This window comes from Zosterops lateralis (genome assembly GCF_965231275.1).
Source record: "Zosterops lateralis genome assembly, chromosome: 2".
NCBI lineage: Eukaryota > Metazoa > Chordata > Aves > Passeriformes > Zosteropidae > Zosterops > Zosterops lateralis.
The window spans coordinates 32176692-32308172 of NC_139763.1; the positions used below are offsets into that span (position 1 = coordinate 32176692).

At 38.3% G+C, this 131481-nt stretch overlaps 1 protein-coding gene and 1 long non-coding RNA gene across 3 annotated transcripts; both read right to left on the minus strand.

The window, feature by feature from the left end:
- Positions 1–2999: 2999 nt before the first annotated feature.
- TMEM131 (transmembrane protein 131) lies at positions 3000–97134 on the minus strand (the record flags this gene model as incomplete). Its single annotated transcript, XM_083855226.1, has 41 exons — positions 3000–4011; positions 7361–7524; positions 8743–8840; positions 9963–10059; positions 10166–10287; positions 10623–10797; positions 11483–11641; positions 11789–11913; positions 13129–13256; positions 14435–14610; positions 17704–18299; positions 18882–19040; positions 20997–21182; positions 22249–22435; positions 23572–23714; positions 24985–25136; positions 26055–26121; positions 26502–26611; positions 26704–26842; positions 28346–28463; positions 28563–28638; positions 28792–28944; positions 32062–32148; positions 33467–33571; positions 34011–34145; positions 34232–34342; positions 34624–34794; positions 34895–35048; positions 35770–35878; positions 37711–37819; positions 43003–43064; positions 43975–44031; positions 44157–44307; positions 46837–46917; positions 47573–47695; positions 48569–48685; positions 49588–49711; positions 59482–59550; positions 66138–66178; positions 77451–77512; positions 97023–97134. Coding segments are annotated over 41 exons (5607 nt in total), but the record flags the coding sequence as incomplete, so codon positions are not given.
- Positions 97135–105734, minus strand: LOC310923988. Of its 2 annotated transcripts, XR_014592732.1 has the most exons (4): positions 105562–105734; positions 103149–103273; positions 100401–100523; positions 97135–99556 (listed from the first exon to the last, which is right to left on the minus strand). It is a non-coding gene; the product is annotated as an uncharacterized lncRNA (long non-coding RNA). The 2 variants fall into 2 exon arrangements; XR_014592731.1 differs by lacking the exon at positions 103149–103273.
- Between the last annotated feature and the right edge of the window lie 25747 nt (positions 105735–131481).

Here is a 131481-nt window from a genome sequence, read left to right on the forward strand (position 1 = left end):
GAAGCAGAACCTGTTTTCACAAGGTGACTGAATGCTCTTCCAGTTGCACCAGCCATACAGTAGAAGCTGGGTTATTTTCAATCCCTCTTCTAACAAACTGACTCACTGAGAGCTGCAGTAGTCATTGTTTCATAAGTTCAAAACACCGGAGCTCAGAAAACTTGCTCATAATTAAAGGCTGGGAAAACAGACAAAGCCCAGTTAAAGCTGTACTTAGTGTTAAAACATCTGGGTGAAATAGTGTCAGTGCAACACAGCTTCATACTTTGTGTACTCCTCTTTTACCTCTCATTCAGTCAGGCACAGCTCACTGCCAGCTGAAGTGCAGAGCACAACTTCTGTATGATCTCACCACTGTGCTCCAGTGTTGGGAATCTGCTGTTCACTCACATTCTTGTCCTGCCTTGCCCTGAAGCTTCCCCCAATTCCGTGTTTCCCTCAGAGGCCCAGCCACATCCTGCACTGAGCTGTGGCCAGGGCTGGGCCCAGTGTGTCTGCATCTGTGAAATAAACACTCACTGTCCCTTGACTGGAACAGTATATCCTGTTCTGATATGGCCTTACACTTTATTAAAGTATCTAATACCTTTCATGGGCTTTTGGAAATAGAGCTCATGATAATTAAACCGATTTCACATGCTGGGGTCATACTTTGAACCTCTGACTTCCTGATTTTAGTACCAGGCCAGAAACTTTTTAGGCTTTTAGTCTATTTCTCAGCATTGACAGAACAGAACTGCCCTTTAGGAGCATCAAACTAATTGCCAAAATTAACGGTAATTGTTCCTCTCGTTTCTTTTCCTTGCTGGGAACGTTGTACTCCTGGTAGTTTCCAGATCTGGAAGAGTAGAGCTGACTCATGGCAGTTTGGTCCTGATTCTACTCCAAAGAAATGTTTTAAATTATCCAAAGGACTATGAGCTCCATGGTTTCCAGGACAGTCTGTCTTCTGAGCACTTTAAGATGTTTTTTCCTCTGGTCTTTTTCCTCCAGACAGAACTTCCCTTGTGTCTGAGCTTCAGTCTTTTTCACGCTGCCTTTGCAGTCACCTTGCTGCACAACTTTTGACCTTAACATTTCCCCATGCTCAGCTTGTCCTCCCAGCACGCTGCAGTATTTTCAACCCCATCTAGATTTTTATGCAAGACTGCACATGCTTTGCCAAAATCTCATTCCTTTTTATATTTACCTCATCGTAAGAGGTCTGTCCTCCCCACAATTCTGTGATGGTGTATGCTTCTGTCTCACTACCACCTCACTCTCTGCTTAAAAGATTTTTCAAAGCATGTCAAGAGTGACTATACTGTAGAAGCTGGAGAGAAGGTACCTCAGAAAGAGGCAGCAAGAGCCATCTTGTACATGTACTTACCATACACAGAGGTTTCTTTAGGTATACCAAACTTTTGCCTAGATTTTATTTCATCCAAATTCTTGTCAACTGCAATTATAGCTTCTCTTTAAGGCAGCTCTTTTGCTTTCTTTAAGTAGGCAAAACAAAGTGAAGGTACTCTCCAAAATTACCCTGGAGGAGCAAGATAGGACACACAGGGAGTGTTTAGGCTCTGGATATTTCCCTTGGAAGAAAAACATGACTTTTCCTCTCTTAGGAAACTGAAAACTGTTTCAAAGATCTTCATAGTTCACTTTGGTTTCACTGGAACTAGTGCTCAAGGGGAAGCTCTTCCAAAACAAGAACTAAGAATATTTTAATAGTGGCCAAGGTTATTTGCATTATCACAAGGGAATGCTCACACTTTTGGGGGGGAATGGGTGGGTCAGGGAAAGGCATCTAAATGACTTGTGTTTTGCCTTGTCTTGTTCAAAAGGAAATGTTCTTAAACCAGAATTTTTTATTCCTACCCTCACTGATTAAACCACTGCAGACTATTAGCATTTTAGAATTAATTTCTGCTTCTATCCTTCATGGAATCAATTCCAATGTAAACACCTGCTGGGTAAAAGATGTGGCATATGACCTTAAGCATCTCTTTTCACCTTGAAGTTTACTGCTAGTTATCTTCCCAAGCTCCCTTTGCAGAGAAGCAGGCCCTGGCATGTCTGGAGCTTAACTGCTTATTCTTTATTTTCATGCAGTAAGAGATTTGTTTGCTCAGTCACTCAGAGGGAAATTGAATACAAATCCAAGTTGAACATTTCATGACCTTGTGTGGCTCTAGAAGTACTCAAATTTTAAGAAAAGAGGAGTTCCACCAGGTTCCTATTCAAGAGAACTGCATCTTTGAGCTTCTGCTGGTGGCAACAGGAAGGCAGCAGCCTGACACCTGGAGAGTTTGTTCACATAAAGCAAGCTGGAAAAGGGCCCCCTTGGTTAAATACTTGGGACACTCATATTGTGTTGCATACAAAACCCTTATGCTAGAAGGAATATTAACTGAAATATACAATTCTTACTCTTTTACTGGATGGATTCTGATAAACACCTGCTGCTGTAAATTGGTAGCAGTACCACAGAGTCAGAAGTAAATTTACAGTGCTAATGTCTGTTAATGCTTTCTGGCAATGGAAGGGTTCATTTTTACTTGGCTTCAGCTCAGAGGAATAGATGTAGTCACTGGGGCTTGCCTTACTGTTAATGAATGGAAACAGGCACCTTACAGGGACAGATAAATCATACCTAAGAATAGCAACACTCTTGTTCAGACCCATGCAAGAACAGTATTACAAAGCTATGGGCGTAGCTCAAACAGCAGCTGCTCTCATGCCTGATACCTGGAAACTCAAGAATGTAGACATTTTTCCAACTTTTTGCTATCCAGTGAATTTTCAAGTGGGTGGCACTGCATAACCCTGAAAACAGTTTCTATTCTCTGCTGCAATACAAACCCACGCTGTTGAGAAGCCAGGTTTCATCTGCAGTGAAGTTTCTGGTAACACAGGCTCTGAGTGCAGTAGATTTTGGCCCAAAGGCTGTGCCAAGTGGAGTCATGCAGACACAAGTTCAGAAAATACAAGATGAACAGAACTACAGCAGACAAATCTTGAAAAAAGCGTATTTATTTTAAAGTACAACCCAAAGTTGTATCTGTAAGAAATGCACATGGTATCTTGTTTCTCGCACAAGTCTTGGCTGTGTGCATTTCACTTCAACTTAAAAATGCATTCAGGTTTACAAATGTACAAACAGCATAAAGTGTATTACAGTCTCAACAGAATGCTCTTACATTCAGCCACTTTGCTCTTAAGGTTTTGTGTTGGTTTTGTTGGTATTTTTTGTTGATTTTTTCCTTTTTTACATTCTTACAACCTGTGTTAACAAAGACAGCCTTATTTTAAAAAAATACTCTGCATTTTAGCACAAAGTGCCTTTTGATTTTAAATTAGAACTTGGAGGATAACACTGGAAAAAATTTAAAAACCCAAACTTTTCATGAAAGTATTGCATGCCAGGACCATTTTAGAGTTCAAATTGTTTTCTAAATAAAGATGGCAGATGGTAAAATATGAAACTGGTGAAACTGTTCATATTTACAGGCTTTAGCTGTAGTTGGGATTTGTGACCACACCCAGACATTTCCAAGCTTATCTGCAATCTCACACTACCATATCGCAGGACAGACTTTAAAAAGGAGCGAGTGATGAAAGCATGACTGATGGGGGAGTGGGGCTGGGGGAAGCAACAGCCTGAAAATGACGTTTCAAAAATTTGCATTCAGAATTGTATCATGACCTGGACAAGAGTTCTTTCTTTTTGCTTTAGTTTTCATGAGGATAGTGTGAATTTGACCAAGGATCTGAACTTCTTCTTCCGATTGTTGGGCTCCAAATTCTCCAAGGATTGTAGGTCTGTCCCATATCTTCAGCAGGATTGGCAACGGTGGCAGCAGCGGGCGGCGGCGGAGCAGCGGCAGAGTTTTCACTACCCATGAGATCAATGCCTGACAACGCATTTGCTGGAGTGGTGAAGGGAAGGCCACTGTTGAGATTACTTGACCAAATGGAACTGCTGAATGGAGTGGTAGACCACAGGCCACTGGGGTTGCCCAGGATTGACTGCAGTAAAGACAGAGCAAGGGAAGTGGCAGGTTGGTAAGCCTCAATTTCCACCTTGTTTACAGCCCCCCAAAAGAAAAGTATCTGAGCAGCAGCAACAATAAGCCTGCTCTGGAACCCCTTCCATCCTCACTGCAACACAGAGCTTTCACCTCCCGGTACAAGAGCTTGCCCAGAGGAACCACACTGCTCCGGGAGCTGCACGGGCTGCAGGGCGCAGTCATGTTACAGCTCCAGAGCTGTTTTCATTTCAGCTGAGACATCCCAGTGCCAGTGCTAATTGAAGCACTATGAGTATTCCACACACAAGGGCCAGAACACTTAAGCTTAAACAAACTAGTTAGAATGAGGTAGATAAACATGGCTGAAGTCTCAAAAACCCAAAAAAATTCAAGTTGCAATGGAAGATAACAGTGAAGTCCTTTTTTCATCTTTTTTGCTGTTTGCAAATTTATCTCCCTGTAGTCAGACCTTGTCTGTTTTGGATGAATCTACTTGTGTTCAGTCCCACTGTACCTATTCCATGTTCCCAGTATATACTTTTTCCCCATCCAGAATTTCTTCAGATGAAGAGACAGGGGATAGGACAACTGGCCATTTATCACTGAATTCCATAAAGTCTCTCCTGGCTTAAGACACTTGGAAGTCTCTGACAAATGGTCATGGTGCAGATGCAGGTGACTTCTAGCACATCAGAAATGCATCTGGGATATATAGGACAGATACAGCAAGCCTAAAGAACACATGCAGGAACACAAGGCTCAGATTCTGTCAATTGTATTTTACTAAAGCCCAAGCAGTAGCAGACAGCAAGCAGAGGAACCTGACCTGTGGTGTGGTGGAAAGTGATACCCGGAAGCAGCCAAAGATGGAGATGAGAAAGGTTAGCATAACTTTCTGCTAATATTAGCACAGAACCTGCTACATGTAGGCTTCTGGCACTTCTGACACATAACCCAGTGTCAACAGATTCAATGTACATATGCTGTGAATTCAAATTGCAAATATACTGGAAACTTGATACATCCCAAAGGCAGAAGACTTGTTGAGTAAGTGCTGCTAGGTACAAACACCATTATGTTTGGATTTAGTGGCTGGAGATAGGGCACCCCTTCCCAAGATCTCTGCCCTTAGATAACACACACTCTAAAGGTTAACCAGTATCAGTGTACCCCACATTTGAAGATTTAAATAAAAATCCCTTTAGGAAAGAAAACAAAGTAGAATCTGAAAATTTCTTCCTTTTGTCTGCTCTGGAATGAAGAAGACAGGCTCAGTCTAATCTCACCTGAAACTAGCTAGATGCTAACACACCACAAAATTCACTACCAAGGGCTGGACAGGAGTTCTGAGCATTACTTGGCGGTTAACCAGGTCAACAACATCAGGACTCTCCAAAGTCACTGAAAAACTGAGCCAGACCAGGGTCACAGTGTATTACTGTCACATAAATAAATGGTTATATTTAAGCTATACCAGGCATTAGACTACTAAACCTACAGCAGGAGACACACACTCTGCTGCTTGGGAACCTATCCTAACATACTGAAAGTCCACCCTATTCCTGGTGCAGGCAAGAGGCAGGAACTATTTGTTCCTACTTGTCCCAAAAGTGTTTGGAAGATCATGATAGAAAGGCACTTGCTCATAAATCAGGAGCAACCAAGAAAGGAGCAGCAGAGAAGAGCACCTGCTATGCCTTTTCAAGGCTGGTGGAAGGAGGTAGAAAGTGGCTGGCAGGCAGAACTACACACAGAGAAACGAGGAACTGGGAATAGGAGAATGTGGTTAGAAAGAAACCTGGGGAGAAGTACCAGCAAGGCAGCAAGGCTCAGGGAAGATGGGATCCAGAAGGAAAATGCTACTTAGCACAGAAGCAGAGTTGTGCATACAAGGAAGAAAGCAAGAATAAGGAGAACAACCAAAATCGACTGTCCAGAAACCTTCCTAGAAAAAAGGGTAACACAGAAGCCACTGCCTAAAGTGCTGTTTGCAACAATGGCTTTGGCTCTTGTCCCAGAACAGAGGAAAGGGCAGGGCCCTGGCCTGGTACCTGTTCTCTTATCAGACACCTAAAGCAAGGAGGGTCAGTAACAGGAAAAGCCAAGCTTTTTCGTTCTGGCTTGCCATAAGCCCTTGAAAACACCACTATCATTTATAACACCTTTAAGTATTTCAGTCAGTTTGCTGCTTGCTTCTTGTTTATGTGATCTTCTCCTTGAATAAGCTCCTAAAATATCTTCTCCCAAATCAAAGTACTTAAATGGAGTACCTGACACTTCTTCTATACCATTTGTCTGGCTTCCATCTTGATGCTTCCTGAAGCACACTTCTAAATGTTTTTCAGAAGCAGCTGGGCAATATGAGTTAAGAGCTAGAGAGCTTGTTCTGGTTGTCCTCAAGCCCTTCCTCTCTCAAATGTTGAGAAATCTGCCCTCCTTGTGACCAAACTCCAGACATCTTTCCTTTCACAGCTTCAGTGAGGTTCCAGCTCTGGTTGTAATCACATGACAAGGGGGGGATCTGCAGGCCTGTGCCTATAAGAAGCTGTGTGACCTTCTTTGGCTTCCTCTGTCCCTGCCTTCCCCCACTCCATCTGAACTGCTCCCAGGTGAAGTAAACACTGCCTCTTACTCAGTACAAAAACATTTCCAGAAGTCACCATGAAGAAGGATTTCAGCTGGCAGTGAAGACAGCTGCTGCAGCATAAGTTCTAGTCTGACACAAGGATGACAGTGCAGCACTACAATCTGAAGTTGGGGTTTTTCTCATTCTTTTGCTATACTCAAAATCTTCATTGAAATAGGCAGTCAGTTTAAAGACTTCACCTTGTGTTCAATCCTTTAGTGTTTTTTCCTAAACTGAAAAGAATGTATTTAAGGTCTTTTAGATAGCTTTTTGGAGACCTTTTGTTAATTTATAAACAGGTGCAATACTGGATTCAGAAAGCAGAGTCAAAGTGTGAAAGTTATCATATTGCTTATTTTGCAACAGTTCATCAAACGGGAAGTAACATATGCAGAGTCCAGCCATGGCAGAGGAGCAAACCTGAAGGATGTGGGAGCAGAACACACTTTTTTAAGTGCTGTAAGGTGCTCTTGTGAGAAATATTTTTATGGGAAGCAGTGTATATGGATTAATCATCCTCAAGTGAGGAGATTAATAATTCTTTGTCCAACAGCCATGACAACTTAAATACACCAAGATGAATATGTGTAAATTCCCTCTTCCTTTATTCTTCAGTTGATTTCTTTTCATCCCCAATTCCTCTGAATTAAATTAGATAGCACATACAGAACAGGTTGGTAACAGTAATAAACCACTGTATTTGGATGGACTGAATACTTACTGCAGTTGTATGAGTTGGGGAACTTGAACTTGTTGGCCAGGAGGGTACAGAATCTGTAGCTGAAGGATCCCAGATGGATGATGGAACATTATTGAATTCATTCCAGTTTCTCTGAACATCCTGCCCATAAGCAGATCGAGCTAAACCAAGCTTGCTAAAAACCTCTAAAAATAAAATGAAATAAAAATGAGTACATTACTCTTCCTCTTTTTCCAAGAACAATACTTTTCACAGTTATTTCCCATATTTTTCTAGCAGTGATATTAGAAGAGGTCACACAATACACATTTCATCCCATCTCATGTGACCAGCATCAGAAAGGGCCACAAAGTTGGTCATGGTTACAGTGGGGAAAGAGAGTTGAACACTTGCTGTGGGTAATTCAGCCCAGCCTAAGCACAGCAGTACTCAGAGTCCTGGCAGTTCTCTGTGACAGCAGCACTCATTTGCCTTGCAGCACTCCCTTCCCCGGTGACTCCTGGTAGGAGGCAGCACTGGGAGCGCCCCAGCCCTGATCTCTGCTATGAGAAGGGAAAGGGAGCACCAGCAGTTGTGGCTTGCCTGCTTCTTACACATGGAACTGATCGCAGGTATTTAACTGGTGCCCTCAGAGCCACAGGTGCCAAGTGTTACTGATGAAGAGGAAAGAACCCCACAGGAGCAGCTGCCATTGTTTGCATTTCCAGCAGACATCGAACTGTTGCAGTAAACAGCATTTTTTCAGTAAACACCAATGCCACATCCAAAGTTTACTTTGCTTATCATCTTTTCAGCCACCTCAAAACACACCACAGGTGCCTAAGTACAAAAGTCTTCCTAAGTACACAGAGCATCCACGCCCTGCAAACTCAATGCCTTGTCACCTCTAATACATTTATGGAAGTTTAGCCAAATATTTAAATACATTAATTAATTGCTAGGTTTAGTATACATCAGTTCATTGTGCACCTATACAAATACTGCAGGAAAACATAAGAGGAAAGCAACACGAAGGTTGGGCCACTGCCTCACTTAACAGAGCCATGGTTTTAGGCAGGTGTTTATGCTTAGGAAAACACAAGCCTACTGGCATGTTTGTGGGACCTACAGTAAAGTTTTGGGTGAGGGAAGAGGAGGAAGAAGACGAAGGAAATAACCCTCCAAATCCAGAAATTTTACTGCAACAGAGAAACTCCAAACCCAAACATTCTCAGCCCATCAAACACTGAGATTTCAGCAAAACACAGAATATATCACCAAATTTTTAACAAATGTTCCTACATAGTCTTCCCTTTCAAGAGTGAGGATGGACACACTGTCTGTACTTAGACCAGTGGAATGAAGACACAACATTTCTCTACCTGTATTTGAATACAGAAAAACATTTGAATAGAAAAACTCACCTCCAGTTAAGTTAAAAGAGTGTCCAAATGCAGAGAAGGAGTTGAGCGGTGTGAAATCAGGACTGCTGGGATTGCTGATAGGACTCCACAAACCTGAACTACATTTTATGGAGGAACAGGAAGGCAATACACAACTTATTAACACAGCACTAGTGACAATACTAACTTACTGATCTATATACAAATGTATGTGCGTATATATGTTTAGCTATATATATTTTTATATATCTGTATAAAAATATACAGTTTAAAATACACTAAATAAATATTTAATGGTGATCAAGAGTTAGGAAATCAGTTTGGCTTTGTTTTAACAATAGATTTTGGTGATAAACATTTTCCTGTGTCTAAACTCACCTTGGAGTAACACAGTAATATAGACACCGTGCTCTTTATTCTGTAGAATGAGCATCAAACTAAGATGAGAGTAGCTCTTTTGCTCAGCTTTTCAAAAAAACTCATGGAGTCCAAGCCACAGTACAGTTTTTTCTTCAAGAAGATAAAATTTACAGTCACTTGGAAGGGATACAAATATACTCATGGACAAGCTTCTTAAAAGTAACAGATGAGTCAACTGGAACCAGTGTTAAACATCCACCAAAACAAACAAAAAACCCAATGCACAAACCTCATTCAGAAAGCAATTCCTTTGCATATGGAAACTTGAATTCAAGTCTCTTTCCTACTTCAGAAAGGTTACTGCTTTTTACAACTGAGGGGCTCACTGCCAAAATGTCAGAAAAGACACGTGCCTCAGGGAATGTGACTGAGTGCAGCTCTATCCTGCTCCTATTGAAAGCACAAAGCCCACTGACAGTTCTGGTCTTGGTGTTCAAAGGAGAGTGAAAGGCATTGTTGTACATTCAGCAAGGTACTCTCCTGTGAACCTTCAAGTGATCTTGGTACACACTCCTCAGTACTGAGAGAGCCAAGCTGATTTCCCATTGTGTGGATGCCCACGAACACAAGATTGTTGAGTTACTTGGAATGAGGAGGAAAAAGCTCCCATCATGTCCAGAATACCCTTCTCTCTACTTTTGAGTCACTTGCCACTCCTAAACGTTTCTGCAAGGCGAGAGATGCTGTGTCTAGACTTTAAAAATAGTTTTAAAAAACCTAACCAGAATGAATTCTGTCACTCCCTTCAAAATGCCATTAATAGTTCAATCTTCTTTTCTAGGGGTCCTGGCATTTATTTGCCTAAAGAATATAAAAATTACCTGTCAGAGCCATCACTGTCAACAACTGTGTGGGAAATGCTGATATTGCTGGAAACATCTGTCTTGCTTGGAGAAACCTTTGGTAAACCGCTGCCACCTGCAAGAATATGTATGTAAAAAATGAGTAAAATAAACTCCAGCAAAATCACAGAATACTCATGAAATATTAAGAATTATTAAGAACTCCAAACTGGTTCTAGTACCTGGACTTTTGTCATAACCTGCAGCTACAGCAGCAAAAGTGGGGTTTCCATTCCTGCCTGGAAGAGAAGCTGCCTTTGCCAGCTTATGTTTGGTACCATTAGGCTGCTTGGTTTTTGTTTCACTAAAATGAGAAAGAACCCAAAAAAAAAAGAGGTTAAAAAAAAGAGTAAGGTTTTGGACTTCAGCAGTTTGATTTAAAAAGCAGCAATTTAGGCTAGCATTCAAGAAAATATTTAAAACAGCTCAACAGTTTATGTAATTGCATATTTTTCCAATCTATCAAGTTGTATAGCAAGGCAGGATATGCATAGTGGTGTATCTGCAGAAAAGCAGATACAGAAAAGTTTCCATGGGAAGAGGAAATGGGTCTGAGAATAGGGAGATGCCCCTTGTGAAGCACAGTTCCACAAGTGCTTGGTGCCTGGGAAATCAGTAGGAGGTAGGATCTGGACTCACTTGCTGCAGCTGCTGTTGACGATGCTGCTGTAAGTCCCTCCTCGTGGCCCAAAGGCAAAGGATGTGGGAGGAGGAGGGGGAGATGGAGAGGCGGGTGTTGGAGAGGGCTGGCGCTGCTTCAGGAAAGCGTCTGCATTCAGGGTTTGCAGAGAGAGCTTATACAGGTTGTCTGTGGCTATAAAGAGAAACACAAGACATCTTCCTGTAGGATTTACATTACAGCAAAGGCTTCTCAAACTTCTGCTATCCCTTCTGTTCAAATGCAAGAATTATGAGAAAGGCTGTTTGATCCCAGTGATGGAAGCAGCAGCTCCTTTATGTTCACCTATGGTTATTCAGGTCTGCTGTTTATTTTCAGAGAGACAGACTTGCAACACAAACAACCAGGAGGACGTGAGTTGGTTCCCACACAAGGAGTTTACAATGCAACCACAAAAATTGTAACAGTGTCCCAAGCTAACCACTGCTTTAAGGTGGTGTATTCAGTGTTCCCTCTCAAGGACAAATAATTTAATTAGTTCCAAATTTGGCTTGAGCAGACATGATTAAGCAAAAGTCCATCTACTGTAGAAAAATACATATTTTTTTTGAGCAGTAATTCTCATTTTCTCAATTTCCCCTGCAGCTTCTGAATCCTGTTCATCACTGGAGAGCTGCAGAATGACCCATGCCACTTTGGCCCATGCCATTTTTAAACCTCTCAAATCATACCAAATGCTTATCAATATGGGACCTAGAGCAGAAAAATGCAGCTCAGCTATGCAGTGAAAAGGAGACAGGAAGATCTATAAACAGATCAAGCCTATCTACAGATACTAACTGCAGAACACTCATTCTGCCATTGTCTTGTGATTACTTACAGCTGCCAGCTTTGTGGAGAGGCACAGAGTCCCACTCTGGTGGTGGAGAATCCTTTTCCCCTTCTGAGCTGCTGGTGTTTCCTAGCTCCTGTGCAGAACCAGTGGGGAGAAATTTTGCTAATACTGATGGTCTGTTCTCCATTAACTTACTGCTTGGACCTATTAGAACAAAAGAAAAACCAAGTGTGTGGATAATAAACTGAATAGCTTTCTTCTCACACCAGACTTAGAATTAAGTGCTCAAGAGGGGTTACAGACAATGATATAAAACTCTTGAGGTATTTACAAAAAACAGCCTTCCACTACCTCTTGTTTTGGGGAGGTTTCTTGATTTAGAGCCACTTGACAAAAGGTGTGGTGGAGAGATCTTGGATGGAAAGGTTTTGCGCTGCTTGTTTTCCAGTGGAGGAGTATAAGACGGTTCCAAGGGACTAAAAGAAAACAGAAATTCTTTTATTTTAAAACTCTGAACTACTGAAAAGCACACACACACACACGTATATATGATCCACACTGCTCCACATATGTATTAGGCTCACTTACACTCCAGAAGCAGCTTTCATCCTGGAGCTCCAGGATCACACAACCCATTTGATTATACAGAGACAACGAGAAAGGGCAGTTGCACTTTTTCTATTCTGCCCCTACACACTCGTGTCAGATCCCATGCTCCTAATATGCTGTTGCCCTAAATATATAGGATTGTTTTTTAGTCAATAACATAAAACTACTCAAATGTACCACCACATTCAATTGGCGATATATTGCTCTTTTTCTCCAGGTATTTGATTCTGTCTCTCAAACTTTCTAGGGAGGAACTATTTTCCCCATTTCCTGCAGAAGATTTCCAAGCCAGCTCTCATTGTGGCCTTTGAAAATTGTCACATATAATGAACTTGTGAGTTATAAGATAAAACAAAGTACATATCTGTAAGAATAAATAAGGAGGAGACTTTGCCAGGCAATGTTTTCAGAAATATTCAGAAGAACACCAATTTCTTCTAACTATAAACTCAGTTTACTATTACTTACAACAGGAAAAACACAGCTTATATACCATACCTCCATTCAGTAGTTTACTTTCGTGGCACCTCGATACCAATCTGATTGCACAATACTAATTTGGAATGAACTAGCTATAGTAAGATTAAGATTCCTCATGTTTCCCCCTATCTATGCTCTACAATCAACCACATGCCAGTAAGGGACAGGGACTGGCAGTGACAGCAGCCTCCTTTAATAAAGTATCCAAGACTGACTTTATGATATGAAAAAGGAAACTGAGGCTGCAGTTTCCCAAGGACAGCTAAAGGCACTCACATTAATGCTGGCTCAGGGTGCTGCCCCTAGAAACATTAACCCCACTTTTTGCATGCAACACCTTTTATAACCTTAACATCACCTCCCCTGATTTTCATCGCTGGATTTAGCTCTCACTTATGTGTTGTGTTTCCATTAAGTAATTTATTACTTACAAGCTTCAGATATTCCCTGACATCAGGAAGGAAGAGGAAGCTGCTTAAAGGTACCTGTTCTTGGCATTTGCCAAACTGGCAGCTACAACAGTCAAATACAGATATTTTTATCAATCCATCTTCCCTTTAAACATGATACTTTCCCTACTAAACAGCTTCCTTTATGCTTACCTGGTTTTCACATCTACAGGGATTTCTTTCTTGATACTTGTAAGCGCCTTTTTGGTTTTCTGTTTCCCTGGGACTATTTCACTTTCAGGTTTTTCTGCTATAACTTTTCCCTTTTGTTTCTCAGGTTCCTATAAAAGACATAATAACACATTAATAATCACGAAAAGCTAAGCCCCACTTGCATCAGGACACACTTAACAATGAGAGCTGAGGAAAGAATGCTGTTGGAAAACATGAGCATTTTTGCAGTATTGAAGGTCTTTTTTCATTACTTAATGAGTTTGCCTATAAAATATGTTTTCTATTTTCTCTATTTGGAGAAGCAGAAATGGAAATAGCAAATTAATGAGCTTCAAGCAGATCTGATGTTTGCAAATACGCAGCTCCCCTGGCCATGGCCTCTGAGTCAATTTAATAAGATGCTAGCTCTGTACTGAGACCTTTACTGCATCTGCTGCATGCAGTCCAGGTCACCTAAAACAAATTCTTCAACAAAGCAAATAATATGAGCAACTTCACCATTCAATTTATTATTTTATTTAACCACACTTTTAAGACTTTCTAAATACAAGTATATTTTCAAGTAGCCACCCTGAAAAAAATCAACAGTAACTTTCGAGTGACAACTTACTAAACTGTAACCTTTAAAATATATGCCATGGTTTTCTTCTTTCCCACAGCTATAATCCCTATCTTTTACAAAGTTCAAATTTAAGACATCAAAATTTAGGATTGGTTTTCTTCCCTTTGGCATTACCTCTCCTATGTTTGTCAGAGTTTACTTTAGGACAAAATATTTATGACAATCCAACCACTACACAAATTGTAGACTTTCGTTTATTACCTTGGAGCATGTGAGTTGTATAAGTTAAGTAAAGGTATGGGTATTGTATAAAGTAATTAAGTTAACTACATGGTGACAAGTTACCACCATTGATCTGAGCCTTTGTAACTGACAAAAGGCATGATTTAGCATGCACCTTAATTATTGAATGAAATTAGCATCCACACTTTGACGTTTTGTTCTGCAAATAGAACAGGCCAGGAGACAATTACCACAGTGCTGCTGACAGCTACTGGCTAATTCAAGCCAAAGTCACCTGGGAATTTTCAGTCCTGAGACCGAAAATGCTCCCACTCAGAGGTGCGGATCTGATACAGTGAAGGCAAGAATTGGGAAAGGCGATTTTTAATTAACATTCTTCCTTTATTATTATATAAAACCTGAGGATGGTGTAGTAGTGTTCCTACTCCAACAGGTGACACACATCTATACAAGGGCCTCCTTTTCTCAGCAGTGCCATACCTCTTTGAGAAGTGGTTCTGTATCTGGGTTAGAGGTTTCTGTTGTGGTTGAAGAACTGTCATCATCTGCCAAGGAATCCTTCAGCTCATCTTCCTGTTGCTTTCCTTTCCCTCTTCTGTCCTTTTCTTCTCGTTTCTTCTGTGGCTTAGCCTTGCGCTGAATTGTTTTCCCTTTTCCTAGAAAGATTTAGATGCTTCAGATTTTCAGCCGCAGTGCTCAGAGAGAGGCTAGCTCCTTTCATTTTGGAGGCTACCCTATGTGATTAAGCCTCTGAAGCTTGTTGCCTGTTATGACACACCAACCCCTTTTGACCCTTTGCACCAAATGTGACCAAAAGAAGAACCCTGATCTCTCCTTTATGCTCCTGAGCTGTGTCTCCATTGCCTCTCTGTGGATGTAGGCACCTGGTTGCCTATGATTCCTCTCTGCTCTGTTCCTGGCATTCCTTTTAAACACCATAGAATCCAATTTGACAGTTAAACCACATAACATTAGATTTAAACACTAATTTCTGAGGATGGCAAAAGGTCTATCATCCAAACAAATGAAGAACAGAAATGATTTGCATGCTTGTCAGTTGAAAAAAACTCAACAAAACACAAGGCAACTTGAAATAAGACTAGTGTGGATGAGAAAAATCACTAATAGTATTTTGTCTAGCAAAAAGGTAAAAAAATCCAAATGACCAAAACCGGAAAATCTCACAGCCAATTATACTTTCTCCTCCTGACATATTTTATTCCTTCAGAATGGACTATTCTCAATACAAGGAAACTGTGCAGGTGTGTGTGTGTGTGTGTGGAGTCTTAGTGAGCTTACCATTGCCTGCTGCTGTGCTCTCACGAGTCTTACGTCTTACTAGCTGTAGTATGTGCCTTTACTCATAGGATCTTTCTAAAGATACTACTCTTCAAAATAAGCACTCTCATTTATAAGCCACACAGTGTCTGCATACAGCCTCCTGGATATTATTTAATTGTTCACTCAGATAAACCTTCAAGTAACTTATGCTGAATAACTGGATTCTGCCTCTTCTAGAATTTGTACTAGCTTGAGCTGGAATTGAGACTGGAAGCACCACGACAGCAGTTACATTTCATTTGGTGAAATGGTAAAGTTTATACCAAACCAGAAATCTGCCTGCAGTATTTTGGCAAATACCAGATACATATCCATGCCTTCAAGCTTTGTTTTTTAAGACCTAAGTATCAGTGTTTTCAGTATCTAGGACAACAAAAATATTGGAGATAAAAATATTCTTTTTAGCATGAATGCAAATAGATATGTAAACACAAGTAGATCTTCCTATGAACATTTTTTTCAAGGTTGGCTTCCAGCATATTGGGGGCATTTTGGCTGGTCCTCAGAAGACTTCACTCCAAAATTTGCTTGAAATGTAGTCTACATTCAGGACTCCTAAACAGTTTAATGTTTGCAATTAGAAAATCTGTGTAAAATGTTATGATGACATTAAAATGTAACATAAAGCAGTTGTTTAACAAAAATCTAATGCAGCCTCCACTGCAGTCTGCTAGGACCCAAGTATTAGGAAGGGGAAACAAGACTACGTAAGACAGCAATTCTGCACAGGGTCTTATGAAAGACAGTTTTAGTCCAGAAGCTGCTGCTTCTGCAAAAGTTTGTGATTTGCTCTAAATACTCATCTACAGAGAAATACCCATGTGTGTATGTAGGTGCAGATAGATTATGGAACTTCCTCTACGGTTTTACATTTTTACATTTTAGAGGGGACAAATGGAAAGGAGCACACTACATTATCCGGAGTGGGAATACGCTTTTGAGATCAAACTTGGTGGTCTCCACATACTGCGTGCAGCTGCATTGCAAAAAGCTCCCAAATGCAAGGGCTGCTTCCTTCTCAGGGGGAGCTAGACATGGATGGAAGATGTGCTCCAAAGTGCTTTCAGGCATTCAGTACATGGACTGGATCAGTCCACTGCACACACATGTACATTCATACATAATCCAAGAGAATGTTGCAGCCTCACTACCAGACACTTCGCTTTCCAGAGCTCCAACACTGCACTGTTTGCCATTTTGGACACCATCCATGAAACCTCTCTACCATCACATCACCTTCTGGAGTCCTAGCTAGCCTTTATGGAATGAATACCTGACAAACTGATGGCAGTTCTCCTTGTTTTCCCCACCACCTCCCACTGTGAAAACTAAAAACAAAACATCCCAGAAACAGAGTAGTAGTATATTTCAGCAAGACACTAAAACCTCTCATCACTTCAGAGCCTCCACTTTGAAAGACAAACACATCCTAACATCCACTCTGAACTAATTAAGGACTTACTACTCATTACCACGTAACAGAGTGAAGCCTTTGTCTTTGGTGAGGCACAATCTTACAGATGGTGCAGTGTTCATACACCTTCCCATGACCTCTTTTCTTAACTTTATCTCTAATAAGCAACACAGCATCAGTGCCATTTCTGTACAAGTGTTGGTAGCAAAAAGTGAAATTTTGTTTAGAAATAAACATAGTAACACTAAATCATCATATAAACGGGATACAATTGAAATTTCTAATACAAAAATCATAATTAGAAATCCTACTTCAAGAAGTGTTCATAAGAAGGCAGCAACTGACTATTTCAAAAGTCTAAACATATCTAATGTATGAAATTCAATTCATTATTTTAAGCACTACACAACTGGAAAGATGGATAAACAAGTCCAACTCAACTCTAGCCTCATTCAAAAATGAATGTAATGTATAGACACAGGTGCCTTACATTAATTTGCTGACCACCTGACATTAAGGATTTTCTACAACTGCAAGTCTGGGCATGAAGAATTCCATTCTCAAACAATACCACAGAGGCTATTTACCCATCTCTCTCTTCTCCCTCCTCCCTTTCTTCCTACCCCACTTTTCACAACAGACTAGGAGAACTTCCTTTTCCCTTCCTCAACCCTGAGCCCCAAGCTCAAATGATGGAGGTAGGAGGGAGGGATGCCAACCCAAAGGCAAAGGAGTAGCAACAAAAAGCATTTTTCTTTTTCAGAGAATCAGGTGTCTAGATATTCACACCTGCTTTCATCAAAACATGCCACCATTTTTGCAGAAGAATAACATAAGGTAACACAGGTGTTCAAGATGCAGGCACACAGCACAGGAAAGGAACCAGAGACAAGCACTCCCTTTCCACACTATGAAAACACAACCTTTACAGTTGATTAAATCTTGTCCTGTGGTTTACACAGGGAATCATCCCATAAGAACAGAATTGTATTACCTTTGTTTTTTGCTAGTGGAGATGGGGGCTGTTCTGTAAACACATCAGGGGAAGGGGATTCTGGGTGGTCAAAGTCTTTTTCCATAGTTTCTATGAGCCCAGTGAGATCTGAATCCTCTGAGCTGTGCCTTCTGCTGCTGGCGCAGTCGCTGTGAGGTGGGCTGAGAAGCGGGAGCTGTGGCAAAGCACTTTCAGTCTGTTGCTCTTGCTGCTGGGGCCCCGATGCTGGGGATTGCTGGAGGGGCTGCTCTGCCAAAGCTGGTGCCTGCTGCTGCATCAGCTGCTGGTTCTGCCTCGTCCCCTTGGCTCTTTTGCCTGAGGCATGAGTCTGAGCTGTGGCACCTGAATCCAAGGTAAAGGAGACCGTTCTGTTTACTGACTGCATGGAAGCTGCTTGTGCTGAAGTCCTGTTAGGTATACTTGAATTGGTTTTGGATTTGATGTTTTCAACATCAGATGCATTTCTATTGCTGTGAAGGTGTGCTGTTGCATTGCATTGCTTATGATTCCCTGCACCGGATCGTGAAGACGAACTGCCTGCTCCATAAATTCCTCTGGACGAACTGTGATTAGAATCCGATCCAAGTGTATTCAAGCTGGAAGAGTAACACGTGTTTAAACACACTCTACAATGTTTCCATTCTTCACCATGAAAAGAGAATCACTATATCCAAAAGAAGCCTTGAACTATACTATTCTTGGCATACAACCAGCAAAAATGCCTAAAACTGGTTTAGCAAGTCAGTAGCCTTTACCATTTCCTGTTCATTCGCCTGCTGTATATGGGAACAAAAACACAGTGAAATGACTTGCTATATATGATGGAGGGAACACTGAAAGAACATGATCTTTACTTAAGACACCTAAGGTAGGAACTTTTGGCTTGCATTTTTTTTTCTGCAGTCTATACATTTCATTTTTGAGAATATTAACAGGAAACTTGGCAGGGTATGGTTTTTGGTGGATTTTTTTCCTTCCTTTTTTTCCCCCCAAAAGAAGAATATTTCTCACAATCACAAAATTCATCTTTTCATCCAATCCATCTTTTTACAAGCAACTGCGGGGATATCTTCATTCATTCACCTGTTCTACAGAGCCATATTACTTTCTTACTGGCCTGATAACTAAAGAAGAAATAAATGGCAAAAGTACCACAAGAAGCCCAAACATTTACTTACTTTCCATCAGATGAAATTCCAACTATTCTCCTGAGATCAAGTGGCCTTCCCATATCAAAGGGAGGGTTTGAGGCCTCAAAGGACAAGCGTCTTCTAAATGGCTCCCAAATTCCTTGAGCTTCTAGATAGGCTGTTCCAATTACCAAGAGAAAGAGTACACTGCAGAGAAGAAAGGTAGGCATCTAAGGATTTATTTCTTAATTCTGAGTATTTAAAAACTAATGACTCTAATCACATACAACACAAAGTTTGTATCCTGTACTGAAAATACTAAAAATTGCATCTAAACCACAATTTCGTCGGATAGAAACATAACATACAAAAGACTGGCATGATATGCAGATCACCAGCACTGAGAATGGGAGAGATGCAAGTCTGACAGGCAGTTGCCAAGTGTATTAATCCAAAAGAAAAAAAGGTGGACTTAACCTGGAGCCACAAGCATGTAACTATTCAAAGCAACAGTGATTTAGGGAAGGCAAAAAGTAACACCACCTTATCAAATTAAAAAACATGGACTATACAAACTCCTAGTGTTCGTTCCTAGAAATTAAGGAGAGCGTTGCAATGATATGGAAGAGTTATTTTAGTGACAATTAGCAAACACATACATGATAGCATCCAAAAAGTTAGAGGCAGTGTATGCACAGGAATCTTGGAATATTATGAAATATATTAGGACTCTTCTTTAGTTTGCTGCTAAGAAGGATCTTTGTATTTTAGGAAAAAGACACAGTAAGGGAAGAGATTAGTATTCTCTATTGTTTGTAAAGTCTAATTAACAAATACAGCACGTATAAAATTATCCAAGCAAACTACACTTATGAGCTGACAAACATTACTTACTCTGTCAAAGAATTAAAACCAAACTCAGCCTATAAATTTCTAGCACATATATAGAAGAAAACCACAAAAGTACTCAGCACTTTAAGTAATGCAGTGTTAGCGATGACACAAAATTTCCTAAGTAACAGAAATTTTCTTCTTACTTTTGAAAATGCAGTTTCCTTACTAAACACTGCATTAGTTAGGAAAGTGCTGAAGAGTCAAAAAAGAAAATGAAGTGAGGTGTAACTTTATCTTCTCTATTTCTTTTGTTAATCCCTATAAGGAAAGACAGCCTAAGTGAATATTTGCAAAATTGAAGAGCCAGTAACTTACTTGTTTTTTTCCTTCACTTACAGTGAGGGGAAAAAAAAAAGGAATACGATATGTATGTGATAATGCTTTGGATTTGCAGCACACGAAAAGACTACTTTTTCTTCAGGGGCATCTACAGTGCCAATACATTTCACACTAATGAAAACAAAAGCAGCATTTGTTGCTACTGATAAGTAAAAACTCATACTGATAAGTTTCCATGCTAAGGTTTTCTCGCACAAAAGCAGTGGGGTAAAGTGTCACATCTAAGAGGTGAGCAGCAACATAGGCTTTGTAACTCTTGATTTCAAATAAAGATAGGCAGAGGTTAGATTATGAAAATGGTGGCATTTTCCAACTCATAATTCAACAAGGTATAATTAACACGTCTGTTTGTTGTGCTGAGGAAAAACGTGCATTAATATCCTACTATGTAACCTGTGACTGTGCAGTGTTGCAAACAATGTCCTTCAGGTTCTCAGAAATCCCATTATTAGTATCACCAGTTGTCTGTCACATAACAAGTGGCAGCAAAGTTAAATTCATCCAAGGCATCTACTAAGCGCATTACAGTCACTGCCTTATATCTCTCTAAAGCACAATACTCCAGAAGGCTGCTTACATTTCTACAGGAATTCACTGCCATCAGTGCTTTAATACCTAATATATTTCAAGTTTGGCTTATTTATCAAAACCCCTACAGATTATCAGGGCTAACAAGAGTATCTCACTTAGGGAAATAAGTTCAAGCAAGTATATTATTTTGTCCTTGGTTTGAGCAGAAAGTCAGTACTCCTTTGCCTTAAACAGCTCCCCTCAATCTATAGGGGTGTTTATCAATTTGATCTCCTTTTAGCGTATTTTATTTTACAACAATTAGAGCATGTGCCGAATACCTATGTCTTTCTCAGTAACCCATATTCCAGCAGTGACAATTCGTGCCTGTATAGCAGTAAGAAGAAACACACACACAACCTCATTATTCCTGAGATGATTATGTACAGTGCCAATTCCCAGTTGGGCCTGGGCAGTGCTTCTGCACACGTTGCCAACATGTGATATGGAAGCGATGCATTCAAGATAAATACAAATTCAGAGCCTCCTGCAGTGATGAATTTTAATTCACGTATAACTCTGGAAGCAGTGAAATCTGGTGTAAACCTGGAAACAACATAAAGCATATTAGAACTTTTCATATGAACAGCACAAAGGCAATTTTTGTAACTCATAAATTATAAATTAAAAAACTTGTAATTCAACTCCATCAATTACCACACAGCCTCAAAATACTTGCATATCTTTCAAATACCTCAAGATATGTTTGACTATATTCATTAAGATCTTTTCGTAACACATCTGATTCTAGATTACTCCTGAGTTATATGAAGTTATAATACCTGAAAATAAGGTTTTACCACACCTGTTAATAAAAGCTATGAATGCAGTAAAAATGTAACAGCAGGTCTCAGTAATGGAACTAACTACTGTGTGAGCTATAAATTTTTTAAACACTTCACTTTTGAGTCACAAACCTGACTTTTTAAAAACATCACCACTACGTCACAGTCTCATCACAAACTACGATTGTGCAGAAATACCAGTGAAATACTATTTCACTGCAGCAATGTTTCATACATCCACTTGCAGAACAGAAGCAACTTCTGAACTTTTTAAATACCTTTTAAATATTTTCTGAATAGTTAACTTCACAACAAAGCACTGTTAAAACATCAGTGTTTGGTACGGAGATTTTTTACAATAAAAAACAGTAGAACTACACAATCATTGTCATTAAGGCCACAGACAAAATACTCAAGACTAAAATACTGTGCATTACAATAAAAATCCTCAGACCAAAGGTTCTCTTCTACATACTGCAATGCACCAAAACCATATGTAGGTCTAGGTCCCATGTGCATTCACAAGTTAAATGAGGGAAATTTATATAACCCCATATAGTAACAAAACTCCAACACAGCAAGTTATACTTACTGGACAGTAACAGAAATAATACTATAGTCGGTCATGAAAACATGGTATAATGAAAAATCAAACAGTGTTTGCAAGAAGAGGGAAAATGTCGTAGTTGTATAACACTGTACAAAACCCCCGTACATTCAAAAGTTCAGCAAAAAACTGTCAGAATTTAACTGAGAGAGTTTTCCTCTGAAACAAAATTAAAATTCCAAATGTAATGCTCCATTTAGATGTAAGAAAGAACACTTACAATATGACAATGTCTTTAGAGGCATTGGCACTTAGTGCAAATTCCTGACAGTTAACTACTTTAAATCCATATCCTTCACATGTGTAGCCACTGATTTCCATCGTTTTCACATTAATCTGCAGCTGCCCTGTATTTTCCACTTTAAATGTTCTTCTCAGTGTGAAATTCGGTTCTTTGTATTTCATTTCTAGAAACAAACAGCAGTGGTTAGTGTTATGCTAAGCAGATATCCTCCACTACATTCATATTTTACAACAGAAGAGAGTTCTGTCAATATTACAGCATAGGAGAGATTAGCAAAATTCATGGAAATTAACCATTAAATTCTTGCAGGAACATATCTCTGTAGCTAGATTCCCATCACTGTCAGGGTAGGGCATTTGTACAATTCCAGAGCCTCTCACTCATCAGGGAAAAAAACCCACAAACACCCTAACCTCTAACAGCACTGCTGCCCCACAAAGGAGTCACCTAAGCTGCAATGTTCTTCGATGTACTGCCTAATGTTGTGGTATTCTGTGAATAGTCTCAGCAAGAGAAGAATTAAAACATGCTTTTTTTGTTTCTTTTTTTGTATGTCTTAAAAATAAAAATACATGGCTTAACTACATATATCTCAGTAGCAAAAAAATCCCTAACCACAACAGGTAAAAGCTTAGTCATAAGCTTTACTTAAGGTTTTCTTCCTCACCCCTCACAAAAAGCAGAATAATCTCAGATGATAATTAACACGGCACTTAGAAATGCCTGGAAAACTGCAAAGTAGCAAAGCAGATTTTAATACCAGATATAACTAAAATTCTTTTCCCAGTTTCTTAGATAATATAGGTACTCTTAGCTCTCCTCTCACAAGCAAGCCTGAGGCCACAGAGCAGAAGACCTCTCTCTGATCTCAGAGTAGAATCTGGCTGGGACTTAATTTTCATCAAGGAACATGCCCAACCTTTTTTCCTCAATGGCTGTGTGCTTAAAGATTATGAAGGTATGAAGAAAAGAAGTACACAGGAAGTTACACATATGACCCAATTTTTTTTTAAATTTAGGTACTAGAGATTTTGCTAGTAAATATGCCAAGGTCTTAACCTCCTCTGTCTTGAATTTAAGTGGGCAAAGAGCTTCTGTTTCCATTACTAGTTCTCATGTTAAAACGAAAACATAATACATTTTGTATTCTGCCTAAATAAAGTAGCAATTTTAACGTATTTAAAGGAGTTGAATTTCTGGGTCACTACAAGAAGGGAAAAATATTTCCACACATTTCAGATTTTACACATAAAATACAGTTTCTTTTCTGTTCAGTGTATAAGCTCAAGAAGTACTCACTTTCTGAACAGTCTTTTAATAATGCTTCTGTGATTTTAAAGCGTAAAGAACTTCCTGGACCAGGAGGTTTGCCTGCAACCTTCAAGCTCTCAGTTGTTCCTTGCCCTTCTACCATTATGGCATCTACTACAGTCAAATTATTTCTGTGGAAAAAAAAAAAAGGGTGAGGGGAAACATTCATGAAAGCTTCTCTACAGACTATGAGTCCATATCCCAAATCTGGAGAACAAAAACATAATCTGTTCCACAGCTAATTCCCCACATTACCGAAGTAAACAGGAAAGGGTTTCAAATGTGGTGTTTGCAAGACAAAACTCTATGTCAAAATGTAACATGCAAATACAAACCCCAGTGAAATACTAGCTAAAATCTGTATCTCTTAGTAAGGCATCACACCTGATACAAAAGCGAACTCCATGCTCTTTACTAGAAAGACTTGCATTATAGCTTGATCTTGCAACAGGCATCTCTAACCAGAGACCATTCTTTCCAGACAGTATAGGATATATTTCAGAAATCAAGTCTCCACGCAGTGGTGGATGTGAGGCTGGACATGACTCAGTCACGGGCACTCACAGCCCAGAAAGCCAAACGTGTCCTGGGCTGCACCAAAAGCAGCGCGGCCAGCAGGGCCAGGGAGGGGATTCTGCCCCTCTGCTCTGCTCTGGTGACACCCAACAGGAGTGCTGCACCCAGCTCTGGGGTCCCCAGCACAGAAAGGGCACAGGCCTGTTGGAGCAAGTCCAGACAAGAAGCACCAAGATGATCAGAGGGATGGAGCACCTCCGCTATGAGGAGAGGCTGAGAGAATTTGGGTTATTCAGCCTAGAAAAGAGAAAGTTTCTTGGTGACCATACAGGAGCTCCAGTACTTGAAGGGAGCCTGTAAAAAAGATGGGGACAAACTTTTTAATAGGCCCTGTAGTGACATGAAAAGGAGAGACTGTTTAAAAACTAAAATAGTGTGGATTCAGATTAGATATAACACAAAAAAATTTTACAATGAGGGTACTGAAACACTGGAACAGATTGCTCAGAGAGGTGGTAGATGCCCCATCCCTGGAAACATTCAAAATCAGGTTTGACAGGGCTTTGAGAAACCTGAAGATGTCCTTGGTCATTGCAGGGGAGTTGGATTAATGACTTTTAAAGGCCCTTTCCAAATAATGCCCTTCTGTGATTCTGTTGTAAGTATAACAGTGGCTGATATATTTATATTACTGAATATGTACTGAGTACAGTTAAAATACTCTAAGACATGTCACAATTACATTAAATCTTTCTGCACACTCTTAGGATTCTACAACTATTCTTGTAAATGCAATAGTTTTTTGATAGCTGATCACAAGTATGATCTTATATATAAATAGAAAACCAGAAAAACTCACACTTATTTCAGAAATATTTCTCTTACCTGATAACAATCAATGATGAAACGGTTTTATTAACGACTGGAGTGAACTTTACTTTGACAGACTTTCTCTCACCAGGTTTTAATATCAGACTTAAAATGGAATGACGAGCCAGGCTCTTTGTAAATCCCAGAGTGGTCTGTAGCGGTTGGACCTTAAGAGGGTGGGGAAAAAAAAGCAATGCTTTAAAAAATAGGACATTTTTACATGTATTTGATAGAAACTGTATTATTTTAGCAAGAAAATTGGTCTTGTCTAAAAAAGGATATTACTCAATGACATATTCTGGTTTTTTTAACCAGAAACTCTGATAGCACAAGAATTTCCCTACTTATTAGTAAACTGCTCATGTTAATGGAGAATCAGAACATCACAACAAAACAGAACTGAGCTAAACTTCACCCACGTAGATTCATGAACTTCTAGTGGAAGAAAGAGATCAGAAGTTGTTACATATATATTTTGAACACTAAATTAGTATCAAGCCATTATGGAATATTTTTTCTCCACAGAATTTTCCATTGCTGAGCAAACAAAATAGAAGAATTACAAGTGTATTTTGCTAAGTTTGCCATTTATCTTGAGACACTGAATAAGCATCAAATGGTAATCTAAAACAACTGCAAATGGAGGGGAAAAGTCAGATAAAAAAAGAAGTGCTTAGGATGTGGCATGCTCTATATGAAAAAGCACACACTTAAAAGTAGTCCACAATACTCAAATCACTTTAAAGAACCAACAAGGCAATGGAATAATCAATTCTTTGCTAATTTTAGAACTAGTAACTACTACACTGAAGAAAATAATCCTGTCAGTAAGAGAATGAAAAAATGCAGATTTCCAGTAACTTCCACAGTTGTACTATAATGTAAACAGAGAGAAAAAGTGGCACTTTATTAGTTACATTTGAAGAAATACTTCTTTTCCTAATTTCCTGATATCCAACAGATACTACATTTATTTTAGATTTTCCACACTAATACCTAAACTTGAAGACATGTATGACTGAACTCTTATTAAAACATTACAATATTTGAATTCAAAATTATCAAGAATGTATTAAAATACTTACACAATTTCTGAAGACCTGGAACTCTAGAGTCCTCTGATTGAAATTAGTTGGTTTACTCAAATTAAACCTGAAATGAAATTGCAATTTTTTTCTTTCTCACAGATCAGGGAAAGTAATGACATACTTGCATTTATGGATTTTAGCACAAATTTAGCACAAATATGGTAGCCCAATATGCAGCTGAATGTATCACTTGATTTTATTTGTTCTTATTTCCCCCCTGTTGTACATCAAGTTAAGGAAGAAATGTAAACACATTTTAGCTCACTAAAAAATACAGATGTGTGTTCAATGGCAACAGATTCAGTTCTCAACTCACCTAATGATTCAAATTTTAAAGGCCAATATTAACTACCAACACAACTGCCATATCACACATTCATTTCTTGTAAAATGCATTTTTTCTACTGAGTGAGAAGACCCCAAGGATTTCACAACAACACTTACCGTTCTAGCAGCTTATCAACAAAAGTGGAAGGGTTAGAATACAGAGCTACTGGAAGAAACTGAATATACACAGGAGCATCAGCTGGATTTTCTAGAAAAATTTCTTCTTCCTATTCAGAAAGAATTTTTTTTTTAAGTTTACATTACCATCAATGCAATTAGAAACACCTGTTAAAATGACACTATCACTAAAATAACTTACTGATGAGCTGTTTGTGTTGGTAAGAGGGAAGTTTAGATGGCGTGGTGAGCTAAGGATGGAAGGCCAGGACATTTCTGCTGTAATTTTCAACCGAACATCCTTCTGAAGATCTGTGTCTACTTCAAATACAGCATTCAGTCTGGAGAAACAGTTATAAAATTCACTTTTACATTTTGCAGAAACAAATTTTGAAAATATAACTGAGATTCAGATCAGTAAGAAAAATAACCCAAAATGTATTTGATGATTTGCAAAGGTACAAACAGTTGAAAAGAAAAACTCCAATACAGCACCCACAATCCAGAAAATGTATTTTGCCTGCATGTGTACAGTAAATCAGCACATCTATCATAAATGCAATGGATACACAGACTGTGTGTTTGCACACCTGTCAAATAAACCTAAAGCAAATTTGAACAAGTCATATTTGGTGCTAGCCACTATTTCCATCAGTTAATGAAGTTCTTTGCTATTAAATAGCCTCCACAATAGACTTGGGTCCCCTTCTCCTACAAGGTCTCCAGGATGAACTGAAACTAAACTAAGTTCTCCAGTCAGCAAAACAGATAAAATACTAGGCTTCAAACCTAGAGAAATGTTTTGGAGAAGCTCCAAATGTCCAAGTCACAACTCCTCTGTTTTCAGAAGTTCTCTCCTTTCCCTGAATGATCCTTTGGACAGCTGGGTAATCTTAACTCTCTTTAAAAGTATTAAATATTTTAAAGTACATTATAATAAATAATATTAAAGCATTGTATAGTCAAGCTAGAACTAATCCTTATATTCCTTATACCTAATATTTAGTAGCATTCTCCTTTACTGTTCTCTTACCACAGGGGATAGAACTTGAAAGAACTTGAAAGCTACTGGTATGGCTATAGAGGATTCTGTTTAGATCAAATTTTCTCAGGAGTTAATAATGTATCACCATTATAACACAGAAGTGATAAAGGGGGAATACTTTTGTTATTCTATTTAGTTGCATCCAGATGTTTTGTTTCTTCACATACCTTTTTGGAAAGGGTAATCTGGATGCTATCAACACAAAAGACACACATACTTGCTGTGTATGTTAACTTGTGTCTCTTGGAGATTAAATCAACTTTATGTATGAGAAAGCAGATGTTTAAAAGGTATGTAGCAGTCTACAGAGTTTAACTTTTCTAAATATTACATAGCAACCAATAATATTCTCAAGGTAAAATGCGAGAAAATTTTGTAATTCACTGAAATGCAAAAATCCCAGGATTGTAAGAACAGAAAACCTTATGAAATCTTAGAAGAGATATTGAGGATACTATTTTAAAACAGTTTATGCAGTGATACTGAACAAGTAGTATAATGGTTTTGGAAATTTTTGCAGAATAGAGACTGCCTTGCTGTTACAATCTTTTCAAGAACTCCAGCAACTCACTGAATAGTAACTTTCAGTGTTTTATTTAGTTTGAGCAAATTACTACTGTTTTTTAACTTTTAAAATGCCCTCTTCAAAGGTTTTGCAAAGAAGGCCAAGCAATTCCTTCTTGCCCTCCTCTCTAAGAGCACAGCAATATTAAGAAGCTTTGTATTCTATCAGAGCAGACGTATCACAGAATTATTACTGACTTAAGGTCTGAGCAAACAACAGGAATAAAATACTTACTTATGGCTTGAGTTCTCTTTTATTTCTATCCATTCTTTGAACAAATTCTCATGCAAATCCCAGTCAGAATCCCATGCATCTTCTTGCATTGCTATGCTGTGCTGAACTTTAGATTCCGCTGTAAGAAATGTGTTTTTATAAATCTTCAAGTAAAATCATTACTTAAGGCGAAAAGTTATTTTAAATGATTTTCATTACCAAGTTGAATTTTACTTACATTTAGATAGAAAAGGCAATCCTACATAACAATGATCTCCACACTGTAAACTGGGATCAAAATAAATATTTGCAATCTGCAAAACATGTAAGAGCTGATCAATTAAACAGCGCAGTAAATCTAACGACCAAAGAAAAAAGAAGGAAAATTTCTGTTGAACACAGAAACCTAACATATGCCATATAGAAAAGAGAACTTATAAACGTTTAGAAATAAGACATAAACAAACCTTTGATTTTTTTCCTGGCTCTAAATCTTCTTTATTACTTCTTAACCTCTTATAATAAAACCTTACATCTTCTGACAGGGACCGTATGTGTTGTATTTTCACTTTCTGAGAAAAGGAGTTCATAATGTTCAGGCTCTGGTGAACTACTTTCCCCTAAAGAAAATAAAAGGAGAAAAGTCTGCAAGATATACATTTTTCCCCAGCATATGTATCTATTTATGCAGGCTGGCAAAGACCACAGCACTGCTGAAAGGTTAAATTGAGATTTTAACTACACTATCTTAAAGAAATGCCATTTGCAACACTTCAAGATAGTAAGTTTCTGTGAAGTTGTATTTTTTCCTCCATCTGCTTCCAAACACAGTTCATCCTTGTCTGAAAATTAAGAACACCTGAAGTATATCTTGCAAGAGCTAGGACAACTAGAGCTCTCCTTAATCAAATCATGATTTAAAAAAAGTATCAGAAGAGGAAAGTCAAGAGAAAACTTCAGTTTGTTGAGCCTTGTATTACTAAAAGGAAACAATCTTTTTGTAAAAGATCACTGCTAGCAATTAGAAATAATAATTAGTTGTTCTTAATTGGAAATAATCTGAAAGGAAGAGTAAAGGGAAGCTACAATTACAAAAACTACAGATGACAGAGGGCTTTTAAAACCCTCCTTCCTGCTCCCAAATGCAATTAAGACACCACACACCAAAACTACATTTAAGAAGAAAAAAGGAAGTTTTTTCCCCACATCTTTACAGCCTGCCTCCTTTTCTGAGGTAAACATTACTTTACCTTTTAAGCACAGAAAATGTAGTTTAATTGTCATGATCAAAATCCTCAAAATGCTCAAGCTCTACCCTGGCCTGAGTTGTAAATCAATAATTCTGTGGTCATGTTTTACACCTTACCTCAACACCCAACTCTGATCTGTATAGAGAAAACAAATAATAGAAACAAAAGCAGAAGAAAAGTGCAACTCAGGACTGGTGGGGAGACTTTTTTAATTTACATTAAAAAAAAAATCAGTATGAGCAAATGTAAGTACCCAAGACTATATTTTAATGAACATGTTTTTCTTGTTCCCTTTAAATCAATACTTTATACTTTTAAAAAAAAATTCTCTAAGATTAAGTGGAGACATGGGAGAGCTCTTTTGCAGGCTCAAAATTTGACTGTGGCCTCAGAAAACAGTCACGTATTGCAACAGTCTCAATAGTAGTAATTGCAGAGGGAAAGAAACTACAAGAAAAAAAAATCCTTAATGGTGCAGTCCTGTTAAACTGAATTAGGAGGTATGTCTGAGCTTCATCTGTGGACTACTATGAGCAACCAACTGTCACCAACGGGACAAGATATAGGTTTGTTAAAGTGTCTAGAAAAAATAAATAGTATTTTACTGAGACCTTTACACAGCATTTAGACATGAAACAACAGACAAGGGAAAAAAATATGTTCAGCAGTAATAAGAAAACAACAATGCCATTTAGCATAGAGGTCCTCGAAGATGAGCTTTGATCAGGGAAGAGTTGAGAGGTGGCACTGTGAGGTAAAGATGACACTGAAGCATAAGTCAACACAGCTAAGATTTGTTTAAATCAAGACACTGACCTTTACAAGACCTGTATACACTGTCAGTGTATTGCTGACAACCTTCAACAGAATACCAGAAATCACACTTAGGTACAAATACACTAAAATTATAAACAGACAGACAGCTCTGGGAACCTGGCAGCTGCAGGAGAATTACATCCTAAGTATGAACTGAAAAGCATGTGTTACTAAAATAGTACCACCTAGTTATTCCTGGATGGTGTAGCTGTCAAGTTTCTCTACCAAACACTGAAACAAAAAGAACTGATGCTATTTTAGGCTTATTTTCATAAATAATAGAGGCATTACAGAAGAACTAAATGCAAGAGTAGCATGAATTCAGTGAGCATAACTTTAGTTTGAAACGAATCCAAGAAAAAGTAAAAGTAAGTCTGCTGTTAATGCTCTCAAATACAAAAAGAGCTAAGTGCTCAACCAATGGAAGTATTAAGTGAAGCTGACTGCTCTGAAAAGCTTGGGGCTTGAAAACATTAAATAATATATAATCTTGTCAAAGGTGATAATTACATTTGAATCTATACTCCCAAACAAAATGCACAAGGCCAAAGATCCCCAGAATGAATAACTGTCTGAAAATGTAACTAGAAAAAGCATGAAGACAATAAAAATTACAGTAAGCTAGGGAAGAGAAAGAACAATGACAGCAAGGAAGCTATGCCTGAGAAACACAGGTGCTATAAGAAATAGCATCTACCAAACCAAAATAAAACAAAAATAAATAAACAAAACAATCCTCCCAAATCAAAACAAACAACCCCCTCAAATTGAAAAACAAAATAAAAAATCACTAACAACAAACAAACAGAATAGAGACCCCCCTCAAAATCAAGCTAATAAGACTGTATGAAATACTGACAAGTTTTTCAGCCATTTCACCTAGAACAAACTCAAAGGAGATTAAAAAATATTACTTGTTTATGCTCCAACATGGTACAAAATATTTTAATGTGGCCCTCAAAAGGGACATTCTTCACAAGAATTATTCCTTTTCATAATAGTCATGATAATAATAATTTCTAATAATTGTAGTAGATTCAGATAAAGAATACAGAAACTACTTTATCTCCAGTGAATGAAAGGGAAGTGGATCTTTAAGTAATTTTAACTTAACAAAAGCTTATGAAGCAGTATATAATGAAGTTCTAGATGTGGCACTCAGTGTAATAAGTATCCATATAATGGTGAGGCTATATAGTAAAAAAAAAAAAAAAAAAAAGAAGAAAAAATGACCTGAAAGATAAAAAAGCAATTAGTGATCTTTGCAACTGTAGGCATGACTATTTGACCTCAAGAGCAGCAAAAGACTTCAGAAGAACTTGTGACATAGGAGATCAGAAGGAAGATAGAACATGTGGCAATTGCAGCAAACATTCACTGAAGTCCTGCTGACTGACCTATCTTCATATGATGAGACCTATCCCATTACATGAGTATTCCAAGATCCCATTCAAGTGGGCTGTTGAGGAGATGTAGGGACAACTCATGCTTGGAACGTGGAGGAAAAATCCCAAACAACCCCCAAAATAATGACAAACTGATCATAACAGTTCAGTAGCTCGATCTCTCCAGCAATCTGACATGGAATTCAGGACAGTGGTCTCCCTTGAAAAGGGCATATGAAGAAAAAAACGCAGCAAGTAAACATTTAATCCTCCCCAACTCTCTTACCGGAAAAGAAGGTGGAAGCAAAACATGTTTTGGGGAACAGGTCAATGATCCTACAGCAATCACAGCCTTCACTGGTATAGTTAAAATCTGGACAACATCAAAAAAAAAAAAAAAATTTAGAAAAAAACCAGTTACATTTCCAGCCTTTAAATGCCTCCTCCACTTTTAAATTGCATAGACTAACAAAACCCAGCAATTTTACAATTAATGTAGTCTAGGATTATACAGACATTTTAAACATGGAGACATGAATTAAGATTTCAACCCATCATTATATTCTAAATGGTCACTCCATACTGTCAGGAAGCACTCCTTTACTCAGCCATCCTCAGTTCTCTTCTACACAGAACAGGAAAAGCATACTGAAAACACAAGCTCCCCAATGGGGTATTATATTAGTCTCATTTGAATGGGGTATGCTTTGTTGGAAAACAGGAAGGTAACATCGTTAAAGTAAATGAGGGAAGAAGATACACCCAACTTCTCGAAACATCAAAACATTGTGTTATTGTAATACCTTGAGACACACATAGAAGTAGCATGGAAGGGATGGCAATGAGATTCAAGTACCAATACAAGTAGAATAACTTGTAACAAGCAAGAAAATAAAATGCTTCAGAATCTGTAACTGAAGGGTCATAGACGTGTGGATACACTAAAAAAAGCTTAAAATCTGTGATAACTGGCAGAATTTGGGAATTTCCCATTTTCTGTAGCACCATCAGAAGCACACAATCAGTGATATAATTTCCTGACTTTATAAGCACAGAGTCACATTCGGGGTTTTTTCCCATATTTCACACAAAGATACTAAATACAGATCGTATTATTTATTAGACTCTGTCTCCTGCAAAAACAAGGCATATGAAGTTGAGGAAACTTGTTCTCCCCCAGAATAGTCAGTGTAAGGATTCTGTTTCAGCAACTACCAGCAAACTGGTGAACTGCAGTATGGTTTAGTGAGCATGGTGGTATCCAGTCTTTTCAAACCTTAATGATTCTCTAACTCTCCAAAACAGCTTTCACAGTGTGTTTTGACAAAAAAAGGCTGATATTACAGCTCAGTTGCAGTAACTGATAGTGTATGGTGAAGTACATTGTCAGGGGATGATATGCTCCAAGATCCACGCATTCATGCTTTGAGGATGTGTCATGTCACTGAAGAACCCAAACTGCAAAGCATTAGTTCAGATTTAAATGGATATTTCTGAAAGCTGGACAAAAATCATAATAAAAGTGTAAGCAGCATTCCTGTTGCATGATGCAGGGTTAACTTGCAACAATAACCTGACCTCTGGAGCTCCCTTCCAAACTCAACTTCTTCCTCATGTTACAGTCTGTCCACTAATACAACACTTAAAGACTAACCATATATTTTGGGCAACACCCATTACAATAAATATACCTCATAATCTGTCGTGATTTGTACAGCTCCATCATGAATTCCTTCAAGTTCCTTTGCTATTAGATTTACTCTGAACACTGCATAATAGCCTGATGCAAGGATCACCTGTAAATGGGAGAAAAGGTCACCAACCTTATTCCATTAAACAGAAAGAAATTTCACTAAAACTAGACTTGAAATCCATTTAAAACCACTGTCAGTGATAAACAAAGAGTTGACCTACAAAAGTGACTGACACAAAAATTATCTATTCCTTGTGGTGACACATTTCCACTCATCCCAGATTAATGACAAGCCTCATCTGAGGGTATGGAGATTGGTTAGATTTGGAAAGAGTAAACTTCAGTAACAGCAATTTAAATACAATGCTGCTCCTTAAAATAAATTTAGGATGTCTACATGGTTTATCATACTCAAGTTCAGACACAAATTAAGAATTCCTATCTCTCCTCTGGTAAAATGAAACTGAAAGAAGTTGCAGACGTTTGTCTCTTTTCTCCCCTTCTATATCTAGCTTTAACCAATGGATTCAAAGGTTACTTACTGAAGACTGATCAGATGCAGTAGCATTTTGTAGTTCGTGGTGGTTTGCAATTATTGTTGTTCTGTTTCCCTTTTCAGTTGTTAGAAGTTCTACAGCCAAACCATCCCCTATAATATGCCAACTTTTTATAGCCAGCTTAAAAAGAACAAAAGGCACTGTTTTCAGTAACACCACTGATAAGAATTTTTTAAAATATAAACTAAAAATAAATGCATCCTCACCTCTATTGGATTGCTGTTGATTACTGCAAATAAAATGCTGGTAGCTTCTGTTGCACTCAATATGCCAAAATCTATAAATCGCTCCTCAGTTTTTGGAGACAGTACAAAGTACTAAAAAGATTGATATAAGTATTTTAGCATAAATTAAATATAAAGTATGCTCAAACTATAGGCTCATTAAAAATGCATTAATAACTTTAATACAACACTACCATGACAATCTCAAAATTCTACATTAATAAATTTCCTATGTAAAACTAAAGATTTAAAGGGAATGAAAAAGAACTTTTCAGCAGACACCAAAGTAGAATAAAGAATTAAAGAGTCCTATGAAGTCTGCCTCTAATTAGACAGAAGTTGCCAAAAGAAAAAAAAAAAAGGAAAATACTTACATCTAGGAATCCTGTGTATGCTCGGACAGGCAGGTGAAATTTAGAAGCATTGGTGATAAGTAGGATATTGTTATCTATGTGAACAGATGACGTGGAAGGCATAAAATGAAGTGTAAAAATGTATCTGGATTCATTGGGTGGAATTAAGACTGGTTTACTGAAGTTCTGGACCTAGATCAGTGAATAATGAAGACCAAGGTTACAACTGTGAAAGTGCATCATATTTAAGCATTTACTAATAGGTAAAAGCATTCACTGAAATGGGACTTACTTTAAACATTGGTTTTGCTTCTTCTGGTAATACAACATCATGTATAAGGACTGCAAAACTGAATGTGTTCGTTAGATAGATCAGTCTCTCCACAGAATCAGCAGCACTGTCACGGATGTGAAAGAGTGTGGCAGCATGATCAAATCCTAAATAACTATTAAAAGAAAACAGTGTAAAGAAAATAAAGATTTTCCGCACAGTGTTTTCCTAACATAAAGACTAGAATTCATTACTTCAAACAGCAAAAAGGGTACATACCCCACTGCATGCTGAAACAGTATTATCAGCACTACAGGGATGTTAATAACTAAGTAATTCAAATAAGATAAGAAAATACATAACTCAGAATAATAGGAGGACTAAAAGGAAGTGTTGAAGTATTAAGATAATTCGCAAATCACATGTATTTCTTATTAGCCAAATCGTGTCTGCAGCACAAATATTCTGGTAGGCAGGGTTTAGTTTGTTTGCCTTGAAAATACTCTGCCAGTTCTGTTGATAAAATAGCACCTCATTCAAAATGCTTTTAAAGTCAACTTAGCCATACTTTGTAAGTAATAAAACCCAAGGAAACAATGAGAATTCTTCTGGAATTTTGCTTAAAATCAAAAGTATTTTCTTTACCCTTACTTCATATAGCAATAGAATAGCAAATGCAAAAGCAGAAATATTTCCAATACTGCCTTTTAAAAATGTCTCATCTGCAGTCTTCCACTGCTCTGAAAAACAACTCATTAAGGCCAATTTTAACTCAAGCCTTGAAATCAACCTATGAATGGCTAAGACTACCTCATCCATTTGTTTAAAAACAGGAATATTCCCTTCTGATTTAGAGCATTTAGTTTTTGAACTATGTTCAGTTACCGAAAGCTTACCCATCCAATACTTCTGCTTGATACGGTATTTCAAGTTTGGAATAGCTCTTCTCTTTTGCTTTAACAGTTATTTTCCCAGAAGACTGTGATGCTTTTTTTGCTTTTGATGCTGTACAGATAAGAATATGAGAAGTTTGATAAAGAAAACAAAAATAGATCCATTAAGTTGGACTGGAATGAGTGGAAGAATAAAACCACAGAGCTAGCCTAGAAATTAATTATCATGGAAGGAAAAAAGTGGAGCTTTAGGAAATTTCAGTAAGCAAACTGACATGGTGTAAAGTCTATCAAGCAAGAGATCCCAATTCTGAATCCTTCCCATTTAACACCAGTTAGATGACCTGCCCAATTTAGTAAGCTTTTCTACAATAGGGAAGCCTGACTGTTGCTGTCATATAAATAACTTGAACATGTCCAAAGGACAATTTGGACCCCAGATGACCTGAACTCTCCACTAGGAATATGGAATAAAACTATCCCTCCCCTAACAGAACAGAAGTCTGAGATTGCTGGGCCCCTCACTTAGTGCTACCAATTGAGAGGACCTTCAGGCCAGAAATGTAAAAACTTCTTAATAATGAAGAAATGAAAGACAAGCTAAATGTTACAGAAAGAGAAGTAGAATCCACCTAAGAACCCAGACAACAAAAGCACCAAAAGTGATGCTCACAGGTCTGCTCCAAGATCACAGAACAAGCAATGTTAGCCTGGTAGCAGTAGTGCAAAACCAAAATCAACGTATTCAAATACTAATTAAAGAAGCCATCAAGCCCTTAAAGCCCCTGCATGTAATTAGGACAGCTGAAACTGCAAATATTTAGGTCTGGCTGCTTCACTGATAAGAATTCATCAAGTCAATTCCTTAAACACATTAAGCAGCTTAACTGGGTATTTTTCCCAGGAACCACCATTTCTTCTAAGATGTACCATATGTTAACCAGTAGGTCTTCATATAACAATTCCCACCAGCTTCAAAATCTGAATGTATTATCACCTCAGGTTGACAGAATTAATCTCTTTCAGAATTTATAAACTAAAACATACTTCATTTGTTTTAGAAACCATGAGCTATTAAATTTCTAAAGTGCAAATCCATAAATGATAATAAAAATCAATCCACTCCTCTTTATCCATGCAACTTTTAAATTCTGTCTACCACAACTAGTGCATGTATAAGATTCTATTTTTAAGCAATCCAGGCAGAAAGACTTACAGCACCAACTAGTATTTTAAAGCAGTAACATCTGAGTAGTCACCATCATTCTAACAGCTGATTAAAATCTCTACAAAAACAGAAGTGCTTTTCTACAAAATGTCAGCATAGTATTTGAAGTCACACAATGTAGGAGAAAAATCATATAATATCAGGTTGGAAGGAGACCTCAAGGACCACTCGGTCCGACCTTTCCTGGCAGAAGTACAGTTTAACATGATGTCTTAGCACCCAGGCCAGATTGAACTTATGTGCCCAAGACTGCAAAATCCACCCCTTCTTGGGAAGATTATTTCAATGGCTGATTGTTTTCATTGTAAAAAATTATCTTCTTGTGTCTAACTGAAATCTCCCCAGGAGCAACTTGTATACGTTATGTTGCTTATTATGATTTCTCAAAAAAAAAAAGTCTATTTAAAATAAAAATACATTTATATAGTCAGTGCCTTAACATAAGAATATAGCAATGTTTATTAGAAAAATTAAGAATACCTTCTTTTCTTATCTGTATTTACCAGTCTAAGATACTTGTTGATCATGAACAAAGACAATCTTTTCAGAAATAACTGAACTTCAGAAGAACTGTAAGCCCTTTCCAGGTAGGAAATCCCATTTTCATCTCAAAATTATAAACCATGTTTTGTTAAGAGAGTGAAAATAATCAATGAAACTTCAGTAAGTTTTCAGAAGCATTTGACAAGTTCTAAGAAGAGAGAAGCAGTACTTACCATCAAAGCTAATGCTTGCAACTTTGGTATATTTACTTTCAGAGGCTTTTAACGTAACAGGCTTGAAATGTACTGTTATAGCTTCGTTCTGTGGTGTAGGTCTAACACTCTGCAAACAACCAAAATATGAAGCATCTGTAAATTTATAATTGCTAACATGCTGTAAAGCCTTCATATGTCTTTCACAGTGATAAAACTGCAACTAGTTTTGGCCAAGCTCTTATAGGTCTGTCTGTCCTACAGCAAATCAGCATTACAAGTGGTTTTAGAATTTTTTTAGATTCTACAAATTACTCGGTCAATATACAGGAAAGTGAGTAGAAGTGAGTTCTCCTTGAGGATGTTGAATTAAGTGGCACTATGGCCAGAAACGTATTCATAAAATAGAAAACAAACCTTAATTAAAGAAAGATTTAATTTTTATTCTTAATGCTGCAGGATTACAATAGCTGGGCTATTTGTTTCTGGTCACTAACAAAGCTGTTAACTGACTTGTGTGACTACCAGGGAGGATACAGACATTTCTCTTGTCTCTAATCCCATGCTAAGTCTGCAGAGAAAAAAATAACTAACTGTAGATCTTTGATGACACTCGTTCTACACTAACACTTTACAAGGTTGCCCTTTACATTTGAGGATTACTGTTTTAAACTAAAGGGAAAAGGCACATTACTGGAAGAGCTATTGTGTCAGTTATTAGCCAGAGCTGATTTGTAGAGGTTGCTATTGCTATGCAGCAGGATAAGGGATTCCATGTCATCTGTATAAAGATTGCTAGCAAACTATCTAGATTCCATGGAGCAACTGGGCATGAAGCATTTAAATGCTCTTATTCTTGTTTTGCTTAAAATTAGGATGGCTGCCATGATTCTTCCTCCCCAGCTGGCTTTTCCTGCTTTAAGAACAGCTCAGCTGCTCACATAGCAGCTGTTAAGCCACAGCAAATTACAGGATGCTGAATTAAGGAAACTGAAATGAGTGCTGCCTTACCTTCTGCTGGGCTGCAGAGGTTTAGCACCTGCTTAATAAGCAGCTGAGCCTTTCTTGGTCAGGGAGGAACAAGGCAGATAGCTAGTTGTACAAACCAATTACAGTTCTTCCAAGCGAAGCCGTCCTTGATTGTAAATTAAAGCCATAAAAGGGTGCATAAATAACTAAGTTCTGCAGACCACATGATCCTTAGTGGGAACAAGCAGCACTACTCCTGCAGCTAATGAATAATCTCCATTAACTCAACCAGAAGTTTTGTATTTTGGATTTATAGCACTGACCTTTGTCCAACACCATATCTGCATACATGAGGTGCAGGTATTAGTTATTAATTGACTTATGAAGAGAAATACCAATCTCTATTTTCTTCTAATGAGATCCACACTACAAAACTGAAATCTTGACACATCTTTAAAAAAAAAACCCTCTTAAAGCAGATGAAATCAAAGCTGTGATGAAGTTCACAACTTCTGGATGACAGAGATGATTAACATTTCTAGAAGCTCTTTTCACACAAACTGCTTTCTTTAATTACTGGTCTGAAATAATGCTGATTTCATTTACTAAATCAAACTGGAAATATTCAAAAGGACAACCTGTTACCAGAAAAACGGAAGGTTTCAGAGGTGCATTAAACCACAAGTGTAGGAAACCTACATATATTTACTCAAAACATCTACAGCTGGTGAATTTAGTTAAGAAAGAAATTTACACTGTTTTGTTGAAAATTTCTAAACTACATAATGCACATTTCCCATTTGTTGCTTGATTACATGCCATAAAGGGAAATACAGAATTAAGACAACTAAGGAAAAAACAAACGTCCTTAAGAATCCCTTTGACATCACTTTCCTCAAATTTCAACGTATTTCAAATAAAACTCAAGTAAAACCTGTCCTGAAATATGCATCAAAAATCATCAAATATGGACAGGTCCAGAAAATACATACAAAACAAGTTCCATCAAGAACCTAATACCACCAATTTTCCCAGGAAACTTTCCTAACAGCAACTTCTGTAGGGAAGAATAATTTTAAATAGACATGCTTCAGTAGCACATGGCTCTCCCACAGAATGACCCACTCAAGATTCCTGACCCCGCTCTGTAAAGACACATTCAATATTTAGCATAACTGCAGAAAATTAAGGCCTTAAATGTTCTAAAGGACACAAGGAGGGGCTAAAACTTTGTGCTTTTGCAGGAGTTCTTGAGAAAGACTTTGAAGGTTTAAGGACTCTGGGGCTACTTGTATTCTAATAAACTAAAGAGTATGGGTTGGAAGACTGGCACATGTTTGTCTCTACTGTTTACCAGTCAGAAGACTCCTGAACCTAGTTTTGTCTTGCCCACCTAGCACAGACAAAAAAGCCCTGTGGCTACAGTGGTAGGTGCAGGCTGGTTCCATCAGTATCAGAACCACCTCTGAACTGTTTTATTCTGTTTTACAGACACAATTGTCAAAAATTTCTTTGCCTTGTGTTTAATCAAAGAAACACCTAACTTAAAGTTCACTTTCACCTTAAAGAACCATCCAGAACATGGAACAAACTACTACTAAACTGTAATCCTTGACAATTTTGAGATGCATGCAGCCAAACGTGAAGATGAAAACACAACACAGAAGAAAACTATTTCTTGCAGATTGCTAAGAGAAATTATCCCCTATTCTAAAGCTGGGACAGAACTTAATACTTCCTTGTACAAACACTTCTGTTTTCAAACTGAATACAATCCAGCTTCACTAAGGCTGAAGTTTCTGGTTCTTCATGCATCAAACAAGATCAGGACCTCAAGTTTTGAAGTGTCCCTTTACTTTTAGCAGTCAAATAGGTTTAAAGTGCCTTAAGGAAACACAAAATTTTCATTAGAGAGAGAAGGGATAAAATTAAGTGTTCAAACATCTACATTTACCAGATTATTGACAGAATGGCTTAATTGTTGCAGCACGACTAGTTTATCCAGTCATGAAATAAGCATTATTCTCCTTAATAATGGAACAAACCCTATGAAATGAGGAAGATATTATAAGGAGTTTTAAAACTAAAAAAAAAAAAAAAAAGAAAGACTTGCTCTTATTTTCTTCAACCAGTTTGTTCGACCACAGCATGACTAAGTACTTGTAAGCAGAACAACTACAAGTCTGGCAACAGTATTAGCGGTCTCACACACTGATGACCTGAAGATATTTAGTTCCTGCAGCACCCAGCTTAAACATATGCTAAATATAGCCTTGGCCTTTTCTTCTGTCTTCTGACATTAAGATGAAATCTGTCACACAGATCTGTCTCACCACTTTTAAACCCTAACTCTAAAGGGTCAGAAGTCCACTTGTCAACCTTTCCTAGAAGTAAGCTATTCACCAAGTTCCTTCCAAAAATTCTTTACTCTTGCTTTCCACTTTGAAATTCACTAATTGGCACAGCAGCAGAAATTCACACGGTGCTCCAAAAGCTAGAAAAGTTACAAACTTCCCAACAAAGCTGTCCCTTAATGAAAAGAACAACTGACTTGATGTGCTATGTGATACACTGAAAAACACATCATGTCTGAACCTGTGTGTTAGCTTTTTCCTGGCAAAAGTGAGTCCCAAAGACTTAAAAATGCCAAATCAAATGCTTTGATGCACAGTCAAAAAAAAAAAAAATATCTGGAAAAGTTTTGTCATTACAAAAGTTTTGTATAATGATTATCAAGTGACAATCTTTCATTAGATCGATATTTATGGTTTATAGCCCATAATCTGAAGACCATAGATTAAAATATATATATATACATATATATATATAAAAAGGATAGGCTTGGGTCTTTTTTTAAATGGAGGAGTATGAATTAGGTACTACACTACCAGGTATTAGAAGTGATACTGATGGTCTGAAAATGTGGTTATTTGCATTGTAATCAGCAAGTATATTACACACTTAAAAAAACAAACAAATAAAAAAAAACCCAAGCAAACTGTCAAATCTAAGAAGAAAAACATGCAAATATAGCTGGAAATATAATTATTGAATTTACCAATCCTCTCAATGCAAAAATCATATATAGGTCTTTTTGGTTTTTTAAAACCTTCTATGGAAGTTGTGCTATAGCTTACAAAGCCATGATTCCTATAGGATCATCTGACCTCATTAATGCAGTAAGTATCAGGACCTCAACGAATTAAAATCTTTTTGCGCTATACTGTAAGTTTCTCTTGTTTGCAGTATACTGTAAGTTTCTCATCCTGAAAATTATTAGTGAATAACATCTTAGCAAGCACTGCAATGATCCATTGGCACTGTGAGAATTCATCTTAATCACTAAAAGTGTTTCCTGTTTCCGGTTTAAATTCATCTAGCCTCAGTTTCCAGTATCCTAAGATTTTGATAGATCTCTACTATTAAAACACTATTCCTCCTAGTTACAGCTTCAAGCTTTATAAACACAGAAATGCTCTCCAAGATCTCAGTAAGGAACCTTTCCAATCCTTCAGTCATTCTTCTGGCTCCTCTGGTTTCTTTTCAACACTTCAACACTTTTTGAAGTGCACTGGGACAAGGTATAGCTAGCTACACAACTAAATCTGGAAAAAAGGAAGACAGGAAGGGGAGAAGGAAGAAGTGAGAAAAATAGTGGGCAATGAGAAAAATCACACAGGAAAAAGGTATGAATGAACAAAGGCAGACTAAAAGACTAGTGCCAAAATTCTGAAATAAAAACAGAAAGTAGAAAAAATCCAAATGCTAGAATTCTGAAGCTGGCTGCACTTCACATTCAGCTCCAGTGGTGTTACTGCAAAGGGCTCTAGAGTGTTTGAGGTGGGTTTTTTTGTTTGTTATTTCAAGCAACAAAGCAGATAAGCTCAAGAAAAAAGGGGTAATTTTACAGGCAGCTCTTGAAATCCACCCTTTGCTTATCCTAAAAAATTATGTTGGGGAGCCACTTTATACACTGATGTGTAAATGTGGTATGTGTATGATGAAGACAAAGAATCTTACAGACTCTGTATTAATCTCTCAGTCACTGAACTATTGAAGTTCAGTAATCAATGAATTACTGTTCTCAAGTATAAAAGTTTCCAAAGGTTCAGATATTGCAGGCACAGCCTGAAAATGCTGTTCAGGGCATTCAAAGGAGGCTATGGCGTAAATGAATTTTACCATGCAGAAAAATTATTCGCTCTGCTATTAAATTACATTTTCAGTCACATATCACCTAGCTTCAAATTCTGAACACTGCATAGTGAACCTGTAAATGCTCAATTTTTATGAGAAAAAGTAAATCCAAGTAGAAAGTTTCAAACTGAAAGAAATTAAACTTACTGTAATTGGCACATCTTTTGTTCCTGAATTTAATAAATGCAGATTTAAAATTTTTGGCAGATCTGTTAAAGAACAAAAAACACACCTGTCTATTAGGCTATTTTAACATGTGAATCTTATATAAAGTCATTTACACTAGCTGGTTTCTTATATACTCCACTGCTCAGTTTTAAAAAGTTATACTAACATGACAGAATGGCCGGTCAAAATAGCTAGTCCCAAGAATCTGACACAAACTGCATTTTTTTGTATTAGTAAGTATTACATGCTTCAGCTTACCACTCATATTTCTAACACATTAAGAGGTGAACAGACTAAAAATACTATAGTTGATGAGTCAGAAGCACCATGTTCAGAAGAAATTACTTTTACTTGAAAATCTTAACATGTTAAGGAAGTAGCATGGAAAAGTTCTTCAGAAGCTATCTTTTTTTAGTTGAACAAAAGATATATACTGGTTTTTGTCAGCAATAAATCCCTCTTGCAGTTTCAACAAATACCTCTGGTTTTACTACTTTCTGATACATACTTTTTTATCTCTAAACAATATTAATGTAAGTGTAAAATGTTAAGCCCAAATGTGTTAGAGGCCATTTAAAAAAATTCTATCATAAAACATTTGATCAAGTTTGCAACCTTCACTTTTCCCTGTGTCTGAAAATTATTGACTTACCCAGAAGTAAAGCAATTTTCACAAGTTCACAAACTAATTGAACTGAAATGCTTTTCAGACTAAGCCATCTGCAACTGTGTAACATTAACCTTACTACTGGACTTACAACCTGGTGTGCAAACTACTGCTTGCTTGTACACACCCCAAAAGTACTCTTGCATCTGTGCACTACTGTAATCTGCCGTTGTCTTTTTAAAAGCATCATTCCACAAGCAACCCTGAACAGTACAAAGGTAACTGGGCTTTCCTCTCCTCACCCTACCCCTGATAAATACTTTGTGAACTGAAGAATGGTTTACCTTGTGTTCGCAGTGTACCAAAATCTAGCATTTCTGTTGATGAATAGATTCCTGGTGCTTAAAAAAAAAAAAAAAGTTACTTATTATACTAAGTTAATTAATTTGAATAACTGAAAAAAAGCCCAACCAAAACACAAAGCAAACCCCAAAATCAACAAAATCCCAACCACTCTTTCACAAACCTGTTGTAACTTCAACTTCAACAGGCAGAATAATAACTTCTGTGTTGTCTGAGGCATTTGTTTTTATTCTAATGAAGGCTGTATGATTATCTGCTTCTCTGGAAGAAAAGCTGGCTCTCATCACTCCTTTTGTTTCATAGGGAGGTATTTCCTGATAAATAATCAAAGCACATCTATGAAAGCACAGTAATGACAAAAAAACCTGTCACACCAAATAATTACAATAGAAGCATTGAGTACAATTGTGTTAAGAGAAAAAGCTACAATAGCAGGAAGAGATAGGCTTCATAAAACTAAAATTACCATTAAATTTATTAAAGATAGTTATAATAATCTAATATGACACTGATTGAAACTATGTATACACAAGAGAACTTTCATATCCCGTTTGATTAAGTTAATGATTCTATTATTTTAATGTTTATGTATTCAATTTGTGATAAAAAGATAGTAGACTAAATTAGCAGAATCTGGCAATAAACAAAAGATATTCAGAAAAATGTTGATAGTAATATCAAATATTGACTGCATATTCTAAGTGTTTTTTCTTCAAAGCAGACACAAGCCATACAGTTTCAGCGCTAAACACAAACTGAAACAGTGCATAACTCTATGCAGCCAGAAGCTTGTGGAGCTCCATGTTTATTAGACACCATGTAATTTACAGGGAAAAGTCAAGATGAATTTTAGTTTCTGTACCATGCCCAATCTGCATTCAGGGTTTGAAAGACATCTCTTTCTGTATTTTCTGGACACAGCTGCAGCACAAGACTAACTTCAGCACTACAGCTGAAATACTAACATCCAATTGTCTTCCTCATCACATTACACAATATCTGAGGACTGAATTTTTGGTCGCTTGCTTGGGTTTTGTTTTTAAATAGAAGATGAAAACAACCTTGACTGGAAATTTTCTAAGGCATAATGACTGCAGATGTATTCTTTGAAAACTGTTGAATATCAAAGTAAGAAAATTTCAAGTTCTGTATTCACAGACCCTTCCATATGGTTAGCTAAGGATCCAAAGTTGGTCAGATTAAAAAATACTCCTGCATATGCAGACTACTCCATCCAATCATTTAAACATTTGGCATCAGAACAATTTTGTACAATTATGTATGTCCATATGTCAAAGTATCATCACCATATCTCAAATAATTTCTGCTACTTTGAAGCTTTTTCTAACCAGTGCAGCTCTTGACATAACCAATACAATGATGTATCTGTGTGTTTCCTCCTACTGGTTTGATTTCTTCAAGCTGTCTTACTGTTTTAAAATACCAATGGTTATATGAAAATGCATACCAATGGGTATGAAAATGGATGGATAGAGGAAACAAGAGAATTAATCCTTGCCAGACACTGAAAGCTTTCACATATGAGTCATCCTTACTTTAACTGGTAACCTGGCCAAGAGAAGCTGAAAAGCTTCATTCTCTGAAAAGCATCTCCCTTGAGCTCTCCTGACAACTAGGAAGGGACCATCTTCAGAAGCAATGCGATTGACTAAAGCAGTGCCAAAATATTAGGATATTTATGTTTTAAAATCCATTTTCATTTCAACATCTAACTCTCAGCATCTGTTTCCACTGCATTTTTTAAAATGTTGTGATCTGTGTTAATGCTTATTTCCTTGTAACTTTTGTACCTAAAACTAAAATTCTGCCACTCTAATGGATTTTCTCCAGAAAAGAATTAAGCACTGTGATTGTCCTTAGTAACTCACTTGGAAATATCTTCTTAAAACAAATATAACTGTTACATTACTGTAATGATACTTTTGAGCAAGAGACAAACTTAGTTAGGAGCCCAATGGCTCTGAAGTCTCTCCTACACCAAAAACCAGTCATCAAAAAAACCAAGTAATTCTAACTGAAAAGCAAAATACATTTTGTTTCTAGCTGGACATTACCAGTGGTGTGACATACAGCATGGAGCCAAGAACTGTACCTTCAGGATTTTTCCAGATTTTATTTCACTTAAAGGTATCAGTATGTGTTACTTCAAACCAGATCTAATGAGCCAGACCACAAGTCTATCCAATCCACTACCTTGTCTCTAGCAGCAGACATGATGAGTAGGGAGTAGCTGCAGAGCATGCATGTGGGAATATTTTCCAGAACACTTTCCAGCCACTTTCATGATCTAGGGATTTACTTCAGCTACGCACACTGATGTTTTATTTAGTAGTCCATAATAGATTTTTCTTCCCTAAGTTTGTTCAGCTTCATTTTCAGCCCATGTGCGCATTCATAGTAATTTGCAGGAAGGACTTTCTAAGTTAAAAAATCCCAGCATCACCAAAAAAGCCAAGACAAATAAAAAAGACCCTAAATGACAAACCAAACAGAAAAACAAGTGCACTTATTCTGTGGGTTAGATCCAGCTCACAGGCCTCCAGAACTGAAAGCTCAAGCTTCATTCTAATGGGAATCATTTTATTCCTCACATTTCAAAACAGCACAGTTCAATACATATGGCTTATCTTAATTAAACCTTTCATTCAACTCCTACTACCATAACATTAACAGACCCTGTTATTGTTTCCATTTTTATAGGATATTTTAAATCATTACACGACAAGACACAATGTTAGTAAAAAACCCCCAAAGGCTAAGCTCATATCAAAATAAAACCTCCCAAGCAAGTACAATGAGTGCTACAAGACATGGCTACTCACCCATAGCTTTCTTGTACCTCCCTGCTGACCTGTTGGAAGCTCTAGATGGAGATCACCTCCACTGGAATACACTTCTACCACCTGAGGTGGATAACAGGAAAATGTTAGCACTCAAAGAGATCCTGCTTATTTATCAGGCATTATCATGTGCAACAGCATAAGTTAAAGACTATTTGACCACTGAATACCTTACAAATTCACTTTAATGCTGATTTGGCCATTTATGATAGTGCTACATTTTTATGTGCTTTCTAGAGCATTTTACTGTTTGTGAATCACTTAACAGAACCAGAATTCGGTAAGGTGAAGACATCAGTCTTGCCTGAACATAAGAAGGTTTTCCAAAGACTACATACTGGCGTACACTGAAACAACACCTTACGTGGTGCAAAACAGAGAGAATGAAGCTAAGAGGCATCACTGGATTAAAAGATCTATTTGTTTGCTTCAGTATTCTTCCTAATTACCAGTGAAATGAAAATCTTTATTTTTTAGGAATTACAACCATTTTAAAAACTGAAACTGGAAAACCTCAGTTTAGGAAATTAAGAGATCTGTGACTATAATCTACAATGTCTAGAACTGATTTGCATTTGAACAGAAAAAAAAAATCATATGAAAGATATGACTTCAAATAGCTCTAAAGTTCAAACAGAATTTTAAGAAGTACCAAAATAAACAAAATTTCAGTTTAATACTATAAACGAGCATTTAATGATTTTTCTCCCATGCTTACCTGTAGAGGTTCACTGTGAGGGTTATGGATATTTATTATAGGAGAGAAACTGCTATTTACAGGAACTCGGGCCCCAATAAATGGGCGCAATCGATAGGGGTTTGGAACTCCAATGCCAAACACCTGGTTGAGAAAAAGAAACACAAACTTAAGTAGCTATATGTAATTGTTGCAGAGCCTAACATGCACACCCACTTTAGCAATCCACCAAGAACTCTTTTCAATTAGTTTTATAGCATACTTGTAACCAAACCTTTAAAACCAGAATTATATTAAAGCTTTGAAATAAAAAAACTGGTTTAGTTTGCAGCTAAAGGCTGTTCCTCATTTCTACTATTTACTTACATGTGTGCTGAAAAACATGCAATCAAAAAAACCCTTTTTTTCTGACGCTCTGGAATAGTGTCAGATAGACAGATACCAATTAAAGGTTAATGAAATATGAAATGTTCCTTTAATCATATCATTATCAAACTATCCATATTGATAAGTATTTTTTTTGTTGTTTGCAAAACATTTTCATGGTAAGAGTTACATTCTTTCAACAAGAGGATTTTTCTCATTTTTCACTTTCTGGTGTCTCTCATCTGTCTGAATTATCTTTCTGAATCTCCAGTGAGTAATTTTTTGCAAGCTTAATGAATAACATTGTCTTGCCACTGTATCAGATAAGTAAAGAGCTAAAGGATGAGCTAGATCCCTACAATGAGCTACTAAAATAACACACGCAAAAAAGGTATTGGGAGGATTTTAAATCCTATGTAATTTCACTGATCTGGCTTACAGTACTGCCCTACTGATCTTAACAATGGCTTATCTGTATTACAACTAACAAAAGGGGTGGAAACTTCTTCAACTGGGTTGATGGGAAAAAAACCCCAAACCAACAACCCACCACTATTGTGCAAGTATCCTTGGATGGTTAAGCATCCCATAATAGATACTGCTTTGCCTGATTCACACTTCACTTTTCTGGAAAGAGTATAATTCTCTTACCTGATAAGTAAATACCCCATGATTAGAAGTGTTAATAAATAAAGTGTTCTCCACATTTCCCACTACTCTTGCGAGGAAAACTACATCGAAGGACGTATTCCCTCCTGGAAGAATTTTCTGGAAAAGATAAAAGTAAGGAAGCAGAGAATAAGTAAAACTGTTTACTGAATAAATTGCATTATGCAGATGAACAATAGTTTTTGTGCTGCAGAAGATCCTCATGTGTTCTTTGTGGAATAGTGGTGTTAGAAAGTCAACTGCAGATTTGGAAAGAAAAGGTAGAACTTTAACAAAGGAGATGTGTAACAAACTAATAAAAATAGCAATAATTTAAAACCATTAGCTAGTGCAAGATCATATTTAATTGAACTTTTGCACTGAATTCTGAATTTAGAGTTCAGCTTATCATGAAAGTATTTTACACTGACAATTCAAAAGTCACTGGAGAAATGCAACTGCTACAAGACTTCCATAAATGCAACAAGTTGCTTATTACAGACAGGTTTTCTAAATTTTTTCATGGTTACATGGCTCTTGCTAAGCCACAGGCCCTGCAGACAAAGCTGAAACCAGAGGACTCTATCTGACAGCAATGTGGTTAGGAGTTAACCCTGCTGACACCGTGCTTTTGAACATGCAAGTTCCCGTAACACAATTACTTACAGCTGAAAGTACACTGGAGTGACTACTGCACACTAAAACCACTTCACGTGACTTAGAATATTCAGAAAATTTATAGGAACTGTATAGCCTGTTTCTGTAAGTGCTCTGAGGAAATGTACTCACTTCAGCAACAAAGGAGATCTGCTGTTAAACCATCTATAATATACATTTCCAATGTACTCAGAGACTCCTGTTTCTGTGCTCAGTTCAAATTTGCTCTGATATGAGATAAAGAACTGAAGTGTCTTAATACTTCTAGATATGTAATTATTGCAGTAAGTCACTTTTTAGAGAAGTTTCCATTCAGATTCAAGAGGAGGAAGAAAAGCTAATTCTGAGAAAGTAAAAAAACTTACCCTATTTTGGAAAAACGATGCATGAAAATGTGATGTTGTAGCAGATATTGATACTAATGTAATTGTTTCTTCTGAGCTAGGGTTATGTAGGTAAACTTTTTCCATTTTTGGCATTCCAACTGGCCTGTCAAAATAGAGACAGAAAATATTTACCAAGTGTCAGAAATCTAGACAATAAGCATTGGACTTTTTTCCCATTATACTAGATAGGAGCATAAAAGTGATGAACACTGACAACAGAGCTTTGCATTTAATGCTTTCTTCAAGTAACTTATATATCTCGGACCTATAAGAATTACTTATTTAACATATTTTCCATTATTTTATTGCTTATTTTCCTGAAGCAACCTAATGTTGCATCATGCTCATGAAATTCTATTGTCAGATTTTTACTTCAGAACGAAAAGAAGCAAAATTTTCTATTCCTATGCTAGAACCTTTAAATAATTTTCTTAAGACAGAGTGTATGCCGCAACTGAAAATAAACAGGACACACCCTAGACAAAAGTCTGAATGCAAATTTTTTTCCCATGATAGATTATAAGTAGTCTTACCCAGAACACAGAATTTTTCTGGTATATTTTATAATATTCTCTACAAAATCAAATATGCAGACATGCACAGTAACAACTATTTTATTTTTATATTGTATTTGAATTCATACCTTAAGTAAAAACATAAAATCTTGATATAAGTTCTAGAATTTAGGAACCCTAAAACATGGAAGTCACACAGTCAAACAAACCGCACAGTTTTTCAGTAACAAGACATGCTAAATTTATTCGACACAGGCTTTTGGCTAGTGTCTTTTTGCTTACAGCAGTTGAGGTGACAAACGCTCCAGTTTCGTCAATTATTTTTCAGACTTTACTGTCTCTTCAGAATTTTTTTCATGCCTTTTAACTTATACATGTTAAATATCAGCACCAAGGCACTAATAAAGCATATAGTTTACAGATTAAAAATTGCTGCATTTTGAATTCTGGATTTCAAAATAGTTAACTCTTAACTTTCAGGCTACATGTAGTCCATGTAGCACTTTCTCCCATGTCACTTGCTCCAAACACTGCAAGGACACCAAAACTACTGATAAGAATAATACTGCATCACCTGCAGTGATGATGACCAGAAACTGACAGCTGTTCTGCCATCCTCCAATTAACCTTAACAGACCAAATTATTATGTGCTATTGCAGTCACAGTTTTTCAGCTTAGAGGGGGTGTGGAATATATCTCAACAGATGAGGCAATGTAACTTCGCTGTAAATTAAAGGCTCCATTGCATGGAAAATTTAGTGACAATAAACAAACTATGCCATATTTTAACAACTTATTGTGGTTCCTACTTCTTGTAGCAGGAACCTCCCACACATGAAACATGGGCTAAAGAAGCCAATGCTAAAGACCATGTTATTAATTCAAAGACACAATTATTAACCACCAATAAATGACACTGTCACGAACAAAAATATATCTGCAGTCTGCCACTGTAAAACTCTTTGCTTTGTTTGCTGAGTTCACCCAATTTCATCTTCATTAGCAAACACTTGTTCTTGATCCTTCTTTCACTGTCAAAAAATCTTTGACTCCTCTAACTTCACCAGTGACAAAGACCACAATATCTCTTGCCTTTTAAAACCTGTACAAAACCAAACATCCGGGTTAAGCCCTAGCAGAAAATATTTTCATCTCTTGCTAGCATACATGGGGATATCAGAAAAGGAAATGGTTTATCAGCTATGACATTTTTCATTAACTACTGCTACACTGTTGATCAATGGAATTAAACAGTAAACCTATGCACCTGTTTTCCTTTTGCTAGGAAAAAGCTTACCAGACCAGAGGAATCCAAGTGAGATTGCACCCCTCCAAATTTCCTCATGTCTACCCCACAAAAATCCCACCGTAAAAACATACATGCAAATCCACAACCAAGGAAAGTGTCTGCTGATAGGGAGTTACCCAGCACCCCCAGAATTAGGAACCCCCCACTTCAAACACTCTTTCACCGACATCACTACAGATGGCCTGGCGTATTTTATCTGCTTGGTAACTATGAAAAGCAGAAGCTTCTATACCAGTCAACATTTTTTGCAACAAATTCCTTGTTTAGACAAAGTGGTCAACCCTTAAAGCAGTACTCTGATTCTACCAACACAATTTTTTTTTTTTTTAAGAAAGGGAAGAAATAAAACAGTCAATCTCCTCCAACACTGAAGAAAGCTCTTCCAGCTTGAGGATCAGCTGTCTGTTCCCTAGTTCTCACTACAATTTTTCACTCTTCTTAATGGAAGACATGCTCCCAGTGCCTTAATGCAACTCCTTTGTTTGCCACAGTGCAGTTTTTTGGGTATCTCTTTTCCCCAAAGCACGTTCAGCAGCTCATCAAGAACGGGAAATCATCCCCCTATTCTGTAACAAAGCACTCCAATCACTCTTCATGTGAGGACTTAACAGCAAAAACTAGAATCAAACACAGTTCCTTCCAATCACGACAGCAAAAAGAAAGATATGAGTAGATTTTAAACACTATGTTACATGTGAGCAAATGACATGACTAGTGTATCATCTGTGGTCTCTAAAGAGAAACAGCTATGTACTGAAAACTGAAAATCAGAGTTGACTTCAGTGACACATGATGCATCATGTGTGAACCATCACAAAGCCAAGAAAATTATCTTGAATGAATTGGCAATAATGAAACACCAGTCTGCTCATGTCAGAAAGGTAGTCTGCAAATAAAACTCATCAGTCAGGAAATATTTCAAATAGTAACAATCTTTAAGACAGTTTTCCAGTTTTGAAAAGAAGGGCCTGTACATCTGTTTGAGAGGCTCAAGTCTGTAAAAAAACCAAACTGATAGGGAAACAGCTATCACCAACACCACAGAGATCAATAATTTCATATTCCAGACTCAATTACCACAGTATAATTATGGGTATTAAAGGCACTAAAAAGGAATTCTGATGTTAGGATTTTGTTTTAGTTTACTCTTTTGCTGACCATTCTGATTTTGAAACAGTGAGTCTGGTATTACATTTGGCTGAGATACAGCTTTCCTTATACTCTTTAAGTGTGATGTTACCCAAATATACAGAAATAGGACCTCATAAATCTCACCTGTATTTTTTGCCGTCAGACATGGAAAAATCCAGGTATGGCACTGTGCACCAGACACCTCTAATGAACCTGCATCCCAAGCAATAGTCTCATAAGGGATGCTCTCCAAGCTGCAGATTATCAAACCAATAATGATTTGCACAAGTATGGTTGTAGCTGATGCCAAATTTTAGAGCAGAATTTCCCAGAGCAGTCACAGCTATCACTTTTTATTGTGGGAAACTGGTACAGACCTTCAGGCAAACATGAACTATCAAAACACGTAAGATTTTGCTCCTGATCCTTTGTCCCTGCATAATGCTAGGTCAACCTACACTGATAAAAAAACTGATACCACAACCTAGATGAGAAGATGATAATTAACAAGAGTGAGGTGCCTGGTCAAATGGGTAAAGAAGCCTGTGTTAATGTTCTTTACTGCTGCAACTCAACTCTTTCCAAAGTCTGAGTTAGTACCTGCAGTGTATTGTAAGCATGTCCTTATAGTGGAATTCATTGCAGTTCCAGTGATCAAAAGGTAGATTATTTTAACAATGGAAATCAGCTCTTGCAAATGTTGGGAAGATGAGTCCTTGAGTTATTGGCCCAAAACTGACTTGCAAAAACATGTAGCTACTCATTGCAAAGCAAATACAAATTGAGAAAATTCGCTTTTAAAAGAGCAGAATTTTTTTTCTTACTGCATATAGTTTAAGCACCTCTGTAAAATGCTCACTTGATTTACAAAAAACTGATACAAATCTATTACTGAAAAGCAAAAGATATGAATTCAGTAGATACATTCTTCCTCTTCCATCTCTTATTCTTTCTAATGAGATTGCAGAGAGAAATGAAATCCATCAAAAGCTTCCTAGATACATTTTGAAATGCTGGGAATATAGGTAAATATACTCAATATTTAAATCTGGTAAATTTCTCATGCATTTGACAATTTGACAGGTTTTCCTCCATGTATTTTTTTAATTTAGCATCTTTGGCAACTGCGGACACAATTGTAAAACCAGTTGTCAAGCAACATATCAGAAGTGTCACAAGGGTTAAATCAGATCCTGTCATACAGTATCCTATCAGACAGGGGTGAATAACAGATGCCTAGAAGGCAGAAGTGTAATGTGGAAAGCATACAAAGTCAGGTGCCCTGGACACTCCCCTAGGCACAGGAACTTCCTGAACAAATGAAGACGGTTCTCCAGCCAGAAGATCAGACTGAGCAAGCTCCAACAATAAGAATTTGGGTGTTGACTTGTAACGTATCCAACTATTTTTAATTAAAAGAAACAAAACTAGCTGGTCTTACAAGGTTACCTCTAGAGACTGAAAGACAATGCCTTTTGTGCCCCATTCTGAAGAAAAACGGTAGTTTCCTTAGACAAAGGAAGCCTCCTGCATCATGTACAAAACTAGAGAAATAGTGAGTAGATTCTCACTAATTTAGATTCTTCCTGCTTCACACAAAACCGGTTGAGTGACACAGGCAAGTGGCTTCCTCACTTGAAGTTAAGAGCAGTTGAAGCACATACATTTGCATTCCCAAACATGTCTCCAACTCAGAAAACCAAAGAAAACAGAAGGGTTTTGGTTTTGTACATATACTAACCTATAAATTGGTTCTTTCTTAGCTTCCAGATTTCACTGACTTTTAACAGAGAAAGTTCTTTGACATTAGACTTGACAAAAAGTTGGTGTCAACGTAACATACTAAATAGGGCAAGTGCCCCATTTTAAGTTAGGAATCTAACTTAGATACCATACAAGAAAATCACACCTTTTCCAAACAGTTATCAAAACCACATATACAAGTAGTAGAGTTTATCCAACCATGTCACCAAGTGTGATTGGAATGAATCTAGGAGTGTAATGAACTTTCAGCAGCACTGTGCAGTCTAGCATGATATGTGAACAAAAACTGAGGCAGATCTGGATGAAATGTCAGTTTACTGTCAACAATTTCTCACATTCAACTAACTCCAAGGGAAATGGAGCTTCCTTTAGCAGCATTTCTTTAAAATTCCAACAATCTCACTTGCACACACTAGAAGTATATCAAATGTACCGTGTAAACATTCGGATGTACATTATAGACAACTTACTTTTAAGTAAATGTACTTAACATGTAGGAAAAATAATGGCCTGAATAAATTCTCTAAGTGCTAAAATTCTTCACTATTTTTTGTATAAGGGATTAGAGTTCTTGAAGAAGACCAACCATTTTGCTGAACTTACATCAACCTTATGTTACTTGAAGTAACTCCCATGGCTTTAAGGATATTTATATCTACTGTATATCTAGTACATGTGAACACTTAATCTATAGCTCAGGGAAACTCCCAATAGCTAAATTAACAATATAATTTCTCTATTCTTTTACCATGCTAGTCCTCCCCTAAGTTTTACACCAGTCAAGCCTTACAAGAGCGTAAATCAGTTTACACTGCAGTACAGCACATTCATGATACGCCTTGACTTTCTACATGCTCCCTTTTCATTTGTATCTTGTTCTTAATTCATGTCATTAGAAGTGCAACTGTAGGCAGTAGAGTCTAGATTCAAAGGGGGGTATATTAAAACAGGTTTAAGATAGGCTGTATTCCCCAGATTTTTACCCATTCTGACACTATCCTGTCCTTAAAGTAAAGCATGTCCATTACGTTAGAGTAACATAAGGTCTCCACACCTGCAAGAAGGTCTCGGTATTTGAACATTGCAAGCAATTGCTTTCAAGCCCAGATTAAGCTTTCACAGAATATCCTGCCAAATACTAGAGTTCACAAACAAGAAACACGAAAACATTACAAAAGTCTCCTAATCAAAACACTTCAAAGGAAATGCAAAATGAGATTATCAATATAAAACTGAAAAAAAGAACCTCAGAATACCACCAATGAGAAAATTTTGTCTGAGAATGGGACCTTGCTCAAATTGAGTGAAGCAAGAACCTCCGTTCACCACAAAAGAATATGTTGATGAAGGATTAAAATATTACTGTAACCAAAAGTATAATTTCATACATCACCAATCATTTCTATGAAACAGGATGTGAACTTCATCTAAAAGAGCTCCACATTCAAAAAAAATTCTGATAAGCAGTTCTAGCTTATATTTTATATCCTAACATACTCAACAGACAAGTGCTCCATTATCAAAAGGTACCCCTATAAAAAAAATTAAGTTGAAGAACTTAAACATCACTTTTGATACTGTCAGAGCTGAATTAACAAAGATGAAGGCAACATACTAAGATCTATGAAGATCCACATTCTCCCACAAATTTGGTGCAAGAATTGAATAGAAACTGCCCTGTAAAAGTATTCTTCAGCCTTCACCCCAGGTGGCCATCTGTAAGACCTCTAATATGAACACCTGTCTTAAACATAAAGTCATATAGATAATGACTGTTTTGCCAAAATAGCCTCTGAGCAACCAACTCCCAAAGCTACAGAGAATAACTTAATGATTACTGTTTGTAGGTTAGAACACCTCAGTTATTCCCATTTAACAACAGGGCAGAGTAACAGTTTAAAAGAGAGAATACAAGAAACAGAATGCTGGTAAAAAAACCCAAACCATCAGCTAGTTGTGGAGCTGGCTTTAGGTGGAAGGTTTTTTTTCTTGTTTTCTTTAAAGCCCTGAATCTCCAATACTCAAGATGCTGCAGAATTAGTTCCAGAAAAATACTGGCATTGCTTCAGAAACACAAGAAAGAGGCTTACACATTAAATAACCAAATGAGTATTCCACACTTAGTCAAGTAGTCCCCTGGCACAGTGATATGGGAGAACCTGCCTCAGTTCTATCCCATTCCCAGAGGCTTAATGTATACAGAGAACATTTGGGATCTCTTCAAGTGAGCTAAAGATTTGCATATCCTTTTGCATATCCTAACATATAGCATGCATTTCTTTTGATAAGTGTGAGATTACCTGGACTACCTTCAAAGTGGTAGAATATGGTAGTGTTTGCCTTATATTAAAACAGCATTAAAAAACCCTCCAACTGTTATAAACCAGAAGTAGAAGGCCATTTTAATCTCATCTCCAGGTGGAATACAGGAAGTGTGTCTACAGCACATATTTATCAACTTAATACTGGTTTTGATTTTCTGAGATCCTCTGATAAAGTAACTTTTATTAACTATTATCCCCGTTTAAATTGGCATGTTTTTGGAACATCTGATTAAATCCACACACTCTAAGCAGACCAAAAATGTCACGGGAAGAATGGCTTGACTTACAACTGAAAATAAATATTAGATCTTTCTTTAGCTTAGGTATGGTACATGTTGATAGCGCAGCATAAACACGAACTTGGAACAAGTTTGCTCTACTAAATGCTACATGCTACCTATTAACAAAACACCCTTTGGGTATAGTACTTATTCAGAAACTAAACATGCATTTTATGCCTTTTCTAAAATCCATTATTAACAAAGACAGACAAGTCAGAATTTGAATGTGAAAACCCTGTCTGTTTTAAAAGGCAAAAAACTCTAAAGCTTAAATCTGCATTAACTGATTTCCAAGGTGCTTGGCACCTGCAGCTTCTTCCCACCATAAGGCTAAGTTACTCAGCATTTCTCAGTCAGGTCACAGATTTTAAACTAACTTTGGGGCTCCGTATCTAAACCTTTTCTAAAACTGCTTTTGGCAATTTACTTAATTTTTAATAAATCAGAAGAGGATTTCTGCCTGAGACTATAACCTAGATGACAGGAGATAAATTAATAATATATATTTACCAAAAAATCCACCCAAACCAAAGAAAGAACACATAATGAATCAAGATCTAATACACAGGCTCCTCATTTTAATTGACAGAAGGCAGTACTCCCACAGTGCAGTTTGCATGTATTGTCCAGAGCCATTCCCAAGTAAGAGATATGTGCTACCTTTAATACTGTATTTTGTCTATACTATTTCTTCAGTGCTTTCAGCTTAGACAAGAACACCTTATGTAAAAAGTCAAAATTTAATGAAGAATGACTTAAAGTATTCATGGTACTGTCTTGGATCTACTTGCAGTAATGGGAAAAATATCATGTTTGGAAATCCACAAAGCAAAAAAGTACATGTAGCTTTCTTCAGAGCATAAGCATGCAAACTCTAGATAACCTTTAAAAGATATCTCAGAGAACGTCCCATTTATTCACAGTAGAAAAAGGTGCATAAAATACATTCCCAATATCCAAGTCTGGAATTACTATGAATTGAAAATTTTTACAAAAGAAAATAACTTAAATCAATAGATAAGTTTAGCATAGCTCTGACAAAAAGCACACTGCTCTACAAGTTTGAATTCGTACTGCACTCACCAAAATAATTTATTAACTATAACCTAATTTTCTTGTAGCAGAGATGCAGTCGAGTAGAGCTTACCACTAGCTATTTTTTATTGAATTTAGAAACTCAATATTCTCTTACCTAGGACTGCTTATTGACATTAGGAAGAAAAACAACAAAATCACACAACATCAAAAGCTAAAGGAAATTTTGAAGGAAAAAGACGGGGCAGAGTGACTTACTCTGTCTTTAATCAGAAGTAAAGCCACAATTTTGTTGGACTGAGTACAAATAAGTTCTATAAAATAAGGCATTTTCATACAGCTTTGTTACTTAGTAACATTTACATTGGATTTTTTTTGTATAGAGGTGATTGCTGGAAAGCTACTCTGTGCAAACAACACAAATGGTTATGGCTTCTCTTCTTTCAGAAAGACACAAGTATGCACCATGTCAATACACAGGAGCTTCCTTGCACAATTCTGTAGCCACCACACTGTACAATAGTCTCCCCTTCCCAAAAAAGTTACTATATTTTTATTAATAATCTGTGGCTTATCCGTAAATGTAACAGCCTTTCATCCAGCAGCAGTACTGGTTGAGGATGAGCAAAGGAATGTTGTGCTAAGGCTGCTAAGGCACACCTGGGCTGTTTTCATTCTTCCAGGCTGAACTGGTAACAAAACATTTGAAATGTCTTCACTGCAGTTTACATTGGTGTAAGTATCAACCATGCACAGAGGCTCCGTGAACAGCTACTGCAGAACCACTTTGGACTGTTGGGGAAAGAGGGACTGGAGCTACCTATACACAGTAACCAGTTCATGGTAAAACAAGTTTAGACTGAAGTAGTTCTCAGAGGAACTAATTGATACAGTGATAAAATGTTTAATTTCCTTCCTTCTCCCTTTTGTTTAATGGAAACAGCAACCAGTTGCAAGGTAAAAAATACGGAACTAAGTTTCTGGAGGGTATTTGTTCTCCTTGAGGCTGTATTATCAAAACTCAACATTACTGTTCTAATAATTGCAGATCCACAGTCAGGTTTTTTGCCACTAAAGCAATAGTAAAACTGATACACTAGAGTACACGCTCCCTGACATGGGTTATATTCAAGCAAAAAGGTAATCTCACCCCAGAACATTACGTTCTAGACTTAAAACTATCCGCTCTGCAGAGCAGCTGTACAAGTACCTAAAAAGTACAAGCACCCGCATCACCAAAACCACAGCAACTGACAGGTTGATGCTTAAGACTGAGTACAGCAGCTCTCTGAGGGCCAGTTAGACTTACAATCCATTAATGCAATCTATGTATACAACCTTCTCTATCAGCTTTGTATGCTGCTCCTATTCATTTTCTGGGTTTTTGCTTGTTGTTTGTTTTTTGCAGTGGATGAGGTTTTTTGTCTTGTTTTGGGACTTTTTTGATTGGTTGATTTTTTTTGTTTTGTTTTAATTTGCATAACTAAACAGATCAAAAGACTTTTAAACTTACTGTTCATGGAAGTCCAGCATTGGTGGCTCAAACCGGAGAGGTCGGCAATTTCCCCGATACAGGGATACACTGCAAAAAAAATTGAAATGCCATAAAAGATACTATTAAATAACACATTTTTGCTCCCTTCCCATCTCAAATAGCCCCTTAGTAAAACGTTCATTAATACTAATAAAGCAACTAATTCAAAAGAAGAAGCAAACAAAACAAACTTGTCCAGTCAGTATACTGTAATTTTACTACATGATTATGTGGTGTCTCCAAGAAAGATTATGCAAGAGCACAAATCTTGAAAATGGACAGAACTGAAGTGTGAACCTCTCCTTTATATAATGGTGGCTGAGTGAAATGACACACTAAATAGGTTTATATCATCTTTCATAGCAATGTCCAAACATTGCTAGGAAAGATGTTTTGGATATTGTCCAATGTGTAACAGTAATTTACATACACATCCTGAGTTTCCTCAGCTACATGTGTATTAGTACGTAAACAATCTTGAATGCATTTGAAGGTACTGAGGCCACATGTGAGAAAATACCCAATACTGTTTAAAACTTGCAATATCCAGGAGACAATGACTCTGCTCTGGAAACATTCCTTAGTTTTGCCTATACTAACCCCCCCTGGAAACTCTTCAGAATTCTAGTAGATGAAGACCAAAACTTAAATAGCACTCAAACAATCCAGCAGTGAAGCCAAAGTACCTGGAATTATCCTTTACTACTGCTTATTTTATCAGTACAGTTATATAGAGCACAACAGTTAACCCACAACAAAAATTAGAAGTAAAAAATACAGGCAGTTTCATTAACCAAAACATTTTTTTATTATTTATTAGAATGATGTGATTGTGACCACAGTTAAGCATCTTTGTAATTGTAACTTTAATTAAGCTGAATAAAAATCCTATTCATACAAAAAACAAAACAGGGAGACAACAACATAAAAAAAAATAAATGGGAAGACTAAGGAATAGAAGAAGGTCAATGGCTCCTGAATGGCAAGACCAACAGCTTCTTTTTTTTTTTCTCAAACGCTTTTTTTTCCTGATATTAAAACTTATATTCTGATATCGATTTAGATCCTTGTTTTCTGACTTTGTATCAACCCTAGACGTCCAAAGACAGAGCTGCAGCCAGTTGTCCTGGGTAAGGAAAGCTACTCTGCAAACCCAGTTCTACCGAGAACTATGCAGTTCTGCCTCAACAGGGAGGAGCAGGCAGGAAATGGTACATGCACATGTGGCTTGTCTTATGAAAGCTGAGGCCTTGAGCAAAGATCAATCCAATTCCACCCAGTGCAATTCCAGGAAAACTAATTATTGATCAAATTCAGATGTCTTTCCATACTCCAGAACCACTTCAACAAGGAAGCTATTTACAGGAGTAAAAGTTTAAGAATAGGCTAGAAAATCTTAATTGTATGCTTTAATCAAAATCAAATCAAAAGCTTTTTAAATAAAATTACAATGTCTCAATGACTCACTCTAAAACTCTGTGACTGAATCTTCAGACTTCAAGTATAATACACAGCATGCTAATCAATTTCCAGCACTCTGTGTTTGGATGTCAAAGCATCTTCAATGCTCCAGAGCCTAGTCACTAAAAATAGCTTCGTCCACATGAAAGTAATAAAACACTATCAGGACAAGAGTGGGCTTAGTGCATCCAGGCACTAAGGCACTTGGTATATACTTAAATATGTGTCTCTGTGTGTGTGTGTGTGTGTGTGCACGTGTGTGTGTGCACGTGCACATATGCCATGTGTGTGCAGACTGCAGTACAACAGAAATGAAAATACAAGAAGACACCGATAGGAAAAACTGTATTCAGATCTACTAGTTAAAGAAGTTAAAGTCTACTAGCAAGAAGTTAAAATTCTTGCTAGTATTAAGTGCGGCTGTGACACATTACAGTTGACAAATAAGAGGGTTTGGGTACAGCTTCTCAGGCTAAACTCAAACCTCAAACTGTACAGCAAATGCTCAACAAAACAAAGTTTACAGAGACACTGGATGCAGGAGAATACAACTGGAAAACCATACTTGCAGTTATGTTTCATAAGGATAAAAAAGTGACTAGTATGTCCTCAGAGTTTACAGTCTAATTTTAAAAACCAGTTAGCATGCACTTCTAAATAAAAAGGTTAAAAAGCTCCTGTACCTCCATTGTTAATGTAAAGCTAAACAGAAATCACTCATCTTAAAGTGATCTTAAAAATAATTCTGTCCATTTCTTCCAAAATTAAAACTTTGAACAGTTAGACAGCACTTCCTTTATATTAATAATTATTGGTAGAGTGACCTATCGATTCCTCTTGTGGAAAAATACTAAAAATATTTACAATATTTACAAAAGTGATAATTAATATCTTTATTTCAAATGCATTGAAAACACTGTCAAGAGTAACTTGGCCTAACTTAAACAATCATGACATACTGAATTCTCCACATACATGTAAAGGTTAGGCAACGTCTTCTCAGGTCACAGAGCTAATATTATCCTGGAAAGCTGGTTGGACAACATAGATTTTTTAAATTTGTTACATTTGGTTAAAGTTTGGTAAAGACAAGAACATCATAATGAATGCCAACTATTATAATAAAAGTAACAACTGTAATAAGATTCAAAAGGGAGCAAGCAATATTGGGATTCACAAACTTTGCCTACCGAAGGGCCCAACATGAGTCAACCTGCAGCAGACTAGAAAATGATGATAATGTCTGCTCTGCTGGGCACTTGCTCACCGAAGGCTGGATACACCCATGGGTGGGGCGACTTTACAGCATAATGACATGAAGTTAATTACTATTGTATGCATGTAGAAATATGGCTCCAGGTCTTATATCACAATTTAAACATTTTTCCTTCCCTACCCTCCAAGTCTTCTAACTTTTAAAGACAGGAAGAACAATATGAAAAAGAAGATGCATCTGGAAGAGATGACAGCTGATACCTGTCAACAAGCACCAGCAGACTAAAAACTGGCCAGGAGTCATCTGAACCCATAATTTAAATGTTCCCAACATCTTTTTTCCTTCTGCAAGAATCTTGATTTTAAAAATGAGACTTGACAGTGAACTACATGTAGTCCCTAGCAGGACCATTATCCTCCTTGTTCCATCCATGCTGTATCTGAGTGGGCATTTACCTCAACTACTAACTAAGATACTGCTGCTACCCAGATGCAATTCACTGAGGTGCCAACTTCATGTCTCAATAATGTTCATCACAGATGCTGTCATAAACATGGTCCAAATAGCAATGCCTGCAAACACTGTAGCTGATATGGGCATCCATCTGTGCTGAGCCACAATATCCTTCTGTCTTAAGGACATTCTTCAGCACTTCCATAATGCTTTGCTGTTTATCAGAGTACTGTGCACTCAATTTTAGATAATCAATGCACATCTTTGCATTTGGAAATGAAGAAAAGGCTTGTCACATACGGTATTTAAAGATTTCTGCAAAGTTGGGTAGCAACTGTGTCTCTGTATCCTTACTTTACCTTTCTAGCTGTTCTGGGATTTCTGTAGGAGTTATGTGCTCTGTGGAATCTTATCTCTAACATCTTTAATTGCTACTGTAGAAAATTCAAATCTGAGCATGCTCCACATGTATTTTTTCCCACATTACTTCAGCAGTTGTTTAAAGAGTTTTATTTCCTCTCTTGTGCCATAAATTGTAAAGAAATAAAGAGAGCAGAATTAAGCTGTGAAACAGCTTAATTCTCGTGATTTTATTTAGCAACAAGAACTCATAGAAAGTTGCTACTTTATTTCTATTACCACAAAATCAAATAAAAGCTAACTAAAAATAACTATGTGAACCTTTAAAATGACAAATTGGCAAATACTTTGCAGTGGGTACTTTTTGTGTCAGAATCCTCAAAAGAGCCACTGCAGACTTTTTGAGCTAAAAAGGTTCTGTAAGTAGCCTGAATGCATCCACAACTTGTTAATATTTAAGAATAAGGCTAAGCTGCATATATCAGAAAACATATTTTAATTTTTAATGCTAGAATTTTTTTCAGAAATATGGGTATTAATCACAGGTTCAGTGAGAAAGTGAACTCCCACAAAACAATTGACTACTTCAGTAATTGGCAGAAGCTTCTGCTAAAATGCAGAAGAATAAAAAGATTAGCAACACTTTTTTTCCCCCACAAACTACCTAGATAGTAGCTGGCTTGCATATGCCAATATTAACCTTGTATCAGGAAAACACACTCATACCAGACAAAGTTCAAAGCTAACAATTCCCAAGGGGGAGTGTCTGGGAAAGAACAGGGAGATGCTTCAATGCACTGTAACCTGACCATAGGCACGAACAAAACAAATTAAATTGCTAGTTCATTTCCCTCCTTCCAATTAGCGCTAAAATGTAGATCAGAGAACTGAATGAAGTGTCTAAATGGGGAAAAATATTGGCAAGCTATACCAAAAAGAAGAAATAATCTCTAATAAGGATGAGGAAAGACAAGTCATCTAGAGAAGTTAAATGTTGTTTTTATCAATGCCATTGAAAAAAATCACCTAGAAGAAGACTTAAATGAAAGACTCATGCAAAACCAATAACAGCAGTGAGAGAGAAAAACAGAAAGGAAATTTGGTATTTACTAACTAACATGGTAACAGGGAGCTTGTGATGCAGATCTTCATCACATTGTGACTGAACTTCAAATAGGTCAGCACTCTTAAGTGGAATGGACTACTTGTATTCAGATATCTAAACCAGTGTTTTAAAAGAACACACTCTAGAACACTGAAGTTTCCAATACATAAAGCAATCTTATTAGCTGAGAAATGAAAATTTAAAAAAAAATCCTGTAAGCAATCTCATCCATGGCCCCAATCTCAAGAACCATCAAATTTAGCTGTTTCCTGGGAAACAATATTGCACCTGATCTGTGGATGCCAATATAGGCACTTTATTTCTGCCATTGAGATTTCATTATTTAAACAAGATACTATTCCATTTAAAGAACCTCCATAAGGTCTGGCTATATCCAAGATACAGAAATACACTAATCATTGCTATCTTTTGTTCAACTGTGATTCCTGTAAATTAATGTTCTCATACTTGCAATCTGACTGACATAGTGCAGCACATAACTACAGCTGTTTGCATTCCTGTCCACAGCTGGAGATTTCATAGGTTTTTCAAAATTTGCACAAAGAAGGATCTTAAGCCCACAATTAAGCAATTATACACACAGTAAAATAGGAACTAATCTGAAATGGAAAATTCTTTTACTAGATTTCCTGAAAAGGAACAGAAAACAGGTTGAGGAAAAAACAGAACTATATTTACTGAAAATGCACTATGACAGTTTGCTGAATGTTACTGTGCAAAAAACAAGTTTCTTATTACTGTTCAATGCACCCATTAAATAAACAAGAATATCTGATGATTCTTCAGAGAAAAATTAGGGACCAGGGAAAAAAGAGGCCACTTATTTTCCTTCTCAGATATTATACATGGAAAACTCTTCAGTAACAGATTATGTCTTCAGGACAGGAGAAGACAAGACAGGGTCATGGGATGTCTAGTCTGGAGAAAAGGAGGCTCAGAGGTGACCTCACTGCTCTCTACAACCACCTGAAAGGAGGCCGTAGCCATGTAGGGGTCACACTCCTCCCAGGCAACCAGAGACACAACAGGAGGAAGTGACCTCAAGCCGCGGCCAGGGGAGATTCGGGTTGGATAGTCAGAAAAAAATCACCATGTGGTTAAGTACGGGAACAGCCTCCCTAGCGAAGGGGTGACATCACCATCACAAAATGAGATGTACAACTCTGTGATAGATATGGCTTAGTGGGCATGGTGGCATATGGCTGAAGACAGGAGTTGGTGATCTTGGAGGTCTTCTCCAACTTTAATGATTCTATGATGGGACAAAGGAATGTGGGGAAGAGTCTGTTAAAGATAACATCAAATTTTTCTTCAAAGAGTACATGAAGAACTTTTGAAGCAGGCAAACTTTCTCCTCAATAGAAGAAACTACAGAAAAATGATTTTAAAGCAATCTACAAGCAGAGTCTCACTCAGAATTACTCTGTGGTACACATTACAAAGTAAATTAAAGAATTCTTCAGGATTTTTTTTCCAAATGTGAAGTTTCTTCCTCATGAAGGGCCACAAAGATGATCAAGACAAAGCACCTCTCCTACAAAGACAGGCTGGGAGAGTTGGGGTTCCCAGTCTGAAGAAGAGAAGACTCTGAAGTGAACTTGGAGCACCTTCCAGTACCCAAAATGAGCTACGAGAGAGGTGGAGACTGACTTTTCACAAGGTCATTTAGTGCTAGGACAAGGAAGAAAGGGCTTTAAACTGAAAGAGGGAAGGTTTGGATGAGATATTAAAAATTCTTTATCGATAGGATAGTGAGGGACAGGAACCCAGCCCCTGGCAGAGGGATGGAACTAGCTTATCTTCAAGATCCCTTCCAACTCAAACCATTCTATGATTGAGTTGTTCAATATTAAGAACTATCTCACATTTTAGTTTCATTTCCTCTGTGTGACAAAAATAATTGAAAAAAATCCCATAGTTTTTATTTGATCATTTTACACTAAGCCTTCATTATTCTTATAAAAAGTATCACAAATCTTATGATTAAATTCTGTATTTAACTTTAAGAAAGATGCTTACCTTTTCTGTTGATATGAACTGAGGCCTATAGTTGTCTCAGTCTGTAAAAGAAAAAAAAAATTAAATTTTAGAGACCAACAGCATTATATCGCCTGGGAGGGAAAAACCCCAATCTAACAACGTGTCAATGTCAACAAGTTAGCAAATCAGAGCTTGAAAGAAAAAAGGAGAAGTTCTGAACTGGAAAGAAAATGTAATTTTTTTTTTCCAATTAAAGAAATTAAGTTTGGCCTTGGACAAGAACTGTGGTAGTAATGCTCTCAAACTAAAAAACAAGCAGCAACTTAAAACCCTAAAAACTGAGAGAAGGAGGAAGTCCAGGAAATTACAAAACTATATGAAGCAAAAGAAAAACCTTACATACATAGATCTAAGAAATAAACTTTAGTTTGAAGAAAAGCATATAAAACAAGAAACAGTCCACCAATTATCTCACTGATGTAATTTAACACCTAGAAAACAAAGAAGGCTATAATCTCCATTAGCTAGGAAACATCATCTCCTTCTCTGCTAATGATCTAGCCTGTTATTCATACCCCTTCTTCCACTCCACTGGACATTTCAGTTAATTACCTGAAAACAAGGAGGTTAGGTTGTCTAGGGATTTCCAATTAGTTTACTCTTGCCTAAGAAATACCAACCGGTTTAAAAGCCTGCATTATGCACTGTCCTTCTGATACTGCTAATGTTAAAAACATACCAGACTTGGAAAACTTTCTTCCCACAGGATCTGGAAATCAAACTGAGGATTTTAGTCATCCTCTTAAAGACATTTCATGGCCAAGCTGAATACTTACCTCCTGAGAGTGGAAAGAAAGCTCACAGGTCTGATGAAGTCTATAGCATACCTTGACCAATTAACCTTTAGTACAAGGATGTGACTTGTTTGCAAGGGGAATGCAAACTTGTATCTTATTTCAGAACTAAAAATCAAGTCCTTTTTGCGGGACACTTCACTTATTTCTATTTCAGCTAAAAATTACACTTTTTTTTTCTTTTTTTTTTCTTTTTTTCTAAGCTAAAGTATTTTTTAATTTTTTTTAAATTATCTTTACTTAAAATATAGATTCTTTTATTAGAGGAATTTTGATTTTGCTATTTGGAGAAACTTTTTGGAAATTTTATAATTACTCTTATTAGATCACTGAATCTACAAACATTAATGTTTGATACATGTCAAGGATCAATTCTGGATTGTAAATCTACATACTGTTCCAGATTTAATACGAAGTTATTTTGTTTACTCAGCCTCCAACTTGCATCAAACTAAATTACGCTGGAAGTGTATTATTTATCATTGTAAAACAAAGCTAATCTGTTTGTAACTTGAGGATTTATTTGCAAATTTGAAAGGCCACACAGAACATTCATTAGATTTTTTTGGGTTTAAAACCTCTGATATAGAGAGTCAGACTGCCTTGCTAAAGGGATATTGCAGGAAGGGGTTCACATGAAATTACATTTTACAGTACAAAATAATCAGTGCAGGTTTTCCTCAGTGAAGAAAAGAGTAAATAACAAGCTCTTTTATACTATGTTATTGTCATTTGAAAGTCAGCAAGCTCTCCTTTAAACTTACCTGCTACTTTTGTACTGTAATTAGGAAACCAGTCCATTTTTCTTATTCTTCATTGAAACACCATTAATTTAATGAATAGAAAGAAAGTTTACACATCTTTCCATGTTTTCCAATCTAAGGTATATTACTCATATACTGATAGGCTTTTAGTTCAGCTTCTTAACTTCCGATGCCACACTCCATTTTCTATTAGCAGTAGGATACAGGTAAATACTACTCTAAAACAGTTTACAACAGGTTGTAAGAGAAATTCAATTAAAATGAAGAAGAACAAATTTAAAATCAGTTTTAGTTAAGTGATGAATGCTTAAGGTACAAATTGTTTTCTGCCTAAACCTTTATAGGAAGTACTGCTAACTAACAAGTTAATTAGCTCTGAAATCTAAAGAAATTAAACTGAAAAAGGCAGATCTCTTCCTTCCATACCTTGTATTTTCCTCAGACTGGAAAAACAAGGGAAAACCTTCCACTTTTAAGCTGCCAGACATTATTTTCTCATTTCAACCATGAGAAAACTCATGGGTTGAGATAAGGACAGTAGGTATATGACTTCTGTGACAGGATGTGTCTGAGAAGGTTTAGGTTTGATATTAGGAAAAGGTTCTTCACCTAAAACATGGTCAGGCGCTGAAACACGCATTTAAGAACTGTTTTGACAACACTCTCAAGCACATAGTGTGAATCTTGGGGCTGTCCTGTGCAGGGCCAGGAGTTTGACTCGTTGATCCTTATGGTCCCTTCCAACTCAGAACATTCTGTGATTATAATTCTGTGACTTCTTTATTTTATTTTACCTATTTAAGTGTCTTTATCTTATCCCATGAGTTCTCCCACTTTCACTCATCAGATTCCCTTCTCCCATCCCATCCCACTGGGGGAAACAGAGCAAGCAGCTGCGTGGGGCTGAGCATCCAGATGGAGTTAAACCACAACAACCAAACTTACTCTGTGACACTACCAGATATATAAAACCTTACATAAACCATGTAATCCTTACAAGCACATTAAACACTAAAACGAAATAAAACATTTCCTTCAACAATGGAGGTTTTTTTTCCTTTCAAAACATAACTAAAGCACATAATTAAGTTACCAGCAGTTACCTGACAGCCAGATGATGAAGCTAACAGGTTCAGATCCTATGACAGGGCAACTAAAATAGTCATTACCATCACTGCCCCATCCTTGACAACTTGCTTTGGCTCTAACAAGACAGCACGTTCTATTAAGTTTTAAATAATTTCACGCAGAAAGTTAAACATAGTTATATTTACTCTTAAGCATCATAACTGGCTATCAATACCACTAATATTAGACTCAGTCTAAGATCCCGCCCAGGCCAATTTTTAGACAGAAGGCAGTGGAGATCAAAATTAACCCCAGAAAAACGCAGAAACAAACAGAAATACACACAGTTGACAAAAGTGCAACTACTACAGTGCCTTGGCTGTTGACAATTGAATGATCTGACTTTACACCCATTGTTTTCCCCTACAGTCTGAAATTACTGTTTTGCTATGAAAGTAGTAAGTCAAAAATCTGTAGATCACGTATAAAATCATAAATCACTCTGCTAATACTGGGATTTCTGAGATATATTTAAGAGCAAAAATACATTAAAGATTAACACTTACAAGGAAAAGTCTGGGTTTTGCTTTCAGACGTCCATTAAACACAAGTAGTATTATAAATTCATTTTAATTACACTTTCTATTTTCTAAGCAGGAGCTGTTTGTTTTTTTTTGCTTTGTCTGATTGTTTTTGTGGGTATTTCATTGTGTGGATTTTGCTGGGGTTTTTAAAGTTTTTGGATCAGGGTCAATCAAGAGCAAAGAAATAGCATACCAACTTCAGCAACTACAGCATCATGGAACTAAACCAAAAATAAATCTCATGTGGCAGTTTCTATAATTACCACTCATTTTTATTACACGTCAGTCTTTCAAGTCATGCAGTAAACAAAAACATACAACTGGGTCCAGTTACAAGCCCTAAATACTTTTTTTTTTTTAAATTTGATCTGCAGGTATAATTGTGGACCTACTGTACTACAGTCTGGCCTGCTATTTTTCCTAAACCGCCAGGAACTAAAGCCATGTAGCTGATCAATCTATTTATTGTGTAGGTTTTGCTTAATACTGTTGGTTTATCAGGTAAAGAGAAATAAAATTATGGTCTTTAAAAAATACAGCTTCATCTTTTCTTCCATAAAGGATAAATCATAAAAGATCAGAATTAGCAAAATATGATTTATATGAAACATTTATTAAATTTTATCTGTATTGGAGAAGCACTACAAATAAAATATTGCAATGTACAGATCAGGAAGTATGATGCATGTGCACACTTAATATTTCAAGATATATAATAAGATAATATAATAAGATAAATTACAGGGGGAAAATCCCTTCAATTGGATTAATTTCCTAATCCAAATCCCTAACAATAAAACCTAAGGTCAGCACAAAAGAAACAGTCAAAATATACAACTGAGCAGAAAAAACAATGAAAGAGAGAAAACTCACCCATTTTACCAGTAACAGGCATTTATGATCCTTCTGCCCAAAACACTGTGTTAAAGGCTTAAAGACAGATGATTCTTTTTTAATTTATTTTTTTTTTAAATTTGAAGATAGCATATAACATTGAGACTGTTGCTCCTAACAGTATCACGCCTTAATTTAATGTCTTATATTACCCCAGAAGGATTAAACTATAAACCAAAAGGATTTCATTATAAAGATCTTGAGAAAGCTTGCACACCGTGAGCTAGAAAATTTGAAGGCAGTCAGCCAACACTATGGTTTCAAGACTTAAGAATAGTTTCTCTCCACAGGCTTATATTCTCAAGACAGATTTCACAGAGAATCTGTACCTCCAAGTACACTTTAAAGACTCAGTATAACTGTGGAAGACACCAGACAGTAATTTTGCATACACAGAGAATCAAAATCCAAACCTTACAGCCTGAAGGCTATCTCTAAAGAAATACCCATGGTTGGTAACTTCCACCAGAGCATAAAACCAAAAAATCCCATTAAACAAACAATCACAACCACCAAGTTGATTTTATTGTCTCATCAATTTGTTATAATAGCTATTCTTCACTTCTTGGTAAGAGGTCATATTACCCAGCATTACATTCAGTCATCTAAACATAGGCATCTGCTGCCACTTGAGATAAATGTCCTAGGGCAGCCTGCCTGGTCTCAGACTGACACCCAGAAGGACACGGTTTCTCCTGCACCCCGTGCCATATCTGCCAGGTCCATGTTGATGCCCAGGACATCTCAAATAGCACTATTAAGATTTTACTCCTATTGAGGTTACCTATGTTTAAGCAACTAAACTAGAGCTCAGAAGTCTTCAACAAGGACAGCTGGAACAATGCAAGGAGGCAGACACTCTTAATCAAGGCCCGGAGTTTTCAACAGTAAATATATTTCTTTAATGCTTACAAAATTCTCAACAAGCAAAGTTTTCTATATTCCTACAGAAGAGAGTATCCACACCAATTTAAAAGACTATTGCAGTCTGAAGGACTCAGAACATTTTACAATTTGTTATTTCATAGTAAGGCTGGTTGCTTCTTGTAAAAGAGGTAGGTGGTGCTTGCAACGAAATGCTGAGAAATAGCTGCAAGTGATAATGCCATAAATGGCAGCTTAAATCTTCATTGTTGCACTCATGAGCTCTATGCTTATTTTAATTATGCTAATTATTAAATTATTAACATAATTAATGAGGAGTATCTCACTTAAGGTAATGAAAAAATGAATGCTGTAACCTGAAAGGAAGCTGAAAGTAGACTAAAGTCATTCTTGCCCTGGTCTTTCATGACCCAAACTCACATAAGGAAACAAAAACATCATCAGTTGACTGTAGCTGATGCAATACATACTATTGGCACTGGCTTTGCAACAGTCACTCCTGGGCACCAATTATTTTTAATCTAAAGCCTGGGGATGGCAATTCTTCCAGTACAAGAAGCAGAAGAATTTCAGGTGCTCATAAGCAATGGCAATAAACTAAGACAGCTCTTACTCCTTTATAAAACCACACACATGGGAAAGAAAGCTCCAGCGGCCATCAAGTCAGCTGTTGCTCAGTGAAGATCTCATTAGTGCAGCTTGCTCACACCTTTGGGCCATCATCCCAAAAGACAGAAATTCTACAACTTCCTTTAATAACCTGGTCCAGTGTTAAACATCCTCAAGTTTAAAAGTTTTTTTTTTTTTTTTTTTTTCTTGCATGGGTTTGGGAATCTCTGTCCAAAGCTTCATGTCCTTCCACTGCACACAATGAAAAAGCTGGTTCCTGTTAATTCCACACTGCCCAGAGCAATCGCATTTCTTCTTGTCTTTTCTCCTAATAGCTGAAAAAATACATCCTAACATGAAAAGCCTTCCAGCCCCTGATCATCCTGTGTTACTCTGCTGTGCCTGCTCCAGTATGTCAGGGCCTTCCTCACACTGGGTAGCCCAGACTGGACACAATACTCAGGTGCAGCACCACAGGTGGGGGGAAAAACTACACCCTTTATCTTCTGGGTCCACATTTGTTCACAGTTCAGTATGCTGGGCAGTTGTCTTTGTTACAACAGCACATGGACAACTTATGTTCAACCTGCTCTCTACCAGAACCCCCCATGTCTTTTCTGCAGGGCTGCTGTCACAGCCCAGCCTGTCCTGTCACACTTGTTTCCTCTCAGGTGCAGGCCTTGCACTTATCTGATCTGAAAGTCACAAGGTTCCTGTCAGCCTGCTGAAGGCCCTCTGAACAGCAGCCTTGCCTTCCAGTGTAACAGCAGTACTGCTCCAGTACTTTGGCCAATTTGGTATCATCTCCAAACTCACTGAGAGTACTCTCCATACCACCAACCAGGCTGCTAAAGACATTAAGCATTGCTGTCCTCAGTTCCAAACTCTGTCACAGGTAGCCAACTGCCAGCTGAACTCTGTCCTGTAGAATACACCCATTGAGGTCAATGGTTCAGCCACTTTACTGCCCACCTATGAGCTGTATTCTGAACACTTTGGCTACACAGATACCAATGGAAGTCACATCAAATCCCTTTAAAAAGTCAATTTACAATATGAAAATTTGAGTTAATTAAAAAATATGCTTAGACCTTACTCCCTGAAAACACTGTTGCTGAACTGAATGCTTGCCACCTCTGTTAAGAGAATTCTTTGCTATGCTTGCTGCACTGAGAATGAAGCATAGGTCATGCAGAAAATACTAAACTTTCACCAGTAAGAGATCAACACAGCTGAGTCCCAGAAAGGTAATTTGGTTCCACGTCTTCAGTGTTATAAAGCCACTGCACATCACATTAAAGTCCTGTCTTTCTATTATGTAGGACCAGTCTCTGCAACAAGCATTTTACAGCAGTTTATGAACAGACAGCAAATATGTATTAACCATATATAAGCACACAGGTTTTCTTTTTTCTCCTCTATTTCAGCTATTCTGCAAACCTATCTAGTAAAATAATTTCTAGGAGTTTACATGTAAAAAATTATTTCATACACTTATGCTTATTGCAGCAGATTCATGTTAAGATAATTTGACTGAAAAGCCTTACCACTTTCCTTTTCCACTTTAGCAATACATTACTTTAAAAATACTACTGCATAAGCAGAAGTACTTTCCAAGCAGTCTGAATTAACAATTAAAAATTCAATCACTCTAGAAAACAGTGGTCCCAACTACACTGTAAAGAAGAATATTAGATACCCAAGGCAAAAGCTCTAACAACAAATAGAAGGACCTGGGAAACAGTCCTTTATTAACTAAATATATATATATATATATATATATAAAATAAAACTTTGCTCTGAAAAATAAGTTTTCCTTTACCATTCACTTTTCTAAGTTAAGTCCTCAAAAAGTGAGCCGGTATGTTGGCTTAACATGAAAGGACAAATTATTAAAAGTAACAGTTGTAGTTTATTTCAGCCCTCCTAATAGTTGCAGATGACATAATTGTCAGAGACATGAAGCATCTGTCAGGCCTGGACAAGGGTTCAAATAATCAGAACACATGGAGGAGACGGCCTGACACTGACATAGCAAAACTGAGCTGAAGGAGAGCTTAAATGTAAAATTAGGCAGAGAATAACTGATAGCACACTAAAGAAAACTATGTGCCTGGAAAGCACAGTGAAATACAAACTACATGAGCAAACAAAATGCTGTCAAAAACTTACAACTCATTTGGCATTAAAACTCATTTTGGCATTACTAAAACAAGCGTTACTAAACAGAAAAGGAACTACTCTGTCCTCTCTCTCAGCACAATGTCTCAAACACTACACTTTAAGTAGTGACAAATAAAAATCCAGTAAATTTACAGAGTGTTGTAAAAAACTTGCACGAAGAAATTGTAGGTAGATTTTAGCACAAAATTATCATGAAGATGCAAAACAACCTAACAAAAACCCAAGTACACATAAATTTGAGAAAAAAGCAGCAGGAAAACCAGCTTAGGCATGAAACTCACATACTTCTCTAGAGGTTTTAAGAAGAGAAGAGTCACCTGCCAGGCATAGCCCATCTACACACAACACCACCTACCTTTCATTACCACCACAACGAAAAATGTCTACACGATCTCCCATTACAACCAACCCAGTCTATGACCCTGAAGTGCCAAACAACTATACAGATAGACATCTGCAAACCACATCCTATTGAAGAAAAAACCCAAGCTACACTGCATTTACATTAATACTACTCTTACCCTGTGTTCAGGATCTAAATTAATTATTTGAAGAGTTCAAAAAGTTGAGTTCTTAAAGGGACCAATTCATGTCAAGAGACAGAAATAAGAAATTCCCTTGTTATTTTAATTTAATCCACAGACACAACTAGCCTAAATTTATTTAGATATAAAGTTTAACCTGAACACATATACTGAAGAGTAGAATTCTCACTTTTTCTCTGGCAAGACAAAAGATTGAACTACATGGTATAGCACTTTCTAAACCACAAACTGTAAGTCCACACCCAGAGAATAGTCTCTACTTTTGCTAGTTATCCAGTAGCATGAGCTCATTAAATTTCCACTGTCAGTTTATTTTTACCAATGAAATGTTTTTCTACTTAAATATTAAAGGTTTATTATCTTTCAATAAATAGCTGTTTTCAGTCAGACTGGTCAAACCAAACTTTTCAACACATTTCATATATTTTTACAATAAATTCCTAAAATGTGATTGAAAGACATAGGGAGTATTTTACCAACAGTATGTACTCCAAATTAGTATAAAAAACCAGTATCAAGAGGGTTGACACTAACTGGAAGGAGGTGGCAGGAATCCCTAAAAATAAAATTATTCAAGGTTTGGCATTTGATTTACCTTACTTGTAAAGCAATGCTTTCAAACAAGAAAAAACTTGCTTCCACTCTAAAGATATCACATTCTTGGGGGAAGTGGAGATAAACCAAGACTGGAGATAGCTTTGATACCTCATTGATTATTAATCACTTTATGTACTGAATTGATTATATTTTATATTAAAAAAAAACAACAAAACACAAACATCTGAAGGTGACATAACATTAGACAAAACTGATTTACTACATCATCGTACTTGTAATGAACAACAGACATTTGTGAAAGCTTATGGAAAGCCTGAAAGAGAAACAGTCAGTGACGTCACAGTAGGTTTAAAACTTTAGTAACTGCTGTTCACAAGACATGTCTGGTTTTACAACAGTGTAATTACTTTTTTTTAATTGCAAAAAGTAGTCACAAGAGGTCACCATATTAATATCTACCTGAAAAAACCCAAATAATCTGTAAGATAGAAAAAACAGTATATGCTGTCATTCTGATTAAAAGGAAGTAGTTTCACTTATATTGGTATGTTTTGCTTAAAAGCCACAACCATAACATAAAACATACAAATCACTTATCAGAAATTTTGTCTCTCTTATTTTAAATCAAACATTCAGCAACATATTAAGGGAAGTGGCAGCCCAATGCAATCTAAAGCACTGCAAATTTTATGGCGCTGCATGCAAAATTGCTTGACTATGTCCCACCATAATAATATTGTTACGTCTTGCAATAGTTTGCATAATTAACAATCCTTTTACTTTCCCATCTTTATATGACTTATTGAGTGGCTCACAGCAGTACTATTACTTTCTAGTCTAAGAACTAGTGGTTAGTAGAGTGCTAAACTGAGTAAGATAATTACAGATTTTTAAGATTCTTTTGAACTAGTTTAAAAAAAAAGAATCCTGATGAGAAAGGAACACTTAAAATAGAGATGATTGAATGTGACTACATCATCTTTACCTTGAACATTGGGCCAATGACATCTCTGTTGTTTTTATTAAACCACTCTTGTGAAACAAAATATGTTATAATAGAGTATGGAAAAGAAACTAAGCCTTGTGGGTTTTTTTCCTTATATTTATGATGATATATGGTATCTTCATACAAATTCAAGAAATATTCACAGTTGAAAGCTTTAATAATTGAGACTGTAACCATTACATGAAAAACTTCCACCACTCTACTCCACACATCCAAACATAAGCCTATACACAGATAGCTATTATGAGAACATGTTTAGCACATGACAGCTGAACAACTGGCTAATGAGGAGCCTGAGGCTTTTTTGTTTGCTTGTTTGGTAGGGTATCTGGGTTTGGGAGGTTTTATTTGAGGGGTTTGTATTGAGGGTTTCTTATTTGTTTTTAACTGTAATGTTTCCTGTTACCAGTTTGCATAAATTTGAAGTATCTTACTTCTTGTACATTACAGTCCTAACATCTACAGTAAGATATTATTGGGTTACATTAAGGACCAAGGACTGAAGAAAGAAAAAAAACTAACCTAAGTGACTTGGTAGACAGGGAAAAAACAAAAAAGACAACATCATAGATCTCAAACACGTAATATGGTGATGCATATATTGACTTTTTTCAACTACTAGGAGGTAGGAATTATAAATCAAGCACTGTACTGGTAACTCCTCTGTTCCCTTTCAAGTAGTGGACTATCACCATCAAGGGATTTTAAGAAAAATATTCTCAACATACATATAATTCACAAAATGCATGCATATGAAATCCTAGTCAGCGGAACTTCAGAGCTATGTATCTCTAGTATCAAGCTATGTTGCTATGTATGTCATCCTAATTGCTGCCACCATCTCAAAATTTCAGCTCACGTTTTTTAAAATTAACTTTTTTTCTGTTTTGACTCAAACCAAAAGAAAACGGACAGGAATGGCAACATCATACATGAAAAACAACTATTTGCAACAGCAATTATTTCACTGCAGTAAGCAGAAGTTCTTTAAACCCACTGCTAACTCAGTCCCAAGAACTGCCCTCAGGTTTGAGAATCTTGCAACACTTGCACAGTTCCTACAGATGAATTAGCCAATTGCATCCCAACTCTAGATGAAAGATGAGCCCAAAACACAGAGTATCCCTCAATTTTTCTGAGAAAGAAAAGAACTGGACAGAGAGACAGGTCAGAGAGAACCTGTGGTAAAACCCAGGAGTTTCTCAACACAAACCATCAAGGAACCATCCTCCAGCCACACCAAAGCATACTGTTGAAAGTAGCTTCAGAAAGTTCAAGGATTCTGTGGACTTGAACTTAATGCTTGCTTATTTTCCGAACTCCACTAACCCATGAGTTCAAAAAGCAGCTATCGAAAAGATGAAACATTGCTAGTTCAGATGATTTTCTCAGACTACATACCTGCAATAAATCTCCTTCATCAAAACGTAGCATTTCTATTATGCCATCCGACTGGATGAAAGCTGCAAAGAAAAACAAAAAACTAAGTAATTTAACAAAACCCCATTTTGTGATTAAATCAAAAGAAAAATTCAAACAACTAAAATCTGTTGTATCCCATTTTGCAGACAGAGCTATGACAAACCAAAATAATAATGCATAATCTACAAAAAAAAAAAAACAAACAAAACACACAAGTCTGTGACACTAACTTGCTCAAGAAGTACCATGCTTGGCAATTAGTCTTTTACCTTAAAAATGTTAAACTCCAGAGGGAACAACTTCTTCTATGGTCTCAAAAAAGAGTGATTGTACCAAGTTAACTCCATAATTCAATGAGTATGACAGGCTGGGTACCTGAACAACTGAGTTTAATACATCTAAACCCACAAAGTTCAGACACAAACAAAATTTCTGTTTCATTTACACACCAATAATCTTAACTATACATCTGGAAAGCCTCCTTCACACTGCAGCCTAATCCTTGGCTTGGCAACAATCCTCTCCATCCTGACAGGAACATATTAAAATTTGAAACAGTTTAGAAGTGTTTGCACCATAAGACTAAACTCCTTGAAAAGTTCATGCCTCAGACAAATATAGTATCTTCAAACACTCCATTTATTTCTTCATATATGTTTGGTCAGGCAATTGTTTTTCAATTCCTTGTAAAATGTAGGGAACACAACTTTCTTTTAAAGACAAAGAAATAAAGGCATTGCCCTTCCTGTAAAATAATTATCTGTACAAGAATGAGTATGATTTAAAGAAGAAAGGAAGCTTCAGAGAGTTCTACATTTTACTCCCCAAAAATCTGTGCACACACACAAAAAAAGGAGCTCTTCAGAACAAAATGCAGTAGCAATCTCAAATGAGAAAATTGTATTTAAAAAATAAAAAGTCCTATAAATAATTTCTCCTCTACCCTATGTCCTTTTTCCATGACTGTCTTTACTATTTACCATTCGTGCTCGATGAAGTTGAGTGAGTGATAACATTCCACTCTTTCCACAAAGACGAACAACTTCAACAGGAAGAAATTAAAAATTTCCCAGTACACAGAAGCACAGCATGCACTTCTGGAAGATGGATTTTTAATCCTAGTCTGAAAAAGGAGACTTAGACTTTTATCTCCCACTTTAAAGCTCAGTGTTCTAACACAATTATTATAATGTTACCAACAATGCCACTCTATGATACTTTAAACAAAAAAGTGTCAGTACTTTCAGAAAAAAAAAAAAAGCACTCTTGGTAGATAGGAGTAAATGCATCTACCACATAGAGAAACCTTAGCTTTGACATATATTTGTCCCAAACATTTCCTCACTAGCTGCTTTGCTGACACCTCACTCAGTACTCAAAATTCACAATGCTACTTAAGCTATCACTGTTTGCAAATCCCATTCTGCATCCCTGACTTCCCCACACATTTTGATACCTTCTCCTTAAAGGCACAAGCTCCACAACCTTGCTTCCATATAACCCAAAGTAAAAGCTAATATAAGAACAAAGATGGCTGCTATTATCTCCAAAAGCCTCTTTTTGTATGCAAAAACCCTGAAACAAATTTAAAAGATCCCCAAACAACACAGTTTTATACAATTACTTTTCAAGCTACCATGCCACACAATTCTAACATGCCACAGGCTGAGAAAGCAGTCCAGCTCAGGTGGAGTGCAAGAATCACCACAGAGGAGAAAGGGGGAGCTCATATTATAAACAACATGCATGTCCTGCAATATTTGCACTGACACTGCAATATTTACAGTGGCATGAGAAGTCCCAGTCAGTTGTGTCAGCAGTAAGTTCGTATTTTTCTGTGTGTGTTTATTGTTATTGCTTTAATGTTACTCAAAACAAACAAAATCCATCCTTGATCGAAGAATCAGGAGTTTGGTCAATCATTTATACTGAAGAGCTATACAGAACATAGGGCAAGAGATTAAAAAGAAAAAAACATAAAACAAACAAACCAAAAACAGCATTTTAAAAGCTGTTCCAAAATTAAGTCCTACAGTTTATGAAATTTTGAGGTTTTAAAACTTGAATTATTGGAATAGGTCTGCCAGCTTAAAGTTTAATGCCAAAACAAAGTGAATTCTTCTCAATTTAACTGGCAATATATATGATGCGAGACATTAATTTCATGGTTTAAGTTTGGTTTTAAAAATCACTGAAAAAAAACTCTAAGTGTATTATAGGGCAAGTCTAAGTAAATGAACCTTTGACACGTTAGGTTAAAATGCAGAGTATGACAGTTAATTTCTATGACAATGATTTCACAAAAGTGTCATGCTTATCCTCTGTGCAAGAACCCAAAATTACAGATTAACAAGCACAGAGAGAAAATTCTCCATTTTTAACTTGAGTAGAAATACAGAATGAAATTATGTTTTCTCATGTATTTGATTTGTTGGAAGTGCAACAATCACAAATTAAAAAACTATAGATACAAGCACACATTCCTATTAATCAAAAGGAATTGCACTACTGAAGTTGGACTTTTTGGCATTCTATTGCTTTCTAGATCTCTGGTTCGGAAACAAAGAGTACACAGTAGTTGACTGTGACACTAGGTACAAACAAAAAAAAAAATTAGAAAACAACTTTTTATAGCACAGCATAAAAGGCTATTCCATCCAATCATAAATTCTTAATATTCTTGAGGCTTTTCCCCCTGACTTAAATATAATACACCATCAGTGCAAAGGGCAGAAAGCAGGAACAATTCTTCCACAAGGATAACACACTGAAGCCCCCAGAAATTAGCCCAAACTTTCTACTCAAACATCTTGAATTCAGACAGACCTTCTGTAGACCCCAAACACTTCTTCAGCTACTCTTTAGTTATTTCATCTCTGCAACAACTTATGAACAAAGCAATAGATGTTACAGAACATTTTGAGCAGATAACACCGTTAAATAGAAGTGCTATTCATCATCAAATCATTCAAGAAATGCTTTCAGAGAGCAGATGACAGTGCCAGGTGAAGTCAGATGCACTGCAAAGTCTGGCTGCTGTCCATTTCACAGCAGGCACATCTCAACCGAGACAGTGATGAAGTTGCAGTGGTTATACCTTTCATTTTGGTTTAGACTAACTTTCAAGCCTGTGTTTCTCTTTATTGGTTATTTCATCAAAGCAAGGAAATGGCAAGTAAGTACGTATACCTTCATGAGATGAAAGCTTGTTTTTGCAACTGGTTTCTCAGACTCTCAACTCAGGATGAGCCAACAAGTCACCTCATTCAAATGAGGCAAAACTAATTACATTTTTAAAAACCTCCACTGATGAGTCATAAAGAGTCACCCAAATCTCTCTAAGAGCAGTTCTCAAACTGTCCAACGTGGACCACAGAGAGGACAAAGTCTTCCTCAAAGTGAAATGCTGACAGTGCCCTTGTGGGTACTTTTTTGCCTATTCCAGAGTTAGAAGCAGTTGCTCATCTTTTGCACTTGTGCTACCTGATCTAGGCAAGTTCACAAACTTTGCAATACAAGCCCAAAACCAGTTTTTACTGCCTTTCTACACAAAATAGGCAGTATTATATGTCACCTATAGACAATAGCTTATTACCAATGTGCAAAGTCACTGTAAGTTATTAAGTATGAGATCACTTGGGTGTGCTTTATTAGGTGAACCATCCCCCATGCTACAGAGGAAGACGACTGTTTTCTGCTAAGTCCCTAACAATTTCCTGTGGAAAAACTTCTTTGCAAAGCTTAAGCTGATACCACCATGGTCCATTACCAGTCTAATACTGTAGTCAATACTTTAATATTCTGGAATAGTAAAATGCAACAAATTAACAACTCCTGCCTGTGCCATTTCAGTCATCCCTGCCACATGACTGGCGACTGCTACAAGAGGGGCACAACATAATACTTGGGGTAGGAAGCATTTCAGCTGTCACAGCGTGATCTGCCACTGCACAAATCAGCAGCCAAGAAGCCAAATTACACATTAGGAAAATAATTTCTTCCTGACCCTATAGGCAATTGAAGCCCTGAAGGCTAATTATAACAGCTATTAGTCAAACTTTAAATGTGCATGGACTAAAGAAGGAAAAGGATACATATTCATATCCGCAGATTTCAAGACCAGAAGAATCACAGTCTCCTTTCCTCTTTGCCTATGCTGAACAGAATACTTTTTTCTGAGAGGTATACACAAATTCCTCAACAGAAAACCTCTATCCTTCCAAGCTCCTGCAAAAAGCAAATGTAACAGATTCATGAGAATCTGTAACAATTTCAGCCACTCTTGCTACTAGGATATTATATGATTTCACGGTCAAATTTTTTCAGCTTCTAGCTTGTGTATTCTTGGTTTCCTCTTTTTAGACAGTAGGTCACTACTAACAGTTTGTTTTCAATCTACATTTTCTGTTTGTTTTCAATCTACAACCTTCAAAATGCAACTTCTTTGATTAAGTCAGCTTTACTATGAAAACCCCATAAAAGGTATCAGAAAAGACCATGAACCTAGTCTTTCCAGAACAGCTTTCCTAGTCTTGCTCCAGAACAGCTTGTTCTACTGACAGCACTTTCCAAACTTTTTAAAAAACAGCAAAAGAAAGCCTACCACCACAATCATAGCCCCCAGACCCCAAACCACAGCTTTCTGGAACAGTGAAAGCACTTTATTAGTCATTATTACCAGTAGATTCCTAAATGCTTTCCCTTGCCCCTTCCAACAACAACAACACAGTGATTGATGGTAAACACCCAACATGACAAAAATTAAATCAACAGTAGCTGAATTCATTTGAATTCCTCAAAGCTTAAGCAGCATCTTTTCACAAGTTTATATACCCAACAGGCAAATCTTGCTCAAACACATCCCTATTTTGATTGTCTCTTGCCCAAGCCTTTCATATTTGGGGCTAAAACAACAAAAATACAAACTATAAACCATCAAATAACAGGAAAATTTAAAAATCCTACACATCTCCAAGGCAAACAGGAACTCAATATCAAAATCACTTTAGCCAACACCAGTCTTTAAAGAGCTGTGACTAAATTACACTAAACAGAATAAATTTGCATGTAATGCGAGAGCAGTGACTATGCCAAGGCTCTTGGTGCACAACGACAACAAAAAACCTCCATGCCTCGCAGGTTATGAGGCCTACTCTGACTGAGATCTGATTTTTAAGGTAGCTTTGCACACTTATCTTTCCTTTAGCCACTGTTAATTTCTTCATTTTAATAGGAAAGTATATTCTGGCATACGCACTTATAAAAACACTATTCTGAAATATAACTTAGCTCTGGAACAGCTAGTCAATATCAATGCATTGATTTGTTTTTATGTAAATGATCTTTATATTTTCTCTTACATGCTTGCAAGAACTGTTTTATTTCCTAAGTCTTGTCTAAACCAGTTTTCTTTCTTATAAACTGGATTGATATAAACCTGTATCATCTAGTCTATGAATTTTCTCCCAATTCTAAAAATAGTGTCCTATCTTACCAAAAGAGGGAAACATCAATTATTTAAATAATTACTAATTAACATTAAAGGTTTTTTTAAAGTCCAGTTTCTAACCCTTTGTCTTAATGACTAAGCTCACTTCAAGGTAACTATAACCACATGAGCCAATTACAATGTGCTAAATGTCACTCACTTCTGTCTATGTAATTGTAATTGCTACATTTGTATCACTGCTGGTTAAAGTGCAGAACTAAAAGTGGTAAGTTCTTTTCAAAGCTTTGACTATGAGTTAACTGTGCACAGTCATACAATTTCAATCATCCTGAAGTGGAAAACTGACCAGCACAGGGAATACAGGCAGCTGGATACAGAATGAAAAAATAAAATTATTATGGATGGAAAATGACACGGTAAAAACCAAAATACTATACAGATAAGGGAAAACAGTATTATTACACTGTAATGCCAGTGACCATTTTAATCAGCTTCAGGACTACCAGACTTCTACCAGAAGTCTGGTGAGCCTCAAGAAACATGTCCCAGGTCAGTGTTCAACCCAACAAATCTAACTTTTAAAAAGGCCTGTTCTCCAAGACAGACGAGTCAGTGTAGCTACTGTAGCCTGGATTTCTGCCTACATCCCAACAGGTGACTGTTCACTGGAAATGGAAAAGGTCATTCTCTTATGAGACAGAGAATGTCAGGCAAATGAGAATCACCAGCCAGCAGGCTTGCTTTCCAGCTAAATCCTCTTGCACTTACCTAGGCAATTTGCTTGTTTATTTTCCAGTACTCCACAACAAGAGGAAATTAATAATTTTTCCAACAGACCTCAGGAAGAGCCATCACAACAACAACAAAAAAATACAATGCAGTAAAGATCACATACAAATGTCACACTTCAAAGTCTTTTTACACAGAAATATATTTATTCTTTCTTCATTATTAAAACCTTTAATGACCATCCCTCAAAAAGCCAACTGGCCAGATCTGTATTTCTGTTTATATATTAGATTTGAAATAGAACCATTCCCAGATAATGCACTTTAATCATCATGTGAAATTAAAAATCAATACATTAAGCTAAATACAAAAAGACAGAATCTTCATCAAACCCCTCATTTTGTACTAATGATTTAAAAAACGATTCTGACTTTACACAATACATACTCAAGTTCATATGCACCAACCTATGCCCAAGTTAATACAAGCTAAACAGAGACAGTAGATCACTTGCACTGCAATACCTAAGCACACTACGGACTATTTCACAGTGGAGGGAGACAAGTCAAATGATTTCTACTTCACTGCACACAACAGCACAAATTGAGCGTATCACTGACACCCAACTAAGTCTGCATATAATCTTTCACTAACTTACTTTTGTGTCATTTCTGCCTTCAGATAAAAGACAAGCTTCTTTACCCAGCAAGGCCCTTCCCTAGTAAGAAGAGCTGCCACATTGCACTCATTCACTCCTCTATTTTCCCCTTAGTTAAGAATGATGCAGATTTTTAGGAATTCAGTCACCAATGCAGTTTTAAAAGCTAGCCATGAAACAGAAAGTGACAGTATGATTCTGATTCAGGACACAGGCTCCAGACAGACAATGAAGCTACTGCTTAAACTGAGAAAGGAAGAAAGTGAGTCTCCACCCTGAAGCCACTGCTCACACATCTGGCTCACAACATTTGTTTCACACTTCAGAAAACAGTGCAACTGCTTAAAGGTTTCTTTTACAGTAAACACTGATTAGATGTGTTCTGTGAGAGATACATCCTTGCAAAAAACTATACAAACACATATAGAAACAGAAAAGCTCACTGAAAGTAACATGCATTACACCTAACAATCTGCTTTTATTTATTTTCCTAACAATATTGCATTAGATGATTTCAGATTGACACATACAAAAAAATCACATTTTATTCATATACCTTTATTCTCAGATGCTTATTCTGTATTCGGTCTGTATTTCCACCTTACAGAAATGAGTGTTTCCACCTACTTCAACTAAAGCAATTTTTATTTTAATCTAATTTTTTATGAGTTTAAAATGAGTTTTAAAAATTATCTGCTATTGGCCAAAATGGTAGATTTCAGGTGGTGGCAATAAAAGGCCATAAAACATCACTTGGAAAAAACCACCAAAATACTACTTTGAAAGCTGCCGGATGCTTTACTTTTAAACTTTTTAAAAATTTAATTTGTTCATCCAAAGATATTTATTTCCTGACTCCAAAATGCTTCTCGGGAAATAATACTCAATTCCATTCATAGGGGGGTATTAATGATAAAATTTACTTCAATTTTTTTTTTTTTAATTAAATAAAAAGGAGATATAATTCTCTCGGCAGAAAAAAAAACTTCAGGACATGCTATTTTTAAGCCAAAGAGAACAATACTCCTGGCACTCATGGGAACTTCTCAGAAATCATTTAAAGAGAGTAAAAAAATTAAAAGGAAGCTAAACAGAAAACAAACATCTGCAAACAGCATCCAATTTTTCTGCTTTAGGCCATACAAAATGTGGCTGTCTATTCTTTCTAATGATGGCAATTTTAAATTTTCAATATGGTAAATTAAATTATACTCCTATACATGTATTGTTATTGAACATGTACAGACATAAAATTATTTTGAGGGAACTACCCTCAAAAACAAGGTAAGTTGTCTTGCAATAAGATAGAAAAAACAACTACTTTTCAGGATTTAACTCAGTTTTTCAAGTTTTAAATCAGAAACTTTTCATTGTGGTAGTTTTACTACTCATATAGCACTGAAAACTAATGTGCAAAAAGATAACATGCACTTAATGGGATTCTGATCTTTTTAGCATATAGAAACATTCAATAAGTAGCTTGCCAGAAACAGCAGTCAGTTCATGTCTTCTGGAGCCTCAGGAGAATAATGTATTAAATGACAAAAATTTCAGCTATTACCATTAACATCAGTCTTCCAAACTTATACTCTTATGGAATGAACCACTGAACAGACCCCCCCGCCCCCCCTTATCCAACACAGTGGAAAGACCTACCTAAAAGGTACATCCAGGATGATTAATGACCTTAAGAACACCAACAGAGATCAAGAATTGTTCTCCACACCACAGAAAAGAGGAAGGAAGATGCAATTTTCAGAATTTCCAAAAAACCCTCCACAGAACAGGAAGGTGGCAGAGCCAGGCAAATATCTCCCTAAATCTAAATATCTTATGGCAATGTGAACGCAATCAAGTAAGAGCTACAGCTCATGCTCTGTGGACACTGCTCAGTTTGCCATCCTTACTTTTACCTTACCTACTACAGGGGATGTTTTCTATCACTCATCTTATGGCACAGAAAGAGTAGTCTACTAAGTGAGAGTTCTGCTCTCTTCCCTGCCCTGATTTTGCCTCCCTCCCCTTTTTTCTTGGTCAGTTATCAGGGTGGAACTGCATGAAATTTTAGAACCACAAAGGTACATGCCACCACAATTGTTTAGAGTTTGTTGTGTAACAGTTGCGACTTGGTTAATACCAAGTTACTGGAGAGAAGTATCATGGGGCGGGAGTAGCACAGAATGCCCGCCCCTCCAATGCTCACTTGGCAACACTAAGTGTCCACTGGAAACAGCTATTAAGCCTCACTACAAGTAAAAAAGAGTGGCAATCTAGATAATGCTTGTTCAGCTACCATATAAAGTTTATAAATACAACAATCGAAGGCCAGGAAAAGGTAGAAAAGGCCTGATGTTGAAGCCATAGTGTTAATGATGTGGCAGTAACACTACTTATTGATTGCTGAGCACAGCAGTCTGTTGACTTGACACGAGGGAACACAGAGCAGCAGGAAAAAGCTGGCTGTAAGGTCTGATAAAACCAGAAGAGAAAAGGGTGGAGAAGAATGGGTGAAAGTTTTGAAAGAAGATAAAATACAGAGCAAAAACAATGAAACAAAACAGGCTAATTTCAGTTTGGGGGGAACAGTCCAAAAACATTAATAAGACATTGAAAGTGCAAGTAGGCTTAGGGAAATAAAATGCTTGCAGAAATGCAATTTAGCTACTTACAATATCTTGGGAGCAGTTACCCCTCAGAAGTAAATAAACAATCTCTTCTGGTCAGACTCTTTTACAAACAGCTGTGATGATCTAAGTTGACACCTGGTGCAACACAGATCATGATTTCACCCAATAATTCCAAACCCTTAGGCTTAGTGGCAGAATGTTATGGAGAGACATCTAATTCTACTTTGAAGATTGCAACAACCACTCATCACTAAGTTGCCTCCTAAGACAAGCTTTCACTCAAAAATACCTCTCATTTCTACTTTGACATGCCTAGTACTCAGTCTCAACCTAAATAGGCATATCTTTGCTGAATTCAACATTAGAGGTTTATTTTTTTTTTCACAAAATGGGTATTTTTAAAGCACAACTAATTAAATAATGCTAAATAAATAAATACTTTATTCAATCTCTGAGATCCTTAGCCTAGTCTTTTGTCCTAGAGAAATTTCATTTAATCAAAGGAAGCATTCACTGCACTCATCAAGTACTGAAACTTTGATCAAATTTTCCCTGATGAACTGGAAGTTCATTTCAGTCTTTTCTCTGTCAGATAATGACATTCAGTAGTACTGATGGGCAGAGTGACTTCACCTGTGAAGATCCAGACTGCCAATGACAACCATCTCTCCTTCAGCATCAAATGTAGTCATGTTTCTCCCAAAACAAGAAATTTATTAATCTTTTGGATGATACAGGTCAGCCAAAGCTATTTGGGCACATCATGACCTAGTTAAGCTACACAAAAGGCAATGGACAAGGTATATGAAAATATAAAAGTAGCTGTATCATAATATAAAAGTTACACACACACACACACCCCTTCCTTACTTTCTTATACTTAGGAGAGACAACTGAGAGGGCAAGAGTAGCCTCGGTGCTTCCTAGTACACACTAAACAATGGTAATTTCTGGTGTCTCTAAACTGCCTGTTGCTGGGTCCATGGATTGAAGCCTTACACAGGTTCAGAATACCAAAGCAAACACACAAGAAGGAAATGATTTTTAGTAAGGACCAAGTACTCTATGTCCTCCACTGGAAAAAAGGAATAGTCAAGAACTTTGCAACATTAACTATCCAAATCTCTCAGTATTTCCTTGGACATATTAGTGGCACAGATTAAGTATTACTTTAACACATCTTGTATATTAACATGTAAAACACAACTGAAAGTATTGTTATAAAGCCAGCAGCTGGCAAAAAAGAAAACTAATAGCTGCATTATGCTTCACATGAAAGATAGGATACAAATATTCCTTTTGAAAAATTTTTTTCAAAAGAAAGAATAAAAACATGGGGACAAATAAAGCCTATGTGATCCACGAATACAGAAATAAGGAATGGTTGACAAGGTCTTGTTTTTATCTATGATCACACTTTTTTAGTGATGCAGCAACCATTGAAGCTTCCTGGTACAATTACAACTCTTCTTCTACCAAAATTATGTCTAAATTATGATTACCATAGCACTGACTTCACCATAGAGTTACATGTAAAGTCAGACTTCTGTCTTACAGATATTCCCATCAGCTGCAATAAAACTATGGCAAGCTTCAACTAAGTTTTAAGATCACAGAGGAGACACAAAATATTGAGACTGGGAAACTGAGGGTGGAATGGACCTTAAGACTCATCCAGCTCAACCTTCTGCAAAAGTATCGTGAACACTAAATTTGGATGATGTTGCTTTAGGGTGTCATTTAGCTGGGCCTTGAAAACCTCCAAAGTCAGAGATTCGACAATCTCTCCAGAGAACCTGTTCCAATGCCGGACCATCCTCATGGTGAAATACAGACTCATTATGCCAAGGCAGAAGATGACAGCCATCGTGACCGGAAGCCTGTGACAGACGGGGGAGTCAGTGATGCAGGCAGGAGCCAAGCTGAGCAGACCCACGCCTGTGCTGGGCTGCATGTCTGGGCTGGCCCTCAGGCCCGTGCTGCACGTACCCCGTGGCTGCAGGGGGAGCCCAGCCAGCCCTTTGAAGCAGAGAAGCTGCAGCCAACCCCACCAGCGACTGTGCCACCTGGGTGGCCTCACTTTATCTGAAAGTGCAGATGGAAGTTCCCATGTGAGCATCCCTTCTACCTGACAGCAAAAAATATGAACAGAGTTGTCTTCTTGCAAAGAAATCCAGCAACAGAGCAACATGGGGTAACTTTTCTATGGATGGGGTCTGCACAGTGAGTTGCACATGGACTCTTCAAAGGTCTGTTTAGTCCTGAACAATTCAGGGTTCCCAGCATCAAAAGAGATCCAAGATTATCTATACTATTTTCTCTTTATATGGTTAGTAAATGGTAGTTTATATGGCTAATAAATAGAATTTTCAACACTATTCTATAGTGTCCAAGCGTCTCCCTTACTCAGTTCATCACAGAGCAGCATCTCCTGGCACAAACCAAATTTTCCCTGTTTCACTTTATGGCCACTGTCTCAGGCTGCAGCCATGCATCTCTGTGAGGAGTCAGGCTCCATTTTCATCCATGAACTACTTTGATATTGGCATGCTGCCATAAGATGCCTCAACCTCCATTCATAGGTCATGCACATATTGCCCATTCTTGCAGACTTCCAGTGGGATGGCAGAGAACAAAACTGGACACAGTGGTTTAGGTGTGGTCTATTGAGTGCTGAGTAAACAGGAATAATCACTTTGTTCAGCCCAGTGGCTACACTCCTGTATGTTGCCAGGGTACATTGCTGACTCATGTATAGCATTTCCAGGTTGTATTCCCTGCAGGTGGTTATTATGTCCTATATAAAGGGCCTTCCATTTGTTCTTTTTGGATTTCATGAAGGTCCAGTCAGCTCATTGTTCTGTCCTCTTAGATCTCTCCAGAGATGCAGACTTGCCCATAAGCATTGGTACATCCCAAGTCCAGATCAGTGACAAAGATATAAAGCAGGACAGGTCCCAGAATAGAGCCAGGAAGAGCTCCCTGTAGCCAGCCTCTGAGGCAGAGCATGAACCACTGCTGGAAATAAACCAAACCCATACACCTTGCAGTTTATCTAGTTGCCTGGATAGTTTTTATCATTATCTACAAATTCCACCTGTAAATATTTGTACAGTGTTTTGGTGTAAATCACTGATTCATTTAGACTTCTTCTGTGTTTCTAGATGATTTCATATTTATTTACAAGCTTCAGATAACCAGTCTTTAAATTCATTAGGAAATATTGCAAACTACCTCAATTGGTACCATGCTTGTCTACAACTTTGTCTCCTATCATGACTCCCTCAAACAGTGATTTCGTCTGTTTAACATCATGTTAGCTGTGCCTTCTCACTTGAACAACTTAAAAAAACCTAACCCTATAACCAAGGCTTGTCTAGGATTTTTCTAGTTTAAGTAACTTTAAAAAGTTCATGCACATCCTATTACACCGAATATAGACTGAACACAGATCTAGGTGTTCAACTGAAAAAAACTCTCAGATAACAAGACACTGCAAAGACAAACTGCTTTATGAAGAACAGGTAATAGATCCATTTATAAAATAACTAAGCATGCATTAGTCAGCCAAACAGTCCTCTTACATAACATTTTGTAGCTTCATAGAGTACACAGATAGAAGGAGCTGTTATGTGTGTAGTTTCATTTCCTGTTCAGTTCTTTCCACTAAATTTCACTCAGATATCTCTAAAACCAGTTTGATAAGGACAGCAAAACTCCTGTTCCCAGACAGTTCTCTGCTGCTAGCTATGCCAGGCAGTAGGAGGAGAGGTATTAAAAATGCATCTATGATAGCCTTAAAGAGAATATTGATCTGGTAATTGTAGCAGGAAAATCTCAAACGAGTGAAACACCTCAATTTTTTCCTACTTTTCAGAGATTGGAATTACATGTCAGTCCTTCAGCTCTTTGCTATTTCCCCATTACATCCAAGGTTTTCAGTAAGAGAGAGGTTTAGTCCCTTTAATAATCCAAAGCAAAAATTATCCAAGTCTGCTTATGAGAAAATGTTAAAATCATATTTCAAAAATTTTAAATGCAAATGCTCCATCACATCTTTGCTGCAGACAGTAAATCACTAATTATTCCATAAGGACAGTTGAGAAAACAGAAATACACAACAATCCTGCATCCTATTAAAATTTTAACTGTTGCCTCTAACAAATCCATATCTGACATGAGTTTATTCTTTGCTTGTATTTATGACTGGAAAGATAATCTGGAAGTATTTAACTCGAATGGTCATTGGTTCCTTTGGTTTATCCCTATGCAAGAAGAAATTCTGCATCCTGTGTCTTGGTATACATAATTAAAAATGCTGAAATACCAACACAAATTGTTTGAAAAACAGGAATTATTTAAAAAATAACTTTAGTTCAAACTCAAGCTTGCTAAATCCCACAATGTGAATCGATCAAATCAGTTGCTTCCATTGTAAGGACCCATTGTGCTCAACTTTTGGAGCTACAGGATAATGCAGGCTGGAAGTGACCCTGAAGGCTCCACCTCAGTCACCTGATCAGAGAATATCCAGTTAGAGGAGGTTGCTCAAGGTATTACTCAGTCCAGTTCCAAGTACCCCCACTTACTACTATGAAGAGTGGAAATTTAATTCACTGCTGTCTTTTAGAGGAAAAAAAAAAAAAAAAGGGCACTTTCTTGAGCTCCTGTTATACCCAGGTAAGTTCATGCTGTAGACTGACAAAGTCAGGGGTGCTACACTGGAGAGAAGGTACAAGCAAGAGAAATAAGATCATTATAGACTTCGACTCTTGCCGAACCCACAAACACAGGAACAAACCAAACTGGTTCTAGCCTGTGCATCAGTCACATAACTTTTACTGCTCGTTATGCATGAACCACAGCATCCACCATTCACTGTCAGACTCCCAAGTTATTTACCAAGTTTACTGTTTGAAAAGATTCTTTGAACTTACAGACTCAGTAAATCACACTGTGGAACCATAGCACGTATCACTTTAAGCAGCGTAAAACTGGGTAGGCTTTGAAATGAAGTGACTCACGGTAAATGTCCAAGCACACAGCTGAAAATTTTAACATGCACAAATACATCTAAATGACTCAGAGCAATCCATATTGCCATCATTCACAAAAGAATCACAACTGAAAGCTTTAAATAACGCAAAGCCTATCAACTTTGCACACTCTGGTGGAATTTCATATTAGGTACTACACAAATCCATAGCAAGTTCCTTCAAGAGATGACAATCCGAGGTCCTTAACTGAGCACACCATCCTTCAATGGACCACCACAGGTGAGGGGACCCCAGTCTGCTTCACATGTGCAATATAACTGAACACCAGAGGGAAAAAAGAGGTGCAGAGAGGGAACAGCACTCACTTTGAGATTATACTGAAGGTCATGGAGAATACAGGGTCTCAACTTCCTGCCCACTTTAGTAATTTTTTTCTTTATTTTAGTCCAAAGATTTCACAAGCAAGTAAGAGACTATGCAATCCAAGCACGTGGTCAATATTTTTCATTCACAAGTGCAAAGACACAGTGCAAAACTAATCAGCTGTCCCACACTTAAGTTTCAAAACCACAGTGAGATGGCATGGTCAATTTTTATCCACTGTATATTCTCACACTCTTTCATGATTCTGATGTGCTACTTCAACTGCTGGAGTGTTTTCAGTTTGATTGAGGTCATTCTTTCTGAATCATACTTTAAGTCAGAGTCAAAACACCAGCATAAAAGTAAATGCTGGCATGCTGTAGATTAGTTCTGACAGCAGGATGTGACAAACGGGTGGTATATGTGAAGAGGCTTTTCATAATATTAAACATACAAGCTTTCTCTCAGTCATCTTCCAATATTAATCTAGTTTTGATACTCCTGTGAAGTATCCTGGTTAGCTATTTTAAAAATCAGTACAAAACAAAAAGGAAAAGTTTCCGATTAGAAAGAATGAAAAAAATGGAACCAGAATTCCAATGTATCAGTGCATTGCTCTCATGACAATATCCCACTTACACTCAGTAACTAACTTAGTTTCTAGGAAGCTAGAAGAGATGACATCAAGCATTAGGGAAAAAAAAAGTCCTATTTTCACTGGTCTATCTTGTATCATAATGTAGATGTTTAAATAGATTTTTTTTCCCAGATTCAGCAGTAAGATGCAACTTTAAAAATTACATTCAATGACTGAACATAGCCTAAATATCAACCTTGCTCTACCTGCACCTATCTTGTGAGCAGATGGGTAGGTAAGAGAACTATCAAAGTAGTCTCAACAGGCTTTCAGTCAGCTGGCCAAATAAAAGAGGATTTAAAAAATGAGTTGTATAAAGTGAAGACTTTTTTAAAATATATATACGTATATAAATAAGGGAACCAACACAAAACAGTTCAGGTAACAAAGCATCCTCATGTCAGACATTTTCAAAACATTTAACTTACCATGGGGTTATGGCATTACTATGGTTTCCAGCAACCTAAAACCCAAAAGGCTATTTTGTGTATGTTGTGCATCCTTGCCTCTCCAAAAAACCACAAAACAAATCAAACCCCAAAACTAAACAAACAAAACACCAAACAAAAAGCACACCAATATAAATTGATAGCTGTCCTCAATCTAAGTGGCAATACAGAATGTGATAATTACACTAGGAAAGGATATGCCTTACAAAAATCCTGAAAATCATAGATATTTGCCAAAGAAACTCTAGTTATTTTTGCCCCTCCTAAACAGCAAGAGGCTCTTTGAGACTGAAATTTTTTCCTGCCATGTCATTCTTTTGCAATGGTTCACAGATTTCTTAAGTGGAAAAAAACAAACATAAAATTTTACAACCTTCTCAGTCTTACTCATTCCTCAGCAATACATGGGCACTCATGAGGACCCAGCGAGGCACAAAAGAAAAGTCACATATCAGTGTTTAGTCTGAAATTGATGTTACTGGTTCTCTGGCTGGTTCATACCGAGTTTTCTCTACTCTGCTATCTGTTCAAATAGCAGATAGTTTCCACAAGTTCTATTTCTCTAGCACAGAGAGCATACAGCAATGTCACAGTTCCTCAAGACTTCGATTTACGGCTAGAACACGCAAACAATTTCAGTTTTGCTTCTTGCCTTTAGGCAAATATGTTTATGTTACATTTTCCCCCTTCACACTCCTTAACTAAGATTGGGTACTGGAAACAGTCATGTCTATCTAGAATACTCCAGCATCAATCTTCTTTCTACTTGTGACAGCTCCATCCATAAAGAGCTGCTTGCTGGTCCTTCTCCACATGAAACCAGCATAATCTTCTTTCCATCAGCTTCATCATTCCCCCAGTTTCTCCTCATGTATGTACAAGAAAAGAGGAAAAGAGTGTCCTCCACATTCCTTTTCACTTTCTTTTGCCACATTCTGATCTATTGTTCTCACACTATTCACCTTGCACTTGCTTCTATCAAGTTTTTCTGTAGCAACTTCTCTGGAGTACATACTGCACTATGTCTTACTATAGGCACCTTCAACTCAGCAGTGCTCAGGAGCAACAATGCCTTAATCCCTCTCCACAGCTTCCTTCCTGCAGCTGTAATGAAAAACGTATGCCCACATTTGGGAGATGGAAAGGATATTCTAGCTACTTCCCTGCTTCCTGATTATTATTTTTAAACTGTGTCTTACTACGTTTAACTTGACACAACCTGGTAAAAGCTAAGGAACTTAAAGACAGAGTCTGAACACCCTCCCCTCCTTTCTTCTCAACTACTGTTTCATTTTGAGCTCCCACCTTGGTCTAAAGGCCCAGGGTCCAAAGTGGTCCTTCCTCTCCCGTGCTCAGTCACTACCTCTTGCAGACTGGCACTTATATTGTAGCTTAAGATCAGTAGGACTAGATCTCATAAGTCCCATTAATCTTTGTCTTGATTTAAAACTATTGTTTGGTTTATGTTTTGTTTTGTTTTTAATCCAGGGTTTAAACAGTCCTTGCACTCAGCAAACAGAAGACTGCAAGACAACACTTTCCAGCATGTGATCCACAAATTCGGATTGCCAGTGAATTCTGCTCAGGAGTCCATAAGTCCTGAATAACTGATCAAAAAACCAAACTAACACCAAAGAAGGACTTATTAGTGACCTTAGATTACCACTCTTAGACTACCCTAAACAGTAGAACACTTGGCAAGAAAAGCAAATGTCGGAAGTCTGAACACTAAAGAAAATCCATGTTCTATTTGAGAAACAAATTCACCTTTTGACAATGACAGATGTGTTGCTGGGATAAGTTTTAAATAATACTGTATAAACAGAAGTAAAAATTCTCAGTACAAATGATTCCATTTTCTTGAAGGGCTTCAATTGTATCTGTTCAAACTCTGTGAATCTAAAACTGCCTTTGTTTATTTAGGAATGCCAAGAAAGTCCCTGGAGAAAAAAATCCCAGTATCTTCTTCACAAATGAACCAAACCAGACATCAGTTGTCACAACTTCTAGGGTATGAATCAATTCTATCATACCAGTAAATGACATCACTGACAAAGCCTATAAACACATATACCTTTCTATCTGTGAAGGAATGCAGTCACAATCAGAGTTAAAAATAGAAGTTTCTCAAGCATTTGAACTCTTTTTGTACCTCAGGACACTATAGGGCACACTGACAAACCTACACATTCTTATCTCTCTAAAGATATGGGATCATACTCATACTGTTTTCTAAATGTTTACATTCCCTGTAGACAAAGTCAAGTGAACAAGAGTGGCTGTGCAACAACTGATTTTCATTTTTAATCACCTTAATATCAACATCCTCATATTCATAAAAAGAATCTATTAGGAATTGACTGAAATTAAGCCCTTCTTTAGAAAGGTGTATCTACTTTTTTTTTTTTTTAATACATGCATTATTAGGACGTATTTCTTCCCTCAAGTCTGGTCTAGGCACACGACTAGCACCTCCTTGCTAAGCTCCTATTCCATATATTTTTTATTCTTACTCAGTTTCTTCCTGTCAGACCTCAATCTCCTCCATCCTCCAGTGCAGCAACTTGCCTGGAAAGCAAATTCTCCTGTTCAGCCAAAGTAAATCTGTTTCACCTACTTTAGTAAGACATTATATTTACCTGCTGCTCTTTCATGCTGCCACACAGCCATGCTTTCAAGTAGACTACGACTCTGCACCTTGGAAATGCTTGAAAGCTGTTCTCAGCAATGCTACAGATTACGCTTAGGTGTTTCGCTCGGGGCTTTTTTTCCTTGCTAAACCACAATGAAAAGACTTCATGCCAAAATGACAGACACCACAAGTTAGGGAAAGTCAGACAGGGACTTTTTAAAGTTTGGAGAAAACGCCATCAACCCCGCAAAGGCTCCGGACACCTGTCAAAAGTTTGGGGAGGAAAAGGGGTGTCTCACTAACACTTGGTTAAGAACCAAAATCCAATCCATGCAAAAGCGTTCGTTTCTGCCCTTTCTCATGCAGCTTTGCCAGTCTGTTTGGCTTGGCTTCGTCTCCTGCTGGAAGCCTGCCGCAGGGAAACCAGCTCAACGCGAGAAAGCCTCCTATTTTATTTATTTCTTTATTTCCCTTTCTCCTATTTAAAGGGCAACTCCAGCTGCATCCCAGTCCTCACCGCTATCAGGGAGGAGAAAGCCCCGCGAAACGTCAGCGACACAGCACACAGACACACAGCACACAGACACACAGCACACAGACACACAGCACACAGACACACAGCACACAGACACACAGACACACAGACACACAGACACACAGCACACAGACACACAGCACACAGACACACAGCACACAGACACACAGCACACAGACACACAGCACACAGACACACAGCACACAGACACACAGCACACAGACCCGCACTCCGGCAGCCGCGGTGGCGGCGGCAGCGCCGCGACTCCCCGCACAGCCGGGGCAGCGGGAGCCGGCGGGATGCGGGACGAGGGACAAGGGCCGGCCACCCCGGGACGCCTCCCCGGCCACCCCCCACGCCGCCGCCGGGGAGCGGGCGCGGGCCGCGGTGGCCAACGGCCCCATCGCCACCGGAGGAAGAAGAGGAGGAGCGGGGGGAAGGAGGACAAGAAAGGGAAGGGAAATCTGGGTCTCACCTTCCTTCTCGGCCCGGGCCGTGTGGAGGAGCAGCGCCAGCGCGAAGCGCAGCGCCGCGCCCCGCCAGGCGGCCGCCCAGCCGCCGGCGCGGGGGAAGGGGCGGCTGCCGGGGGAGCAGCGGGGGCAGCGGGGGGAGCAGCGGGGGCAGCCGGGCGCCGCCGTCATCGCGCTGCCGCTGCCGCCGCCGCCGCGCGTCCGCCGAGTGTCCGCGTCTGTCTCCGGCCGGGCCGCGGCGCGCGCGCGGAGGAGCTCGGGGAGGGGCGGGGCCGACACCCCCGCGAGCGCGCGCTGCGGCTCCTGACGCGCGTGTCACGGGCCGCCACGCCCCCGCCAGGCCACGCCCCCTGCCAGGCCACGCCCCGGCCCGGCCCGGGGGGCGGAGAGCGGGTGCCATTTTAAGTGCGGGCAGGGCGCCCCTTCGCTCCCCCGGGCGTTACTGTCCTCACAGCTGCCGACTGGGTTGCTTTGATTTTTTTATTATTATTATTATTATTATCATTATTATTCTGGGTTTTTGAGCTTTTTAAGAAGCGATTTTAGATCTTCTGTAAGCGCCGGCTATTCGCGCTGGGGTCACTGCACTCCGCCTCTTTAGAGCTCCCGTCCCGGTGTCGGGGCGGGCCGGGCCGCGGCTGTTTCCCTGCCGGGGCTGCCGGGGCTTCTCCCAGCCGCGGCCAAGATGGCGGCGGGGGGCAGGTCCTTCTGTGTGCGGCGCCTCGCGGCCTTGCTGGAGAGACGGCGGCGTTTCTCTCCAGCGTTCCTGTCCTTTTCCCGTGTCTTATCTTCCCAGTTGGAGGCCCGGGGTGTTGTGCAGTAGGGGTGTCGATAGTTTCACCCTGAGGGAATCTCCCCCACTTCAGCGGCTGGGCCGGGCCGGGCCGGTCCTCTCGGCACAGCAGCCTCAGCCGCAGCAGCAGCGGAGGACTGGGAGGTTTTGTGTGCCTCGGGCGCGGTGAGAGCCAGTCCTGGAGCCAGGGTGTGACACTACGCATCTGCTACTCTCGGGGGAAGACATGTACCTATCAGTGTCAGTTCGGGTGACTGGCGTGGCCGTAAGGCTTTCGGGAACGCATGGAGTGAAGTTGCAGTGGGGGAGAAGGCGCATTGTTACACGGATGGGATTGGTGTCTGTCGCCTGGAAATTACACTGGGAAATGGCTCCGTGAAACCAGTGCTGATAGAAGCTGTGACACCAGGTGTGCCATGCGGCGATGCCCCCAGTATCCCAGAACTGGGTATCATCTGTCCAGCGCTGCTAGTCTCAAAGTCACCTTGGGTAAAGTGTCTGAAGCAAAAGTCTGTAGTAGTCTGATCACTAAAGAGCTGCCTTAGCTTTTTAAAATAAAAACCTGTGTGCACCCACGTGCCGTTCTCAACTGCTTATTTCACCACCTGATCTGCACGTCACACTGGGTTTGAAGTGGTTGAACACATCACTGAGTTTCATCTGTCACAACAGCATGACAGATCGTGGTAGTGTAATAGAGCCAGAGTCTCTAAGGGACTGACTAACGGCCTGACTAAAAATAGTAACGTTTGTTATGGCTCTTACACAGTCGTAACATACACTGTTCTTTATTGTTAGAACTCCCTAAAGACACCTTGAAAGTCTGGATGTGGTTGTTTTGTTGAACTACAGCCACAGCATCAACTAGGTTTATTTTCAAGGGAGAGATGGAATGTTTGAAGTACTGGGTCGAAACCTTTCCCAGCAATACTGATCATTTCCAGAAGACATGTGAGGAGGAACCAAAGGCTTCTGTGTAATTACTAATCTTTCAAAGTTGCATAGTCTTTTGACTACTGCACTGAAAATGGGTTCATACAAATCAGTGATTTATGAGCATGAGTCTCTGTTCATATTTCTCAGAACCATCCAAACCACAGTAAATATAAAGCTTGATCACCACTGTGAGCAAAAGCCCACATGTTGACTTCTGTGGGGATTAGGTATGTACATCAAAGAGCACAATCAAACCTAAGAACTCAGAAAGATAAAAAGCAGTTAGTGATGCTTTCTTATTACAGTGGACCCTGTAGGATTTTGATTTTACCTTCTTAACTGGGCTTCTGCTGTACATGCATTACTCTTCTAGAAAAAAAGTCAGCTATTTCTCGTATTTCAAATTCAGTATTGCACAACTGAGCAGCCAGACTTTCTCGTAATTCACACTGTAGAGCATCCTACCCACTAAAATGAATGGGAATGCTAACGAAACTAAGATGTAAGCATGACAAAATCTGCCTTGAAGTAAAAATGGAAATGCCAACTGTGCTATTAAAAAAAAAAAAAAGGACCATGATATAAATGAGAAAAGAATCATGAGTCCTACTGTTATGGTATCTATGAATCTTCAACCTTTCAGCATTAAAATACGGGCAGTTTTTATTTGTTCTAAATACAGAATGTCTTTTGAAAAAGACATTATAAGTAGAAAACAAACCACTCACAGTACATATTCTCCCTTTCATCTTTGTCCAGAACTCCCACTGTTTTCTGTGCAGGAAAAACCAATACAATATGGTCCAATGTCTGTAAATGATAAAGCAAAAAAAGCATTCCATTAATTTATTTCTGGTTTAATCTGGGTTATATTATTTCATACATATTTGGGACTCTTCAAGTTGCTTCATTTATACATGCAGTGTATGTAAATATCAACATTTGGATACTGCAGTGTTTCTTGAGCATGTTGAACAGTTAAAAAAACAATTTCTATACTAGAAAAAAAGCTTATCATAAACTGTGACAAGACATAGAACATAAGACCATAGTTCTTATGGAAGTGCATTTGTGTTCATAAACAGAAATGACAGAAATACTTGGACACTAAAGTTCAACAGCTGACTCATCAGATGAGGGAATGCCCTGTTCTACAGGATAACACATCAGAAAGACTTTGAAATGGAGAGCTGTACTCTGATTCTTGCAGCCGTTGTCAGCTTTGCTAGCATGACTGCTAGAACAGAGTAAAGTTAACACCAGAAGAGTGTGATGGTCGGTCACCCTCAGTGAAAAATTGTGTACCTAAAGACTGCTACATTTACTGAGCTGTGGTAGTTTAAAGTATTCCTCCTAAGCACATCAAAGTCGCACATTCAAATATCATGTAAGATACCTTTATTTGATAGTTTATAGACTTTTTTTATTTTTCCTTTTTTCTTTCCTGGGCAAAGAACCAGATATGGTAAAATACAGATGTGTGGTTTCTGCCACCTTGATATGGAAGCAGAAATTTCTGGGAGAATGTCAGTCTGGTTAGTTAGAAGCTGTAACCTTTTCAACTGCTGGTACTCACTGGAGATTATCTGCCTGACACACTACAAAAGCAATAATCCATTGTTTGAACCACCTTGTCTCTCCTGCAGGGAATTACCTCTTTTGTGGGACATTGATCAAATCCAAGTGATGTTGCACTCAAATGAATGAGGAATTTTTGTGGGGTCAGTTTCTCAGGATCCAGGAACACATGAACTCTCTTAAATCAGCATTAGGATTTCTGTAATGAATGTACTTTAGGTTACTTCCTTTTTGCTTTTACCAAATGTACATTGTTAACTAGTTGAAGACAAGCCAAGCAAAGGAAGAAATGGGGAGAGAGCAGGCTGTTGTGTAATCCAATCAACTCTTCTGCTAGTACAGACTTACTCCTAGTAGCTTGTTTATTAGTATTTTTCAAATTATTTTTAAATAACTTTTAAAATGCCCCTGAAAATTTTGCACAGGCTCTGCTCTTCACTGCCAACAAGATTTTCTGATATTTAGTCTTTCCCCGCCTCTTTTCATTTATTCCTATTTGTTCCCATATGTATAAACCCAAGTATTTCCTATCCATCCTTAGGGTTTGCATTACTTAAGGATTTGCTAGCTGGACACATGCCTCCATCTACCTCTGCTTTAACAAAACTGGATGTATTAAACTCTTTTAACTTTTCTCTATAAATCCATTCTTCCACATAATGCTTGTTGCTGTTCCTCAAATTGCTTCTTTTGCCTTGATGTTATGATGGATGACAGAGAAACAATGCACATACCACTTTTGAGTCTGCTAGGGAAAAGTTGTCCTTTTGGAAATGTTTCAATAAGCTTGAGCTGCCAAAATGACTTTGCATCAACTTGGTGCTCTCCATCACTTGCCTGTGTTTTTGAGCACCCTAAAGCAGGGTTTACTAGCCAATGGATCCATGGTGTGTCTTTTGCTTTCCAATATTGGACCTGTGTGCTGAAGGCAGCCCTGCATTGAGGACCAGTGGCTTGGGACTCCCCCACTGCTTCATTTTGCAGGCCAGCTTCAAGTCATTGGAGAGCTTTGTTTCCAACGTTTTGTTTCCAACATTGATGACATGAAACTTGTGCATGACGAAAACAGAGGAGATATGATATATTGAGACTTTAATATTCAGGATTGTCTACAAGATTTATTTTCAGTGAACCCTTGTTGCTTTTTACTCAATGATTTTATTTTCTAGATCAACAGTGGTGAATGGGAGGGGGTGTTGTTATTTGTTCTACTTTGATTTTCTGTTTGCTTAATCACTCATATGATCATGCACCTAAATCAAAATCCAAGATATGTCATATGATTTTTGTTAACACCATGAGAAAAAAAAAATCCCTGATTTCTTTGAGAATTTTACATTTTAGGAATTAAATGTAATGATCCAGAAGTTACTTTCTTGGAGAAAGGAATGATGACCTTTTGATTGGGCTCATAATCTGATACGCACTTGCCCAATGAGAGCCCACTTTCAGCTTTGCCCTGATAAAAGCCATGACTCTGATTTTGGTTTTGCCACATCCCTCTAAGAAAAGAACAGTAAATAAAAGATGTAGTGTTTTTCTGGCAATAGTGCTAGCTGTAGTATCCCTGTTGAGAATTAGGATGTGAACTGTTGCTGTGGATACACACCTGGAAAGATGCATGAAATAAACATTAGCCTTATTTATTTGACCACCAATTCAGGTTTCCCTGTTGGTACATCAGTGTCTTTCAAATGCCTGGTCATTGTCCCTCTCTCCTGTAGTGATCCTAGCACCAGGCAGAGTGGGCTGGGCTGATCTGGGATAACCTAATTACTTGTGTCTGGCATATAGATTTGATATATAAAAAGATGAAGGCATGGAGGAGGATGGCTAGAAATGGATGTTGTGTGGCTATAGTACGGTGGCTGTTACTTGACCTAATGCATTTGCTGTGTCCTCATGCCCTATCTCATGCAGTGCTGTGCACTGGGTCATAATGAGCTTGGGAGATAGGGCTCTATCCCACCTCAAAACCAGACATAGCAGAAGACTTCAACACCAGGTTAGCTTTGTGCGTACTAGTAGTGCCAGTGAAGGTAACTGCTCCTGTTTGGCCGTGTGTTTGTTAGATACCTTGCTAGTATGAGCCAGACTTCCCAGATCCACTCCCTAGGGGTGCAGCAATACAGCCCCATTTGCTGTCAGCACAGCATTGTTGCCTCGCCCAACGTTTGGCAGCCTGGCACAATTTCAGGTGTAGTGGATAGGTATTTAGCTGTGATGGCCAGGTGTGTGATATTTAATCCATACATACTCCACACTGATTCAGCAAAGATGGAACTTTCTAACACAGTCCTTCTCTCTATCATAGTCTGGTAGAAATCCAAGACTACTGACATGGTACCATAGTGTGGTACCCACAGAATCATGCTAGATAGATGTCAATTTTATGGTAAATCCTGTGTATTGAATTTTCTGCCATAAAAGCAGGCATCTTGTGGTATAACATCCATAATTAAGAAGTAATCCACCGATGCAATAGAAAAACAGAGAAAGGAGAAATAGAAAATAAATGGGCCTGAACAGAGTGCTGATAAACCAAATATCCTGTTCAGCCCAAAGATAAATAGGACTGCATCTTTAAGTTCCTAAAGCTTTTCTGAGTGTTGAAATTTCACTGGAAACCCGTTCTTTCAGTAAAATTGGATTCTACCAAAATAGTGATGCGCTCAGCTATGTGGTATATTTTCTGATGAGCACTTCCAACAGCATTGCAATGATGTGCCAGTGCCAAAGGGTTTCTGTGCTTGGGTGAAAATATGTTAGTTCATACTCAGACTGAAGTGTAACTCATTTTCATGGAGAGTTTAAAATCACCGACATGCTTGATCATTTATCCAGTTGTCTCCATGCAGATTCAGAAGCTCAGCCACAGACACCTCCATCTGAAATTCCTGGCTGGAGTTTATCAGTCCCACATCATCTGCCAATGCTCATGGAACCTACCTATATCATAGAAGGGCATTTTCTATGAGTTACTGTTGATTTCAATTTACAAGCTGAACAGAACAATAGATAAAGTGTACAAAGAGGGCACACATCAAATGCTGTGGATTGCGGTTGCTGCCTGGGCCCCTCATCTGCAAAGGCTGAAGTCAGAGACATCTGCTCATGAAGATGACCTTGGATGAGGTAGGATAAAATTCTGATGGTAGAATTTGATTGAATGCCTTAAAAATTGAAAATGGTTCAATCTGGTTTTTACTGCTTTCTGGGCATGTGCTCTGTATTTTAAAGTCTCACTTCTGGAGGACCTTGAGGAGTTTGGTGATTACCTCATTTCTCATTGCCCTCTAGACAACACTAAATATTTTCTCCATCTTAACTGAGTCATATGCTCTATGATATGAAGTATAAGTAAGGGGATGTCTGGACTTTCCTGTCCTTTTAGGTAGCCTAGGTTATCATTAGTACTGGCATTCTGAGTACAGGCTCTCAGATATGCACTTCTCTTTTGCTCTGCTGTTGTCTCTTTCATTTCTGTTTCTGAGTTGGAGTGTATAAATGATGGCTCTTCACTCATCTGACTTCCCCTCTGCTGCTGTGGGTAAGCATCTCTTTTACTTCTGCATATTATAATAAAGAACCCAAAAAAATGAGACCAAATGCTGGGATAGACTCTCGTGGTACAGCTTTGTATGTTTGGAAAGATCTTCTCTGATATTCTGTTGCTGTGAACTTGATCGACATCACTTTAACATGTTTCCAAGTGCTTATTATCTCATCTCTCACACTGGGAAATAAAGGCTCCCAAGAAGCACTACAGAAATATTTATGGGTGAGGGTAGTCCCAGTACAGACTGTACCAGCATAAGCATTCAAGGCTCTATTCCCTCAGCTTCCATGCTTGTTTGTGATCTCTTCATCTTCTTTTAAAATGTGCTGTGCAGTCCTTTTTGTGCTATAAGGCTCCAGGGAAAGGAGTGAGGTCTGAGCATATGAGGTGTAGAGCTCATGGGTGTTGTCTCCTCCCTTTCACCCTTCAGAGGAGACACCCAGCAGGGCAGATAAAAAAAGGCAGAAAAAGAGAAGTGGCACCAGCTGAGAAGGACAGGACTTACACAGCTCTGGCAAGACACTTAAGTAACAGCATGGGGCTGAGCGAATGGGATATAGCCAGTACTTCAGGAATTTGCTGCAGCTCCCAGTGCCACCTCTTCCTAATGGAGCTAGCATGTTTTAGGCTCTTGCGAAATTTTATCTAGTGTCCATCAAATCCCAGTCTGCATAAGCTGAAATACAGCTGAGTATAAGACATCCCAATCTTTTGTTATACAACAGAGTACAAAAGGATTCAAGAGACAAAGTGCCTCGAATGTGGAGCTGTGGTTGGTTGGAGTGCCAAGGAAGCCTAAGTTGAGGTTCCCATGTAACTAGTTAATTTTTTTGGAAGAAATTTGTTTTTAATAAGAACCTGCTGCTCTTCTTCTGGGTGCTGCTTTCCATCAAGCAACACAAGAGCTGTCAGCCTTGCCTGTCCAAACTGAGGCATAGATGTCTGGGCATGCATCAGAGTGGAGGTGGAATTTCATCTAACAGAGAGAACTGAGAACCCAGAGAAAACATAGGATTTTGGAACTGACATTCTCTCTGGAATATTAAAAGACCTTATGCATACCTCAGGGATTATATCTGTATGGATGGGTGTGGAGAACTGCTTGCCTGCTCTTATACTTAGAGCTACCAGGCTGCAGGCCAGCTCTGAAATGAAAACTGAAACCGTGACATTGTGACACTGTGTGTATTTACCATAACTGTTCCCTCTGCAGGACTTATCAACACAGCTCTGAGCTCTTGGTTAGTGCAGCTACCTGATACCCAGACCAGTCTGTATAACATCCAGCTGGCTCAGACTGTAAGCAGCTGCATGCACCACCCTGCATGGGCACTTTTGCTTAGTTGCAGTAGTCAGTTCCCACAATGGCTACTGCAGCAGTTGTACACAGACACAGAGTGAATTGCAAGTCACTGCAGTGGAAACAAACTCCTTCTGTGACAGCAACACTCTCAGTATATAATTTCATATTTCATATTTCATAGTACATAATCATTTTGGATTGTTCAAGTAGAATGTAAAAACGGCAATATAATGAAACCAAAGTTAAAAAGATTAAAACCAGAGCAGCTCTAAGCTGACATATTTAAAATTACTTTGAAATGAATTAAGCTTTTCAAAGACAAATGGGTTTCTTGTGGCTCCAAAAGAAATAGTAAGCAATAAAGTCCAGACTTACTTGTGCGCAAATGATTTAGGTGACGAATGGGGAGGAGACAGTCATAGAGGGCTGAGCTGAAGAAAGTACATTTGCAAGTTCATGAAAAGTACATTTTCAACCATGAAAAACCCATGTAGGAGAGAGTTCTGCAGAAAAACTGAATGGTATGACTCAACTTGATCCAGATAAGGTTTTCCTAGGGGAATAAAAGAAAAAACCTTTGATCTTGGTTGCTGTGATAGAAAATTGAGTAATAAGTAATGATTCTGTTAATGTCTTAATCATAGCTTATGCATGATGTTCTCTTGCCAACATTCCTTTGCTTTTCATTGTACTTTGACACAGCATGATTGCATGAGTGTATCAAGTAAACTCAACAGCTCTTCCAGAGGAGGCCTGTCTCCTTGTAGCCCACCAAAACTGGACATGTCAGAAGAAAGGGACTAGGTGAAAAGCAGCCAAGGGGAGTTCCTGGCTGGGGATTGTGGAGCCAGCCATCAGCCTGCTTTCCTGGAAATACTAGTAAGAGAAGCATCCCCAGGGAACCATTTGGGCAAATGACAACAGATGGATCTGGGGAGTCAAACTTCTTGTTTAAGCAACATCTGCTGGTGTTGGAAATATCCAAAAAGCCACACCACACTTAAAAATGAAACAAACGAATCTGCAAGAAGAAGAAGAGCAAACCAAGATATATTAGCTGCGATAACCTACATTTTAACCATAACCCTGCATGAGAAAGTTGCACAGCAGAAGTCATGCCAGATGGAAAGCAGAGATCATTCAGTATCATAATCAACCCTGAGCCCAATAAAGGCTGGTCATGTCCTGAACTTCCAGGTATTAAACTCTCAGTCCTGCTCAAAACATCGTAATTTCTAATGCCTTCTAGTTTACCTGTACATTGCTCCTAAAGTATGGGGAAAGCAAAACACTTAAGAATTTTGATCGGTGAAGCTTTTGGTAGGTGAAGCTTTGTTAGATTCTTGTGTGGTTTATGAGTCTTGTGATCTTTTTAAAGCCAGAAAACTGAGATGCAGAATGGTTACACTGTTGGAAAAGCAGGAAGGGAGAACACCAAGGCTTTGAATAGAAAGCATATAAATTCATAAGAAAAGGTATGAGGAAGCATATTTTAAAAAATATTATCCCTAATAAAAAACCAACGAAACCTAATGCTACAGTGATGTTCTGTGAAATTCTCACACTTTTTACTACATTTCACCTGCATATTGATCTAATGACTGAGCAGGCTGTAGACTTTTGCTCAAAGATAATAAAGACACAGTACCCTGCTCCAAGATGAAAAAGCTCTATGTCTGCATGTAGCAGATTAAGGCTGGTTCCTTAGTGTCAGAACCACCTCTGTACTGTTTTATTCACTTTTACAGACACAACTGTCAATAATTACTTGGCCTTCTGTTTAAACAGAGAAACACCTGGGCATTGATAAATGAGTTGGTACCTTAGTGGTGACATGTATAGGAAGCTGTGTAAGTTTCTGGAGGACAAGTGAAAACTGAGCTATTTTTAGTTTAACCTTTCATTTCTTTTCATGCTTCATATCTTTGAAACCAGTGTCATTTTTAGCTTGTCAAAATACAGAGGCACCGGTTTCATTTTTGCAAACCTACATATTTAAAGAAGGATGTTTACACAGTGCTGGCAACCTCTGTATTTCTAAATGTTAGTGTTCTGGTTTTCATCTAAATAAAGGAAGCAGGATTTGCTGTTGAAATATAAGTTTGTAAGCACAAAAGATACAGTTAGGAAAATATGTGAAGAAAAAAAGCCAATTAAAAATATCTATGTTAAAATTGGACTGTAATGACTGCTGCAATATTGCTATTACTGATACAGTTGCTGTAAAAAGCAGAGTACCAGGGCTGAGTACAGAAGCAAGAGGAATTAACTTTTAGCTACTCCAGCAGGGCAGAGCCCTGTGAATCACTAGGAAGCCTAGATCAAATCCTCTTATGTAAACATCATACGGAGCTGGCTCAAATCCTCCGCACACCCTAGAGGACTGCTGATGTGGCATTCTCCAAACACATTTGCTTTGCGCAATTGTGGGCAGTTGCTCCTGGGTGCAGGAGGCCTAAGTGTGAGCCTTCAAATTGTCTGCTCAGGGAGAGCAAAAATAAACGGTGGAAGGCAAACACTGAATATGGCTGTGGGCTCCCAGGGCCACCCCATACATGTCTTGTTGTCACTGACCTCCCCAGAGACAGGATATCCTCCTCCCAGCACACCAATATCTCGTGCCTGAGTCCAAGCCCTTGAAGAGCCAGGTGGCCTGTCTCAGTCCCAGGTTCTCCTGGATCTCCAGTCACATCACGGGTGTCCCCCTGCTTTTCTCAGCATTGGCCACTTCAGTGAGGAATGCTGAGGACCCATCTACTGTTTCACACCAATGTTTAACTTGCTGAATCAGGAATCCATGTAATGATTCAGACCTGGTTTCTGGTGACTAATGCTGGGCACTCCCTTCCTCCTAGGCAGCAGTAGCTCCCAAACTGTTCAGCCAGGCAGCTACAGAACTGGAGGCCAGATGTTCTGCTTACTCCCTCTGAACAAGTGGTGGCTGTTCTTTATGTATACAGCAGTGTCGATTTTTAGTCTGAATTTAATTTTTTTTTCAATCTGTACAGTTATGTGATCAAAAAGTATAATCCCTGCAGACACAGGTCGTATAGTTTACAGAACTGATTTTCTGAGTGGGATACTGTGAAATTTCTGTTGGTGTTCTTCTCACTCAGTTGGGATCAAATGTGAAATAAAGCAAATACCTTAGGATGAATACCTTACTATAAGCATGGTTTTATCTATGTAAAGCTTTCTTTTTCCAGGTTATTTTATCATTCACACATAGAAGTTTAAGACTTATAGAAGCACTCTGAGTAAAAGCCCTGGCACAACTTCCATTTTCCTCTCCTCACCCACCAAACACAAAAAGTGTGATATAATATAAGCACAGCTATTTCCCACAGAGACAACCATACAGCATCACAGCCAGGAGCTCTCTACAACTTCTTCCTATTTTGTTCAGCAAGAATTTGAAAGCATTATCAATTTGAGCACTGTTGTGATTTCTGTGGTTGAAGGAAATTCACCAGTCCTCACAGGCTCCAGTGTGAGAATGCCTGCTCAAGTTGGTGGGATACCCTAAATTTTTGAGTCTAGATTATCAGTGAGACAAAAATGTTTGTTCTATCAGCCAGGCCTATCCATCCTGTGCAATTTGTCTCTTCAAGGTTTCAGTGCAGAAACCAATGGCATCACTTAAGAGTTAAGCCTTCTAAACTAATCTTCTAAAACAGCTTCAGAGACCTTTTGGCTTGGTCTAGATCTTCCTCCTGTGGGTTTTCCTGAATGTGTTCAGTTTTCATCTATTATATTAGATAATTTCTCATCTTCTGAAATATCTCTGGTACGTGCATGAATATGAAAGGCACTCTGCAGACCTTGCAGTAGTTTGTGCTCTATCTTAATTTGTCAGTGTCAGTGTAACTAGATGATGCAGACTCCGGGTCAAAACCAATAACACATTCAGCTCTTGACTGAAGGAAAATTTGCTGCTATTTTGAATTACATTTCTTATAGTTATTGCAAAGCTTTGACTCAGTTGTTGGTGAAGTGGCTGAATAGGGGTTTTTTTAATAGCTCCAATATAGGAAGTTCAAGATGATGTGGTTGTGGTCAGGCCATTTTTCACCACCCAATACCTCACAGATGTGCACTATGACAAGAAAAAAAAAAAAAAAAGCAAAGTACATTGTGGTATATCACCTGATGCTACACACGGTTGCATGCTCAAATCCTTGCAAATTTAAGGTAAATGGGTTAGACAAAGTGGGATGTTTCACTATTCTTTGCCATGACATGCTGTGAAATGTTTGGCTGTTGTCTTTAGAATCTGGTAATGTCAATCACATTTTTGTTCTTAGAGCTCAACTTTTGATGCCACATGATGCATCATCCTGACAAGGAGAAAACCTGATGTCACAGCTGTAGTTTCAAATACTCCAACAGGTTCGCTTAGGCATACTATTACACAATGACCTAGTTTAGAGCAGTCATGGGAAGCAATTAATCTTTGTCACTCCATACTCATTCTGGAAGCACCTGAAGCCCAAAGAACTCCCTGGAGTCACATCTCTTCCTGCCAGCTTTCTGTAGAGGGGTTCAGTTCTGCTCCAAACCACATTTACTTGCTTCAGTAACCCAGAACACCTTCAGGGTCCCTAGATGAAGGCAACTCTCAGTACAAGAGCAATAGAAATACTGATCACAAAATGTAATCCACTGAGTTTACACACCCCCAAAGTTGATGGGAGCCTAATTTATTTTGAAGTCTGCATCAGTCAATCTTTAGTAGCTCCCAGTGTCATTCAGACAGTATATGTCCTTTCCCTTCAGACTCGTAAATATTTTCCATGGATCATATTTTCACCAAATCACAATTCTTTTCAGCTGTTGATTTCTGCTCGGAGCAGCAGGTGCCTGGACAGCTCTTCACACATGTTGCTCTGGTTGTTGGGTGCTGACATCTCCGCAGCTCCTATTTTCTGGTTGAGGCTTCTGTCTATATGGGCAAGTCCACCTCCTTTGGCTTTTATCTCTGCATCATCTACAAATACCATCGGGCCCAGGAAGCCCCTAAAACAGCTTCTTTCACCTGACCCATGGGATGCCTCTGAATGAATTGCAGTTGGGCCTCATCCAACTCTTTAGTCACTTCACTAGAAATGTTTCCTTGAAATGCTGCATCTGATCTAAATGACTCACCCCGAGGCTGGGAATTCGTAGCTGATACCTTTAAAAAAAACCACCCTAAATTTCTGTCTCAGTGTTTATAGCTCTGTTGCTAACCTGTCCATGGAGTTATCTTCTTCAGCTAACAAGCTGTGAGTTGCCTTTGTGCAAACTCTTTTCAAAGTAAATGTTAACACAAAAGTCTCTAAGTCTCTCACTGGGCACACAATCTCCATGTATTACTCACTCTAAATTCAATACACAGAGTTCTGCCTCGTTAAAACTATCTTCTGACCAGAAGAGGGAACCCCCCAGCAAAGCTTCTTCAATGCAAGTAACCACCCTTGTGGGTGCCCTTTGGCTGCTTTTTGCTGTTTAGTCGCAATTTCCAAGGAGACACATTTCTGCATTTTTCCTTCCTGCACATCATGAAAAGACTTACAAGACTTTGCTTTGCAAGATGCACAGCCTACACATGAAAAATTTTGACAAACACTCTTGGCCTTGACACACTGTCAAGATGCAGTCCTGCTTTTCGTTTTCTTTCAGCTCAGTGACTGGAAAGCCCTCCTGCTAAAGGCCAGCAAGTTTCTCTTTAGAAGTGTTTTTCCTATTTCAAGCCCACTGCATAAGTCCTAAGTACACAATGGCTACCAGGGAAAGGCCCAGCACAGAGAGCCCCACTGCCTCTGGCTCAGAGGCAGCAATTACAGTATAAAGCTGTATAGCTTGTTATTAATAAAATACTGCACCATATTTTGAAGGAAGTGCTGTCTGGCCTAATATTTTTAAACTACTTAATCCCTCACCTGTCTAGGAGAGAGCAGGCACTGGGTGTTGCAACCTGGAGGCAACTGAGTTGCTAGAAAAGTAATGGCTGAGTTAAAGACTTGCTCAGGTTTTTGCAGAGGAAGGCTTAAGTCAGGGCAAAGATGGGAGAATTAAAAGACTCATCTAAACCTGAATCTGGCCCTTGAACTGTGACTATCATGCCGAGTCCTGCTTTTAGGTGACCAGGCTTGCTGCTAATACACTTTTCTTGGTAGACAAACAGTAACCAAGGCAGTTTGCCAAACTGCCTTGTCCTCTTTATATTAGAGTGAAAGAATATTGACACATACCTCTGCCAATTTGTTTGCTGTGTGGCCAGAGATCCACAGGGTGATCTAAGCACTGATCCAGGTGGGTTACGAATATCTTTGCAATAAAATATTTGTTTAAGTCTGTCTCAAGTGAAATAGATATTCTTATAAAGATTAACATTAGAATTGTACTTAATGGTATTTTTGCTATCTTTTTTTACTTCTTCACAGGAAAGAAAGACCTAGAATAATTTCTTATTGTGGCAGGAAAATGTCCTTTAACTTTCTCAGCTCTTTATTGTAGAACGACTTTCATATAGCACTATGGCTGACGTGTAAAGGTAAACAGCATTATTTTATTTTTTCTGTGACTCACTGAACATAAGTTCACATTTATTCAGACTTTGTGGAGCACAACGATGTGTAGGAAAATTATAGTTACCAAGCAAATGAACATTTTAGTTGATTTAATTTATGTTTTATATCTACCTCTAAAATAAAATGCAGACATTTGGGGCAAAAGTCTTGTCTGAGGCCCATTGCTTGTGATCTAAGATTTGTAGGCAGCAGACAGATTTTTTATTCCTTTATGTCTATGGGAGAACTAGAGTTATTAATGCTTGTAAAATAACAGCTGCTGAATGTTTTTTCCATATGACCCAGCAATTATGGCATATGCCATCACCTGATAACTTAATTGTTCTCTTTTACAGTCCTCACTGTGGTGGTTTCAGATATTTAAATTCTTTATCCTTCTCCCAGTGTATCAGATGACTCTGAACAGTCAGTGTGGTCCAATAAGCCCTTTGCAGAAGTCTCTGCTTTTTTTCTTTTCCTAATGGGGAAATTGCTTAGTGAGCCTTCTGGGCTCATAAATAGAAATACTGGATGCATGTTCCTGTCTCCTTCTTGCTGAAAGAAGACAATTTTAATTTTTTTTTCGTAGTTCTGACAGTGAGTGTTACTGAATCCCCATTGCCAAAGATATCTGAGATCTGCAGTACCAGCCATCTGCGGTACCTCTGAGACTATGATGCTGCACCTCCTATCCCTGTGGTGTGACTTCAGTGCTTTCTTTTTGCAGAGGAGGGAGAAGGGCCTTTGTAAGCTTCTGGTCCCATCACACCTGGTAATCCTTCTGCTTACCTAGCATACAGTAAATTTTTATTAACAGTAAAGAGGAACATAGGAGGTTATACAAGGAAAAAATGACCCATCTATAAAACCATTTATTTTCTAATTTGGTCAAGAGATCAGTTGTAGACTGTTCTTCTTACTCCTTCTTCCAGCTACTAGACACTCCTGCAAATACTATATAAAACCAATAAGCAATTAAATGCTGTATGTTGCTAAAGAATTATATATATGCATGTTTCGGTTCAGCAATCTGTTCATTTCCTATGAATCCAGGCATGGTGAACAAAATCACCTATATTTTAAAAATTCTAGAAGAAATCACTTAAATACAGCTATTTGAAGTAGAGTAGAGGATACCAGCTACAATGGGGAGATTGACTTTTTCTGGGTGTTCACAAAGTTATGCTTTCTGCTGGTCTTACTTTGTTGATTTTTCCATAGCTCAATTGTCCCACTACTTTTTGTGCTTGAGTGCTAAACAGTTTTTGGTCATGGACTTCTTTTGGCTAAACAGATACAGCTGAAGTTTTCCCACTGCCTGAATTCTTTAATTGGAAAAGACTCAAGACAAATATAAGAGGCCACCAGATCCCTTCCTGTCATCTGTAAGTAATTTTCAAAGACTACAGAGAATGTTGTAGACATGTCAAGTTTTCAGACATCTTGGAAGGAGATAGGGAATATCCTAAAGTAAATACCAGGTAGTATATATTATCTGTCCTGGGAGGTCAGCATGCCAATCAAACAAAAAATATGCTCTTCATTAGAAAACTGCCTGCAGCTTTAATCAGCTTTAGCTGAGGTTTTTTTCAGAGTACCATATTTACCAAGGTGTAGGGCAACCCTGAATGGAAGGTAGCCTCTCACTGTCTGTTTTAGCAGGTAAAAAAATCAAATATCATTGTATGTTGAAAATCCCCTTAATTGTCATTGCAATGCAGAATGATCCCACCTCTGACAAGTCCTCTCTAATGCCTGATGGAGACAGAAGAATAAATGTGGAGCAGGAAGTATGCGGGTTGTAAGGGTGGGCTTGTTCTCATATGAGACAGTTGGTGGTTCCATGTGAAAACAAGAAAAAGTAATCGAATAAAAGTTGTACCTCTTTAAATTTTGGAGGGTATTTACAGGAGAATTTCTGGAGAGAAGTGTATGGAAATGACAGTAAAGACTTCTTCAGTAAAGAGCACGTGGTTTTGTGCCTATGATACATGGATGATGACATGGATAATGACCTGTAGGGCAGTAATATAGTTTATGGGTTTCTATAATATAACCCATACATTGGTGGAAATAATTATATCAGTAATTAAAGGTGTACCTTACAAATAGATCCTAGGATCAACAACTGTGGGAAACCACAGCAGACTCAGTATTTAGTTTGGTAACTAAATTGTAAAAGAGGGAGCTATGAGGTGCAGATGCTCCTTGTTAGCAGCAGTGCCTTCAGCTGGCATTTCAGGATGCTGTTATAAGCATTACTACCCTTAGAGATCTTTTGAAATGTTCTATAAAATCACAAAATTAATTACATTTTTGTCCAACCTTATTCAGGAAATAAGGAGACGGTCATGCCTTTCCCATATACAGCAAGACAGGTGCCATGCAGAAGAGTTGCCTTCTGTCTCGGAGAGCTGCTTTAATATCTGGGCAACTTGTGATTGCAACATGAATTCCAGAGGTTGGCTAAAAGTCCTAAACATGATATGTTCATCTCAAACTCTACACATACTAATTATTTCAGTACTGGAATGTATTATAAAAAATACTTTATTTAATTTAGTTGATTTATGATGTATGCTACAATTTCTTTGGGAATCAGACTAATGCTGAAAAAAAAATTCCAAATGTCCAAATTTCCAAGAAGTTCTCTCTCTTCCTCCTTCCCTCATGCCTGATTCCAAAATCTGGAAGAAAAGCCCCCAAGTCATTAAAACTATAGAGAACCATAGAATCATTATGGTTAAGAAAGATCTCTAAGATGAGTCCAACCATGTTTAGCTAGCAACGATTTTACTGTATATAGTAACAGGTCTGAACAGAAAGACTACTCAATTTTTTTAAATTCTGCAATTCTTCTGACAAACCCTGACTTCCTGGAAAAGTCTGAAGACATCCTGTAGATATAAGGTCCTGATTGCACACATAATCATGTGATTGCCTGAATTTAGCTGTAGCACTTAGACTTCCAGCTTAAAAGAAGCTTGTTGGGGGCCATTCCCAAACATTTCTGTTCACTCAGCCAAGCAGAACATAAGCTGTCCTCTAAAAATAGGGAAGCTGACATAAAATTATTTTGTTTGGACCTGTATCCCAGTATTGCACATAGTTAAAGTGCTCAGAGCCACATGAAAACACAGCTTTGAACCACAGGAGAAAAGTCATGGCTCAAGGATGTATTACACATATGTGAGCACTATGAGGATGACTTGACAGCTTACAGATGCTTGGGAGGAATACGTTTCAGGAAGGCCAAGGCTGTAGATCATTGCCTGGCGTCTCTTCAGCTCTGTAAACTGTTCTCTCTAGGATCAGGTTTCAGAAAGGAATGCCGTCACGGGAGATTTTACTCGATGACTAAAACTGCTGACTTTCCAGTGCAATGTTTAACCTCCCATTCCACACTCCACGCTTGCTTTATTTACTAATCCAGCCTGTAGCTGTGATGTGGCAGAAGAATGGGAATAAACCATGCCTTGAGAGCATATTATGAGTGGAGAAAGTACCACCCGCCTCCCCAGCCACTGTAATTGTAGAAGCCCAGAGAACTTGACTTCTGTCAAGTTCTCATTGAGATGTGGGTCATCACAGTAGCCTCTCCTCTGAAACAGTAGGAAAAGCCCTCATCTGCAGTGAGGGAGAAAGCATGAACAGGAATCGGACCTCACTCTCAGCTGAAAAAATAGCTATAGAATAGAGCATTCCAAGCCGTCTTCATATCAACATATCTTCATGTCAACATATCTTCTGTTTACATTCTCTATGCTGGGAGAGGATCTGGACAGGGTCCACTGCAAAGGCAACAGCTGCAGGGAGGTTTTATAGCCACATGGTTCTACTAGTCATGGCTTTCTGGTGTCCAGAGATTGATTTGGGACAACTCCTACAAAATAAATCTTCTGCTGTATTTCAACAAACCACTAGCCAAGGATAAAACCTCTAACTGTTCAGAAAGATCAATAATACTTAAAGGATAACAGTTTTTAATGTCACAGAAATACCAAGTTTCTTATTACCTGCTCTTTTGTAGCAGCAAAAATATATCTCAAGATAGAAAAATTCAAAATGGGAAACCATGTAAGCATTGCTAACTTGTGCTTGGTTCAGTTGCTGTCCATGTTCACATGCTCTTTATGAGTGTCAAGGTTTCATCCTGAATTCCAGCCAAGTCAAGTGAATCCCAACTAAGCCATGTGATTTTATGAAATTCTTCCTTCTTGTCCTTCCCCTCTTATCAGAGGCTGATGTTGGCAGCCATCATGGAAGAATTTGAAACCATAGGTTTCCTGGAGCCTAAAAAAAGAGAAAGCAAACCAACCCACCTCTAATGTGTATATACATACACATATACACCCATACATCACAGCTCTATGTGTAGATGGTGTGTGTGGGTGAGTCCTTGTGTATCTGTCTACCTGTGTGGAAGGAGGGTAGGAGAGATGCATTTCACCATCTTTGTGAAGGTGAGGATTTCATGTTTGGCAAGGCAGTTCCTGGCAATGCCAACCCTCTAAAAAAAGACATTAATGAAGGATTGCAGATACACACCCAGTTTGGAGAAGACTCAGCCTGTTGCCAGACTGGGCCCTTTAGGAGTCAGAAGAGGTGGTAGTCAGTAAAGAGCAGGAGCTACTCAGGAGGGAGCACAGAGGCTCCATCTCTTCCAGCAAGAGATTCCTGCACTCTGATACTGCACATAGTTTTCTCACTTGTGGTGGTAGTTTGCATCATACTTTGTGAGGTCAGATGCAAAGGATCCAAAAATCATATTCTTCCTTGTGAGTAAGCTTTAGCATGATCTGGAATGACTCATCAGGTTAAAGGGTTGTAAGGTCAAGCCATTTATGAAAATACTCTCTTAAGTATTGGCTGAGCTTTCTGAGAAGGATATTTTGGATAAAAAGCACGAGAAGAATTTCATCCAGTAGATATTAAATACTTGAAGAGCTTTTTTGTCAAGATTTGTAGTTCCATAAGCTGTAGACTTTCTTATTTGTTTCTTACTTTTTTGTACATATCAGGATAAGGTTTAAAGCAAAAAACCACACGAAAACAACATAGATGCTGGCAAATACTCATACTACCCAATATATTCAGACTTATTTAATTAACTTGTCAGGCTTGGTTTTTACCAAGCTAATTCTGTGGCTATGACAAATTGTATCTTCCAGATGTGATTATTCATTAAACATCTACTGTGAATTTCTGGTTCCCTCATGCTTAGAATACAGTACATGTATAATGGGATTAAGAATTAAAATATGTTTCTTAATTTTATTTAATTTATGACATTTGATTACAGAATTTAAATTGTAAGGATGCTACAGAACACATCAGTTAACTATACTGAGCTAATTAACAGTTATAATAAGTTTTTTTGTCTGCAGCACATATATTTTCAGAACTGAAATAAATGACTGGATTGCTTATTACTGATATTAGCTTAAAAGCTTTGTTTTTGTTTCAGTGGTGAACACATTTTAATCCACTTTTGGAGTAAATAATGAATGACTGAATCATCATTGCATTTATCAGAAAGATTCAATGGTGAAATCAAACATTATTTTAGAGTATCGTTTTCCACTGTTTCTTGAGTCACATAGTAAGGTCTTGGGATGAGCATTTCCTTGCTGTGCTACAGGACAAAAACTTTGCTGTCCTGTTATTGAAGGGTAGGATTAGAGTTGAGGTTCTTGGTAGCTGCTGCTCAGAAACCCCAGCCTGGCCCAGCGCACACAGACAGCTACAGAGAGGTTCCCTCAGGTTCCTATAGAATCTGGCTTAAATGGGTAAGAGCTGTGTTCCATTATTTTCATATGTCTGTTTCTCTGGAAAAGGTGATTTCATGCTTTCTAACATGAAGATGACATATTACACACACATGCACACACACATATATAAGTAATTCAGTTTTTAAAAATAATGAACTATTTTCCCTGTGTGGCTGACTTTATTTTCTCCATTCAGGGCAGTAAGAGAACTGCAAGTACAATTTTAGGTAAAATTTGCATAAGAAATTTTCTACAACAAGCAGCCAACCACTTCATTATACTCACAGGAAACCCTCTCCCCTCTCAACAAAACAAAAATTTAAAGATGGAACTCTGTATGCAGAGCCTGACATTATTGCTGCTGACTTCAGCTGCACTCCTGTCATTTATGACAGTTGTGTAGTTTGCACAGGTCTTCACAGGCTGAGAATATGCAGACAGAAATGCCATTAAAGTAATAAGCAAGAAGGAGAACACAATGTTATAAGTTTAAAAAAGAACACAAGCTTCCCAGTGTCATTCTGACAGATCTTTTAATCTGAGAAGGAAAATAACACCTGGACAAGTTGTCAGAGGTTGCTTTTCCTTCACAGGTAACATCAAAATACAAATGAAAAACTTTTCCAAGAGATATTTTATGCTTCAGCTACTGCTACTGGGCTGGGAAATGCATTAATTCAAGCAAGTACAACAGCTTGTGCAAAGAAGGCCTCATCAACTCTAAAATGAATTGAAAATCAACAAATTTTTATATCTTACCAACCTGTCAGGTGGATTAAGATTTGCTGTCAATAGGTTACACTTCTCACAGCCCTTTTATATGTGATATCTATGATGAAACCTTATTATCTCCTTTCCCTCCATAACACCTTCCTCCATGGCATCCTCTTCTGCGTGGAAGAAGCCCCCTGAGGCCATCTCATCTACTTGTAAAATGTTTTCAAGTCTCTTTCCTGCTGTGGTGCCTGTAAGAAAACAACTGCTGTTTAACAGTTTGAACAAGGTAGCTGTAAAACAGGAGCTGAAATAAAAGCATAAGGAACTGTGATACAGAGGTTTTTTTCACATGTGTCAGTCTCCCCCTCTCCCAAAGTTATGGTGCTGTTCTCTTAGAGTCTGATCTACCAAGAGCAACTCAAGTGCAACACAGAGCACTAAGAACTTGTGAGAGGTTCTTATAAACATTAATTAAATATTTTAAACCAATTATATGAACACCCAGCCCCAGTTAACTGAGGCTGATTACATAAGCATGTATTTTGCTGCTGCTGGTGTTTCCTGCCTGCTTGGCAAAAATAGCTAGAAAAGAGTTTTTTTCTGATTTATAAAAGTACTTTGTGCCAGTGCCTGTTTCATAGTAATATGAATCCAGTTTTGCAGACTGAGATGGAAAGTCTGGTTAAAGCATAGTAGGCAACAAGCCCCGACTAGAAGTAAAATAATCCTTAAATGCTAGGTGTTCCTCAGTGACAGATTGAAGGGACTGCACTTAAGGCATTGGCTGGCATCCATGGTAAATTTTGCCTTTCAGTTTTTGAGGAAAGAAATGAGTTCTGCAGTTAGGGATGGTTTCAATAGAGAAAGATTCAAAAAAACCTGTCTGTGTTCTCTCCCTGACTACTCTGGTGACTCCACATGTGCAGCTGCCCAAGTCATTTGACTTTGGGCAGAAGATAACACCTGCCTTGTCATGCTGCCACGAGATTAGCCTCCCGTTTGTAAAGCACTTTGGCAAGATTAGAAGCTAAGTGTTATTTGGGAGCCCTATGCTCCTGCTTTTGACACCCCCCCCAATAGCCAGGGCTTCAACTGGAAACAGACATGTCTTCTGCAAGCCCATTGCAGAGCAGAAGAAATAAAAGGCACTGGTTAAAACAGTGCAAACAGCCTCCACCATAGCCACTCTTTTGAGGAAGCCACCTTTGTGAGGTTATGCTGTGCTTTAAAATTACGACTCAATTTGCTCAGCCTGCCATTGTTAATATGCATTGTTAATATGTATATATTTTGTTGTCTTCCATTCTGTGGTTATATTGAGCAGATATTTCTTTTGAGCAGCAGCTCTGATCAATGGGAATAAGAAAACAGAAATAGAAGGGCAGAATTGTTTTACACTTAGTTTCTTTTTCAGAAGTTTTAGTGACCTGCCTCTGCTTCTTTGGGAAATGGGAAGTGTCCTTCCTCTCTTTTCCTAAGCATCTACGTGTTTTCCTGTGCTTGTAGGAAAAGCATCAGTGCAATGACCTAATTCAATGCAAATGAAAGGTTTCCCAGCAAAGGATGGTAATTGGTGCAGTACTGCAGGTATGTGAAATGGTTACTGAATGGTAACCTGGGACTACTGAGAGAGGAAGATCTCTGCTGTAACAGAGCTATACTCACCTTGCACTTTCACTAATTGCCAAGAGCTCTAAAGTGCCATGCTATTTTTTATATAAAATCTGTTAAATTGCTACATCTTAGCCATTTTCTCCAGCTGTTCCTATCAGCCCTTATTATCACTGTCCCTCAGTAGCCAGTTTCAAAAATGAATTAAATTCCTGCAGCCTTCCATTTATGAAACTCCTGTGGTAGAGGACACTAAAGAATAAAAAGGAGACAATTGCTCAGCACAATATAATGAAATGGGCTGTAGTTCTGGCTTCCCCTCTCAAAATTAAACCAGGAATGATCTTCCAAACACAATGCCTTGCCTCAGAGCAGACTCTTACTTACCTCTTGCTGACATTCTGTGTCATGAGGATGCTGATTGTCACTCCCGCTTAAATTTTCTCATGTCTTTCAGCAGAATCATCAACTGTGCAGGTTTTCAGGAATAGATAATATACATTGTGTTTCTGTAATAGTTCTTCATTCTCAGATGTCAGCATCTTCTAAACATTTTTTTAATCTCTTCCTTTCCCAAAAAGCTCTGATGATACAGTTGTGTGTTCCAAGTATGAATTTTTTTAGAGTGATAGAAATCATAGGACGAGATAAACCAAATAATTGAAAGAAAATATTTTGTTGGAGCATTGAAAAATAATTCTATTTTTCTGCTACATGTGGAAATCCATCCAAGCACAGAGGGGGCAAAATATGTTTTTATCTTGCTTAAGATCCTCATTCAACCCATCAGTTATGACCCCTCAGTTCAATATGTGAAATCAAAGACTGGCTCATCCTGGATTCTGGTTTCCAGAATGCTGATAATATTTTTCAAAACTAGATACTTTTTGGCAACATTGTGGTGCTGCTTGTTCATAGTTTGTGTCCAAAAATGGAACATGGGCTGTTATAGCAGTGAAATTTGTTATGTTTCTTTGAGACTGCTCTGGGAAGACCTGAAAGGGGAAGACTGATGGAGTCTCTGAGAGGACACTTTACCAAGAAGTCAAAAGAGGGAGAGCAGGACTTTCTGTAGCAGTTTACTAAAGAGCTCCTTGTTTGCTTTTAGAGGGAAGGGCATTTTTTATGCTTACCATTGTGACACTGTGACAATACCAGAAAAAGAAAGGTACTAGACAGTTGGGTGTACCTGTCACCATATGCGTACTTAAATACTTGTCAAAGCAAATGATTTCACAAAAAGAATATGAACTATAAGGGCCCCTTTTGCTACTTACCTGTATCTTAGAGTATATTTGTGCTCACTTTTATGGCTAAACTCAAAGCCTTCTTTAGTATTGACACCCTTTATTTTGCTGACACAGACCACATAATGTGGACACAGTCTGCAATCACAGCTTTATATAAATATTCATTGCAAGATCACTTCAAGACAGACAGAATTTAACTGCATCTGAAAGGCAATTAAATACCTGCAGGAAATGGGAGTCTGATATGATTATTGCTTGCAAGTGTCCTGGGCACTGGGGACTACTTGATGCCACAGATTTTCTTATTGAAGTGGATTTTTTATATGGGATTCACAGCTTTTAGGTGCAAAGTGGTGGAAGGACTTGTTAAAGTATTTTCTTAAGTAGAATTTAAAAAGTAGAATAAAAGAAGTCCCAGTATCTTTCTGTAAATAAATATCCTGGGCTTCAGCACAGCCTTTCAAGATAGGCTGTCTCCTTATTTACCTGCTGAATAATGCTTTGGATATTATTTGAGAAATAATGAAGAAGGGTAATGATAAATTGATGATAAACTTCTAAGAATTAAGAAACAGGACATAAAGTTATTCATTTCATGGATGAGTAACAGCTGAATCACAACAGAGGCTTGAATTGGCAGACTTTTTGAATCTCGATTCCAAGTGAAATTCCAAAATAAGAAGTCATTTCAAAACAAAAAAATAAACTTGAGGTTGCCCATGGAAGTAGATTTTTGGATTTTTTTTTTTTCCCCTAGGAAAACATTCTGAATTGCATATTTGTTTTTCCTTTAGAAATTTTCCCTCAAGTTCTTTGAACAGCCAATAGTTTTGGCTATTTACCATGCAGTGATGTGGGAAGCTGAAGAGAAGGAAACTAAAAAACCCTGATTTCCTCAGATTTTTGGACTGTTGAGAAGCCAGGACTTGGAAGTCCTATGAGCCTTTGTTTTGGAACCTAGAGCTGAGGTATTGTGGGATAATTCATACAAGGACACAGACTAATCACAAGGGCCTTGTCATTTAAACACTCCAATTACTTTTTTTTTTCTGCACTAGCTTCTGCTCTTCTCCACATCCCACAATGCATTCCAAGGCTACTATGATAATTGGAAGTATATTCCTGTGTGTGAAGTGGACTTTAATTATCACCTAAGGGGCACATTCGGGTGTTGTGACTCATGTGGCATGGATGTCCTTCTGAGTGGCTCCATCACAGCCTGTGGCACTGCTCATGAAGAAAGGTACTTCCTGGCCCAGACAAAGGCTGGCCTGGAAGCTCTGAGCCACCCAGATGGGACAAGAGACTCCACTGAATCTCCAGCATGCAATGCCATGGCCCAGGGGCTTATAAAACAATAGTTATACTAACACTTCCAATTATTTTGCTCAACTAATAAGCAGTATGAGTGGCTCCAGATTTTAAGTCTGTGAGCAATGTAGAAACACTGTAAAAATTGGGATTGCAGGCAGCTTCGTAACAAATTAATAACTTCAAATATTATGTGAGTCATCTGTAAAATGGGCTCTGAGTTACGAAGACACACACCAACTGTGAAGGATATAATGGAAAATTAAAATTAATGTGACATAATACTGTTTCATTTACAATAAAAGTACTGCAGATGGAAGTGATGGGAAAAGTGGGAGGGGCAAAAATCCACTATTATCATAATTGCACTCATGCATCTGCTTCCCAAAGGCAGGTTGCAATTTCAGCTCAGTATCAGCACCTCCTGCCAGCCACGCAGCAAGACAGCTGTGAGCAGATATCCCAGCTCCTGCTCTGTGGAATGAAGCTGGCAGCCAGGATGAAAAGAAATAAAAGGCACTGATTAAAACAAAAAGCCTGGTCGGCAGGTTCTTCAATCATGATGTAATCAATCTCTTTCTTTTTTTTTTTTTTTCTCCTAATGCTATCTATCACATTTCAAAGCCATTGCAAAATGCACTTCCCTGATGATAATGAAACATTCCCTCCAGAATCTGTTCTCTGACTCTTTCCTTATTCTAAACCCATATGCATTGAAAATCCTTACCTGGAGGACCATAGTGCAGATGTCACTAAATACAGCTTCTTTGATGGTTATTACAGAATGATTCATGTCACTGTCCTTTTCATGGACATCCTGTGACAATCCAGCAGGAGGAACCAGGGCCAAGTTATAAATCACTTGGGCAGTGTCTCAAGTGCACTATCTCTAAGAGGCAGGTCCTGCCCATAGTGACACCTTGGGATTAAAATGTCAGCAAGTACTTAATGAAAGTTGTTATCTATTAATTATTTCATAACTCTGTAGAATATTTATGAAACTATGCTGTAAAGAATTATTTAGAACTTGAGAATTATTATCTTAATTGTGCTTAGACTGTAATTACGATGCACCGAGGTTACGGATCTTTTCTGGATGAGCTCAATAGTAGTCAAATATTTTAAAATCCTTTAGAGTGAGGAAAGAGCTGAAGTTATTTAAAAACAAAGTCCTGCCTAAGAGTATGATGAGTAACATGCCCATCACAAATGTAGCAAGGAAATATATGAAAGCTAAAAGGTGAAAAACAGGTCTTAATTGTTTAACATATTTCTTTCCTGTATTATCAAAATGTTGTGCAAGATTTTATCAATGTCAAATCTATTTTATATTGCTAAAAGACAGTAAAATGCTTTAAAATATAGGTTTAATACCTCCTGTTGAATCTAATGTAAAAAAAAAAAGAGAAAGTCTAGTTATCTGCCAATGAGACAAAGCCAATTCTTTTATATCTTACATTTTTAAAATTATACACCATTTTTTCCTAAATGACATAACTGTCCAGCATATATCCTGCTAGGTAAAGAACTGTCATCTATGATACATTGCTTTTGGCCAAACAAACCCTTAGCATGAATGAACAATTATTTTATTGTTGAAAACACAGGTCTCTGTATAACCACAGTGACTGGGTATAAATACTGCTTTCAGGATTGATATTTGTAAATCTCTCAGCGATTGTTGTTGGACTGCTACATTTACAAATGGAAACAAATCTTTTTAAACCCCTTTTATCAGCAAGCCTTGCAATCTCAGCTTAAGATTTAGGCAGCATCTTTGAGACTTTGTTTTGGCACATAACTCCCAGCAGCTCGGGTCTGGCAGAATTTCGAGGCCCTTACACAGTCTTGTCCCATCTTGCCTGCTGCCCTATGGAGGGTTGGTGCCGACGGGAATGGTGGGGAGCACAGTGAACAGCCAAGCTCTCTTCTGTTGCAGCACAGGTCACTGCCTCTGAAAGCAGGCTCCTCTCGCCAAGACACAGGCAGGGGTGTCTGCCAGGTCCCCTCGCACAGATCGGAGCCTCCTGGTGGGACCACTCCTGCCCATCATTCCTGCCACTTTTAACGCTGGAGAGACTGTAAATGCTCCCTGCTTCGCAGAGGTGCGAGCTGGCACAATCAGACTGGGCAGCCAGAGCACACGTGGCTGTGGGGAGATGGCTAACTCATCTGTCTCCACTGACTTGCCAAGCAGGGCAGGTGACTGGCTCTGATTAATCACCCATCTCATAGGTGCTGAAGTCATATGAGGCAAACCCTTTTTTGTAGGCTTAAGTGATCAGCAATATGCCACCTGCAATTCTCACTTCCAGTTATCCCTTTTGATAACACCATGATGATATACTCTGCGTAAAAGAAAATAATACTATTTAGCTTAAATAATTTTTCAACCTGATGCACTGTCCTTTGCTGTATATTTAATGGCTGACAAGCAGATGAGTCCACATTAACTTTACCTAAAATGGAAAAAGCTGGATTTACAGTTGTCCACAGTAAGATATCCAACCTGGTCTCTACAGGAGCAGCTTATCGATATAGGGTTTTCATTTCTATATTAAAATGTTGAATTTATTGTTACATAACATTATATATCTTGCAGAATGTTAGTGGGATGTTTTGGATCAGCTCCCATTCCTCTGATTCACCCCTCCTGTTGGGCTTGTTTTCATCCATGTCTTCCTGCTGCTCACCATCACACTGTGTCCCCCTGCACCAGCCATTGCTTTGGGGTCTTGCCCTTATTTTAATCAGTTGGTGCTTCTCTTACCCCATCTTTGCTCTCTGTAGTTTTAGCAGTAATTCAACAATATTACAGTATTTCTTGTCTAGGCTTGATTAGAAATCTTAACATAACCACTTTGATTTGTTGCAGTGAAGATCCTCTGTTATCTGCTATACAAGATGGGCAATTTCTTATAAAATATGTTTTTAACAGTTACTGGTCTTTTTTTCTGTTATTCTAAGCATTTCCAAATCTTCTAGGCTTAGTCAATGTAGCAAGGATTCCAAGTCAATACATATTTTTTTCTGTAGAAGGCAGACAATGTGACAGAAATGTATGTAACACCCTGGCACACACTTAAGAAAATAAATGGCAGAATTCATTGTGCATTCATGGATGATTTGATTTGAGTATGAATAGTGGGGTCACAACACAGGTAGAGTACAGTGAGTGCAATGTGGCTCAATATTTATAAATAAAACCACCTGACTTTCATAAAGACTGTATCATTATAAATCAAGGTCCTTTGAGTTAAATACAGCCTTTAGATACTATCAAAAAATTGCCTCCAACCTGTCTGTAATCCCAGAGACTCTGAGGTATTTTGGTAACTTTGTCACACATGAGCTCTCTCTACCCTTTCACACGTGATGCTGCCAGAAAGACTTTGGAGTTTTTGAAGACAAACCAATCTATTGGTTTGCACAAACCACTGCACAATTTTATCACTGTAGCTTCCTAGTCCTTATGATAAGCTAAACCTTCCCTTACTAGAGGAAATTGTTCATTCACCATCTTGCCTTGAAAGAATGAACTTCTGGCTTTGGCTTACCCTGTGTATCCTAGTGTGTTCAGCTTGCTAAGCTATTTACTGGGTTTTAAATGTTTTGGCAGAATATTTTTTAGATTTTTGAACTCTTCTGGTACCATCTTGAAGCATCTTCAGCATAAACTGTCAAAGCTGTGCCCCAATGTCTCTCCATTTTGTGTTTTTTATGATGGTGCAAAGTGAGTGTCTCAACCCAAAGCAAATTTTAGTAAGGGTTTTACATGCTCTTACTTCAAATGCTCCATAGGAAATTTCCCCTCCAGTGCAAATTAATCTACTTATGCATTCATTCATTTTCTCACTCCTTCTGTCTCTCCATTTATGCCTCATTATCCTCTTTCTACCTTGCACTTAACATCCCTACTCCTAAGAATAGAGAAGTGGGCAGGACCTTCTTGGTCAGTCTGTTCCCTTTTATATTAACTGTTTTAATTTATATTAAATAATATAATAATATTATCTTTTAAGCTGCTTGTGTCCCACCAATACTCTAGCTTTAAGTCTGTACCAGATCCTCTCTTTTCTCACATTTAGGAATTTTTTTCTGTTTTCAAAACTAGAGTTATTAATGGCTACCTTAGTCTCCTTCATTTGCACATTGTACTAGCATGGACAAAAACCTCGACCTTATTTTCCCGCTTTTGCTCTCTGCGCTTCCCAGTCTCTTTACCTGTACTGGTATTACTCATGTATGATGAACTACTAAGCTTCAATGCCCTGTCCTAGGGGTTCACAGAACAACAGGTATTAGCAGGCAGATGTTAGTAGAAGTAGGCAGGGATTTTTTACACATGTTAACTAGAATCATCCTGTGATGGGAAGACAGATCATGGCAAATGATGAGACAGTTCCTCCCTGGAACAAGAAATCAGCTCTTTCCAGTCTTCTTAAAAAGAACCCCTCAGGTCAAAGACAAGCTGTAAGTAAGAGTGACTTCCAAAAACAGGAAGGAGAACTTTACTGACAATGGACTTGGGGAAGAACAAGAGCTGTGAGAGCCTCTTCTTTATTTGCTGAGGAAGAGAAGAAGCACACCCGGGGAGCTTATGCCTCATTCTCTTTTCAGTACAGTATCTCCAATACTGGCATGGTGCCTGCTAGCATGCTTTTGAGCTTGTGCAAGCAGTCTACCTGGAAAGAAATTAATGTAATATAGGCAAGGCAATTTCACCCCAAGGCAATAAGGAATCAGCAGTATTTGTATCTTTCATCCTCCATTCCAGAAGACACAAACACCGTGTGGATACCAGGGAGTGGCAAACCTTGATTTGCGGTGCCTGTCCTAAAAACAAAGGTCATGGAGCCCTGTGATCTTTTCGTTATTTTTTAATTTTAAATTTTGACTGATCTGTTATGCACTGCTCCAAGTAGCATTGCTTCTTCAGTGACAAGGTCACCTCCACTAATACCTATCCATACTACATGTGGTGACTGAAAGACAGAAAGTTGTAGGGATGGAGAAGTTTCAGTTTGGAAACACTTCTAGTTAAGTATAGATCCAAAGAAGAGTGAAAAAGAAGAAACAAAAATAAAAGCTGAATATGCATATTCAGCAACTATGCTTCTTTCAAGACTGCACTGGCATATTCAGGAAGCAGCAGTGTATGACTAAGCAGAGGAGACATGCACAACACAAAAACATGGGTGGGCTGGTGAGGACAACCAGTTACCGGCTTCTGTTGGTAACACAACTCTCTTTCTTCAAAGCCTGAAACTAGATTTTTAAACATGGGCACTCGACATTCACGAGTGATGCCCAGCTTTTCATTATCACTCTATGGCTAACAGTTTAGTCCTACAGCTATTATAGTTCATTAGACCTTTGTGCAGTGATATTAGCTTCCTAATCCTGTGCCTTCCTTCTCCAGTTCAGTGCTCCTACAGCATGAGACTGTTTATTCAGTGCATCCTATTTGCTATGGAGATTGTGGGGCAAGAGGTAAAAAGCCTCTCTATACACATCACTACCACCATGACAGTCCATCTCTCCCCAGTTTTCCTGTCATGTCTTTAATGTGCATCCAACTTCTACAGCTTGAATTCTTGCTTCTTCCTGTTATGGGGGACATACTGCATTTAATAATTCGTGGTAAAATAAAATATAAATAAAAGTAATGAACAAGCACCAGTCCCAGGAAAACTAGGTTTGCATTCCAGGTGGGTGTCTCCAGCAAAAAGATAATGGAAATCAACACTTGAAAAGAAATTCCCGGGCCCTGGAGATGGGCCCGTTGACGGTGATTAATCAAGGATAAGCAAAACCAGATAAGACTCAACTACTCGACCCACTCAATGCAGCCTTCCCAGAAAAATAATCAATTCACCAGACTCTGCCCAGAAAACTATTCAGAAGGGGGACTGCCTCAAAAGAAAACCCAAGAATACATCATCCCAGAAAAGTGGACAAAAGATCTAGCCTTGGGGGAAATAAAATGTATAAAAACTGGACTCTTGGTGATGGGATGTGTGAACGTGAACGGGGAAGGATAGAGGCCTGTCCCTACGTTCACCCGGTCTCAATCCCAGGGTCGAGGCTGTCTTTTTATCGTGGCTTTCCAAATTTATTGTTATGCAAAAATAAACTTCGATTTTTATTTTATTTTTCAAATCTGGCCATTTCATTTATAACATTCCTGCCGCTGCACATCAGTCATATTCTTAGCTCTCTTCCTGTTTCTCACTTCCCCTCCTAAAATTTTAGTTTCTCCCCATTTGCCTCCCTTCATCCTCAGGACACAGTGTCTGTTTCTTTCATTTCATACTACCTTGCTAAAATGTCCTCACCCAAAGAGTGATTACTTCTAAGTTCACAACAGATAAACTAAGGTACCCATGGACTGTAAGTCAGTCCCAAGCTGTAGGCTGCACAGTTCTGATATGCAAAACTTAAAGACTTGTCTTAAAAACTGAAAGAGCAATTTTAAATAATGTTTAGAAACTTAAAATACTTCTTGTCAAAAATGGGCGGAGATAATATTTTTCTCCTTAAAATGCCTTTATTAATCAGCTCTTACAAGGGTGGCTCGAGGGACCGGCAGCTGGGTTCACCCTTGAGGAGGAGGGTCTTGGTCAGCTTTGCAGCCGGAAGTTCCTACAGAACTGGAGAACTCTTTCCTTGCTGGGGGTCTCCAAGGAGTTCTAATTTTCGTTGGGTTGCCTTGGGGTCTTGCTTTTTTTTGGGTATTTTTAGGTTACAGCGAGTTACAAAAAAATTGTCCATTAATACTTTAGGGTATACACGGTTTAGTACTGTCTTTTGTGGGTCTAAATTTTACATTGATTTCTTTTTATAGGGTTTTTTTGGTGTTAAAAAGAGTCCCAGAGTGCATTGGGGTTCTTAATTTACATGTACTACGGGGTTGCCCTGGGAGGGAGTTATTTTGCAATCGGCACTGCAGCTCATGGTGGGAGCGGGCCGGGGTCCGGCAGCAGCAAGATGGCCGCGTGGCGGGAGAGCGGGCACGAGACGTCCCGGCCGTGCTGCACGGGGAGCGGGCGGCTCGGGGGTCTCGCGGTTTCGATGGGGGGATGTGTGTATGCTTCTGGCCGCTCTGCACTGGGAGCGGTGTGGGAGCGGGCCTGGCTGGGAGTCGGGGTGGCTGCAGGGGCACACGGCATGGCTCCGGCGGCAGCGGCGGGGGTCCGGGATGGCTGCGCGGGCCGGGAGCAGCGGGCTGCCCCGTCGGCAGAGCCATGCCGGGGCGGTGGCAGCAGCAGGAAGGTGCGGGTGGCTGGCATCTCGCAGAGAGAGGGGTGGCAGCACCAGTGGTTGCTGCGCGGGCTCCTGGAACAGCGGTGGGCCACCCCCATTAGCTGTGCCACGCCGGGGGTCGGGGCCGGGGCGGCCCGCTCCGGTGTCTGTGAGGGGTGCAGGCTCTCCCGACGGCATGCAAGCCCACTCCGGCGTCAGGGAGGGCTGTGGGCGGCCTCCAGCCACCAAGCAGCCCCCCCCCGCCACTGCCCCCCCTGGGGGGACCATGGAGGTGGCTCCTTACTGTTACATTACAATTTAAAATTATTAACATTTAAAATATTCAACTCTTCAAATCTACAACATATATTTAGGAGCTTTCCAATTTTCGCTCCTTTCACTTCTCTTCAGGTAAATGTACAGTGCAATGCTGTATAGATGGAATTGAGCCTGCTCTGTCCAGATCTTCTACCGAATGTTCTGTCCTGCCTTGATTGCCTGACTTCTAGGCAGGAACAGATGAAATCCCACACTGATGCCAGTATATTATTGCAGATAGCAGCTCTTCTGTGGCTGACTGATCTACCTCTGGTTTTTACATACTCTGAAGTTTTTTTTTTTTAGAAAGTTTTTAAGAGGCTCTTGAGGGGTGAGAACAACATACACTTGAAAAGAGTATTTTACTTATTTGATGATATTTTTATAAATATTTTATATTTATATATTTATGCATTTATATATGTGTTTAGGTATACAGGGTTTTTTTAAAGACAGTCACTGTAAACAGTGTGTAAGGACAGCATTAACCCAGGTTCAGTCCAGCTTGTTTTTGTTCTTTTCCTTACCCCTTGCAACTGATTGCTGTTTCTCTTCCAAAGGGAGTCAACAGGAAGCATGACACTCTGAGAAGGATGTGTGACAGCATTAAACTTCCTGGTGAAGCTTCATTCTTTGTACTATCATAGCCATAAGCATCAGTGCCATGAGTATCCTTACCTACTGATTCTGTGTACCATAAGAGAAAGTCTCTTAATATATGAGCAGTTAGACTAGATGCACCATGTACACTGCTTTGCATGGAAAAGAAATTCTGCAAGTTTATGTTAAATGTGGTTTTAGTTATCTAAAAGAAATAAGATATTATGTTAAAGAGTTGGGAATTTTTTTTAATGAAAGACTGAAGAGGAGTGGATTATGTATTTATTTTGGTTGAAAAGGAATCATCAAAAAGCACAAGCCAACAGTTTCCTGTTCTAAGCACCACTACCGAGAAAATGCCGAGAGTGCTGATTTTTATCTACAACAAAAAGTGGTCAAATATATTTACTGATAGATGAAGTACTCTAGTCAGAACGAAGTCATGCTTGCTAATGCAATCTCAGGATGCATGTTACAATGATAATTACATGTTTCCACCCATCAAAATCACTTTGTCATTCAGCCTAAAGGTCAGATGACAGAATGGCTCCAGATTTAATTTTATCATCACAATTGACGAGGAGTCAATTCTCACTTCCAAGTTACTTGGATCCACCATCTCCTTTATTATTCAACCTGGCCTCATTCAGCAGGCAGCATCTGGAAAATACATTCCTCATTTTCACAAGTTGCAGGGTGAGCAATGGCCAAGGCAGAGCTTCCACATGAAAATGTTTATGAGATGTGCGGAGAGCATTTTATTTTCCTAAGAATTTTACCTAAGAGACAACAGCCAGTTGATTACAAAGCCTGTGGGAGCCAGAAGTAGCTTTGCATTTGTCAGCCTTCGCCCCTGGGCTTGTCAGGCAGTTCTATAAGCCCTGCAGTTCAAAGCATTTTAAGGAATGTTTTCTTGCAACA